Source organism: Cryptomeria japonica, chromosome 8 (assembly GCF_030272615.1).
Source record: "Cryptomeria japonica chromosome 8, Sugi_1.0, whole genome shotgun sequence".
In the NCBI taxonomy this organism is placed as follows: domain Eukaryota; kingdom Viridiplantae; phylum Streptophyta; class Pinopsida; order Cupressales; family Cupressaceae; genus Cryptomeria; species Cryptomeria japonica.
The window spans coordinates 553,342,199-553,486,377 of record NC_081412.1 but is presented as its reverse complement, the minus strand read 5'-3'; the positions used below and the strand labels follow the sequence as shown (position 1 = coordinate 553,486,377).

The 144,179-nt window shown below is 36.6% G+C and overlaps 2 protein-coding genes across 3 annotated transcripts; both read left to right on the top strand.

The window, feature by feature from the left end:
* The first annotated feature begins 7,557 nt into the window (after positions 1-7,557).
* Positions 7,558-10,536, top strand: LOC131067102 (pto-interacting protein 1). 2 transcript variants are annotated; one of them, XM_059210813.1, is made up of 4 exons: positions 7,558-7,825; positions 8,764-8,839; positions 8,934-8,987; positions 9,126-10,536. In XM_059210813.1, exons 2-4 carry the CDS (start codon positions 8,776-8,778, stop codon positions 10,343-10,345), a joined length of 1,338 nt encoding a protein of 445 aa, XP_059066796.1. In that variant the 5' UTR covers positions 7,558-7,825; positions 8,764-8,775; the 3' UTR covers positions 10,346-10,536. The 2 variants fall into 2 exon arrangements, with proteins under 2 accessions (XP_059066796.1, XP_057858018.2); XM_058002035.2 differs by having other exon boundaries at positions 9,117-10,535.
* Positions 10,537-28,894: 18,358 nt separating this feature from the next.
* LOC131067103 (poly [ADP-ribose] polymerase 1) lies at positions 28,895-120,259 on the top strand. Its single transcript, XM_058002037.2, has 20 exons — positions 28,895-29,344; positions 50,219-50,268; positions 50,377-50,581; positions 66,756-66,945; positions 67,092-67,464; positions 77,400-77,595; positions 77,709-77,873; positions 78,120-78,180; positions 78,320-78,386; positions 78,694-78,936; positions 112,652-112,889; positions 112,995-113,110; positions 113,240-113,316; positions 117,387-117,544; positions 117,965-118,156; positions 118,289-118,394; positions 118,579-118,661; positions 118,750-118,887; positions 119,474-119,656; positions 119,809-120,259. Exons 1-20 carry the CDS (start codon positions 29,201-29,203, stop codon positions 119,851-119,853), a joined length of 3,030 nt encoding a protein of 1,009 aa, XP_057858020.2. The 5' UTR covers positions 28,895-29,200; the 3' UTR covers positions 119,854-120,259.
* The last annotated feature ends 23,920 nt before the right edge of the window (positions 120,260-144,179 follow it).

Genomic DNA, 144,179 nt, shown 5'->3' with positions numbered 1-144,179 from the left:
AGCTTCGTTTGAGAGATATTCGAAGACAGTTTCCATAACGGCATTATGCTTTGCAACTGACTGAAAACATTTACACCTTTCCTTTTGTTTTGAAACAACAAAAACTTTATATAGTACCCTGGGTTTAAAACCCCAAAAGATTTATTCACTGCATAGCCATATTTCGGATTCGAAACCCTCTTTAGAAGTGAACAAGAACATAAACCTTCATACCTGTGAAGTTTAAGATTCTGCCCAAAGAACCTCATACCTGAAACACAAGACTCTGTCTGGCCGTAGGAAGTTTCTTCCTTCTTTCATACACTCTAGATTCTCATACATGAGCAAAAATGAACATATAAGCAAACTTGTATTCTTTCTGAGTAAGATAAATGCATAAACCTGAAACTTTATTTGAAATAGAAAACAAACAATGAACCTGCCTGTATCCATCAATCAATTTCCCTATTTCGCACAAAAATATCTTGACCCAACCGATTATTACCTGTTTGTTTTGCAGAATGAATTCAACTTTCAAAATGCAACAAAAACTGTTTGCTCAGAGTAAATCGATACCCACAACCTTAATTAGATTTAACCAAAATTTGGAGTCCGCCATGCAAAGTCAATACTTGGCGAGAAAGGACTGACGATAATCAATAATGTGTTCAGACTTGTCAGTTTACAGTGGTCTCAATTAAAACGGCCGACAACATCATACAACCTTTTCAATTTTTCGCTTTAAACAAATCCCATCATATATTCCATGCCACATCAAAAATGCCACATGTAGCATTTTGCCAACAAAAACAGATCTGCCACGTGTTTGCCGGATACCAGATAATTTAAATAGTTAACAATCTCCCCCATTTTTGATGCAAAAATTTTCACCATTTCATAAAATGAACTGAAACACCATGTTGATTATAAACAAGATAATGAACTGAAATGCCAAACAGATTTACCATGAAAACATGATTAATCTATGAACCAAGTGCATCCAAATACAAGAACCAAACCTGAACAAACCAAAACTGTTGTGCCAAAAGATCAAATGAAAACTGAACCTGTATGAACCTGTGCCAAATGAACCTGTATGAACCTGTGATGATCAAACTGCCAAAACAAAACTACTGAACTTTACTCCCCCAATGAACCTGTGATGATCAAACTGCCAAAACAAAAAACAAAACTACTGAACTTACTCCCCCAAAATTTATGCATCAAAAATCTAACCATCTGCTTTAAAACTTATCCCAGCATGGATTGGGAGAAGACTCCCAAGCGAATTCTGAACTGTTCAAACAATTCTCGAGGAAGAGCTTTGGTAAAAATATCAGCAACTTGTAATTTAGAAGGTACATGAATAAGAATGACCTCATTTGATGACACATGTTCGCGAATAAATTGCAATTTGATGGCAACATGCTTAGTTCTAGAATGCATAACAGGATTTTTAGAAATCTGAATAGCACTGGTATTGTCACAAAGGATTTTTAGAGGTTTTTGAACATGAATACCCAAATCTGAAAGCTGATAAGACATCCAAATTAACTGAGTACAACATGCCGTTGCAGCAATAACTTCAGACTCAGCAGTAGAAAGAGTGACACAATCTTGTTTTTTACTGTGCCAAGCAACTAACCGATCACCTAAGAAAAATGCAGCACCACTAGTACTTCGTTGATCATCTTTACATCCACCCCAATTAGCATCTGTATAACCAATGAGAGCAAAATCATCATTTTTTGGATACCACAAACCATAATCCAAAGTACCTTGTAAATATTTAAAGATACGATGAACAGCATTGAGATGAGATTGACGAGGAGCTGCTTGATATCTAGCAACTTGACATACAGAGTACATGATATCTAGTCTAGAAGCAATAAGATATAAAAGACTTCCTATCATAGATCGATACTCTCTTTGATCAACAAGAGGAGATTCATCAATTTTCATCAACTTACATCCAGTTTCCATTGGTGTACCAACTGGATTACAAGTATCCATTTGAAACCTTTTAAGCATTTCCTTAGCATATTTCAGTTGAGAGATAAACAAACCATGTTCAAGCTGAGAGACTTGAATTCCCAAGAAAAATGTCAAAAGTCCTAACATAGACATTTCAAATTCTGACTCCATGATTCCTGAAAAAGTTTGTGCTAAATGATCATTAGTAGAACCAAAAATAATATCATCAACATATATTTCAACAGCCAATAAATTTTCATTGTCCATTTTTGTATACAAAGTGTTGTCCACATTTCCTTTAATGAATCCATTTGCAATTAGATGTTTATCTAATCTGGAATACCAAGCTCGAGGAGCTTGTTTTAAACCATATAAGGCCTTTTTGAGACGAAGAACATAATCAGGCTTGTCAGAAGATTTGAAACCTTCTGGCTGTTCCATATAAACTTCCTCCTCAAGATATCCATTTAGGAAAGCAGTTTTGACATCCATTTGGTAAACAGTGAAATTTTTATGAGTGGCATATGCAAGAAAGATTCTGATTGACTCCATCCTTGCAACTGGTGCAAAGGTTTCACCAAAGTCAACTCCTTCTTGTTGTGCATATGTATCCTTTGCAAACAAATCTGGCTTTGTTTCTGATCACTACACCTTCCTCATTTAGTTTATTGCGGAATATCCATTTTCCACCAATAATATTTTTACCATCAGGTCTGGGAACAAGTTCCCAAGTCTTGTTTTTCTCTATCTGATTTATTTCATCTAGCATAGCATTTTGCCAACTAGGATTTGATAGAGCTTCTGTTACATTCTTTGGTTCAAAATCTGCTATCAAACAAAATTGTTCAGCAATATTTACTTGTTCTCCTATTTTGGCTTTTCTTCTAGTCAAAATTCCTTTATCAATATCACCAATAACTTGAGACTCAGGATGTCTCTTAGCTATTATTCTAGAAGATGTTTTTATCTTTGATCCATCACTAGTGATTTTAGAATTGGAACAATTTTCTGATTCTATTTTTCCTGCAAGTTCATCTTCATCATCAGTTTCAACTTTATCTTGTTCACGATTTTCATTATGAAAACTTTCTGATTCTTGAAAAGATAAACTTTCATATTCTTCCTTGTCATTACAGCATACAAATGTTTCATCAAACATAACATTTATGGCTTCTACAATTTTGTTCAGCCTTTTATTATAGCATTTATATGCTTTGCTATGTGTAGAGTACCCAAGAAAAATCCCTTCATCAGATCTTGAGTTAAAGTTTTCTAGAGAATCATCATTCTTTCTGATAAAACATTTGCAACCAAATATTTTAAAGTTCTTAACATTTGTTGTTTTCCCGTACCATAATTCATATGGTGTATAAGCTGTCCTAATTCTGATTTGAGCTCTATTTAAAATATAGACAGCTGTATGAACAGCTTCTTTCCAGAACTTGTCAGGCAGCTTTGCTTCATTTAACATAGTCCTGGCCATTTCCTTGACAGTTCTATTTTTTCTCTCTACAACCCCATTTTGTTGTGGTGTCCTAGCAGTAGAGTATTGTCTTTTTATACCTCGTCTTTCACAATACTCAATAAATTCTTGAGAAGTAAACTCTCCTCCTCTATCTGATCTTAAGTATTTCAGTTTTAAATCAGTTTCTCTTTCCACCATCTTCCTGAAAATTTTGAAACGTTCAAAGGCTTCTGATTTATGTTTCAAAAATGTTACCCAAACCATTCTTGAATAATCATCTATAAACAGCATGAAATATTTTTCATCATTTAAAGAGGCTGTTTTGGTTGGACCACATAAATCAGTATGTACTAGTTCAAGTGGTCTATTTGTCAGATATTCTTTTGTTTTAAAAGAGACTCTTGTTTGTTTACCTTTTATACACTTTTCACAAACAGATGCAGGTTTAGTTATTTGTGGTAGTCCCCTGACCTTTTTGTTCTTGCTGATTCTAGCAAGATTATCAAAGTTCAAATGTCCCAGTCTTTTGTGCCATAGCCAATTTTCTTCCACTTGACTCATAAAGCAGGTATTGACCAATGATGTTTCTTGAATAGTTGAATCTATCAGATTATACAAATTACCATTTGTTCTTAACCCACTGGCAATGACTCTATCTTTCCCATTTTTAATATGACATTCTTTTGCATTGAAAGAGACAAAATATCCATTATCACATATCTGACTGACACTTAAAAGATTATGTTTCAACCCTTCAACAAAGTACACATCATGTATTGGTGTATCATTATTTAAGATTATTGAGCCTTTTCCTGTTATATAAGCTCCTGAGTTATCACCAAAACGTACAAAACCTCCATCAAAGTTTTCTAAGGTTTTGAATTTGTTCTTGCACCCAGTCATATGATGAGAACAGCCACTATCCAACACCCATGTTGCAGAATTTTGAGCAAATAAGACTGTTTCAACAATTAAGGACTTTTCATTTGTCTTTACTTGTTTCCATATCTGTTTAGGTCTCAGATTTAATTTACACTGATTTGCATAGTGACCATAGTAAAAACATTTGAAGCACCTAATAACTTTTCTTTTGCCTTGACCAGTGCTATTTTTACAAAAGATTGCTTTGTGCCCAAAAACATTGCAGTTGAAACAATATCCATTGAAAAACAACTTTTTCTGATTAGTAGATTCTTCAGAAGAACATTGCAAGATATTCAGTTTTTTATCCTTTTCTTCAAGTAAGAATTTTGACTTTCTATAATTGAATTTGCTTTTATTAATTCATCTTGAAGTTTTTGATTTTCAGTCTCATGATTTGCAACTGATTTTTTTAACTTTTTAATTTATTGCAGGGATTTTAGAAGTTCTTCTTCAAGATCTACTTCTATTTCTAAATCAGATGAGGATTCAGGCTCATTTGATTCAAATTTAGGAGTATGTACTATTTCAGCCATAAATAATGTTTCCCCTTCTTCATCTGCATCACTGGATTCTTCATTTGGATCCTCTTTTGAAAAAAGACTTTTCTTTTTGAAATCCTTAAACCTTTTATTCTGATTCCAAGGCTTCTTCCTAGATAACTTCTCAAATTTCTCATCACACTCATCAAGTTCAATATTTGGACATCTAGCAGCAAAATGTCCTAATTGACCACAACTGAAGCATTTAGGTTTGCTTTTATATTTCTTTGCCATTCTTTTAACCAATAATGCTTCTAAAGCATCAGTTAGATCTGAATCACTCTCATCATTCTTTTCAACCTTAAAGGCTGATTCTTTTGATGAAGAACTAGCTTGATTGCTAATTCTCATTTCATATGCAGTTAGAGTTCCTTGAAGTTGATGTAAGGTCATTTTTGAAAAGCTTTTCTTTTCTTCTAATGTAGAAATTTTTGTTTCAAATTTAGGTAGGACTGACCTAATAACCTTTGAAACAACATCATGTTCTTCTATGTCTTCACCTAGACCCTTCCTGGCATTCACAACTTCCTCAATTCTTAAAAAATATGCAGCAATGGTTTCATCCTCACTCATTTTCAGATTGTCAAACTGAGTTTTAAGAGTAATCAGTTTAGATTCTTTAACCTTGTCATCTCCTTGATAGATAGTTTCAAGTTTTACCCATATATCATTTGCAGATTTACAATAAATGACTTTGGCAAAGACATCTCTAGCAAGACCACAAAGAAGAGCATATCTAGCCTTCTTATCTAATTCAAATTTTAGTTTCTCATTTGCATCAGTAGGAACTGACGCTGGAACATTGTATTTTGTTGTTACTACATCCCACATCCTTACATCTAGAGAATGTATAAATGCTTCCATTTTAACTTTCCAGAAAACATAATCATTTCCATCAAACAAAGGTGCCCTATTAAGGAAAGCTCCTTCAGAATGTGCCATAACTTCCAATAACCAGAGATCAATTCCTAAAAGGAATCCTACGCTCTGATACCACTTGTTGGAAGTGTCACGGTTCTGAGAGGGGGGGGTGAATCAGAACCGTACTGTTCTAATTGAAAACTCCTTCAAATTTTTGCACTAAGCAATATAAAACAGAATATTTACAATTTATGCAGGAGAAGTGTAAGCATTCATCATAAGCATAAAGAAATGAAACTCACAAACATGAAGAAACACCAAATTTGTGCCGAGTGGAAAACCCTCCAAAATCTCATGATTTTGTCATAGGGAGAAAAACCACTCCATGAACCTATATCTTTCATTCATTCCAATCCTTTACAATCGACAGTCACTACTGCTCAGAAATTTAACACAACTCATATACATATACAAATGTGCATATATCACTCGTACATGTATACAAGTTTATGATCAAAAACTCTCAGACCCACTAATCTTCAGATACATATATATATATATATATATATATATATATATATATATGTTTTTACACACATACGTACATGCATCTAAAGATTACAAGTGTTATATATGAACTTCGAAACAAAACAGTTACATATTTCTAACTGAACCAGTTAGAATCTGTTCAACAAACTTCCTCTTAAAAAACTTCAAAAGATCAGTTTCAGATTACGAATCTGTTTTAGGCAAAACTGATAATCATTAAGCTTCGTTTGAGAGATATTCGAAGACAGTTTCCATAACGGCATTATGCTTTGCAACTGACTGAAAACATTTACACCTTTCCTTTTGTTTTGAAACAACAAAAACTTTATATAGTACCCTGGGTTTAAAACCCCAAAAGATTTATTCACTGCATAGCCATATTTCGGATTCGAAACCCTCTTTAGAAGTGAACAAGAACATAAACCTTCATACCTGTGAAGTTTAAGATTCTGCCCAAAGAACCTCATACCTGAAACACAAGACTCTGTCTGGCCGTAGGAAGTTTCTTCCTTCTTTCATACGCTCCAGATTCTCATACATGAGCAAAAACGAACATATAAGCAAACTTGTATTCTTTCTGAGTAAGATAAATGCATAAACCTGAAACTTTATTTGAAATAGAAAACAAACAATGAACCTGCCTGTATCCATCAATCAATTTCCCTGTTTCGCACAAAAATATCTTGACCCAACCGATTATTACCTGTTTGTTTTGCAGAATGAATTCAACTTTCAAAATGCAACAAAAACTGTTTGCTCAGAGTAAATCGATACCCACAACCTTAATCAGATTTAACCAAAATTTGGAGTCCGCCATGCAAAGTCAATACTTGGCGAGAAAGGACTGACGATAATCAATAATGTGTTCAGACTTGTCAGTTTACAGTGGTCTCAATTAAAACGGCCGACAACATCATACAACCTTTTCAATTTTTCGCTTTAAACAAATCCCATCATATATTCCATGCCACGTCAAAAATGCCACATGTAGCATTTTGCCAACAAAAACAGATCTGCCACGTGTTTGCCGGATACCAGATAATTTAAATAGTTAACAAATAGGACAAAAATCAACGAAAAACGTGTCCTAAAAGTCATCACCGCTATTAAAAGCTTCTTCTTTGACTTACAATATTTAATTGAATGTCTTACTTCCGTGTAGCTCTCTGTTTTTTCAGGAAGTAAAGACAAATAGTTATACAGATTATTGTCAACTGCGTGTTGATCACGTTTAAGCGAAAGTGCTAGACAGTTTCTTCAACAAATAGGTAAATACTCTGCTGCCCTTGACAAACAGCAGGAGAAAACACTCAGAGGAATATTCAGGCTTCAGCTATTGTGAAACTGTTGGTTTGTTTTCCATTACAGTTGAGCTGTGTAAAAGAAGATTTCAATATGTCTGCGGATCTCATTTATGCCGTATGAAATGTCAAAAAGCTGATTATGATTACAAATATAGCTCTTTTTGATCTGAAGCACCCACTTGAAACTAAGGCTCGCCCACTCTGTTAGGATATCAGATCTTATATTTAAGGTATGCAAATCAGACGATTCAATCCTTGCACAACATTAAATTGATTTTTCTTTTATTCTTCTCTTACTTCATCTTTGGGAACGCATCAATTCACCCAATTTAAATGATCTGTAATTTAGCTTTTCTCTGTTTACATAGCGATTGCAACATCCAAAACTATGGTGATTGGATTAGGAGATTGTACTTCTTTTAGTTGCTTTGTATAGCTTCATATAATTGGATTATTGGGTTTACCCTAAAAACATTGGTGTAAGATTATTCTAAAGTATTAGTGTAAGATTAAACAGTTTACATTTCCTAACCAAATCTAGCATATAAAGCTTCCCAACGGCTGTAAAATCCAGGATAAGTCCAGGATAAGTTCATGGAAAATCAAATCTTTTTGAGTGCAAGACTCTGAACATCATAAAGAATGAGGCTGTATTCAAATGAATCTGACATTATAAATCTGAATCTTTTATCTGAAAAAAATATATTAAAAATTTATAAAAATAAACAAATATAAATAAACATTGAAAAAAAACTAACAATAAACACAAACATATTTATATATTAATTAAGTTTATATTAATTTTCAAATAAAAAGATTTAAACTATTTTTTAAAAATTAATATAATTCAATAGTGGAAGACAATGTTCTTAAAAGAACCAAGAAAACTGAAGTCAATGTATACATATCTAGCCAGATCAATGCGGAACTCAAATCATTATGAAATAGAATTCTTTCACAATGGAATAGGTAAACATAGTTTTCAAGAGTATAAAAAAATTATTTAAGTCAATATATTACAAATCCAAAACTCTGACATTGATTGCAAATTTCTGGGACAATAAGAAAGATGAAAATTCTTATTACATATAGTATTCAAACCAGTTTAAGCAAATAATTATATATAATAATTTTTTTGAAACATTGTAAGACAATTTTAATTTTGCAGGTAGAAAGGCCTATGTCAAACTTCCCGTGGGTTCAGGATGGTTCTACATGGCATCAATCGGCTCCTCCCGACGATGGTAAAATATTAAAAGTTCTTAGAAAAATAGAAAAACAAGTGTTTATTTTTTCTATTCCATGGAGACTAATGACATACGTTCTTTATCATAATAGGTATGCAATTGTTTAATAACTATTTCAAAGTTACAGCAATTACTCTCGGAATTAGTAAGTAATCATAACTTTCCAAAATTATTTTTCTACCGTTTTGCTTTTCTGGAAAATAATTGCCATGTTAGCTATAGAAGCATTTGGCAATAGTGTTATTTTTTATTATCTTATATTTCTCTATTGCAGTTGCTGCAGTTGCTGCAGTTGTGATATTATGCAAATGCTACATCTTGTACAAGATCGTGAACATCTTCATGTACAAGTTCATAGACAGGTTCACATACAAACGTGAGCCAAAAGATGAAGAAACAAACGCAGTGGAGAAAGCTGGTGTTCATCCTGGTTTATCATGCAACCTGCAAATGGTTCCTATTATAACAACTCAAACAAATGGGATTGGAGGGAGAGGAAGAATTTCAGAGATGCATGAAGATCTCTCCTCCAAACAGGAACTGGTGCCTAAACAAATTTATACAAACCTCACAGTTGATCAGATAGTTGATATCAAGAGCTATTGCAATGAGTCTCACAAAGTTGGGGAAGGAAGCTTTGCACGAGTTTATAGGGGGGTCTTTCAAGGCAAAGATTTGGCTATAAAGGAAATCGAACATAGATCCCCTGACACTATAATTTGGGTGGAGAATGAAGTTGAACTTCTGCAGGGAATGGAGCACATAAACATAATCAAGCTCTATGCTTGGTGTGTAGAAGAAAATATATCCTATTTGGCCTACTTGTATATAGATGGATGTTCTCTAGATGATTACCTGAGAGGAAATTGTATAGGATTTAGCTACAGTTGGGTGCAGAGGTTCAGTATGATAATGGGTATAGCCAGGGGAATTGAATTCTTACATTCCAATAAAATCATTCATGTTGATATCAAGCCTCAGAATATCATGGTGGATGCCACTGATAATGAGACAAAACTTGTTGATTTTGGGTTTTCCAGGCACGTAGATTGGGAAGGTACACACCGGTCAACTGATAAAATAATAGGCACCAAAGGCTATTGGGCTCCAGAGTATTGTTTGATTAACAAACTCTCTTATAAAAATGATATTTACAGCTTTGGAATTGTTGTGTTAGAGATAATAACAGGGCAGAGACATGTTGATGAAGCACGAGGCTCCAGTCAGTTTCACATTCCAGGATATGTAAGGCACATGGTAGAGAACAATCGTTTTGAAGAAGCTGTAGATGCTAGAATTAAACAGGATGGATGGGACATTTTTGCCGTAGAAGAAGCCCTCACTGTTGCAAACATAGCCCTCAGGTGTGCTCACCCTGATAAGACAAAGCGACCTGATATGAATCTTCTGCTAGCAGAACTCACTTTGATAATGAGTAGCAACCATAACAATATTAGTCTTGAACAGAGAGAAGAAGAAGTTGCATTGATAATGTCTAGATGAAATCAATACACTTAGAGGGTTGGAGAATAACTATGGGTTCCTGATTATTAAAAAAGCCTGTATAATTGTAAATTCGATTTCAGTCAAATTAATATCAACAAAAGTAGTTTAAAATTACAGGTATGTGATGATGGCAGTTTGTATGAATGAATGTTGTCAAAATGGAGGTTGCAATGTTGAGTCCATTGCCAAATGCTTCTTTTGTTAAATCAAATTTCGCTACCTACGTTTGGATGAATCCACCACTTACATCTATAAGCCTTCTTTAATCGAAACACTTAAAAAAATCTAATTCAATGTACAAAATTCATTTTTAGCATTCTATATAGTGTTTTGTGACGCCTTACATGAGCTACAAGATCTAGTATATATATTTTGAAATATAAAAAATGTCTAATTCTGAGACTACCAGAACCTTAATTAGATCAAGCTTGATTTCACACGTTTTTCATAATTACCTAGCAATATACAACCTACTTTATCTAACATGAGCTTTGCTGATACAATTGTTGGATTTGACCACGAAGTTGTTCCACATACTATTTCTCATTGACTTGGATCACCACCTTGGCGACTATGTAATGTCCCAAGAAAATATTTAGGGAAAATAATTTTTTTAAATTCATCAAAATCTTCCAATAACTTAGAAATTTTGTTTTAACACTTATAAAATATCACTCAAAACTTAATATTATAGGTTACTCTAGTACAATAGAGACAAATATATGATAGATTTAATTAAATTATTAGAATTAATAAACCTTTTACTTAAAAAAATAAAAATCTTATTGATTATAAATATCTTGTTCATATAAGCATTGACATAAAACCAATATAGGTTATTTGTGAGAAAACACACTAGAAATCACTTATGGAAGACCAAGATTCACTATTAGAAATCCACTTTTATTTAAAATACCAACTTCCCATTAGAAGCCAACTATGGAAGTCACAACATAAAATTCTGCTTTAGATGTCCTTATGAAGAATTGATTGCCACCTATCACTCACTGGTTCGTTCGTACATCCTCTGTAGAAGGGAGGATTTTTTATTCAACAATTGGTTTATTGTCAAATTTAAGCTCATAGATTGATGACATCAGCACTACATCAACAAATCTTCAAAATTGGTGAAGCCCTTTCCATTGAGCCTTTTGACTTCGTAATTCAACTTTGAAGACTCATATATTGCTCATTTTGTATCCTTTTTTTAAGCATTATTTTTCGATTGAGGCTAATTTTTCATGTTCTACATAGTGGTGAAGATACTTTCTGATTTTGATGCACAAAATTTTCATAAATTTCAGTTTTTCACATTTGCAGCTAAATAATCCTCATTTTTGTAACTTCAAAGGCTCCGCTCAAGCTCATATGACCTCCTTTTTAGATGTCATTTTTTTACAAAGTGCGTGATTTTTTCTCTACTTCGCATTTATGCTATCAATTTGTAGTCATTGTGAGTAGAAATTGTACTTTCAAATTTGGTCATTTTTTACCAATGTCAGCATATGTAATGCTTGGATCTCAGTTTAATCATTTACATTAGTTATTTGAGTCTATTATAGCTTTCTTTGGATAGTTGTAAACATTGAAATCAAAAGTCCAAATTGCCTTGCCTTGCAAGTGGCCTCTTGTACACACACTAAGTATAAAGTGTCAAATCAACATTTTTATTTATTTATTTATTTATTTTGGGGGGGGTTCTTTGATTGAATGAATTTGAGGGTGTGTTATGCTCTCTCTCTCTCTCTCTCTCTCTCTCTCTCTCTCTCTCTCTCTCTCTCTCTCTCTCTCTCTCTCTCTCTCTCTCTCTCTCTCTCCCTCTCCTTGGTGCTCTTTCATTTTCAATTATGGTCTCTTTTTGTAGGCTGAATTTGAAAACCCCCTATTTTCACCGATAGGCAATATATTGTTCCCTCATTTTTGGGATATTAAACCCCCCAATATGAATGAACGTGATATAATATTGCCTAGCCAATGAAGCTCCCATGGGGACTATAAGCTTGACAATGAACTCACAATGTTGGATCCCAAGGATTTTGATACAATCCAAGACTATGTAACTACTTGGTAAATAAGCTAATAGCAAAACTCAAGGATTATGGCATTTATAATAAGGATGCACAATTGGTTTCAATTTATTGGACAAGTTTCCTTCCAAGTGTGCAACTTTTGTTTCTAGTTTCCACACTCATCAGTTGACAATGGGGGGTTCCTATACTACACCATCTTTTGATTCATTCACAAAGATGTTGATTCTTGAACAAGCAAAGTTGAACACAATGGGTATTCTCAAGTCATCCAAGCCTCATGCCTTGGTGGCTAATCATGAGAAAGGTTCCAAAAAGAGGTAGAAGTAAGCAAAGATAAAGCCACAAAAGGATAGAGCACAATCTTCCTCTCCTCAACAAAAGGATTCTACATCCTCTCCTAAGGGGAAATCATATAAGAAGGAGAATTTTACTTGAAGCTGGGACATGATGAATACCATTGTCACAATAAGCATATTGATGAATGGAAGCATCTTCTTAAAAAGTATACAATCAATTTGTCTTCTAAAATGTCTACTTCAACTTCTTCTTCAAAAGAAAAATAATTTGATCAGGGAAAGAGTCACACTTTTGGGACAACTAAAGGACTAGTTCTTTGTTCTACTACAAGTCATGATTCAGGGAGATGGTTTCTAGATTTAGGAGCTTCTCATCATATGGCATGTTCATAGTCTATGTTCTCTTCATTTTGAGCCTTGCAACATGTCATCACTTTTGATGGGCAATCATACATATATGAATGCAATTGGGAAGGGATCTATTGATATTTAGGATGGCACCTTCAATGATGTGTTGTGTGTACCTCATTTGACAAACAATCTGCTTTCTTTCCATAAATCAAATCACTCATGGTGCAACAAGGAAGACTGTAGAGTTCACACTTGATTCAATTAAAATTACAGACTTGGAGAGTAGAGCTGTCATTTCTACCAGGGTGGTGGATCATGCATCTCAGTTGTACTCCTTTTAGGACTTTGTTCCTATTGATGAGTTTGATTCTTCGAATAATGATCACACTTCTTGTGTGGATTTTGATACTGAGGAGAACTTAAATGGTTAAATGAACTTGGGTGTTCTCACATATGATCTAGTTCTTGATCCTTGCATTTCATCTCCTCCTATTGATATCACATCTACTGTTTATCTTGATGATGCTTGTGTTCCTACAGTTTTGGCTTCTTGTGATTCAATGCAACGAGATATGTACCTTGTCTTCCATATACAATTCCTTGGGATGACTACTTGACATACATCACAGGTTTGTTTGTGGAGTACTACATTAGATATTTGGGAGATATCATTGATGATATTCATCTACTTTTTGATGGGGATGATCCTTCTTCAGTTGTTGTGAGGGAGCACTCTGACCCTCTTGTTCATTATCTATATGATCATTCTTTTGAGTTTCGTGTGATTGTGGATACTTATGTACAACATGTGGAGGAGGTCTCTTTATTTTTAGAGGAGACTTTTGAGTCTTTGGATCATGTCCTTCATTCATCTTCACTAGATCCTAGATTGTCTTTTTTAGTAGTTTGGCCCAGTGCACATGATTTGGAAGAGGCAACATTTGGTGTCGACAAGGGGACACTTGAGAAACTTTCAGAGACTCCATACATTTTGAGATTTTTTCTTATATCTACCTTTCAAGATTGGGGAGACTTCATATATACATCTTTGGTTTTGTTTCTTCCTAAGAGAATGAATGTTGTTCGACAAGTGTGGAGAAACTTCTTCACTCAGTTTCGAGCTTCTACCAATGGTTCACATTCTATAAAGAGGGGGGGGCTACTTGGTCTCTCTTATTCTCTTTTATGGAGGGGACCTTTTCTTCACAGGTTTTTTTATCATTCCCATTCTTCTTTGAGAGTTCCTGTATATTTTCATCTCTCCTTTGGGGGGGGGAGTTTTTTCCCACTAGGTTTTCTTCCTGTCTTCATTTGTGAGAGATTGCATTGGATTTGTACATGGGTACCTAATATGACCTAGTTTTCAGGACCCATCTTGCATTTTTAGCTTGAATCTACATTCCCATAAGTTGCACTTAAGAAGGGGTTTTTGTTGGATTTTGCCAAGATCAAGAAGTCATTGAAATGTACAAGATAGAGACATAATATGGGACAAGAATAAACTGTATTCTCATCAATAGAAAATGATCAACAACTTGTTACATACAATGTAGATGAGCCTACTTATATAGGCAAGGCTAGGGATATGTATGAGCACACAAGTATGACATGTGGCTCAATAAGAAACAAGGGTAGGTAGGAAATAGGTGTGGGTAGGTAGGAGAAATAATATAATATTCCACATGAGGTGGATCACCCACCGAAGGTGGAATTATCACTCCACAATAAGTGGATATGATAGTGTAATAACAAGATCAACACCATAAGAGGTGGAATTTCTCCTACACACACTATCCCAATGTGGCACAAACACCCAAGTGTCTCATATCCAAACTACTATGAAATGCATTATCCTAAGTAAACTTAAGTAAGTGTAATAATATCCATGATGAATAATTATTTACACCAACACCCCCCCTTAAGTGCAACTTAGGGGAATGCACTTAAGTCTACAATGCAACTAAGCAATGCAAGATGGGTCCCGGCTACGAGGCCATGTTAGGTACCCATGAACAAATGCAAATGCATGCAAACCAATGCAATGAAATCTCTCACAAAGTGGGGAAAGAGAGAAAAACCCAATGGGAAAAAACCCTCCCCCAAAAGAGAGATGAAAGCTATACAAGAGAACTCTCAAAGAAGAATGTGAGGAACAAAACCCCATGTGAGGAAAAAGTCCCCCCCATACGAGAGAAGAAGAGAAGTCAAACTGTGATCCTCTCTCAATGAAGAATCTGCACCAATGATAGAAGCTCGATGTATGAAGAAACTGCTCCATGAACGTCGAACAACATTCCTCCCCTTAGGAAGAAACAAAACCAAAGGTGTATCCATGAAGTCTCCCCAATCATGAAGGGAAGATGTATGAAGAAAACTCATGATGAAAGGAATCTCTGAAAACTGCTCAAGTGTCCCCATGTCGATGCTGAAAGATACCCCTTCCAAAGGTGGTAAACTGTGCCACACTGCTCAAAAAGGAACTCCAACATCTAGTGAAGATGAATGTAGAACAATGTCCAAAGACTCATGTGTCTCCTCAAAGCATAAAGAGACCTCCTCCAACTGCTGTACATAAGTATCCACAATCATGTCAACCTCGAAAGAATGATCATGTAGAGAATGAACAAGAGGGTTAGAGTGTGCCCTCGCAACAATCGAAGAAGGATCATCTTCATCAAAGAGAAGATGTATGTCATCAATGATGTCTCCCAAATCTGCAATGTAGGATTCCACAAACAAACTTGCAATATCTGTCATGTAATCATCCCATGAATCTGAAGCTGGAAGACAAGGTATATCCTGCTGCACTGAATCACATGAAGGCAAAACTTTCGCACTATCTGCATCATCAGGTGCAATAGGTGATGTAATAGCAATATGAGGAGATGAAATACAAGACTCAAGAACTGGGTTACATGTGAGAATCCCCATGTTCAAGTGTCCAAAGTTCTCCTCAAAATCTGAATCATCATAATAAGTGTGATCATCATGTGTAGAATCATCAAATGTGAAATCATCATCATCAACAAAATCTGAAAAGGAGTATAACCGAGATGCATGATCAACCACCCCAGTTGCAATGATAGCTCTAGTCTCCATGTCTCTAATAAAAACTGAATCAGGTGTGAACTCCATAGCTCTCTTGGTTGTGCCATGTGTGATTTGATAGATAGAAAGGAGATTGTTTGTCAAGTGGGGTACACACAACACATCATTGAAGGAGTTATCCCCAATGTCAATAGATCCTTTCCCAATCACATCCATGTATGTATGATTGCCCATCAAAATCTGAGGCATGGTGCAAGGCTCAAATGTAGAGAACATAGACTGTGAAGATGCCATATGATGAGAAGCCCCTGAATCTAGAAGCCATCTCTCTGAAGTATGATTTGTTGTAGCACATAGAGCTTGTCCTTTTCTTGTTCCAAGAGAGTGAGTCTTTCCACTTGTAGAAGCCATGAATGCTTGCCCTTTTCCTTTTGAATGTGAGGAAGTGGAAGTTGATGAATCATCCTTCTTGTAGACTTTAGGCAAATCAATGTTATGCTTTTTGATGATATGTGTAAGTTCATCAATCTTCTTAGTATGGCAACGATGTTCCTCATGACCAATCTTTTTACAATAAGCACAAGTAGGTCTCTCTCTCTTTGGTGAATTATCTTTCTTGGAAGAAGATGAATCTCCTTGTTGTGGAGAAGATGATGCTTTTTCCTTAGGCTTTGATTGCCATTTCTTCTTGTTTGAGTTGTCCTTTCCTTGATTTCCTTTGTTCCCTTGATTTGCTACTAATGCTTGAGACTTAGAAGAAGCCTTAAGAATGCCCATGCTTATCAACTTAGTTTGTTCCATCATCAACATTTCATTGAAAGCATCAAATGTAGGCATTTTGTAGCTTGAACCCATTGTCATCCTATGAGTTTGGAAACTAGAAACAAATGCTGCATATTCTTGTGGAAGCTTCCCTATCAAGTTGAATATCAATTGAGTATCCTTCTTATCAATGCCACAATCTTTGAGTTGTGCCCTCAACTCATTTGCCTTAGTGACATAATCTTGTATAGTATCAAAGTTCTTGGGATCTAACATGGTGAGATCACTATCAATTTGATATCCCCTAATCTCATCAACTTGACCATACAAGTCTTGAAACTTTTGCCAAGCATCCTTGATTAGAGTGCATTTCTCAATATGAAAAATGAGATCCTTTGATACATACTTTCTTAAGGTACCAATTGCCATGATATTTTTAGTGAGCCAATCTAAGTGACCAACTGGATCAGCCTTAGGATCAGCTGGAGAAACAATAGTTCCATCAATGTAATGAGTGAGTCCTTTTTCCATAAGTTTACTCCATGCATCAATTTTCCAAGTAGCATAGTTATATGGAGTTAAGAGAGGAAACTTAGAAGAACCCATAGCAGCAAAAAGGAAAGAACACAAGAGCACAAGAGCACAAGAGACACCCCCCAAATTCAATCAATCAAAGTACCCCCCCCAAAAGTGATGATTTTGGCACTTTATACTTAGTGCGATTACAATGAGCCACTTGCAAAACAAGGCAAAGTGGGCTTATGATGCAAATTTTACAACTTCTCAAATGAGATACAAGAGACTTCAATCAATAGTGCAATGAATCTAACTGAGATTCAAGCAAATATACAAGTACCAAGAGAGCCAAAAATGGCCTAAATCTGAAAATACAATTTCTACTTACAATGACATCAATCTGATAGCATCATGTGAAAGTAGACGAAAAAATACGCACTTTCAAAAAAAACGGCACCTAAAAAGGAGTCGGATGACCCCAAACGAAGCCTCTGAAGTTGCAAAAACTGGGATTACTCAGGGACAGTCACCAAAAACTGCATTTTCTGAAAAATCCGTGCATCAAAATCAAAAAATTCTTTCACCATTGCGGAGAGCACGAAATTCTAGCCCATTTCAAAAAAAATTGCACCCAAAAAGGAGCAAAAATGAGCAAGTTATGGCCATTTGAAGTTGAACTGCAAAATCAAAAATGCAAATGAGAGGGGGTCAAAAAAATTTCAAACCCTGCTGATGTGGCGCTGACGTCAGCAAAACACTGGGTTAAATTTGACGGTCGTATGACCGTCGCCAAAACTTCGCTGCCCGGCTGACTGGGCGTCCGTACCGTACGGACGATGATGTGGCAAGGTGATGTGTCTATTGATGTGGCGTCCGTACGAAAGATACGTGTCAGTACGGAAAGGGCTGATTTGTCGTACGGAGTGTCCGCGTGGCGGATGAGGTGGCCGAGCGTGCTGAGCTGGTGGGCCCCGGAGGTCGGCTAGGTGGCGGAGTCCAAGGAGGCGCTGCGGGGGAGGTACCGGACCGGGAGAAGCCGACCGTCAGAGTAGCGCGTGCCGGGAGCGGCGAGTGGCGCCGAGGGAGGACGCGGCGACGGTGGCTCCTGCACGGCAGGGAGGACGCAGCTGCGGGAATGGTGTCGCCGGGACGAGCGCAGAGGAGCGGAAGCCAGGGAGGAGCCGGAGCGGGGCGGAGGGCGCCGGTGCAGCGCGGAGGAGTGGGTGCGGATGTCGATGGAAGGCGCTGGAGACTGCCGGGAGCGTGGCGCGGGCTTCAACGTGCAGACAGGGTACGGCGCTGGCGGTAGCAGTCGGAGCGTGGCTGACGGGTACGCGCGCGCAGACTGGTACACTGTAAAAAAACTGCACACATGTACGGTACAGCCGGCACGGGGGGGGTCTGCGGACCCCCCAAAAAAATGTATTTTTTGATTTTTTTTTGCTTCTTTTTTTCAATTTTTTCGATTTTTTTTCGAATTTTTCAATTTTTTCAATTTTTTTTTTATTTTTGATTTTTGAAAACAAATTTCTGAGAAATGAAAATTTTTTTTTTTTGAAAAAAAATAATGAATATTCGAAAAATCCATACGATTAGCAAAATTGGGGAAAAAAAATTTTCTCACCAAAATAGGCCAACTTTATAACCAAAATTCATGGAAACGGCCTTCCGGACGCAATGGAGAGGTCGGATCTGGTCTAGGACGCCTCCAAATGACGATGCTCCTCAGATCTGCCTCTTAACGTCACAATAATGCCTCTTCAAGACGAATCAATGAGACTCCAAAAGCTCTGATACCATGTTGGATTTTGCCAAGATCAAGAAGTCATTGAAATGTACAAGATAGAGACATAATATGGGACAAGAATAAACTGTATTCTCATCAATAGAAAATGATCAACAACTTGTTACATACAATGTAGATGAGCCTGCTTATATAGGCAAGGCTAGGGATATGTATGAGCACACAAGTATGACATGTGGCTCAATAAGAAACAAGGGTAGGTAGGAAATAGGTGTGGGTAGGTAGGAGAAATAATATAATATTCCACATGAGGTGGATCACCCACCGAAGGTGGAATTATCACTCCACAATAAGTGGATATGATAGTGTAATAACAAGATCAACACCATAAGAGGTGGAATTTCTCCTACACACACTATCCCAATGTGGCACAAACACCCAAGTGTCTCATATCCAAACTACTATGAAATGCATTATCCTAAGTAAACTTAAGTAAGTGTAATAATATCCATGATGAATAATTATTTACACCAACAGTTTTGGTGTAATTAAGGTATTTTACCTTGGTTTATTCTTTCCATAGGAGTAGTTGGAGCATCTCCACTTTAGGTGGACATATCATTTTATCATATCCACCTTTCACGGTTGCACCGTTCCACCTTTCGTGGGCAATCCACCTTTAGTGGTGTTATCATGTGATCACTTTTTTCCACTTTAGGTGGGTTGATAGCTTTTAGTCTACTTATCATGTCATAAGACAATAACACTTGTCATTGTCTCATTCACTCACCTTGGCTATATAACCAAGTGGGTCTTCTATGTACATTTGTCTAGTCCAACTTATTGTATCATTGATGAGAATACAATTTGTTCTCATCACTATTTTCCTCTCTTGTTATTGTGTTATTCAATAGGCCTCTAGACCTTGGGTGGCTATCTCCATAGCCAATCCTTACAAAAGCTCATCACTTAACCTTTTACAATGCATGTGTAAGATAGAAATCATGAAGTTTATGAAATATAAACTTTATGATTTTAAAAATATTTAAAACCTCATTCAAAGTTTCCCTAATCTTATTTAAAACATTTAAAAAATATTTTAAATACTTAAAATTTAAACTATAGAGAAATGGCAATTTTTTAATTTCTCCTACTAGCTAAATGGTGTATTTTCATTGTGGGCAAATGAGATTCCATAGAGCCACAAAAAATTACAAGGGAGCATAATTGCTTAAATATAACATGGGTTTGTGATTGATTTGTTTCCAACAAACTACATTTGGTACTTCCTTTGTAATTGCGCCTATCAGGAGGAGTTGTCAAACAAAAATATGTTTGTGTTAATATATCATTTGAACTTGGATTGAAACAAAACAAAAATTAGAGACCTTTGAAGACAAACCAAAAATTAGATCACCTTTACATTTTTGAGGTTTAAAACTTTTTTGGGACACGAATCTAGCTAGTTGACCTAGTCACAAACACATTAAATAGTGTATTAGAACAAATTCGGGGAACACAAAAATTTTGAAAACCTTACTAACATATGTCTCAAAAAAAATTATACCAAAGGGTTTTGCATGATCATCACTAGTTGCAAAATTTTAATCGCCATAGTTGGCAACTTGGGTAGATGAGACTAGGAGCTAATATAGTCTTTGTTACCCAATTGAAGATGAATATCCACTTCAAATTTGTTAAATTTTAAGGTACCAACAATGACCTTCATGTTTGGGGATGCATGCCCCTTGTAGGCATAGCAAGGATCCAAAGTTCTCTAGGACATAGACCAAGTGCCTTATCTATTGGGTAGCTCTACCACTGCGTTACATTAAAACTAAATTATCAAACTTCATTTGGTAGCCCCAGGCCACCAAAAATGAAGGAACAATATATACCTTTGTCATATACTCGATTCTCATTTAATCCAATCACATCACATCTAAAAACACCACTGAAAAATTGTCTTATCACACACACTATTTCTGACATCTCTCATAATTTTACTATGGTTAACATTGTCAACATGGCCTTTATCATTTTGCATTGTATAATTAGGCATAAACTGAAATAATTTATCATGTAATGTGCACATGTCATAGCCACCAAAAAATTCAAACCTATACCCCATGTGACACTTTATCTTATCAAACTCAATGTCATGGTTCATAAGATGGCTATCTAACTGAACTGAAAAGTGGAACACATCATAGTCCACACAGCTAGGATCATAATATTCAACTTCATCATTTGGTCACACATTTAAAATAAATTTATCATAAGAAATTAGTTGCACAATATGCAAACATCCAAGTGTATGATTCACAATCACCTCTAATTGCATTACATCATACTTAACATCTAGCACATATGTGAACCTTTTGACTCAGCCTCTTCTTTGCATGTTTTAGTATCTAGCAAGTAAAACATGCATCATCAATATCCTAGGTATGCACAAATGTATGTATCTCTAGTTTGATTCATCATTTGAAACTTCACTCGTCTCCACATAGACAATTTATAAATATGGTTCAAACAAATCACAAAATACCCCATCATAAGGATCTTGACAAAAAGATTTCACATCATAACCATTGTTGCAATCATCCTTATGAATTGTATTAGTTTCCAACATGTTCAACATGGAAAACTAAATTTTCATCAACTTTCATGCTTTGAGCTCTATCATGGCCTTCATTGAGACATTCAAATAATCTCACACCTTCACATGCATCATTGTCAACTTCCATTTCATGAACATGAATATTATTAATCAAGAAGCAATGGTAACGAGCTTCACTTGTCATTCCATCCTCTGATTTTTTAATATACACATTTGAATACTCAACCATATTAACACATTCTCAAACAACATGGTTTGAAGCACTTTCAAAGTCTTTAATATCCTTAACTAATAATGAAATTGAATCCAGGTCCATTTTTTATCATGATTATGTATAATTAAATTAGCCAACAGTAAAGGTATGCTATCAAAAACCCATCAATGTGATCTTTGTGCATTGCAAATGATTCCAACTTTGCCTCATAAAATCACTTTGAGCAGGTGAACAATAACTAGATATATCAATGCCATTAATATGAGGTATATTTATGGAATCAATGGCCTCATGATGATCACAAGTAAAACTTTGGGAATCTGTAACATTATGATCAAGACCATTTGGATTACATCCATATAATTGTGAGCATGCCATTTCATCAACATCTATACAATTGAACACTTCATCTAATTCATTGTCATTATATAATGAAACTTGGAACTTTTCTATGGTTTTATCACTAGCACAACTAATAGTTTCATTATTTGATGTATTATGATATGTCCCTAAATTTTTTTTTGTCTTTTCATAAATCGTGTTATGACAATGCATAACTTTATTGATTTCCATTGTTTGACCATGTAGTGCATTCAAATTGTCGTTTTCATGTGTGTGCACTATATCTACTAGTTTATGATATACATTTTCTATACTAGCCTAATGTTCAACCATATTTTCAAACATATCCATCCCTTTCACAAGTGTTGTGTCATGATTGGTTTCATATTCAATAGTATGATTGATATCACTAGCAGTCTAAGACCTTATGTTTCTAACATCATGATACTTAGCACTCTCAACAATGTCTATCCAATCAAGAACTTGAGAAAAATTACTTGGCTTCAACAATCCAGACCAACCACTCGAACTTGGTTCATACATTTCCATAAACAAGTCAATGCATTCAACTTGTTGAGGTTTGAAAATATCATGAATTTACATATAGGAAACCAAAAACCTTTTAAATAATGAATATGGTGATTCATCTTTTATTCTCCTCACATCAAATAGAGTCTAAACATGAAAAATGGGGTCAATAGTGCTTGCAACATATTGATAATTAACATGTAGTTCAATCTGATATGTATTATGTAGCATAGCATAAAGTGGGATGACATAAATGTATTCATTTTGAAAATCATTTCTAACCTCTGATTTGCATTGTTCATTTGCATATGAATTTTTATGACAACCAAAATTTTTAGACATAAATCCTTTAGGCATTCCATATTTCATGTTCTTCTCAATGTCCATTTCCATCTGAAAATCTTGGTGCAAAGTTATAGGGTTCTTGCTTCTTAATCAATGACTCATTTTTCTATCAAAAAACCCTAGATAAATAATCAAACTCATTGGATCATTTGGTCTGATATTTTTTAGGGAAACCTCTTAATGCCCTTGTAAATCTCATATTGAAGGCTAGAACTAATTCATCTTCCTCTATGTGAATATGCATGAAATTATTGATCATAGAAGTAACATGAACTCTTTCTCCAAATCGCTTAATGAATATGCTAGAAGCTCTTTCCATGAGTTGATTGAAATGATGGTAACTCCAAAAAAAATCTCTAGTTTCATCTTGTAGGGATTGCACAATCAAATTCATGACTATATCTTCATGATCTATCTCAAAGTCTCCCATCACATCAACAAATTTCTTAAGATGTTTACAAGCTGATTGAGATTTTCTATCACTAAATTTTAGTATTTTTTCTCTAATTTGTGTAGGATGCCATTTGGGAAATCAAAGATACCACTAAAATTTAATGCTTTATACCTCTCAATAATAAAACTTCTCTAATTTCATGGCTAGGACTGTTGGCTTAGAACCGTTGCACTTGATAAACCATATTGGGATGCACATATAGATGCATTTTTCTATGAGCATCTTACATCAATTTTGCAGTTATAGATTCATAACTTTAATTCATTTTACAACATGAGACCTTAAACTATATATATAAAAATATATATATATATATATATATATATATATATATATATATATATATATATATATATATATATATATATATATATATTATCTTAGCTATGTCTAAGGTCTATCTAGTGAGCTTTTCTAAATTCATGCATGCTTGATACAATGCATTAGCTGCAATTTAAAACACTAAAGTATGCAAAACTACATCTATCACTTCATTTTCTATTAGTGAGCCAACTTCACCAAGTAAGGGAACACAAATTATTCCATAAAACTTACATAAACTATCTTCAATCATATAATTACTCTCTTTGAAAACCAAAGCATATGAGATACATGGACATGTTATAGTTGCTGCAAAATTCCTTTCTTGACTGGAAACTTGGGTAGTAAAGTTTTTTTTCACACTTCTATCAGGTTCTTTCAAATAGATTCACCACCTCTCTTTGTAGAGGATCGAACTTCAAAAAGCGTAGAGCTCTTTAACGCTTGTTTTCATTCTGGGTTCTTCATCAATATAGTCACTTCATGACTTCTTCAAATTTTCTACAACAAAACTACTTCTAGGTTTGAAAGGTTCATAATTAGAGATTCAAGGTTCATTCCCTAACAAAGTCGCCAATAAATTAGTTCCCAAATAAATAGGTTCACTAAACCCTAACGATTAGCCACTTTCTCATGCTTAGGTTCAATGCTAGATTTGACCAACGAACAAGAGATGGATACTAAACACACCTCCTTTGCTCTTCAAGCTCTGTTGGACCTAGGGGGTAACCCTTTTGATGGTACCAGTTAATTTACTCATGTATACTAAACATGATATTACATAACAGATAATGATCTCTAATAATTATGTCAATGAACATGAAAATCAACGCAACACTGGCTTAAATCCTAGCAAATCTTTCGATTACTTGCACAAATAACACAATAATTATGAAATATTTTTATAAAACATGAAAATAGAATGAATAATTTGTCATCTAAGTTTGGTTTTGAAAGATGGAGACAAACTGCCTAGATCGGTGCCTTCTTAGGGTTGCAGAGTCAGTTAACAAAACATAAATGGACTGCTTTGGAAGAAAAATATAACAAAACATAATAAATGCATAGACATAAAAGTTAGTTTGAAATTTGTTAAATCTACAAATTTATTTTATATTTTAATCCTAAAGATTAAAATAATGGAAGAAAAATATATGCATAACTTTATATAAGTTAGAGAAGGCCTCCAGCCTCTCTAAAAAACTATCTACAATAAATCTTGAAAAAATTAATTGTTAAGTTTCAATTTAAAGTGACTTTAAATCTATAGTACACCTTTAGCTATGAATTTGGAAATAAGTTTTCTTGATTTTTGGAACAAGAATTTTGTAATTTGTAGATGATTTTGTAAATTATTATTATCTAATAAGTAAAAATGATTATTTGTTGAAACGATTCTCAATCTTCTAATAAAGTTGAACGATTCTAGACGAACTCACTAAGAATTAAGTTTTGTTTCTATTACTTAAAAAGATAAGGTTAGTACCATAGACTTCGATTGCATAAATATCTTTGAATCTCAAACTCTTAATCAAAGAAGTATTAGCTTACATTTATCTTCCTAGAATAAATTAAAAATAATTTAAATTTATTAAACTATTCATATAAATTTTTTTCATTTTTACTACTTTACAATAAATATTAAATTTGAGGAGTTCTTCTCACAGTATGTTGGTTAAGTGGTGGCGTTGTTGTGGCCACCAAGGTTCAAACCCTCGTTGGAACATTGTGGTTGTAGGCTTGTGCCTTTGCCGATCTATGGTGCTCGCTTGAGCTTTGATAAATGGGAACAAGGTGGTCCCCCTTTTGTGACTTCACTAGTCAAAAACGTTTCACTTGAGGCCAAAAGACATGTTGTGCAGTGTCATTGATCAAATTAAAAAGTTTACTAGACAATTATTAAAAAAATACTAAATTTGATTTTTAAATAAAATTTAAAGTCACCAAAAATTTAATTCTAACTGTTATTCTATTCTTTTACTATTAAAACTATTGTATACATTTTCTTCTTTTTCATATAATTAATGATTAAAAAATTCTCTCCACTAATATAATTAATTAAATTATAATCCAATTGAAAGCTATCAACTACCCCTTTAGCATGTGGTCCAATTGCTACCTAGCTTTAATAAAAAAATGTCTTACAAATTGAAATGACCCCACCACCTATGCCCCACGAATAAAAAATAAAAAGAAATAATGAAATGATTTTAATATTTAAGGAGGAATAGTTAAAAAAAATCTTGCAGGCAACCCACACGAATATTATGTTTTTTTATTCATAAATCCATTAATGTCTTGATGGAGAAGCTTCAATTAATAGTAGAAAAGGGAAGGCGTTGACACAGTATACATAAACTTTTTTTTTGTTATAGTAATGAATAGAGGGAAGGCGTACCAAGAAGATTCCAACAATGTTTCAAAATTAAATCAATAAATTGGTTTAGTGGCAAAGCTATTTAAAGGTCAATGTTTACATTTAATGATAAGCGATAGAAGGTCGATAAACACACCTTTTTGTTTTAATTTTATGTGTGTGCGTAGAATTTTTGATATATGAATTTAATATAGTTTAATTATTTAAAATATTTATTGATTTATAAGTATTTAAAATAATTAAATTAAAATTATTATTATGGTATATTATTTTTTAAATTTTTTTATAAAATTATAGTTATAATAATTATTTTTTAGATAAAATCATTAGTTTAAATTATATTTTTTTATTTTCAAAATTTGAATTTGAATTTAGAGTTGAAATTATTTTCTTTTAGTAACAACAATAATTAATTTCTTAATCATTAACAAGCACAAATATATTTGTCTCTAGTCTTAACAATCAATTTAGTGACTTTTTTTTAATTAAAGAAAAAAATATATATTAAAGAAACAATTGACTACAAATTTCATTGATACCTTACATGCCATTTATTTCTACTTTTTAACATTTTTACTTTTATTGTTAGTTCTTGGATGACAAGCCCTATGAATCTCCTTAACACCACCATTACTTTACCTTGATCATTATTAGGTGAATGCATATTTTTTTTTAATTGAAAGAAGCAAAGTATAAAAAATAAAATACAAAGAAGCAACGAAGTATCTATTCCAACAACATCAAGTTTGTTGCATAACTATTAAAACAACAATAGACTTGTTGTAACAAATACAAATATAACAATAATTACATTTAGCTATAGATAACAAGCATAGCTATTACAACAACAACATACTTGTTGACACAAATACAAAGTAGCTACAATAGCAAAAACATTTAGTTATAGCAACTTAAAGAAGTTGTATTCCATAGAAAAACAATGATATTCCATAGAAAGCAATTCCAAGTGTAGAAGTTTCAATTCATCTATTGTCCAGTCCAATTGTTGGTAAGAAAGAGTGATCACCAACATGCTCCATTGCCCTTAGTAATTGTATGCAGTTGTAGAAGCAAATCACATCTTTCATTATTAGATAAAATGTTGGAATGGGTTGTTTGTAAGTTGACAATAAGGAGAGACAATTTCACACAAATCATTTGAGTTTCTAATTGAAGGGAAATGATCGTATTAGAAAAAAACAACTAGACAACCAAGCTTCCAAAAACATTTAATGATCACTTCTCTTCAGGTGTGAGAAACAATATCCAAGGATGCAAAGGCACCAAGAAAAGTTGTTTCCCATGACAACAGTTGAGGGAATAATGCAGGCAAAGAGGTGAACAATGAGTGCCATATTTTATGAGAATGGGGACAAAACCAAAAGGCTTGTTTCATGGAGTCCTTATTGGCACAAAAAGGACAAATAGACAAAGGGGAAACAAACTCAATCTCAATTAGGTGAATATATATTGCATTACCAAAGATCCATTCTATGATAACATAATTACACAACCTATAGAATGAAAAATGTTGCCCCACAACAAAATAACTACTACAATAATAATCTAACTCATTCTAATGATGAAACATTCTTGCTTTCTAGATATCTCATCCTAATGATAGATCATGAAGTATGATTCGAAACCTTGACGATGAAAAAGACACACAGTTTAATCCAAAAGTTTGACTTTTGACAATTTGGACTGTGGAAACTATATGGCATTAATCTAACTCATATTTTCAAATTTAAATACTGTCAAACTTTTAATAAAAAAATTATATCATAATTTCCACTTATAAAGATTTATATTATTAAATTTGATATTATTTATATTTTATTATTAAATTATATATTAATTTTCACTTATAATATTGTTTAATATTTTATTTAAATTATATTTAATAATTCTTTTTTCTATTAATTAATTTTTTATCAAGGGGTGACCCATGTAGTTCAATGGTAAAAACACTTGCTTGGTGAAACTACCACCAAGGTTTAAATCCTTGTTGGGCTGCTAGCTCATAAACTCGGTACTTTTGTTGGACTAGCGAGCCGCTAGCTCATAGATTCGATACTTTTGTTGGACTAGCGAGCTCGTAGATTTAAACAACAACCAAAAAAAAGCTAATATTTTTATCAAAAGAATTTTTTTTTTTTTTAACTTTGTTTACTAATTTTATTCTATAATCAACATGAAATGATATTAAATCTAGCAATCACCATACTATAATAATAATAATTACATATAATTAAATCAGATTTTACTATTAATATTGTATTTTAAAGATGACATCAGATTAGATTTCACTATTAATATTGCTCTTCTTTATAATGCTTATGTGGTTCCAATCTGAATTGCTCCCTTTTTTTCTCTTTTTTCTTCTTCTTGCTTGGAAGTGCTTCCTTTAGGCTGTGTTTTCTTCTTGTATATTTTTTTTTCCATTAATAAATTATGGATTAAAAAAAAAAAAAATGACATTCTACAATACAAAAGTATATTTAAACTTTTGGTTGCATACATATCACCTACCCGCCACACGTATTAAAGTTCAAAATTCCTGCGAAGTCTAGCGAGACTAGGTAGATAGTGTCAGCAAATTTGTTTGTCGGCTCCAGATTTAGCATATATCGACAATTTTCTGCCCTCACATGAGTACCTAAAATCCCCCGGCCACAAAAGGAAATGAAAAGCAGAAAAAACTTCCCGTTTGAGAAGCCAGCTAGACAATAAATGCGTGTCATTCCATTCGTACCAATGAGCAACTATAAGTAATGGACGCTGCTATTCTTTCAAGCGCAGAGTCCAACGTCGAGCCCTCCCAAAAACTATTGCTGTTGTAGTTATTTATACAAGTAGAATTGCAAACCCCTGAACTTGGAAGAAGCCCTAGTTGATACGATGGCGAATCCTCCGAAGCCATGGAAAGCGGAGTATGCCAAGTCTGCAAGATCGTCGTGCAAGGCTTGCAAAAATACCATCGAGAAAGACGCATTCAGAATCGCCAAAATGGTGCAGTCTCAACAGTTTGATGGCTACATGCCTGTAATTTCTCCTCACTTTTCTTTGCAATTGCAGCATTTCTTGAATCGTTAGTGTAATGCCCTGTGTAACTTAAGGTGCTATGTATTTTTCCATTGAAAAGTTTCATTTTAAGGGTTTTTAAAGCATCAATGTAATGGGTTGTTTAAGCTAAGCTGAGTCGTATTTCTTCGGAAACTTTATTGGCATTTTCGTTTCGTTATGAAGGGTTTTGTAAAGCATTAAAATTAAGCTGAGTGTAGTTGGAATACCGTTTGTCACATTGTTCTGTTGCTTGCTTGAGCTGCGCTTGGCCTAATTTAAGCATCTGTAAGCATTCTTTAGCTCAATCTTGGCTTAATTAATGCTTTTTACATCAATTTTTGGTTAAGCAAAGCATTTGTCGGAATTGTTTTACTTGTGTCTGGGCTTAATGAAAGCATTTTTAGGCTTGTTTTCTCGTATCTTGGTCTTACGAAAGCCCCGCAGGCATTCCTTTGCCATCATTTGGGTCTAACGAAAGCATTTGTAGGCCATTTTGCAGTTGAGGCTTGGCCAATTTTAGTCTCTGTACGGATAACTATATTTGAACTTTGTCGAATTAAAGTCTTTGTAGGAATTCTTTTGCCCTTATCTCGTCCCAGTGGAAGTGTTTGTATGGATTGTTTTTTCTTTAATCTCGGCTGCATAAGACATTTGTAGTTATTGTTTTAGGTCCAAATAAAGCATTTGTTGGTATTCTTTTTCTTCAATCTGGGTCCAGCTAAAGCATATGTAGGCATTCTTCTACCTAAATCTTGGTCTGACAAAAACATTTGCAGGCATTCTGCTTCAATATTGCTTAATTAAGTATCTTTAGTCATCTTTCTATAAGCAGCCTTACGTATTAAAATTTGCAGACCTTCCTTGACTGCAATCTTGGCCTACCTAAAGAATTTGTAGACCTTGCTTCACTTAAATCTTGAACTATTTAAAAAATTTGTGGGCGTATTGTTGCTTCAATATTGGCCTAATAAAAGTACATCCAGGTGTTGTTCGTTAAAATCTTGCCTGCATTAAAGGCTTTGTAGGCATTCGCTTGCTCAAGTCTTGGTGTACTTACGCTTTTGTGGGTGTCTTCTACTTCAAGATGATGTTTCAATTTAATTTTAATTTACGAATTTTTAAAATTTTTTTTGGTTATGCGCCACTTTGTTGGAGACAGCGCTAGGCAGGTCTGTACTTTCAATGGAGCTGGAATACTGATGATGTCATATGATTTTGATGTTGAGCTGGTGACGCTCAAGGTTTAGATTCAAGTCTATGACTATTAGCTGCCCAAGCTGTGGACTCGTTTGTTGGAGATCTCCAACAGTTATATGCCCTGGTTGGACACCCCCTAAGCAGTCTAGATGACCCAGGGAGTTTACCCAGTCACAAGAGTAATCACCGCAGCCCTATAAATGGTAAAATTCCAATGATTTCTCTTCTGTATATTTGACAAGAGGGTTTGGCCTACCTGACTGGGTGATTGGCATTGGCTAACAATCTGGTTATGATCCTTATCAGTTCAAAATCCAGTTGCGAAGCTAAAGTTACTAATTATTTAAGACTTTTGTGCCCGGCAAATCAGGGCTAGAGAGGGCTATGTCTATGATAGTAACAATGCTACAATGCAGTGTATTCTAAGGAGTATTATACACCTCCTTCCCCAGCTTTGGATACCGATGTCTTGGATTTTTGTTTATCTCGCTCATCCGGCTGTATGTGTTTCTGCTTTCTTTGTGGATAAACATCTTTTTGAGCTAAATTATTTTTGAGATAAACATCTTTTTGGCTAACAATCTGGTTATGATCCTTATCAGTTCAGAATCCAGTTGCTAAGCTAAAGTTACTAATTATTTAAGACTTTTGTGCCCGGCAAATTAGAGCTAGAGAGGGCTATGTCTATGATAGTAACAATGCTACAATGCAGTCTATTCTAGGGAGTATTATACACCTCCTTCCCCAGCTTTGGATACCGATGTCTTGGATTTTTGTTTATCTCACTCATCTGGCTCTTTGTGTTTCTGCTTTCTGTGTGGATCTGTCCCTCTTTTATGCTGTGAGAAGTCAATTCATGTTGCATCATATAAAATGTCTGATTGCCTTAAGTGGATGGTGCCTGTGGGCCACTCAGGGGTGTGCATGCACTGGAAACTGAAAATACTTACTTCTTAGGCATCCGAGGAACTCAGAAGTCTTCCTATTTGAAGAGGGTAGGTTTCCTATACAGCAGGGGCTATGGAAGATGTTCTTAAAGGATATGTTCATGGACCAATTGCATCATAGCTCAAGGTCATATACATGTAATGACGATCTAAATCGGTAGGATCCTTTATGTTGTTTCTAAAGGATTTAATAATCTTTTTGGATGATTAGAAGTCATCAAATGCCAATTCTATATTTTGTGAATTCGTTTGTTTCAAATCAGTTTTTATGATGCAGTCCTTTTTGCTTGAAAGGATACAGTGACAATTGTGAAAGTGAAATACAAACTTATTAACCATCTAGTAATTCTCTGTTGGATCACAAGTGATTCATAAACAGGGGAGACATTCCACTCACTGCTCTTCAACAGTAGATTCTACTTGAACATTTCTGCAAGAACCTTAAGAAAAATTCAATTTCAATCGCAATTGGGCACGATTAGCAGTCAAACACAGTTGCATGCATGCAAGGATATCATGAGAGAAGAGTTCAGCCATGCAAAAAAGCAAACACACAACTGAAACAGAAGTTTTACACCTAGAGAAATCCTAAACAAGGAGAAAACTCCAGAAGAGTGAGCCTCAACTCCTCACCACCAAGTTACAGTTCAGCACAAGTGATTACAAAACTGCTAGGTCAAATAGCAGCTTCTACAATGAAATAAAACACTAAAACCTCCTTCAACAAGCCTCTTCACCTCAAAACCCCTGCTTCAATGCCTACAACAGTCAACAATGAGCAATATGAAGGATAAAACATATATTTAACTTCACCAGTTTCATTTTTAAGAAACATATGCTTTTCCTATAACCTCACGCATACAAAAAAATGGAAGATCAAACATCAATAAGGTGATTTGTAGTTTCGAAACCATTTGGATTCCACATGTATTGTATAAACTTTGACAAATTTACCACTTCCATTTGGAGGTGATTTTGAAATTGCTGTTGCCTATGATGATTTTGCTGCCTTAACAAATTGGCAAGTTTGCTAAAATAGTTTTCTACTTCATTTGAACACTTGCACTTTTGTTTTAAGGCATCCCTAAGATGCTTTGAATCAGCTCAAGTGCGACTTTGACAAAAAAATTTATAGGCTTCTTGACAATAAAAATATAGTGAACTCATGTCTTTGTGACTTGTAAGGGAACTTCTCAACTGAAAGTAGAATTGCATCATACTTCTCTCATTTGCTTTCACAAACTTGCTTCACTTAGGCATTCATTTGCTCAAACATGGGATATCTCACTCATCTCCATAAGGTCGTGGATTTAAGCAAGTCAAGTACAAATGCTGATCTTCCACCCTCAAGTCGGTTTTTTTTCAACCCATGGATGAACATGTTGCCATAGTTGTGGATTTCTCTACTTCGTGGATTTCAGAAGGTTGTGGATTTTGAGGAGGCGTGGATTTTCATGACTCAGACAAATGTGTTGATTGCCACCTCCATTTGATTGCTTCATCCTTCCTTGCTCATGATGATCAAAGACCTTAGCTTGCAAACTAAGGCTAAATTCAATTAAGTGCAACCTTTGTTCACCATCACCCCAAGGTCACCAAGTTGTGGATTCTGCCTAGGCGTGGATTTCATGAGGTGGTGGACAAAACTCATTCTCATCTTTGAAGTTAATGGATTTCATTGAGTTCACTGAGTGAAAGATAGTATTGTTACAAGATTGACTTGGTGTTGCATTGCTTCTCCAAACTTATTCTAAGTACGAAATCACTTTCACCAAGCACTTAGGTTGAGCACCTCATCCTGAGTGTGGATTTGAAAGATAAACGTTGCATCCTATCAACACTAACTCACATTGATCAAAAGGCATCCAGGTCGTGGATTTGAGCATGTGGAGGATAAGTCACCGCTTCACCCTATGGTCGTGGATTCTCTCCAATTGTGGATTTTGTGAGGTCATGGAATCATTTCTTGCATTTAAACTTGATCTCTTCTCGAGGAAAATAACTTGTATTCTTTTTCATACATCCCTCATCTTCGCTCATAATCTTCTTGAAATCCATTCTCTATCCACCTAGACTTGATTGATCCTGGCCTCCTCATCTTGACCCTAGAGTACCCTACTTGCTTGACTATTCTTCTATCTTGAGACCCATACCTTGACTCGACTTAGAAGCTACATTGTGAGGCATCATTTAATGAATATCTTGGCACTCACCTATCACCTAAGCACTTAGATCTGCAAAGACTCCAAATCAATTTGAAGGGAGACCTGTCTGCTGCTAGACTGCCTAACTTGATCACATCCTGAAGACAAGACATTGTGTCCCCTCACGAGCATGAGGTTAATATACCAAAATGATTGCCAAGCTAGATGACTAAGCTAAGACAACTATGCTACCAAGCAAAAACTGGGCGTCCTCGTTTGCAATGGGGTGATGTGTGGGTACGTCACAACTGACTCCATTACAAATTGCAGTAGTTGAGAGAAAGAATAGAGCCATCTAAGGTATGGCAAGATCCATGCTCAACAAATTCAAGATAGTTGATTCCTTTTGGAAAGAAGTAGTTCATACAACTGTATTAATCTCCAAGTGAGTATACCAGAGAAACGGGACTCGCCCGGACTCGCCCAGACTCGGCAAGTCCGAGTACGAGTACGAGTCATGCTCGGCGAGTCCTAGGGACTCAGACTCAGACTCAGACTCGTCGGAGTCTGGGGAGTAAACTCACCAGACTCGCCAAGTTGGCGAGTTTGGCTCAAAATCGCCAGACTCGGCAGGATCGGCGAGTCTTGAGCCCTAGACTCGGCTACCGGCTGGGTTAATAAAATGACAAAAAAAAAACATTTTAAAATTTTTTTTTTAAAAGTAATAAGTTTTTTTGGAAGGGTCAGGAGCGAAATTTGACATTTTGGTCTCTCCGTCAGGATTATTTTATGGAATATAACATTTAAGTATAAGAAAAGGAAATGTCACTTATACTTTAAGTTATATTCCATATATACTGTCAGGATGTTTGAGAGTGGTTTTGGGCCTCCAGGAGTTATATTGCAAAATCTAGTTTTTGGAGGATTCTTCAGTTTTCCAGACTTAGTCAAATTTCAGGATCAGGACATTCTAGACTTAGCCAAATTTCAGGGCATTTGAAGATCAAGATGACATTCCAGACTTTATCACTCACCAACTTGACCTAGCTTGGACCTTCAAGAATGATACTCACTCACCAAGCAAGACCCAATTAGCAACAAGAGCAAAACCAGGCCCTAAGGAAGACTCTCAAAGAAACCCTAATTCAGACTTGTAACAAGTTTTTTTGGCCTCGCGGGGCACTGCCCCTCGACCTTGCCCTGTATCGCGACAGGGAGTGCGCAAGGGGTGCTGCCCCTTGACCCCGCAAGGGGCAATGCCCCTTGACCCCACCTTGGGGGCGCTGCCCCCAAACCCTCGTCGAAAAATATGGGGGGAAACTGCGTCGATAGAAGTAGAGAAAATTTAACCTCCGAGTCTGACACTGATTGGATCGACCAGGTAGATATAAAGGTTGAGACTGTAGCCATGGTAGAGGAGAGCACGAGCATAGATAGGAGATTCAGAGGCAAATTGTGACACGGATGTTCTTGATGTTGGTGAGCATGGCATGGTGTCACGGGGAGCGGCTATGGCAGTCGAATCATCCAGGACCTACCTTAGACGCCTTCGCAGGGGGCTGGGGCCGGAGGGTGCAGGCTCCTCTAAGCCATAGACTTGTAGTTGTATTTACCTTTGGTATTTGTATGAAACATTTGATGATGATCATATGATGACATGGATTTTTTATTCCATGAGTTTTGTAATATTGTATACATTTGACAATATTTATATATCTATGTTTGTTATTTTCTTCAGCTACAATTTGCGTTTATGCTTATGTGATTGATGTATACTTGTGTATGTAATCAAATGAGCCGAGTTTGATGATGTTATTGTGTCTTTAAGGTGTATTCAATAAAGGGTGTCTGAAACAAGTTTTAAATATTTAAAAATCTCTAAATTTCTTGAGTTTTTCACTATCTCGAGTCTAGTCGAGTCTGGAGCCGAGTCTGACGCCGAGTCCGAGTTGGCCTTGTCGAGTCCGAGCCGAGTCTGAGTCTCGTTTCTTTGGAGTATACATCAGGGTAAATAAGTAAATAACAACAAAACTACTCATGAACTTTGGAAAGGAAGGCTTGCATCAATAAAGTATTTCAAGGTTTTTGGAAGCAAATGCTACATAAGAAGGGACGAGGAAGATTTGGGAAAATTTGATTCGAGAAGTGATGAAGGTATTTTCCTTGGATATTCCACGAGAAGCAAAGCTTACAGGTGCTATAAAAGAGATTACACAAAATTGTTGAAAGTGGCAATGTGAGGGTCGATGAAAGATGCATCAGAAGGAGATAGCACATGAAATTGATTATCAAAAGGTAGAAAGCTGCAAAGAAGAAGAGACAAAGGTTGGATTTTAAATCGAAGAAGAGGAACAAGACAATACAAGAACTTCATCCAAGGCACCACCCAAGACACCATCCAAATTTGTTCAAAAGAACCATCCTGAAAATTTGATTATTGGATATAAAAGTACAAAAATTCAAACAACAAGAAGACTTCCTATACAATAGAGCATGCAAATTTGTGTTTGCTCTCCAAAGTTGGAGCCAAATAATTTTTCAAAATTAAGCAAAGATAAGCACTTGATCAAGGCTATGGAGGAAGAATTGGATCAAATAGAAAAGAATGAGACTTGGGAGCTTGCCCCAAGACCTAAGGACAAGAATGTTTTAGGAACCAAGTGGGTGTTTAATAACAAATTGAATGAAGATGGGGAAGTTACAAGGAATAAAGCAAGGCTTGTGTGCAAAGGCTATGCACAAGTTGAAGGAATAGACTTCAAAAAATCCCGTTGCAAGATTAGAAGCTATTAGAATGTTCTTACCTCTTGCAAGTTTCAAGAATTTCAAAGTGTATTAGATGGACGTCAAATTGACTTTCCTAAATGGAAATCTTGAAGAAGTGTATATCGAGCAACTTGAAGGATTCATTCTATTAGAAAATGAAGATTGTGTGCAGACTGAAGAAGGCTCTTTATGGACTAAAGCAGGCCTCAAGGGCTTGGTATTCAAGTAGCTCCAAGAGCAAGGCTTTAGAATAGGAATAGAAGATGAAGGAGTTAAGTTTTTGATTGTTGTGATATATGTGGGGGTGACAGTGATAAGATATGCTAGGATTTCGCTTCAAATATGCAAAAGGAATTTGAGATGTCTATGCTAGGTGAGCTATCTTTCTTTCTTGGTTTGTAAATTTCCCAATCAGATAAAGAAATTTTCATTCCTCAAACCAAGTATGTTTAAGAAATGTTGAAGAAGTTCTACATTTCAAAGGTTGGAGCTTCTCATTCAAAGAGATCAAAGTCTCTTCTTGAGTTGGTGCTCAGTTGGGGGATTGGTGTCTCGTGTGGGTTGGTGCCTACAAAGTTGTAAGAAGCTCTTTATGAAAGCAATATTTTGTTGTGGTTTTCTCCTGCAAGATTTTCCATGCAAAATCATGTGTGCATCTTGGTTTTTGTTAGATTGAAATTGTGTGGATGCTTTGATTATTGCTTAATGATTGCTAAATAAAATGAATAAGTTGGACTTGTCCCCTTAGTATAAGTGTGTGTGTGTTTTGTTTTTTTATATTAAATATAGAGAGTAAACTTACAAAAAGTATAGCTTCAGCAGTAACGTGAGGTCATGCCTCAAAACCAACAATCCTGACCTACATAGATCCGATCAAATGACTAACAATTTTGCATGCACATTTTAAACATCATAATCCTATACATAGCCTATTCTATGATGTGTCCAAGCAAAAAGAGTATACATAGATAATGTTCATGTTCGAACAAAAAGAACCAAAGAACATCTCAACACTCATGAAGATGATCTGGACAGGGCTCCATCCAAGCTGTTTACCCCAAAGGGCCTTCCATCTAGATTGTCTTCCTTCCCTCATGCGGGTGAGTCAACATCTGGATCTGTTCCATTGTTGGGTTTCTGGCTTTCCAAATCTTAGCACCAAGATTCTTCATTGCAGTGGCAAAAGAGGTGTGGTCTCTTGCAACCCGCCTCCATTCAAATCCATTCTCCAACTCATATATGAACATAGTAGCATGACCATCTTTGAGAAACCGCAGAAATTTTTTCTTCTCTATCCTCATAGTTACAAAGACCTGCAAAATAATGTAATAAAGAGTGAGTCCACGAAATGACTCAGTAAGGGCCCTAGTTTTACCTTGGAATTTATTTTCATTTCTAATTTTCCAAATGTACCATAAGATATCTGTAGAAAGAATATACCAAAATAGATTAGTATCTTTTTTCAAACCATGGATGCAACTAGTAAGAACTTCCCTTAATATTAACCTGGTTAGGAATAGAAATACCAAACATCAACCAGATTTCTTTGGCAATAATGCACTCTACATATATTGCACATATCAATATTGGATTGATTTTTCTTGAAAGGAAGCCTGTTAATTAACATTAGCCATTTAAAACATTTTTTTAGGAACAATAGGACTGTTCCATAATCCTGTGAATACTTTCTGCCATTGCTTTAAAGATAAATCTGCATACCACATAGTATTGGCATGATTGATAATAGACTCATCATAAGAGAGAGTATCATAAACAATGATAGACTTAACATTAGAAATAAGGATATCATTATTCCATTTATAAGTAATAAATCTGTTATTATCCACATTACAATTTTTAGGCAACTGAAGAACAACAAAAGCTTTTTAAACCATATTGTAAGTTCTTTTTTGGGAAGCCGGAAGATCATACTTAGCACTAAGTGCATCCCAACTCATAAGCATATTACTATCGCTATCGGTAATGTTTGTAAAGCTACAAATACCTTTGTTAGCCCATGCTCTGGCAGAAAAGCCCTGTGTAAGCGCAAGAGGAGTGGAAAAGTTTCCACCAGATAGATCTCTCTCCATGAATGTGATCATTGTTGCTGGCCCTACTATTGGTGATGAATGGTCTAACTATTTCCCAGGTCCTCCAGATAGATTTAAAGACACACGAACCTTGTACTGAGACTGGGAAACCTCCAGCCACTAGGTCACAAAAGGGTAAAGACTTCCAATATTTAGCCCCCTTAGGTACAACCCTCATAATGTTGCTTCTGATCAAGACTTTCCATGGTTCACTGCCTTCAAACGCTTGAAAGATCCATTTTGCAGCAAGTGCAATCTCTTGGAGTCTCAGATCCTTTAGTCCGAGCCCTCCCAATCTCTTCTCAATATGACACCAACCCCATTTAACTGAATGTATCTTATTGTTTCCTTTCCCATCAAGAACTTTCTTATTACTTTCTGGATTTCAAGGATTTGATAGTTACAAAACATCTAGATAGATGAATAGTAAATGCTATATGAAGATAGAATCTTATGACAAACTTGCACTCTGCCAGCAAGCGATAGATATATATTTTTCCACTTATTTAATTTCTTTTCTATTTTACCTCTAACCCATATCCACATTTCCTTTAGAGAAGGGGAGATAGAGAAGGGTATCCCTAGGTATCTGACAATCTTGTTAGGACCTCCCCACTGGAACCCAAATTGCTATAACCAATCCAGAGGGTCGTCTCTCCACCCAAGCAAGGTGGATTTAGTCTGAGAGATTTCGGCCCCTGAGATCTCACCGAGGAACTTGATTTTGCTTTCAAGGGCTTCAATGTTCTGCTTGGCGAGTTCTACAAATAATGCAATATCATCTGCGAATTGAATATTAACCAAATTTGACCAATCAAGAAGCACAACACCTTCGATTTTAGGGGAAATGTTGTAGTCTCTCAATATGTAGTACAATGCATCAAAGGCAATGACAAACAGGGATGGGGCAAGGGGGCATCCCTGCTTGATGGACCTTCCAAGTTTAATGACCTGAGTGAGTGAGCCATTAACCTCAACCTGTGCAGAAGCATCTTTGAGAAGAACCTTCACAAATTGACGGAATTTTGTAGGGAATCCGAAAGCTTCTAACATCATCAATTAAAATCCCATTCAACCCTATCATAAGCTTGCTTGAAATCTAAGAGGAACATGGCAACATTCTGCCCGAAAGCATTAGCCTAGTCCATCGCTTCCCAACTGGTTATTAGGTTTTCCAGAATGAATCATCCCTTAATGAAACCTGTTTGAGTAGGACAAATAAACTTGGGCAACACATTTTCTAGTCTAAGAGCTGGAACTTTGGCCAAGATCTTATACGACACATTAAGAAGTGTAATGACACATTGAGAAGTGTAATAGGTCTCTAGTTTTTTATAAGTGTCTTATCCCCCTCTTTGGGTAACAACTTGATAATTCCTTTGTTGATGATGTCTCCTCGGGATCCTTTCTCAAGAGCCTCAATATACAGCTCATGGAGATCTTGGCTAATCCATTCCTCATTAGCTTTATAAAACTCAACAGGCAATCCATTTGGGCCCGATGCTTTGTCATTATTAAGGGCTCTAATGACATTTTTCACTTCCTCCATAGATGTAGCTTGTTTCAAGGAATGGGAGTCTTCATCAGTTATTCTGATGGGAATAAGTGCTCTGCATCTTTCTCTAGCTCTTTGTGAGCTCTTTGTGAATTGGGAGAATCTTCAGAGGAGAAGTGCTCCTTGTAGAATAGGGCAAAGGCCTGTTTAATATCTTCTACCTCCACTACCTCCTTGTTATCAACCCATAGTCTATCAATTTTTTCTTTGTTTTGCTTCTGTCTAAGCAAATTGAAAAAGAACTTAGACCCTTTGTCACCAAATTGCATCCACTGACTTCGGGCCCTAATCATTGCACCTCTAATCTTAACCTGTTGGTGCCTCCTCAAAGCATCCCTAGCTTGTGCAACTCTGCTGGATAACTCAAGGTTACTAGGGTTGCTTTGAATATCCTCTTCAATCCGGTGCAACTCATCAACAAGTGCTCTTTCCTGAAATCTACTATCCTTAGCTCTTTTCTGCCCAATAGTCTGAAGCAAGTTTTGCCAACTCTTAACATTTTGATTCCATCTGCTGATATGAGATTGCACGTTCTTATTTCTTTTATTGAGCAACCTAATAATGTTAATGGCAGCCAACACATCTTGATCCTTAAGGAGATGGGTGTTGAGGATGAATTTGTCTCCACCTTTCCCCTTCTTGGCTGGTCTGTCTCCAAGCCTAATGAGAGAAACAACAAGGTGATGATCAGAGAGGGAAACCGACCAAACTCTTACTACATTGTCCTGATCATCCGGTGTAAAGGAGAAATGATCTTTGTTTGCATAAAATCTATCCAACCTACAATATATTCTGTGTTTTCCTTTCTGGTAATTGCACCAAGTGTATCATATCCCTCTCGCAGATTGCTTATTACCAAGTAAGGGGTCAAAGAGCTTCTTACAATTCTTCATCCTTTCCCAATGCGGTTTCTTAGCCCCTTTCCACTCCATGGAAACACCTCCGGACTTATCCTCATGGTTTTCAATCATGTTGAAGTCTCCCCCAATAATCCAAGGAATGTCAGGAAGAGAGGCAATCCAGTCCCATAGTTCAATCCTCTCCCTATAATCATTGGCTGCATAAATTGAGCAAACACCTATGACAAAATTATTCAAGCTGAATTAAGCCCAAACTGCTCTATTACATGGAGTGTCCTTGACTAATAATGTGATCTTTCCACTTAGGGCTGATGAGTAGCCCAACTCCCCCTCTCCCTTTATCATGATCCGAGCAGATCTTAATAGAGTCTCCCCAAATGAAATCAAGATTGACCTCCAGAGTAAATTTAGTTGCCTTCAATTCTTGTAGCATCACAAAATCTGAATCTCTATGTTGGCTAAGAAACCTCCTAACTATTTGCTTCCTTTCTAGCAACTCCAGACCTCTAATGTTCCATGAAATGCACCTCATCATATCTAGGAGATTTGTTGTAACTCTTTGGCAGTCTTAAAACTGCTGAAGCATTTGGGGAGATCTTTTTTCTCTTCTGCTTTCCTTCTATTGGAAGATCCTTTATTTTTGGACCCTAATGGTCTACCTCTTCTTCTAGATTTATGATCAGTGTTCTCACTGTCAACTATCTCATCACCTTCTTTGACAGAGTTTATCATAATGGGAGTCATCCCCACAGTTTGAATCCTCGTTGGGATCAGGTTGATTGGGGGCCACCTCATCCCCGATACAGGGTCTGTATGTGTTTAAACTATCACTATTGCCTATGGCATCAAAACCATCTGTTGATGGCTCACTAGGGTTGGGGTCACCTCTATTAGTGTCAGCAACAACGACCTCTATAACGCAGTTATTTGCAATCTCAACAAACTTCTTAGGGGGAAAGGCTATAGACGACTACGTAGTGAATTTTGTAAGAGGGGGTCGTCCCTCAGCCAATCTAGGGTCACTAGACGGAGAGATCTCATAGGATACATCCATATCTGTAGAGTCCCTCCGAGCAATAGGCTTGATGAGTGCCCCACTAGAGCTCCCTCCCTTACGTGATTCACTACTGTTTCTGTCTCTCCCTTCAAAATTCATAACCAAAGATTTGACAAGGGAAGAATTTGTATTCGTACTTGAGAATCTCCTCTCGGGGGACATCTCCTGTGCATCATCTTCCATAGGAGAAGCAGAATTGTTCGCCCCAACATTTTTATCTTTACTATGCTCATTGCTATTGGGGCTAGCCGCTCTAATTTTTTTGAGCGTCAACTGCTGGGCATTTTTTCTCCTCTTTCTAGGGTTTTTGCCAACCATTTGAAAACCCTCTTGTTGATCTTTATCCATCTGTTCTAGGGCTTTTGCAATTGCAGAGTGGGGTAGGGGAGCTTCATTGAATTTCCCAAAGTCTGCGTTTTTATCAAACTTGGGAAGCGTTTTATTAGCTCCACTCATAGAATTTTTAACATTTTTACTTAAGGAGTCAAGTTTATCCATGAGAGGCGCAGAGGCCGATAAGGGCAAATGATAAGGAGTCAAGTTTATCCATGAGAGGCGCAGAGGCCGATAAGGGCAAATGATTCTTGGAGGTAGACGAGGAGTTGTGAGCACCCTTTTGGGGTTTCTCCACACCTTTTTTTCCAATTGATAATGGGACAATTCTTCTGAATATGCCCCTCTTTTCTGTAGAGGAAGCAAGCATTGACTCCTAGAATTTCAACTGGGCAAGAGACAATGTCATCCCCTAATTTAAAATTGAGAAATTTAGGAACATCTAAACCAGGGTTAATCGAAACAAGAACCTTAGCATCCAAATGCGGTATAAGGGAGGCCGAATTATCCATACGAATGGTTTTGCTAATTGGCTCAATCAGTTGGGGTATGAATCTCCACAACAATGGAGGGACATTTTTAACTAGAAGCCACCTAGGGCATGACAGTGCCAAGATTTCTTCATTAATGGCTTCAGAAGACCATCCTAGGGCACAAATGTGCATCTACCAACAGTCCAATATTGCTTATTAATAACTTCAGATTGGGCCTTATGATCTTTGAAAAAAATAACAAATAATCCTTTTTGAATTAATCTACAGAAGGAAACATGAAACCCTAGTTTAATATTCCACACATTTCTAAACCAATCATCAAGGAATTTTCGGGCCAAACATTTATCAACATCAACATTAGCGAAAAAAATAGCAACATCTTTTAATCTACTCTTTTCAAGAGTAATCTCATTACACATTGAATCATTAGGAATGATAGAAAGGGAGCCCAAGGAAAAACTAGGGTCCTTACCTTTTCCACTGGAGTCGCTATAATTACCTACTGCCAAGGGTTCAACAGAGACAAACCTAGCACCTTCTTCGATAGTGGGAAGCGGTTGAGCAACGACCTCCTTGAAGGATTTCTTCATGCCTTTGGTTTTTGCATTATCCACCGCCTCCGTTTTGTCAAGAATTGATGGTTCTCCTCCGGAATTGTTCTCCATCAGTGTGCGTGTGTGTTTTCTTCAAGGGGACATTACAATTGGTATAAGAGCTTTGATCTTGCTAGCTTGCAGAGTAGAAGGTTGTATATGTGATTAAGCCGAAGAGCCCAAAGAACTTTGGAAAGAGAATAATAATCCAATTCAAGGCGATAAAATGGGGTGATCAATCGGGAAATGAATTAAGGGCTTTCATGGAACAATACAAGAAGATGACTCAATTACTTCTTCAAACACTACAAAAATGAATAACACAATTAATATTCTTAGAACCAACCAAACTAATGGGAGGGGTGTCAATTCTAATCATTCAGATAAAAACAATAGAACACCACTAAGGTGAACACCTAGGTTAACAAGACCCTCATTCTCACCTAGAGAGGTGACAACAAGAGGAGAAACTAGTCTACTAGTTAATGACATTGATGAATGTGTACAAGCCTACTCAAAGACTGAAACTGAAATTAGGTTTTTGTGATGCTAGGACATGAAATAGCCCTAGAAGGGAAAGAGGACAACCTAATAAAGACTTACCTCAGAGTGAATAAAGTGACTCTTTCCATCAAAAGAAGTCACTGCATGTTCATGGATCTAAACTTTGGACACCTATTTCTCCCTTAGTACCATGACAGAAGAGGATGTTATCAAATTTGCCATTTTACACTGGAAGGGATTGCACACGGTGGGTGGCATCATGGTATTATTACACAAGGGCACCAAAACATGGCAACCTATGATGAATTCACACAAAAGTTTGTGCTCATGGTTTTCCTGGAGACACCTACATAGGGGAGCAAGCATGCATGGACATCATGCAAGGATGTGCAAACACCGTCATGACAACAAAAGCTCACAAGGTATTATGGCAGTACATGGAAGGTTTTTTAAGAGTACAAAAATCTTCCAACACATTACACAATGCAATACAAGATTGATTTAATTCCCAAAATCTTCTCTTCTTAATTGCCCTCTATATTGCAAATCTTTTGCGAGAATGATAAATAAGTAGGAGGTATTTTCCACAGCAAGTCAAACTATGATATATTTATCAGGGTTCAATTGTGTAGTTTTTGAGGCAAACTTATTGACCCAAGTTTCATGATGAAGTTTGGAAAAGAGCTAGGCTAATTGATCAAGTTAAGAACAAGCCTAGCTCTTTTCCATGTGGCAAGTTGATAGTCCTCGTGCTTAGCAAGATAGCACACGGTGCCTCTAGATTGACTCTTGCATGTTGAACAAAATCATAATAAAGAACTGATATCCTTTTCCGCATATCAACAATCTTTTGGACCACCTTCATAGTGCACAATTCTTCACAAAAATTGACCTGAAATCAAGATATCATCAAGTACTAATTCATCCCATAGATGTTTGAACTTTGGAAAAGCTACATTCAAACCAAGGAGGGATTATACAAACAGATGGTTATGCCTTCCAGCCTGACCAATGCATGAACAAAATTCATGTGCCCGATGTATATCCTACAGCACTTCATCAACTCCTTTGTCATTGTCTACTTGGATGACATTCTCATCTTTAGCAAGACTTAAGAGGAACATATAGAGCACATCTCACACACTTTGTACCAACGCAAGATGCAAGAATCATCATTTGGTGTAGAATCTCCAATTCCTAAATTATATTGGAGTCACACAGCAGAAGCTGATTATATCACAAGAATGATCTAAGGATTACAAATCTCCAAGGGTGGTGGTTGGTTTGGGACCCTCAAATTGGCAAAAGATTTAGTTAACAAGATTGAAATTGTTATTGCTTGAGGACAATCAATCTTGGAAGGGCGGAGTGTCATGCCCCCACCAATCTAAAAGCAATAGTAGCCCTTTTAATACCAAACTCGTGCAGAGGAAATAATGGCAGTGCTCCATGTAGGGGGCCAACCTAGGTTAAAGAATATAATTATTAGCAAAACAACGACCAACCAAGGATAAGAATCATCCTTCATTCAAAGGGCCAACCAAAATTAAAAGAATATAATTAGCAAGAGGGCCGACTGAGTACTGGGCAAACTAAATAAAGTTTAAAGGTAGTGATTACAATTCATAAAGCAATGTTTAAGGTTATACAAAAGTCATTAATCTTGGAAAGGAGGTCTCTATTCAAATAGATGTGTCACTCACTTGGATATGCGAATATAAAAGGGAAGACATTTCATTTGGAGGGATCATCAATCATCAAGTAGGATTGAATTCTTTTAAGAGAATCAGTTAGCCATGGAGTGATTCTGTCATTTTACAAAGGAATGAAATATATTGTTTATGAAATGAGCAGATCGGTAGATCAACAAATCAACAATGGAAATTGTTAATAAGAATCAATCATGTGGATTGATCATTGAATCACAATGCTGGAATATAATCGGCAATATGTATGTATGTATGCATGAAATATATTGTTTATGAAATGAGCAGATCGGAGATCAACAAATCTACAATGGAATTTATTAATAAGAATCAGTCATGTGGATTGATCATTGAATCACAAGGCTGGAATATAATTGGCAATATGTATGTATTGATCATTAATCACAAGGCTGGAAAATAATCGGCAATATGTATGTATGTATGAAATATATTGTTTATGAAATGAGCAGATTGGTAGATTAACAAATCAACAATGGAATTTATTAATAAGAATGAAAATCAATCATGTGGATTGATCATTGAATCACAAGGCTGGAATATAATTGGCAATATGTATGTATGAAATATATTGTTTATGAAATGAGCAGATAAGTAGATCAACAAATCGACAATGGAATTTATTAATAAGAATCAATCATCTGGATTGATCATTGAATCACAAGGCTGGAATATACCCAGCAATATGTATGTATGAAATATATTGTTTATGAAATGAGAAGATCGGTAGATCAACAAATCAACAATGGAATTTATTAATAAGACTCAATCATGAAATACATACATACATACATACATACATACATATTGTATGTATGTATGTATGAAATATATTGTTTATGAAATGAGCATGTAATATCCCCATTTCAGACTTACCATAATTTAGTCCTGAGACATCAATTTCAATTTATAATGAGAATGGTAATATATTAATAAACATAACTTTATTAAAACTGAACACATTTCATTAAAATATTGAATTTAGAAAGAGTAGAACTTATCTTGGTACTCTCTCTGATTTACCCAAACAAAATTCTTCAGCATGTTGTTGACTCTTAAATATTTGTTAACCCTTTGGTAATATTGATTGTTCAAATCACAAACAAAAATTCCCAAATTCCTTGTAAAAGCTTAAGTGGTGTTGAAATTAAAAACACAATTAATATCTCCAAATATTACAAGTGGGTCCCCATTCCCTATAGTGGAGCTGCTGCTAAAAATCACAACAAAAGTTGTGAAATCTTCAACCTTTTCTGCAAATACTGTTGGAAGATTCTTTAATTATAATATTCTGAATAATTATTGGGTGGGCCCACAAAGCACTTTGGCAAGCTTCTTCTAATATTAATAAACCGGAATTTCTGTTGAAGTCTTTTTCCTTAAATTCTGATATCTCTGTCAGATCAGAGGCCCCCACGTGGTATTTCTTCCTTTATAATAAGATACGGTGTCCTCCCTGATTGGCGACTTTGTTCCTTATGCAACCGATCGTATGCCCAAAGTAATTGCTCACAAGGAGCGATCCAAAATGGATTACTAATAAGAGAAATTTCCACAATCACATATAACTTCTTCCTTGAATGGTCGCACCTCTTCGAGATCAAGGAGACATGTTCTCCTTCCAACATCTTTGTACATAACAATTGGTTTGGTCATAAATGCCGTTGCTTGTAATGACTCGTGTAATTTGTTGTTTTAATGCTTATCGATTTAATTGATATTCATAGTCATATTGGCTTCATCGAATTGTTAGTATTAGGAATTAGTCATATGTCCTACGGTAATCTCATGATTCCATTAAGGAATCTTGTTAGATTGAATCGTTCATATATAATTCTGACGTATTCTTGTCAACCACGTTCATGCATTGTAGACATAGATACTTCCCTTACGATGGTTGTGATCAATATTGTCATCGGTATCATTAACACCTACAGTATCAATGTTGCTTAATCACTCCGAACGGTAGGATTGCCTTAGTGCTTTGATTTCCAGTGGTCATCTTAAATAATTACGACTAATTGACTAGTCAACTTCATTCTAAATCACCCTTGGATGATATCGATATTAGCTGATGCTTTGATCGATGCTTAGTATTAGTATTCTGACCACCGTTGAATTCTCTTTGTAATATCCTTTGACGCACCTATGCAAAATTGACTCCCCAAGGGACTTGATGAAATTGAGCTATGTTGGTTAATAGGATGGGGACGTCACAGGGCAGATCGGTAGATCAACAAATCAACAATGGAATTTATTAATAAGAATCAATCATGTGGATTGATCATTGAATCACAAGGCTGGAATATAATCGGCAATATGTATATATGAAATATATAATATATTGTTTATGAAATGAGCAGATTGGTAGATCAATGAATCAACAATGGAATTTATTAATAAGATTGATCATCGAATCACAAGGCTGGAATATAATCGGCAATATGTATATATGTGGACCTGAAATCTTGCCATGTTCGTGGGCCAGGGCGGTTGAGGATCAAGGATCCAATCATGCCCTTGTGCTTGATGGACTTCCCAAGAATGCCAACCCGAGATGGATGGACAGGGAATCTACCCATGCTCTTGCAATACAAGGACAACTTCCTTGAGATTGCCCTTTGCAAATATTTTTAATGAATTCCTAGTATGATTGACTATATGTTTTCATCAAAATAGTAATTATGTATATGTTGTATTGAATTAGATATTACTGATGAATATGTTGTTTTAAATGTTATTGGGAATTATTAATATTTAAAGTACTAATCTGAGTTTCTAGTGATTAAGTGTGTTCAGGCTAAACCAGAAATATTCCAAAAGGGACCTTACAATTGGCAATTTTGTTACAAGATTATATTAATAAAGATAATGCAATTCTCAACTTAATTATGTTTCAGGACTAAATTCAGGTAAATCCCCAAAGGGGACATTATGTTAAAGGATTCTCATGATGAAAGCACTTGACGATCATTTCAATGTGGAGTTGGGAAAAAGGATTTTTTTTTGTCAGGTGAGGGGTGAACCACAACATTGTAGTTTTAAAGCTAACACTTTCACATGGGCTTGATTATTTCTTACTGGCATGGGGCACCCTTTTTGAACATCGCAAAATGACTCTAGAAGTATAATGGCTCTTCTAAGCTGGACTTTGTCCTTTAACTGTTCCAAGTTTGGTAAGTGAAAGTTACATTATAGACAATTCCTAGCCACTAGTTGATATTTCATTAGTTTGAGGCTTTGAGCAAATAGCTATAACCTTGAATAAGACCAATCAAATGACAAAGGATTTTTTTTTTCAATTAAGAACCATAGTGTAGCAATTAAAATTCTAAGTCATCAACAGCATTAGTCATGCTGATCCTAGCACAAAATGGTGCAATAATTATTGATTTAGGTGGTAGATTGTATCTCATTTATCATTACAACACAAGGATGAGACAACTCATCATTCCCTATATTAATTTTTTTGTTTACAATTCTATTGTTTCTAATTGTTTTAAAGAAGAAGCAAAGAGATTTAGGTTTTCTTATTTCATTTCTTGGGTTCAGAATGTCATCACTACATTTAAAATCCATTGAAGTCTATGTAAGCAACCAAGGCAACACATTTTCAAAATAAACAAGACATGTTTTTTGGATTGAATAACTAGGGCTATCCATAGGGCAGCCCACCCAAGATGGAATTCAAACAATACATGAATAATGTAACATCATGCCAAACAGCCATTAGGGCCCCAGGAGCTATAGAAAATAATTTATAATGCATATAAGTAAAAGACTTGAATTAGAGTCCCTCCATTGCCTTGTGCATGTTGTTGCCACCAAAAAACCATAATGCTCCTCATTAAAACACAGATTCATTTGTAAGAAGCAAACTAAGCATGAGCCTACAACCCAAAACAAAGTAGTACCATCTGCTGAAGAGCCTGAAATACCATGCCGCGACATGCCAGAGATTATACATTTAACATCAAGATCCTATACTGCCATTCCACATACCATAACAAAATCCTAATACCACTAGCTGAAACACAAAACAGAAGCCACATACCATAACAAAATCCTAATACCACTAGCTGGAACACGAAACAGAAGTCACATGCAATAGCAATCCGAGATCACAAGACAGGGAGATTGAAACCACCAAAATCATTAGGTGTAAGCTAAAACAAACCTGTTAGGTTCAGCAATGAACTGAAGCTCCCTAAAATCTAGTTCAAGAAATGGATCAAATAAAAACTATTCTAGCAATGATTTGAAATCAAAACAGCAGAGTAGGCTTAGTTCCCACATGATGTTTTCCTTGATTCAATGTGCAAATATAGTATATACTGAGCTGAAAACAGGAGACTCATAAATAGTCCTAGAAAGCTACGGTAAGCATATATGCTTGTTCGGGTGCATCATTAATACCAATTAAAGCTGTTGAAAGCTTGCCATTTTGGTTTGATATAATTTTGTCTACATTTTTATTATGACCTTTGGCGTTCTTCGCCACACAATTTCTTCTAATTGTGATGTTTGTTTTATGATGACTGTGCTATTACAATCATGCAAAATAATGCTTTTAATTCATTATGGTTCAGTTGTGGAATCACGCAGGATGTATAATGAAGAAACGAGGTCAAATTCGAACGTATGCAACTCTTCCTCATGCATTGAATTATAGTTTATTATCTTGGCATTTATTCTAGTCATGCCTTCAAGGCATGAATGCTAAACTATATTGCTAATGTAATTTCAGATTGGATGATGTGGAAGGGGTTGATCTTCTCAGATGGGAAGATCAGCAGAAGCTGAGGAAGTATGTGGAAAATCTTTCGCAAGGTCTGGCTCCTAGTACTGGTGTAAGTGCTGCAGAGGATGATAGCAATGAGTATGTGATTGACAATGCAAAAAGTTCTCGTGCAACATGTAAAAAATGCAATGAAAAGATAGCAAAAGGAGAGGTAAACTTTTGTTGTTTGGTCATATTGAAGTATTCACATGCAAAGCATAACAAAGCATAAATCAGAGATGTTCCTTTCCGAAGCATTTATATTCAGTTCTTTTGGGTTATCTCATACTTTGTTATTGATGAATAAGGGTTCCCATTGACGTTCTTCTTTAAAAACTTTTCTCATCAGCCATTGAATGATACTTCTCCGTAACTTGTTACATTCTATTAGTTGATGCATATTTTGATCTCTCTGATCACATCGAGGCAGCTAGTCATTTGCACCTATCTGAGATTTGTTTCCCTGACTCTATTATCATAGAAATTTTTGAATCTTTTGTTACTGCTTGATAGTACTTGTCTTGATATAAGAGCTTAGGTGTAGCACCTTGTACAACTATGTCCAAAGAAGGCTGCTTGTTGCTATAAACCAAAATGCAGGGTGATTTACTTTGCATTGGCACTGATGCAATGTAGAATTATGATAGCAATTGTAAATTTTAAGTATACAAGGCATGTAATGAGGAACGTATCATTTTAGATTCTAATATTAAATTATACATACTATTACAAGGAATGAATGTGGAAATGCTTTTAGGAGGCCACCATAGAGATGTCATTTTCCTAACACTCTCAAAAGATTATATTTGCATTTGGTGCTGTCTCCGCAAGTCTTTAATGGAGAAGTTTGGGTGGAGGAAGGAAAAAGAAATTTAAAATGCTAGAAACAACATAGGTGAATTTAGCTCCAGTTACAATGAATCAATGATGCCCATAATAATGGGAACTGATTAGGTCAAATTCCTGGTAAACTAGATTTTTTTGTCTTGTAGTGGTTGCTGTTGTCCTTTTGCAGTATGACATATTGTTTTTCACTGCTGTATGATGCTAGGAACATACAAATCCGGTCATGTATGCTATGCATCTTTTTGAATGGTTGTCCATGTAAATTGTAGTCCTTGCACTACACCCATGCACGTTTGGTTAAAGTTGTCAACCTGTGATATTCATCACTTGTCGAAGTGTCACTCTCTTGATAATTGATGAACAGTTTGATATATCTTTATCTTCCACATGATCAAATCTTTGTTTTGCTGTTAGTTGCCTCATTAATTTTTTGGGACATTCAAAGCTTGTTTATGGGCACATAGCAGATCAAGTGTTGCCTCATGTCAATGGTACTTTTGACTTTGACATGCTTTATCAGAGTACAGATCGTTTTAGGTTGAGTAGGATATACAAAGTCTGATTGGGTTAGTTTAATTGATACTTAGAGGTTAAATACTGACTGTTTTTTCTTATTGGGATCAAGAGTTGTTTTACGGCAGAGTAAGCTCTAGCGCATCTTATATTTATCTTCCACCCAAGTAGAGTACAAAGTAGTTGCCATTCTCAGCTGCAAAGTGTTAGTTTATTGTAACTTAGTGAGAAAAATAAATAAGGATTCGAACCCTTATAGGGCTTGGCCCTTCTTCTTGATGTAACGTGGAGACTCAGCTGGGCCCTTCTTCTTCCCATGTAACGTGTGGATTAAGCAATTGATGTCTATAGGGCTGAGCTCAAATGTAACGTGTGGACAAGCAATAGGGCTGGGTCCAAAAGGTAACGTGGCACAAGTCGCAAGTTAATGTAGGCCCCAAATTGGGTGCCAAAGTGCAAAGTAAAATACGTAAAATAAAGGGAATTGGTTAAGGCCGACTTAGAAGACTTGAACATGAATCTTGTATATAAACAAGATTCACTCTACACAATATATATTCATTTTTAGCACTGCTAGCCTGATGTGAATCAGCCTTCCAAGAGCAGCGAACTATCTTCTTGTGTTAGCGATTCATTCCTAGGAACAGCGAATTGTCTCAGTGGCAGCGAATCATATCCACAGTCAGCAAATTCACTCCTATGCTCTGTGAATGATCTGCATGACAGCAAACAGCAAATCTCGATAGTGCAGATAAGTCTATCAAGCTATTTCTTGTGCCCTAGTTTGGAATCTTCATTCTGCTGTTCTTATTTATATGTTGCTTCAAGTGCAGTAAGCAAAGTTGTATGCTGATATTGTCTAATATAAATTTGGATCTTGTTGCTGGGATTTTCACCTCCAAGAGGGAGGTTTTCCCAGGGTAAACTTGTGTTGTGTGCCCTTTCTATTTGTGTGCTTTGATTCTTGTGACTGCATTATTATTTCCTGCTCATTATTGTTAATCTGATCACGAAAATCAACACAAAGCAGTATGGTTATGTTGAAGTTTGAAGGATTGGCAGTTTTCTTAGATTACACTGACTACACTTTTTTATGACAATCAGGGAGAATTGAAATTAATGAATAACCCAATCTATCATGGTCATGCCGATCGGATTGAGGTTCACTGTCACTACATTTGGCAATTGATTGACATTGATGATAATTTCTCCTCTAATGCACACCTTGAGAGTAGTTTGGTAATCTAACGTTTGAACCTTTTGGTGCTACTATCTTTGTAAAATTTCAGGACAAAAGTAGAGTTGTCTTTGGTTTATTGTAATGTTCCCAGTTTTGCACCTTCCTAAGCATCAGTTATTTTCAGAGGTTAGCCTATTATCAGTGGTCCCCATAGGCTAATGTGGTGAGTAGGCTGCCATTTGTGGGTGATTTAGGGCTTTTTGGCTGACCCTTGGGTTGTTTATTTCAGTACTCTCCATGTCAGAGATTCAGTTTTTTGGTGGTTTGCCTTCCTGAGGTCTTTCAGACTCTGTTTGTACATACATACTAATTTTAGTAAGTCTCTTGAGCATATGGTCTCATACTATTTATCGTAAGTCATTTGGATGGTTGGAGGGTACAACGGCTGTTCTTGGGTTGTTGGTATAGTTAATTAAATGTTTATGGGGACTTTAAAATATTTATTAAATTAATGACTATATTGAGGGGATATAAGGAGTATTAATTGCATAAGTTATTTTAATGGTTATAAAGTCATTTATTAAGTCTTTATGGGGGCGCCAACTACATTAAATGATTAATTGAGATGAAATGAAATTATAAAAGTGCATTTCATTTCCTCTAAGTTGCGGGTTTTTGAGAAGGTTATAAAAGGGCTCTTGATAGCTCATTAATTCATTTATGTTTGGACTTTGGAGAAATCAATGAAGTTCCTGGAGAGCAAGGGTTTGTTGATGAAGTTTCAGGCTTTCTAAGAACGAAAACTCTTGGATGGATTAGTGTCTGCAGGTGTGAAAGATCACCCAAGGCCACTCTCTAATAATCTCACTCAAGGATTATATTTGTGCATTATTGAAATCAGTTTGCAAAGTCGATAGGGCATTTGGAAGTTGATTGTTTGCAGATTGGAAGAGATTGAAGATCATTTGAAGGGCCATACCATTCACTAGCCCAGCCATACCTTTCTCAAGGCTGGCCGTACTATTTTAGGGTCCCAGTGTAGGGTTTTTCGAGTTTTTTCAGATCTGATTTTGAAGGGTTTGTCAACCGTGAAGGGCAATTATAATCGGCGATATTTTTTAGTCAAGATTAATCTCTTGTTTGCAGTCCTAGCCTGGCTATACCATACCAACTAGTTGTCGTAGCTTCATTCTAGCTTGGCCGTACTGTGTAATATGCTTATATGTTATCTAGATGACGTTTGATCATTGAAAACAGTTTGCAAAGTTGATAGGGCACTTGGAATTTGATTGTTTGCAGATTGGAAGAGTTTGAAGATCATTTTGGAGGGCCATACCATTCACTAGCCCAGCCATACCTTTCTCAAGGCTGGCCGTACTATTTTATGGTCCCAATGTAGGGTTTCCCAAGTTTTTTCGGATCTGATTTTGAAGGGTTTATCAACTGTGAAGGGCAATTATAATTGGCGGTATTTTTAATCAAGATTAATCTCTTGTTTGCAGTCCTAGCTTGGCCGTACCATACCAACTAGATGCCGTAGCTTCATTCTAGCTTGGCCGTACTGTGTAATATGCTTATATGTTATCTGGACGTTTGATTAGAGTAGCCGAGAGGGATGCATGCCAAATTATTTCTCCGTATGTACTGTTCTTTAATTAATCAGCAATAAAGTTCTTGAGTTTTTGGAAACTGAATTTAATTATTAGTGTTTAGAAAGGTTTTCTAGCATTCCTATAATTTTTTTCATTATTTCTCAAAACACAAAAAAATCAGAAATTAGAAAAAACAAAAAAAAAGAGGCAAAAATAAGAAAATTAAATATCGACAAAGGGGTGGGATATTTCAGTGGTAGAGTAGAGCTTTCCTACCATCCCGTGTAGGAAAAAATCATGAGTGAAAAGTTTTAGTAGTACCATAGAGGAACAAAAGTGGCAACCACTATAGGTTCCAAAAGGTGAGACCGTTTCAGGTATCATTGTTCTTCACAAGAGTTCATCCAACGATAGTGATAGTGTAACAGGAGGACAAAGGATGAGCAGGATTAGCTGGTCCTAACACTAGAGTGGAGAGGAAATTTGACACCATGATGGACATGATGCCCCTACCATTAGGATAGATGAGGCTATAGAGTGCCTTTTAGCACGCTATGCACACTAGTGAGTCCAGTAGGGGTACCAGTTGTCATTTTATGACACCCTTGGTCCATCAGTAAGAACTGATCAGAGATACAATCCATGGACCAACGCTGCCCCAATTGATCAAGGAGAAAAGCAGAAGAATTATGAGGTGAGAAGTGTTGTCTTGTTTGGAGGAAGTCCCTTCCCTTTGCTTCCCTTTTCTTTCATGTTCCCCAGAACTCCGGAACCCCGAGGTTTCGAAGTTCCTTCTCTTTGCCTTCTCTTCTTTTCTTCTCCGGAACCCCGATGTTCTGAGGTTCCCTCCTCGTCTTCTTCCCTTCACCAGAACTCTAGAACCCCGAGGTTCCAAAGTTCCTCCCTTTCCTTCCCCCTCCTCTTCAGTTCTCCGGAACTCCAAAACCTCGAGGTTCCGAAGTTCCCTTTCCTTGCCTTTTTCGAAACGCCGAGGTTCCGAAGTTCCTTTCCCTTAGCCCCTTTCTTTTCCCAGAACCCTGGAACCTCGAGGTTTCGAAGTCCCTTCCTTGCTGCCTTTCCCTCTTCTCCGGAACCCCCGAGGTTCCAAAGTTCCCTTTCCTTATCTTCTTCTGGAACCTTGAGGTTCCGAAGTTCCTTTGCTAGGTCTCCCCTTTTCCTTTTTCTTAGTCTCTTCTTCGCTTTCTCGGAACTTCGGAACCCTGAGGTTCCGAAGTTCCTTCCTTATCTTCCACACTTCGGGAACCCGAGTTTCGGAAGTCCTCAGACTTCAATCCGGCTTGCAACACTTCTGGGTAGCGTGATCAACACTTAAAGCTTTAAATGCTCCATCGACTTTTGTGACATGTGCACCTTCTTTTGTGGAGCTACAGGGGTGCATTTAATGATTTTGGCAGGATTTCCATCAAGAGAGGTATAGGCCCATTCATGTTGTGGTAACTTATGTCATGTCTGTATGTTGACTTTGGAAGGTCAGTCAATCCACCCTTCTCAGGGTTGCCTTTTCAGGGTATGGCTAGGTTGCTTGCATGTACAGAAAGTCAGGTGCATGCACTTCCTTGCACTCCTAGATAGACATTTCCCTTCACACATAGGGGTCATGATCACTTTTGTAACCAATTTTCTATATAAAGGCTGTTAAGCCTCATCGTAAAGGGTTCTCTCCTTGCTGGCTTGAGCTATTCTATTCTCTTTCACTTCTCTTGTATTTATCTTGCATTTTTGCAACTGTAAGTTTGGCCATTGGCCTTGTAATGAATTGAAATCATCATTCTTGCCTTCCTTCAACTTATGTATGTTGTGTATGTTTCCTTACCTTCATCATAGGTGTATGTTTTGTGGCTCTTTTGTCATATATGCTGTATTTACTTCTGAGTGTGACTTGTGGGAAACCTTCTCCCCTCTTGACATTCGGCGAATTCTAACCTCCATACATGCATTGGGGTCACTCATACAGCTGAAGTTTGTGCATCTCCTGGGTATTTTAGTTGATTCTTTGTGTCATTTCGGGTAGGGAGAGAAACAATCTCTTCTTGGTGCATTACCTTCTTTTATTTTAAGCATTTCTCTCTTCCCTTTTCCTTTGCAAGTTGTTAGGATAGGCTTAGGAGTAGGAGGAATATTTGAAATGTTGAGTTGGTTCAACACCTGCACCTGGATTGAGAAGGAAGCCAACCTTTTCCGAAGATTCAACCCTTTAGCGCAAGGTCCCACACTTCGGGATTGTTTCCATGTTTCGCAAGGTTGCTGAGTTGATAGCTCAACAAGGGTGCAAGCTTTTGTGATAACAGTTTTTGGCATGCCCGGTGGGACTTATTTGCGATTTTTATGCTTAGGATTCAATGCTGTTCTTAGTGTTTCAGCCTTTAGAGGCAGTAATCTTTCAAGCACTTGGTGACTTTGCTCACAAGTCTAGTTTATGTTCATGCTAAATTGCTAGCTCTGGAACCTCAGAACCCCTAGGTTCCCAAGTCATCAACTCTAGAACTCCGGAACCCCCAGGTTCTGAAGTTTGTGAGTCTGGAACCCCCAGGTTCTGAGGTGCCTAAGTCCTCAACTCCAGAACCCTGATGTTTCGATGTCATGCAGTCCTAAGCCCAAGCCAACTGAAGATTTAGTGTGTTCTTCAGTTCATCAAGACTTTGGAGGCAACACCTTTCAAGCACCTGACGACTCTGCAATCATTTGGTGAATCCGTGGTATGTTATTAGTCTGGTTGGGAGGGTCTGTCGACTCTCTTTAGGCATTTTGATAAACAAGCTCCATCCCTTTCAAATGCTTTAAAATGAGTTCATATACCCCGGAACCCCCTGAACCCCCAAGTTCCGAGGTGCCTAAGTCCTCAACTCCGGAACCCTGAGGTTTTGAAGTCATGCAGTCCTAAGCCCAAGCCAACTGAAGATTCGGTGTGTTCTTCAGTTCATCAACCCTTTGGAGGCAACACCTTTCAAGCACCTGACGACTCTACAATCATTTGGTGAATCTGTGGTATGTTATTAGTTTTTGGTTGGGAGGGTCTGTCGGCTCTCTTTAGGCATTTTGATAAACAAGCTCCATCCCTTTCAAATGCTTTAAAATGAGTTCTTATCATGGATGTAACTTCTATTCACCCCCATTCTATGAGAATGCCAACCATTTTTCCCCTCCTTACCAACAGGACCAAACTAGGACTGCTCCTAGTTTCAACCCAAATAACTTCACTTCAGCAGTAGGTGGGTACTTTCCTAATGCTTGCCACCTACCTACTCCTGCTCAACCTTCTTGGCAGCCCAACGAGCCCCAAGATGACGACAAAAGGCAAATTGTAGAAATCAAAAGTGTGTTGCTTGATTTCACCAAGCAGCTGGAGGAGTTGGAAAGGCAACATGAGTGGGATTTGCAGTAGGATCCTCAACCTTCTTGGCAGCCCCTTCTTGGCAGCCCAACGAGCCCCAAGTTGACGACAAAAGGCAAATTGTAGAAATCAAAAGTGTGTTGCTTGATTTCACCAAGCAGCTGGAGGAGTTGAAAAGGCAACATGAGTGGGATTTGCAGTAGGATCAACTTGCTTATTAGGGTCAGCTTCAATAGCAACAAATGGGAGCCCAAAGACAACATAAGGAGTTCCTTGCAAGGCAGCTTGCCTCTGCTAGAAAGAAAGAAATTGAGCAACTAGCAGCCATAGAGATGCGATTCATACAAGAGGAGGTTTCTGCCCCTAGAGTTCCTAAGTTTGAAATCCCAAGCTTCAGGTAGGGGAGACCCTTGCGACTTGTACACCTTTTGTGGAGCTACAAGGGCACATTTAATGATTTTTGTAGGATTTCTATCAAGAGAAGTTACAGGGCCATGCTTATTTGTGGTTACTTATGTCATGCCTACATGCTTTGACTTTGGAATGTCAGGCAATCCACCTTTTGGAAGTCCCTTTCTCTTTGGGATTGCATTGTCAGGGTATGGCCAGGTTGCTTGCATGTACACAATGTTAGGTACATGTACTTCCTTGATTTCCCTGAATGACATTTCCTTGCACACACAAGGATCAAGGCTTCTCTTCCTTGACCAATGGTCTCCCCTCTGCGATCAGTTTTCTATATAAAGGCTGTTAAGCCTCATTGTCAAGGGTTCTCTCCCTGCTGGCTTGAGCTATTCTATGCTCTTTCACTTCACTTGAAGACTTGTATTTGTCTTGCATTTCTGCAACTGTAAGTTTGGCCATTGGCCTTATAATGAGTTGAAATCATCATTCTTGCCTTACTTCAACTTATGTGTGCTGTGTATGTCTTCTTACTTTCATTGTAAGTGTATGTTTGTGGATTTCTTTCACATATATGCTGTGTTAACTTGTTTTTGGGTGTGACTTGTGGGAAACCTTCTCCTCTCTTGACATTCAGCAAGTCCTAACCTCCATACGTGCGTTAGGGTCATTCATGCAACTGAAGTTTGTGCATCTCTTGGGTATTTCAGTTGATTCTTTGTGGCATTTCGGGCGGGCAGAGAAACATCTCTTATCTTGGTGCATCACCTCTTTTCATTTTAAGCATTTCTCTCTTCCCTTTACCTCTGCAAGTTGTTAGGATAGGTTTAGAAGTAAGATTTGGAGTGTTGAATTGGTTCAACACTTGCACTTGGATTGAGAAGGAAGTCGGCCTTGTTCGAAGATTCAACCCCCTTGCGCAAGGTCCCACACTTCGGGGTTGTTTCCATGTTTCACAAGGTTGCTGAGTTGATAGCTCAGCAAGGGTGCAAGCTTTTGTGATAACAGTAACCTTGCCACATTTTGATGGCAGTGATAAATGCACTGCGAGAGCTTGGGTACAAAAGTTAGACAACTTTCTTTCTTTGAGGCCTATGCCAGAGGATAGAGATCAGGTGCAACAATTAGGATAGAGCATAGAGCACCTCAGGGTCAGAGGTATTTTCAATAGGTAACCTTGCCACATTTTGATAGCAGTGATAAATGCACTGAGAGAGCTTGGGTACAAAAGTTGGACAAGTTTCTTTCTTTGAGGCCTATGCCAGAGGAGGACTTGATTAAGTTCGTTACTTCACACTTGGATGGCATAGCACATGAGTGGTTGACGATTTGGTGACACTGGGTCACAATTTTATTACCATCTATAATGAGTTAACCGCTAAACTCATCAAATGGTTTGATAGAAAGGATCCAAAGATGTATTTTAGGGAGGTTGCCCAACTCAAACGGTATGGTTCTTTGGAGACTTACATTTCTGATTTTCAGAGATTGTCCATGATGGTGCCCAGTATCATGGAGATGAGACTTGTGATCCTATTTAGTGAGGGACTCTTGGAGCTCTTATGTAGATGGATCAAGGCATTTGACCCTCCCACTTTATAGGAGGCCATGAAGAAATCTAGGAGCATGGAACTTGTTTCCCCTAGTAGCAAAGTGTCATTTAAGTACTTTCCCTCTAATAAGGAAAAAGAACAGTTACAAGAAGGAATCGATTAGCCTAAGAGATCTTCTTAAAAAACTGATGATGCAAATCTAAATAACTTGAGAAGAAATTGTGCTTTAAATGCAAGGGTTCTTGGGAACTGGGTCATAAGTGCCCTATAAGGGAAAAGCTAATCGAATGGAATACTACCATGCTAATGAAACTAATTCTGAAAATTCTGATCAGCAATCTGATTTGGAGGCAAGAGAGGCAAAAAGTGCATCCGATGAGTCAGATAGAGAACCTGAAGAAGTGGCTCCCATAGCACAACTCTCTAGCATTCAAAAAGAGATTATGTTCATGATTAGAGGAGTCTTGGGTGGATAGCGTGTGATTACTTTGGTGGACATGGGTGCAACACATAACTTCATTGATGAAGGGTTAGTGGCTAGGAGAGTACACACGGGTGTGACACATAACCTCGTTGATGAAGGGTTAGTGACTAGGAGAGGACTGAAAGGTGATGAATTCAAAGGATTCGGGGTTAGAGTTGTAGATGGCTTCATTCTCACTTGTTACAGAAGGATTCCCAGCTTGACAATTTAGTTGAGTGACTACAAGTTCCAGGCTGATTTCTATGTGGTTAGATTGGGAGAGATAGATGTTGTGCTCGGCATGACATGGTTTCGGTCTATTGGAGAATTTTACCTCAACTTTCAAACGTTGGAAATGAAGTTTGATGTTGATGGAAGAAAGCATGTGCTTAGAGCCTCACTTAGAAGAATGGAGCCACTCATTCAACATGCTCCAAAGGAGTGTGATAGCCCTGAAATAAATGATGACATATGTGTAAGTTTTGGATCTAGTGTTTTTCACAGTGGCAGTTTACTTTTCTTGAATGATCACTATTGGAGGAGTCAATTTACGGTGTTTGTTGATAAGCCATTGCTTGAGATGGGTGCTGACTTGGCTCATGACAATCTTTTTTTTTGAGTTGGAATGTGATTTCCAACGCATTCAGCATGCTCCAAAGGAGTGTGATAGCCCTGAAATCAATGATGACATACGTGTAAGTTCTGGATCTAGTGTTCATCACAGTGGCAGTTTACTTTCCTTGAATGATCACTATTGGAGGAGTCAATTTTTGGTTTTTGTTGATAACCCATTGTTTGAGATGGGTCCTGACCTGGCTCATGACGATCTTCTTTTTGAGTTGGAATGTGATTTACAATCTGATATTGAAGGGTATGCCTTTGTTGATAGCTCGGAGATTTCTTTGTAAGCAAGTGATTTTGATCATGGAGGCTGCAAATCACAATGTTTAGAGAGCCAATTGACATACCATTATGAAGAGGATAATTCTGTTATTGGGCATGATGTTGCCCCAATCTCAAAACATGCAGAGAAGTTTCATTTTCTGATCATGAACAGTCTTGTATTTATTGGATCAGCTGGTAGTTTGAGAAGAGTGATTTTTAGTGTGATACACACTTTGGGACATCAATGCACAATGACACCAATGAAAGGGAAATTGGAATTGATGTATCAAAGAGTGGTTTATTAACAGTGAACGACAAATTCTCAACCACATTTGTTTTCATTGGTTGTGTTGGCATGCAACTTTCTGTGATGAAGAGTGGAGAAACAAGTATGTCATTTTGTAATTCTTGTGCGGGATTTTGGGCAATGTTTCCTCTTGATTTTTTCTTGGGGGTTAATAAGGCTCATGGACATCATGGTATCATGGCTTACTTTATGTTGTCAGTTTTTGATGGTGTATGGGAAAATGCAAACTTGGTTAATCCAAGTTGGCTGAGCTTTCAACCAAACAATAAGCAAGCATATCTCATGGGGCAGCGAGTTGAAGAAGGGATTTCAGACTTCATACGTTCGATTTCAGTTCATATCTTGATGGTTGATGGCTGTCCTACCCTGCTGCACATCACATTTTCAGATTGCAACTTGTTGTTGGCAGTTGTTTGGGTGGACTTGGAGGCTGGGCCTTGTCACTACAGCCCAAGACGGGTTTGTATGTTGAAGGGATTCTACCCTTTTATGACAGCAACAATGTTCTTGCAAGTATGATTTTCAGTTTGTTGAGTGCTAACCATGACTATACCAGCTGCGCCCAAGATGGGTTTTTATGTTGAAGGGATTCTACCCTTTTATTACAGCAGCAATGTTCTTGCAAGTCTGATTTTCAGTTTGTTGAGTGCTAACCATGACTATACCAGCTGCCCAAAGTGGATGGATTTCATACAAATGATAGATACTTGTCAAGTCCATATAACACAATTCAGCTCTGGATGGATATCTAATGATATTCCTAGTAGAGTAACACAACAGAAGCCACTGTTGTATCCAAGTTCAATTTGGGATCTGTTGGTTTTTGTAACTAGGTAGAAAAAATAAAAGTTGAATTCTGATTGCCGAAGGCAACATTAGAATTCAACTTAAGTAATAGGGCTGGACCCATTCTTACTATGTGGCATGTGTATTATTTCATTTGTAACACAACAGAAGCCACTGTTGTATCCAAGTTTAATTTGGGATCTGTTGGTTTTTGTAACTAGGTAGAAAAAATAAAAGTTGAAATCTGATTGCCGAAGGCAACATTAGAATTCAACTTAAGTAATAGGGCTGGACCCATTCTTACTATGTGGTGTGTGAATTAGTTCATTTGTAATGGGCTGGGCCCAATAACCATACGTTGTATTATGACAGGACCATTTCCTAATGTGTGGACCCATAAATGTTCACACGCAACACATTATGTATTCCTCCACATGAAACCTGTGAAACACACATCTAAATGTAACGTGTGGTTAAGCAATTTATGTTTATAGGGCTGGTCCCCAAACAGGAAACGTGTCACAAGTTGCGAGTTATGTAGGCCCCAAATTGGGCGTCAAAGTGCAAAGTGAAATATGTAAAATAAAGGAAATTAGTTAAGGCCGACTTAGAAGACTTGAAAATGAATCTTGTATATAAATAAGATTCATTCTACACAACAAATATCCTTATCAAGTGCGATCAGCCTTATGCAAGAACAGTCAGCGAATCAGGCATGTTAGAGAGCGAATCCATTGGACAACTTGCTGGGCAAGGTGATGCGCTATACTTTAGTGATCTCCCTCTTAAATTGATGTCGATATTCTGCTCTCCCTGAAGTCACACTACAACTGCATATGCTAGGTTTAGTCTGCCCTAGATTGGCAACCAAATCAGATAAGTAATCCTATTCATGTAATCTGCTCATAATTAAGAATCTGATCTGAATCTTTCATGCTGGGTTTTTCCTCCAAGAGGGAGGTTTTCCCAGGGTACTTGTGTCTTGTGTTGTGTGTTCTTATTGTTATTTCTGGTTATTCTCAATCTGTTTAAACTTAAGTAACTAGATTAACATCTGATTACCTAAAATCAACAGGATCCGGGTATCGATTGGAGTATTTGGGCTTACTGCAGTGTTGACCCCTGTAATTGCTTGTGGGCAAGCAATTTGGGAGGGCAAATTGTATTGATTGGAGTATTTGGGCTTACTGCAGTGTTGACACCTGTAATTGCTTGTGGGCAATCAATTTTGGGAGAGAAAACTGTAATGTCCCCATTTTTGCGCCTTCCTAATCATCAATTATTTTTAGAGGTTAGCCTATTATGAATGGTCCCCATAGGCTAATGTGGTGATTCCGTTCTTTATAGTTGACCCTTGGGTTGTTTATTTCAGTACTCTCCATCTTAGAGATTTAGTTTTTCAGTGGTTTGCCTTCTAGAGGTCATTCAAGCTCCATTTGTACATACTAATTTTAGTAAGTCTTGAGCATTTGGTCCCATACTATTGTTAGTAGGTCATCTGGATGGTTGGAGGGTACCACGACTTTACTGGGTAGTTGGCAAAATTAATTAAATGTTCCAATATTGGCATTTATTGGAGTTAATGATTAATGTTAATTTATTAAAGTTTCGACTTTAATAATATTAATTAGGTTGATGATTTTATATTAAGGGGATATAAGGAGTATTAATTGCATAAGTTATTTTAATGATTATAAAGTCATTTATTAAGCTTTTATGGGGGTGTTAACTACATTAAATAATTAATTGAGATGAAATGAAATTATAAAAGTGCATTTCATTTCCTCTAAGTCTTGGGTTCTTGAGAAAGGTTATAAAAGGGCTCTTGAGAGCACATTAATTCTTTCATGTTTGGAGAAATCAATGAAGTTCTTGGAGAGCAAGGGTTTGCTGATGAAGTTTCAGGCTTTCCGAGAATGAAAACTCTGATAGGGATTAGTGTCTGCAGATGTGGAAGATCAATCAATATCACTCTTTGATAATCTCACTCTTTGATAATCTCAAGGCTGGCTGTACTATTTTATTGTCCCAGCATAGGGTTTTGTGAGTTTTTTCAAATCTGATTTTGAAGGGTTTGTCAGCTGTTGAAGGGCAATTATAATCAGTAGTATTTTCAGGGCAGATTAATCTCTTGTTTGTAGTCCCAGCCTGGCTGTACCATACCAACTAGCAGCTGTACCTTTATTCTAGCCTGGTCGTACTGTGCAATCTGCTTATATGTTATCTGGATGGTGTTTGATTAGTTCTTTATTTAATCAGCAATAAAGTTCTTGAGTTTTTGGAAAGTGAATTTAATTATCAGTGTTTAGAAAGGTTTTCTAGCATTCCTCTTTAAATTCCTGCAATTTATTTCATTATATCTGTAAAACACAAAAAATCAGAAATTAGAAAAAACAAAAAAGTGACAAAAACCAGAAAATTAAATATCGACAAAGGGGTGGGATATTTCATTTGTTCATTAAAGGGTGTATTAGATATATATTTATAAAATAATATTAGAGTATACTCTTTAAAGTTTAGAATCTTAGATATACATTATTATGTTGATGATGAAATAAAATTTCTTGGTGTTTCTATCTTTGTAAAGTTTTAGGAGAAAATCAGAGTTGTCTTTTTGTTTTTTCATATAAATTTATAATGTTATAGTAGGTTATACTTTGTCGATATATGTTTCTTGCATATGCTGATGATGTAATAAAACTACATTAGTTAGGTTTAAAAGGTAACTTTCAATGTGAGTTACAACTACCAAAGTAATTTTGAATTTTGCCCAACAAATAGCAAGAGAAACTTTTCATGATACACAAAAGAAAAACAATAATATAGTATAAGATTGAAACCAGTGGAGATTTCTTTAATCATGAGACATATATTCTTGAACTTTGGTTTGATAGCTTAGGGGGATCATATGTAGGCTTTTTTGTTTGGAATGGTAGTATTCCTAGATATTCATAACAATAGCTGTGAGCGACTTGTAGATTACCTTCAATTGCCATTTCAAAACAGTTTTTATACCAAGTTATTCGTTTCAGTATGGATTGTGGTCTGCATTTGTGGGTCGAAAAAAAAAGTGGGGGTTGGGTTCATTTTGGGTTTGAATTTGAAAATATGCAGCCTAAAAATAGGAATTGAGTTTGAATACCACATATCATAATATAATCAACCAAGGCACCATAAACTCTAATGTCAGCTAAAATCATAAATGATAATATTATAAAATATTCATTGTTCAAACTTAAAGTTCAATATTAAAATAATAATAACAAGTTAAACAATCTATTTTCAGTATCAGAAGGATTTTCTAAAATATCAACAACAACATCATCATTGACATTAAATGATTTAGTAATATTTGAAGAACCACAAATAGTGCCATCCCATTCGCACTAAAAGCGTGCTCACTTTTGGACTCAAGTGCAACATGTTGGAAAGTGGAAGCATCCAAGTTAGTTTGCTTTGGCTCCATGGGGGTCTAAGGGAAGCGACCCCTACTGAGTGGAGGCCTGTAGTGGGATTTGGGGGCAACACTCTTGGTACATTTTCTGTTGTGATACATGGTGGGGTCGAGGGGTAGAGTTTCCATCACCAAGACCAAAGAAAGACTTTCAAACCAAGCCCAAAGAAAGACTTTCATAGTGCACACTAGTTTTCATAATTTTTTAAAAGATAAAGTCAAAGGTAGAATCAAAAATAGAAAAAACAAATTAGAATAGGGTAGAAAAATGGATGGATCCTCCTCAGGTTCTCCTAGCTTCCCTTGGATCCTCTTCAGGTTCTTTGTCCTAGATGAACCCAATCCCACTCTCCTGAATCTTGGCTGTATATGTAGGTGGGTTGGACCAGATCACAAATTTGGTTCGAATAGAACTTACAGCTGGCTGGTTTGCAGGCAGATTTAGTAGTATAGTTCTTACATTGATGCTAAAATTTGCTAATTGATATCTCACTGGTTGCATCTGGGTTTGGTTGCAAGTCCTTGATTCTAGCAACTCCAATATAATTCATTGCAATTTATCTTTTGAGTGATACAGGTTACATGTCTCGTTAAAAATTGTATAGTAGGAAATTTGATATAAGTATTGGAAGAATGTCGCGATAAGTTGACCGTTGCCCATCAAATATCAAGAGAGATTGTTTGTGATATGCAAAACACAAAGTGACAATAATCTAATATAAAATAAAAACATTGTTGAATTATTTAATTATGAGATAAAATTTGTGTTAAAGTTTGGTGTGGCATTCTTATGGAAGAGATCCCATGCAAGCTCTTTTGTGTGCAATGGTATTATGCCCATATATTCAATAACATTGACTCTTGGATTTGCTTTGATTGCCACTATAAAATAGTTTGTACATTAATTCTAATTTTTTTTAATAGAATCTCATTGGCCACATCTGGGTTTGGTGGTTAGCCAATGGTTCTGGCGATCCATGTCATTCATTTTGATTTTCTTCTGAGTGATTCAGGTTCGCATTGCAATCATGTCTGAACCAGAAAATACTAAGTTCCGTGGAAAAGTACCTGGTTGGCATCATGCCAAATGTTTTCTAGAAATGTGTATCTGGACTGATCCAATGGACAAAATGCCTGGCTGGGACAGCCTTACTGCAGAGGATAAAGAAGCTGTTCAAAATATTGCAAAACCATACATTCAAGGTGCAAAACAAGATAACATATCTTTTATGATTAAATTTGATGGTAGAATGTTCTGGAATTGATATATTCTAATAAGCACAATTTTAGCATTTGTTTTTTCATAAGAAAATATTTTGCTTTGCTTGCATGTCCTTAATTTTTTCCAGATTCAAAAAAGAAAGTGGGAGATTCACTGGAAAAAGTTAGTGAGAGTTCAAAGAATTCCAAAGATGGGAAGAAAAAGAGTGTACCAGTTGTTGGGAAATCCAAGAAGCGTAAACCTGAGGAAAGTGAAATGCTGCCTCGTAAAAAGCAGAGTAAGGGGTCCTCAAATAACAAATCCAAGGAAGTGGATGGAAAATTAGAAGAATCTTCCTCAGGAAACAGAGAATTGGAACGGAGTTTGGAGGAGCAATCTAAGGCATTGTGGAAAATCAAAGATGAGTTACAAAAGAATGTCAAGTTGGCAGAGTTGAAAGAGATGCTCATAGCTAATGATCAAGAACCAAGTAGTTCAGAATATGATTTGAGAGAACGCTGGTATGTATTGGCATGCACATGCATGCACGCGCACACACACACACCTGCACAGATAGATATAAGAGAATGGTAGGCTCCATATATTGCTAACCTGAATGCTGCTTACTGTTAAGTGCAAGTCTGCAACAGTGATGCTAGAATTTATAATGTGCAGAATTTGCTGATAGATTCTTGGGTTCAATTTTCTGTTTAAGTGACCCTGAATCCTGTGTTGGTTTTCCTGTGGTGGCAAATATTGTAACTAGTGGTTTAAACTTTATTTCCTCCTGCTCTAGACTTTGATACTGTGTAGAGCTAGTTTTGCTCTCCAGTGTTGGTTGACACAGGCTTACTCCCTGTGTTCACTGGAGAACTGTACTCTGACATGGTTGTTTGCATTTGAATCACATAGATTTAGAATTTCTTAGACTATATCCAATTTGAATTCACATCCTCTAATTATGCTTTTACATTCTTTTCATTGTAGTCACATTTTATGCCTGTGATTTGAATTTACAGTTTCAAGTCCCATTAATCTACTTCTGTTATTCCTGGATGTTAATATAATTTCTTTGTTTCTTTTGTTCTTTCTGTCAACTCTTATTTGTATAAGGCACTAATATTTATTCTCTAAAGAAAAATTAAACTTGTCCAAATCCTGTATTGCTGCTGCCTCTTTCTGTGATGCGTCTTAATATCTGGCAGATTATTTTTTCTGGATATCAGTTTAGTCATAAACCCTTGTATGTTCACTGTCTCACCCATGTCCTGGCTGATCAGAGTTGTATAAGAATTAGAAATGACTTTTAATTTCACATGGAAGAATCCCAAGAATAACAAACATTCATGCCTGGGGGCAGTCACAATTTTCAGTGTCCAAGCTTTCAAATACACTATCTACTTGAAACCTGCAAATGCTTTGACAAGGAAAAAGGTTTTACTTATAAAATGCACCATAAACAAGGAAATATGAGTTAGAAAACTGAAACTGAAGTTAAACCATGAAGCATGGAAATCTTTCTCAACAATTACAAGAAAACTTGTGGCCAAATTTCATCAATTGATGTCTATATAGTTAGATTTGACATCCATACCTAATAGACTCTGTAGTAAATATGGAAATACAAATTAAACTATGAGGAATTTATAAATAACTTAAGCTGTTAAACATGGGAATTCATGCTTAATAAGTTCCGTGGTAACAACTAAAAATATTGGAATTTAGATTAATAGAATGTGTATCTAGTTGGATCTAGTTGGATTCCCTGCTAATAAGTTCTATGCTTGAGCTACAACCAGAGCACAAAAGTTATGGAAGATAGCAATTTTGTCACAATTTATTTAATTGCATGGCTTCACACAAGGCCAGTGGATCTTATCTCTCCATCTTAAGAAGAAACGCACTTGATATTGCATAAAGAGATTAAATTAAGCCCTATAATAACAAAAAATTAGATGAAGATATAATGCTAAAAAGGATGGGGCAAAAGAAAGGGAAGGAGTAAACAAGCACCATAATTGAAATGGTGAAGTACAACTGTTTGAAGGGTCAGATTAAGTCAGTCTAAAGGCTAGGGTTAAAGAAAGAAACTGATAATATCAATTATGATTTTAGTCCAAAAGATAGGGTTTCAAGGGTATTGTTGGATTAATGGTACCACACAAAGAAGTCTTCCATTCGATTTGCAGTAATGTTTGCAGTAATGGAGATGAATATGAAATTAAATTAATAGAATTACACTATAATCTAAGCTAGAGTCCAAAAGATAGGGTTTCAAGGGTATTGTTGGATTAATGGTACCACACAAAGAAGCCTTCCATTCAATTTGCAGTAATGTTTGCAGTAATGGAGATGAATATGAAATAAAATTAATAGAATTACACTTTAATCTAAGCTAGAATGCAAACTATCCATCTACTAAGCCTTATTCTAAGGTTGAATGCAAACTATCTATCTACCTTCATTTCATGTTCTACCTTCGTTTCATGTTCTTTTATTTGTGAAACAAAAGCCAGGTTGAAAGTGCCTTATTCTAAGGTTGAATGCAAACTATCTATCTACCTTCATTTCATGTTCTACCTTCGTTTCATGTTCTTTTATTTGTGAAACAAAAGCCAGGTTGAAAGTTCACACTTTTTAAGTTTGCAATCCCAGATGACCATACAATGAATGTAGATATTCAACATTTGAGGGAGTGTTAGATGTAATCTTTGTTATACACATTTGATGATTAAACCCCAACAATAATGTTATAACTTTGGAAAAGAAAACGTGTTCAACTCTTGAAGGATGCCTCTATGTAAGAGTGATTCTATTGATAGGAAGTGTTCTAAGTCTCAAGAGGAATAAGACCACAGATCTGAATCTTGGAGATCAGTGGTTTTATGATAGTGGGGGAAGTTCCTAGTGATACGTATGATGACCAAGTGTAGAGCAGCAAGATAGAACGGTGATGTAGGAAGATATAATCTGCAAGATAGTTTTGATGCAGAAAAAAAATGTAAGTTTCCCTAATAGCTTTCAGAATAGAGCAGAATTGCAACAGCTATATAGTAGAAAATGGTGTTGAGATAAAGCACAAGGATGTGGATCCCAACGACGATCAAGATATGTTTCTATGTGGAAGCAAATGTAGTGTTGGCTGTAGTCTGTTATTTGAACTAAGGCATTTTCAAATTTTTTATAATATTGAGATTATTGGGTAATGACAGTGTGAGGCTTTTTTTAATTAGAAGCTGGTTACGAAGAGTATTTCATACAATATAGGAGCCACAACTCTAGCCAAACCTGCACATTTAGTCCAAGAGATTGAGCTTAATCGGTTAAAGCATTGAGTTCTCATTGCCGAGATCCAAGTTCAAATCCCAAAGGGACATCTAATATGATTTTATCAGTTGTGATTCTTGGTCTTTAATAGCTGGCTTCTATTGTGGAAGTTGTTTCTAAATAAGCAGATTTCTAATTTGTGACTCAAGGTTTTCTATAGGTGGTTTCTAGTGTGGTTGCTCGAAAGGATCTGATGTTAGTCTTGGTTGTGCTTGCAAGAGCTTGTGTTGGTCTCATGTTGATGATCATTTGAGCAAAATATTTGTAAACGAACAATTAACAAAAGAAAAAAAAAACTACACATTTACATCAAAATATTGCAACAAACAATAGATAAGGGTACAATTATTATATTCAATACATTTTAGCCATAGGAGACAAAAAGGAAATGAACTTTGCACTTATAAAATTTCCCAGAAACAATGCTTGTTGCTGCTATAGTCAACACAATCACTGTCATAAGTACCAATAGGATGATCAACTTCCTCCTCTAGGGTCAGGTCCTTAACAACTAGCTCAAACCTTTTTTTCACTGTGATGGTGTAAAATTAGGGTTAGGGTTAAATTAAGATAATAAAACCACTAAATGACCTAATTCACCATTACATTGGGGGGAGATGGAATCTAATAGATAGGGCTTTTCTCCTCTGTAAATTGAATTGATTTGAATTGTTGAAGATTAGGGTAAAATAGGTGACAATTGAAGCAATTCGACAGAAACAGTAAGCTACAGATGTTGAAATGAGCCACCAACTTGGATTTGAGCAGAAAAATATGTCTTGGATTTGTTCCCAGAAGATCGGCTTGATTTTTTGGGACTGGAGTATCAATTCGCCATGGTCCTCCGATTTTCTTGTTGTCGAAAGTTGAACCCGTTCGTCTTTGTGACTTATGTCATTCCTTCTAAACCCATCTTTGTACCTGTTTTCTACTCACAAAAAGAAGGGGGAAATTGTGATTTGGAATTAACCATGAAATTGAATTGAAAGATGTAGATGAAATACTGCAGTAAAATACTTTTCTTTTGAGTGGAAGGCTGAAAATGAATGAAACTTTAATGATATACCTTAATGAAGTTTTGTTTGTCTCCACAATGGAATTAGCGTTTCATGTAGGTTGTCTTCATAAAACATAGAACATGAATGTCATGTCCAATGCTTGAATCTTGATTTCACTTCTGCTCCAATGCTTGATAGAAGATTGATTGCTTGTCCCACTTGTATTCACTAGAGTGTAATTGAGATCTTGAATTTCCGCTCGATTAGGTTTAAAATGAGAGGGGTAGACCTTTATTATTGTTTGATGAAAATCCGATTGAAAATCTCTGTACCTGTTTCTTGCACATAGAAAGAAGGTAGAAATTATTGGGAATAGGGGTTTGCCTTAGGTCAAACCTCGGTTTCGGAATTGACCATGAAATTGAATTGAAAGATGTAAATGAAATACTGTAGTAAAATACTTTTCTTTTAAGGGAAAGGCTGAAAATGAATGAAACACTAATGATATACTTTAATGAAGTTTTGTTTGTCTCCACAAAGGAATTAGGGTTTCATGTAGGTTGTCTTCATAAAACATAGAACATGAATGTCATCTCCAATGCTTCAATCTTGACTTCACTTCTGCTCCAATGCTTGATAGAAGACCGATTGCTTGCTCACTTGTATTCACTAGTGTAATTGAGATCTTGAATTTCCCCATGATTAGGTTTAAAATGAGAGGGGTAGACCTCCTTTCATACTTGTCAAAAATTCGAACATGCCGACACAAATCAGTATGAATAAGATCAAGAAATCATTAGATTTGTCTTGTATACTCTTAAAAGAGGTTCTGACTTTTTTTCCCATTTGACATACTTTACATACCGGATTATAGGGCTTCACAATCTTAGGTATATCTCTAGCTACCTTAGTTGAACTGATCTTTACCATGCAATCAAAATTCACATGACATAGCCTTTTATGCCAAAGCCAACTCTCATCAATTTGTGCAATCAAACATGTCTTCTCATCGGAATTCAAATGAAATATATTACCTTTTGTCTTGAGTACCTGTTGCAATCTCCAATCCAGATCTATTAATGATCTTGCATTTTCCATCCTTGAATTGTAATTGAAATCCCTTATCCACCAACTATCCTACACTCAAAAGATTATGCCTTAAACCTTCAACATAATAAACATTATTAGTATTGTGCTTACCATTTAATGATATAGTTCCTTTTCCTTTGATCATGCATGCTTTGTCATCTCCAAATCTAACTAGACCGCTATCAAATTCTTGCAAAGATAGAAACTTCCTTTTATCTCTAGTCATATGATGTGAACATCCACTGTCAATTACCCATTCATCCTTATCTTCAATTTTAGCAGCAAGGGCCTTTTCTTCAAGTACATTCTCCTCCAGTGCCGGATCATCTTCCTTGATAGTCAAAAACACCCATTCCTTTCCATTGCCGGAACCACTAGCAGAGTCTTGTGTCGGTTCATCATCAGAATTAGTCACACCTTCCTCATCCGCAAAGTAACATGATTTATCTTTGTTTTTCCTGTACTTATGCTTGTTCTGATATCCAGGGTTAGGCTTAAAGGATCTTCTATCTCTTTCTTCAAATCTTGAATTCCTTTTAGGACATCTAGATGCAAAATGACCTATCTTATTACATGCAAAACATTTAAAAGGTGATTTTTCTTCATACTTACTTCCTATCTGTCCTTTAGGTACTCTTATAGCAAATAGGGCTTCAATTTGCTCAAATTCTTCATCTTCTCTCTTCATATCATCCAATTCCTTTGCATACAAAGCTTTCCAATTTTGCTTGCCGGTTGATGATGTAAATGCATGAAAATAAGGTTAAGACTTCACAGCTCTAGAAGTTCCAAATTCTTCAAGCTCAAAAGCAAATAATTTCCCAACCAAGGTATCCCTATTGACAAAAGTATTTACCATTGTTCTCAATTCATTAATTGCAGTAGCCTTCATCTTATAAGCCGATGGTAAATCTCTCAGAACTTTAGAAACTAATTTATCTTCACTTAGAGATCCACCACAACATTGAATTCCCATGACAATTTCATTTACCCTTTCCAAAAATGCAATAATCCTTTCATCTTCTTCCATCTTCAAGTTTTCATATCTCACTCGGTAACCATCAAGTTTAACAATCTTAATAGTAGGGTCACCTTCATTAAGAGTCACCAACTTGTCCCATATAGCTTTTGTTGATGATTTGTCAGTCAATTCCATTATTTGCTGATCAGAAAGTGCAGACAAGAGGGCTTCTCTAGCTCTACAATCATTCTCAAGCTCCTTGTCCAAGTTTGCCGGAGGAGGATTGCCAGATGCCAGATTAAAAGGAGTAACACCATTCTCTGTGATTTCGCAAATTTCCTTACCAAGAAATCTTAGATGAGTCTCCATCCGAATCTTCCATACTCTGTAATTTGTTCCATCAAGCCTAGGAATTTCTCTCCGAAAGATAGCTACAGATAAACTAGATGAACTTGAACTGTTAGATGCCATAGGATCTTCCTCAAGCTGTTAAGATTCTGGAGAGAGGACAAGTGCTATAGTTCAAATAACCGGAAGACAACTGAGAGGGGAGGGGGGGGTGAATTAGCTGTCACTAGATTATCAGAACCTTAATTAAAACATTGTTACCCGGAACACATAAGATCAATACCGGAATACATAAACCAATTACCGAAATAGTAGATATATCAATTAAGCACAACCAACAATTAGAGAATAAATACCATCCACATGACACCAAGATTTGTACGTGGAAAATTCGGTAAAGGGAAAACCACGATGGGAAACCTACCCATAGTCAGATAATACTTTTGCAGTAAGCTTGTGATTACAAATTGAGGGGCCTGCACTTGCAGGAAGGCCAACAACCTAGAACATGCTGCTCATGACAAAATGAGTCTCACTGACTACATAAAAATCCAGACTACAATTCGGAAGGAAGAATGAACTGCAATAATAGCATCTCCTATGCCTGAGTACAATTTTGGTTAAGCTCAATACCATAGGACTTAATCCTCTTACATAAACCCAACTCAATCACCAATGATCGACGAAATCCTCTGCATGATTATTACATTATTCACTTGCATACCATTTCCATTCCATACCATGATCTACAATGAGATCTTACATCATATATATACAAACCCTCGACCTTAAGCAATTAGGTCGGCCACCAGACAATAAAACATATTACATAATTATAAAACATGTCGACGTGAGACCAAAACAAATAATATCCAACCCATAAGTCTTCTCGGAAACACATGGAGAAGACCAATCAACACGTTACATTAAGCCGGTCCGAAACCTAGATAGAACATAATAGGTATGGTTTTAAATGCAACGCCACCAATCAACTGGAACACGAAAATGATAACCATCAGCATCCGGAAACTCTACTAGAAGCCACACCAACACCACTTATGCGTAATATCAAAAGATCTTCAATCAATCTCTATTGGTGAAACCCTCACCAGATCAACAAAGTAGGCTTTTCCATAAGCCAAAGCATACCAGAGTATATCGGATCATCATGATCTTACCAACCAGAAACCAAACATCCGACCGGGACCAAAAGGATATCGGTAAACAGCCAAAGCAGCTAGTGTTGACATCAATGACAAAACATCAATGCAACACATAATCAATTCCTCCAAATGGCAAACATAATAATGTGCCAATTCGTTGAATGGAAGGCAATTAGAGTGTTATGTTAAAAGTAGAGTAGAATCTCTAGTAATTTTAACTGTGCAAGTGATATTGGAGTGGTTTTCCTTGTGCATGAAGGTTTGACAACACCATATTGTCTATGTTGTTACCCAATGTTTGTTGCCAAAGTGCAAGTTTGTTGTTTCAAGTGCTCGCCAATTCGTTGAATGGAAGGCAATTAGAGTGTTATGTTAAAAGTAGAGTAGAATCTCTAGTAATTTTAACTGTTCAAGTGATATTGGAGTGGTTTTCCTTGTGCATGAAGGTTTGACAACACCATATTGTCTATGTTGTTACCCAATGTTTGTTGCCAAAGTGCAAGTTTGTTGTTTCAAGTGCTCAACCATGGTAAATGCTCTGAAGAGAGCAAGATTTGAAAGGTTGGAAGGGAATGATAAATTTTTTCGAATGGAAACGATGGGCTGAGGAAGTTGTTTGCAACATGAGGAAAATGAAGAATTGCAAGTTTGGTTGACAAACCACAAAGACTTCCTAATGGGCATCATAGAGGTCCTAATGAGCATCATAGAAGTGTTGCAACAAGTTTTGCAATCAAAAGAAGAGGTGTTGACAAAATACCAATGTGATGGTGAAAGAGTGAAGTGGGAAACAAACCTCGTCAATGAGAGATGCATAAACCCAAATGGGTATACACAATGGACACGTAACCAAATTTATTTTCTTCCCATCAATAATCTTATAGTGGTTTTTAAATTCATGCTAAAGAATTTGGGTTTAAGATGTTAATGAAGAAAGGTTATGGAAATGTTAATGAAGAAGGGCTTGGAAATGGCCAATGTATGGTTGTAGAAAGACCTCAATTCATAGGTTTTGGATTTGTGGGTGGAATACAAGAGGTTGGAGAATGTTTCGAAACTGCAGCAATGAAGAAAGTTTGCGATGACAAGGAGCCCAAGCTAACAATTTCTAATAATCAGCCTATAAGATTAAAATGTCATTCCTTATGTTGAAGCCAAGGATGATTTGAAGCATCTTTATGTTGAGCTGGTTGATAAAGATGGAGAAACACTTCAAAGCGACACATGAGTCTCTAAGAAGATGGGGACATCAGATCGAAGTTGAAGAGGACTGAAAGATGTCATTCCATATTTATATGGAAAATTGCAAGATGGCATTAAGGAGTGGACAGTCATGCAACAAGAGAAGAGTGTTCAAGAGGAGGTTGCATGGGGAAGAGCTTTCAAGAGGAGTACAAATCATCTCTCAAGAAAGGAAAATATCCCCAAGTAAGAGGTATAACATTGCCATCTCAGGAAACTTGCACAAACAAACCTAGGGATAGCACATGGAGGAAAGCCAGGAGTCCAAGTAAGCATCCAATAATGTATGTAAGAGGCAAGCTTTCTGTTGTTTGCTTCATATGCAAAAAGGGAGGCCATGTAGCCGAAGATTGTTGGGATGCACATCCACATTCATTTTGTGGTTTGGTTAAACATTTTTTGGCCAAGTGTTGGAATAAGAAGTCCATTAATGGAGAGCAAAATAACTTCAAGAGGAAGGATAATTTTCTATTGGCAAGGGCAAGAATTTTCACACTCATTGCAAGAAAACAGGGCATTATGAAGCAATATGTTGAAGACTTCATCCACATCTGTATTCAAAGAATTAGGGAAGATTCACCCATAAGCAAGGAAGAAGAGGTTGCCAAAGTAGAAGCAAGGTGATTGGAGGAAAATGCCACCAAGAGGGAGCTGTGTGAGCTTGTAACATTGCACTATATGCACTTTTAAGAGATTTTTATGTTGGAGTTTTGTCCCAATTTTGTGTTTTTCGGATGTAAGCACTCTCATTACATGCTTTTGATGTTGAGGGATACACTTTACTTGTTTCCCATGTTACAAGTTAATTAGGCAATTGTTATAGTTTTACAAGTAGAAGAACTTTCAAATAGCTTCTACTGTGTAAAGCAATGTATTTGCAATGATTGAGAGATGTGGGTTTGAGCATGTGACGGTTGATAGAGTTATAAGATTTGGGATGGCAGCCAGTTAAAGTGTTATGAAATCTAACCTTTTAAGTTATGTTGCAGATTGGGCAATTGGCTTTGGCCCAACTTGGTAGAGGAAGTATCTGTTGTTCGATGAAAGAATGTGATTTCCACCTCTTTTTATGGATCAGATACTGTGCTCTAGGGTGTCTAAAATGTGCTTTGTACACACATTTTCCTCCATAAGTGCAAGCATTCAAGGACATTTGTGCTTCACACCCCAACTTTTCTTTGACTTTTGAAAATCTTTTTCAATTTAAACATTTGATCCATATGAACAATATTTCTAATGTTGGAGATTGGTTGGTAATAGTTCATATTCACTACAATTCAAAACCACCTCAGTTAATGCTTGCATTTTCACTTTCATGTCTATATCAGTGTGGATGGCATGCTGTTTGGGGCCCTCAAAGAGTGCCCAATATGTGGTGGTGGATTAGAATATTCTGGAGGTCAGTATAGATGCAGAGGTTTTCTATCAGCATGGAGCAAATGCACTTACTCAACTACAAATCCTGAACGTCAGAAAGGAAAATGGAAAATCCCCAAGGAGACAAATAATGAGTATCTTCTTCAGGTTGGTTTGTCAGCTAAACCTTTCTTCCTTCTGTTTTTAGTTGTTTTTAAGTTTTTTGCCTTTAGTGTTTATTAAATAGAAATTTGTTGAGTAACCGGGTTGGTTCTTTGCAGTGGTTTAAATCACAGAGTGGAAAGAAGTTAGTACGTATCCTGCCTCCACAATCTATTAGCAAGCACTCTGAAAATCAAGATATAATAGGGCAGTCACAGGACCCGAACGTTGGATTCTTGCAGCTGTTAGCAGTGGCAATTGTTGGAAATCTTACTGAATCCCGTGTATGAATGCAGTTCCACTCTTTGATGTTCATTAAAATCTTTAGTATATCCTAGCAATTCGATACAAATTATAGATAGCATAGATGCTTTTGTGTTTTATCACATCACTCTTTTGAGGAATTGATTGCAAAGTAACGATTGTGATGTGACTTGGTGTTATCATTTAGATTCTATATTTAGGATACATTGGATATTACAAGAATTGTGGTTTTAGTAAATTGTTATAAAGCATAAACTTTTCTGCAGGTGGAATGGAAGCATAGAATTGAGGCAGCTGGTGGTAAATTATTAGGCAAGCTTACACGAGGTAAGTATTTCAAAATTTATGTTGCCAACTGTGGTATGGGCATATATGCGGTGTTTCTAATATGAAACATATATTGTAGATCTGAGGCATGCATTTTTAACCATGTGTGGGGCTGTTTCTTTTGTTGAGCTATTGCTAGATGCTGACTGTTTGGTCATAAATGAAAGAGAGATTGATGAGCATAAAACTGAAGTGGAAAGAGCAAGGTAAGTTTGTCTCCTTTCGTAATGTAAGAGCATTGTATCATTTAGTATTTTGTTTTTTCGATATAATTTGTTATTGCCTGGGCTTTGGCAGATGATGGAATTCTGCTGGTACAAGATAATAGTCTCTAAAATGTGGAAATTGTTCATGTGGCTTCTTGTTGATCATTAAATTCATGCTGTATGAATTATATTTTTTTTCTTTAAACAGGAATAAGAAAACAAAAAGTATTAGACAAAATGGATTCTTCGTATGGTTTCTTGGCAATCATATAATTCTAATTTCATTTGGCTTATGTTTTTCAACCAGGAATATGAAAATACCAATTCTTAGGGAATCCTATCTAGTTGACAGTTTGGAAAAAAGAAGGCGACTCCCAATGGATGAGTATAAAGTTGAAGGGAAAGAAAACTTTGTTAAGGTTAAGGTTAAAGGGAGAAGTTCTGTTCATGAAGAATCTGGTCTGCAAGATACTGGGCACATTCTGGAAGAAGGGAAAAATATCTACAATACAACTCTTAATATGTCAGACTTATCCACTGGCATTAACAGGTATTCTTTCTGTGGGCCTTGACAGGTAGTTCACCTCTATTTTTTTTGCCTTATAATAGAGTGTGTACATTTTATTTTAATATGCTTTCCTATTAGTTTCACTCACTTGTTCACCTCTTTTTTTTTCCCTTTTTTCCCCTTATTATAGAATGTGTATATTTTATTGTATTATGCTTTGCTATTAGTTTCACTGACTACAATGGTAATGAAATTTCATTGTTCATAGAATGATTTTTTAATCAATGAAAATTGCGATGATTGTGCAGTGTTCAAGGTAAATTAATTGTAGAAGTTACAAGTGTTAATTTTGAAATCAGATTTATATGATTAGGTAATTTTAAAATTTTATTTGTAGCTTGGTCACAATCTGATAACAATTGATGATATCAATTAAATCCTTCGAATATGATTTGTGTGTAAGTGACATATCAGTTTGTAGAATTCAATCTGCTTCTTGTATATGTCACCAATTTGCTGTATGTATATGCCATGATATGTAATATATTATCCAAATGCCTTTCAAGTTGTACTGTATGAACTTCCTTATAATTCGATGATAATTACAGACTGCTTGTTTATATGGCATGACTTGTAGGTAAGTATCGATCTGCACTCCTGTAGTTCATTACCGTGCTAAGGAAATCATATTGTCCATAAATATGATTTCCACGGGCTTCCCCACGGGCTGTGTCCCTTTAACACGAAATGGTGGCACTAAAACAATTTGTAACGACTCATTAGTGAATCGAAACACTAACTAACAATGCAATTTACCTTAGTCATAACCATTACTAATAATCACCGAATAAAGGAAAACGATAAGTGATTAGATCGATAACAGATAGTAATAGATGATCATAACTAATTCGAAGACCGAAGCTATTCATGTTCAACAGACATAACGATTAGTATATTCCGACCGAAGCTATACGTATTGTAACACTACCTCTTAGCAAGGGAGGATATTCATCTATCCTACAACACTTTATTGTGATCACAACAGATTCATCTATAAAAGAAAGATATCACCTCACTGTGATATCAGAAGATATGGCATATTCACGGATAGCATGTCTCATGATATTCACCATGATCTCGTAATGTAATACCCACATAATGGCTTGTCCATGGATATCACATCTCATGATATCCACCTTAATGGCAAATTTAAGGATATTGATTCATGGCATGTCCAAGGATATTACGTCACATAATATCCACCATGAGCATCTCTGTTAGTAACATCATCTGGCATGGCATATTCATGGATATAATTTCTCATGACATCCACCATGAACATATATTACTTAGAGATGACAACCATCATGACATGTCCACGGATATCACGTCTCATGATATCCATCATGATGGTAAGATCGGTATTGTTAGATCGTCATCTTACAATAAAGATCAGAAATACAAGTGTCCATCATTGAGAGATTGTCACCTCCAAATAATGTTCACAGGGGCTCAACAAGCACTGAACCAATGTAGTCATGGAGTCACACACATGACACTTAATCATGATCCATATCAGATTAATAAAATTTTATTCATAAGAGTTTACACTTTAAACATCTTAAAGGAATACATTAGTATTATGAAACCAAATTAATGTAGCTTATACTCAATCTCAGCTAAAGCTACATTTTCTACCATACCAAGCTTACCTCAAAAGTATGCAAACTTTATTCTAGAGAGGCTTGGTGACGGTATCTGTAGTTTGTTCATCCATACTAATATATCTCAATTGAATAACATACCTTTCCGGTTGATCTCCGCATGCCTTGACCTTTCATGAAATGCAAGGTTGGAGTCTGCATCACTCTTGGTGTATTCCAAGCTCACCAAGTCTCCATCTTTTCAGGAACCTCATGACCTAGGATTCAATGTAAAGGCTTTCCAACCTGACTATTGATTGATCACTATGATCGAGATCCTCGGATATCAATCGAAGCATATTCTCTTGACTACTCCCTCTGTCATGGAAGCATCCCGTGCTCACATGGTCCCAATCATGGAAGATATCTTGCTTCATGAGACTTTCATCATCTGGTATGATCTTAATACAGTTGGAAGTGCTAGATCCACAACCACCATGGATCTACTGTCATAAGATTGAGCCCTAGGTAGGAATATGACCATCCTGAGATTTAGAACAAAATCTCCTTGTAGTATGCTCCCTCTCATTGGGAAAGCCTTCTTGTCTCAACTTGCTTTGTAACCCTAGATGATATCATCATTTGCACAAATGCCTCCAAGGCTTTCACAAGTAAACTGTTGCACTTCTGCAGGTAAATATTTGTTTTATAAAAAATGGAAATGTGAAATCTCAGAATCTCCGCTAAAGTCCTTTGTATTTTCCTTCTGAATTTCAATCTCTTCATCACAAATAGAACTTCAAAACTCTATAACTTCTTCCAAGTCAGAATATGAATCCATATGAATCCTTTTGCGGAAGAGTCTCACCAACATTTGCAATGGAAGCTTGAGGCATAGTCCTGGTTGGACATTGCATTGCATAGTGCCCATATTTGTCACATCTAAAACATTGGATTTTTGAAATATCCTTCCTTCTTTTGAATGTAGGAGCACCATTGGATTCCTCATCTTTCTTCCTTTTGAAATATCCTTTCTTACCTTTCATCTTTGAGTTGTGCGAGGCAAGAACATGAATATCTTCATTTATGGAGCTTTGGCCAATGCCTCTTATCGCCAATCTAGACTCTTCTTGAATGCAATCTGTTTTTAGACGATCAAACTTGGGAAGTTTAGATTGTGCACTTATCCCTTGAATGAATGATTCCCAAGAAGAAGGGAGACCATTGAGGGCTAACATGGTTAACTCTTTACTTTCAATTGTGTGACCAATGGTGGAGAGCTGGTCTCTCAGTTCTGTTATCCTCATGAAATATGAGATGATAGATTTGCCCTTGATCATTTTTACATGATGGAGTTGTTGCTTTAGGGCAAGAGCTCGACTTGTGTTGTTTATCTCATACGTGTTCTCTAATGATTTGAACATGTCATAGGCAGTCTCCATCTTGGAGATAATTGGCACGATATGATCTTTCACCGAGTCAACTAACATCTTCATGGCTTTATTGTTCTTTCTCATCCATTGAAGCTTTTTATCTTCTTCTTCTGATTCTGGTATAGCTTTCTTTACGAATTCATCTAAATCATTGTCTCTTAAGGCAATCATAATCCTAAACTTCCAAGATACAAAGTTGGAAGCTCCTTCAAGGCGATCCTCGAATCTAACACCATTCACCATTGCGACTTATAGAAGAGAGTGAGGAAATCGAGGGTATATGAAGAGTAGTCTTGCCTAAATAAATCTCATCTGATCTTATCCTTATGCTGGCTCTGATACCATGTTAATTTTGGAATCAGATTTATTCGATTAGGTAATTTAAAAATTTTATTTGTACCTTGGTCACAATCTGATATCAATTAAATCCTTCGAATATGATTTGTATGTAAGTGACATATCAGTTTGTAGTCACCAATCTGCTGTATGTATATGCCACGATATGTAATATATTATCCAAATGCCTTTCAAGTTGTATTGTATGAACTTCCTTATAATTCGATGATAATTACAGACTGCTTGTTTATATGGCACGACTTGTAGGTAAGTATCGATCTGCACTCCTGTAGTTCATTACCGTGCTAAGGAAATAATATTGTCCATAAATATGATTTCCACGGGCTTCCCCAAGGGCCGTGTCCCTTAACACGAAATGGTGGCACTAAAACAATTTGTAACAATTCATTAGTGAATCGAAACACTAACTAACAATGCAATTTACCTTAGTCATAACCATTACTAATAATCACTGAATAAAGGAAAACGGTAAGTGATTAGATCGATAACAGATAGTAATAGATGATCATAACTAATTCGAAGACCGAAGCTATTCACGTTCAACAGATATAACGATCAGTATATTCTGACCAAAGCTATACGCATTCTAATAACAAGCAAGTTCTAATTGAAAAATTTGTTTAGCTGAACTGTAAAGAGCATGAGAAACTGAAAAATTGAAATACAATCTTCTTATTCATGTAAATGGATCTAGTAGAGAGATCCAAAATGTTGAATACTAATTTTCATATGCAGCCGATTACAGAAATTTATATTTACATGGTAAATAGCAAATGATACGATCTAAATCCTTTATTTCACAATGTTAGACAAAACTTTGTTTACAAGCTCACTTGACATGGTGTGACGAGGGATGGTATTTTATGTGCAATGATCCTTAACTAAAATATTCTATTTTACTGGGCTCTTCTAAAATCCTCCCATGGTACGGTTTGGGTTTGGGTTTGGGTCTCGAGCTGGTTCCCCATTGGGTTTGCCTAGGATCCCTTCTGGGCACCCCAAGAGGGACCTTTGGCGAACTTGGGCTAAACCTAGGTGAGCCTAGAGGGACATGTTGGTGTGTTTTTTATGCACATAACAATATAGAATAAATTACCAAAGTAATTTACCCTCTCTTGAACAAAATCACCTTAGATGCTAAGAATGAGATCAACTAAAATGATTCCAAGGTTTCTACATGTCAGGTCTTGACGAGTGGGTAAGTTCAGTGGTTGATGTGAATTGTTGTGTTTCACTTGGGGGCTTATGCAAATGTTTGGATTATCATGAATGATGCGGAATAGGTGTGCTGACAACTTAAGATGTATCAATAAGGCTCTGGATTTACTTCTTACGAAAAAAGGGGAAAAAAGAATAGGGTTCAGGAAATCTATTCTAAACCTAGGAATGTAGGAAATGATGAATGGATTTAATGGGATCAAACTAGGCAAGGTCTCACAATCAGGTATTGACACAAGCTTAGTGCAATCATCTAAGGTATACTTAAAGATTTTCAGACTATTACCATCAAACGTAGACACCATCCAAGTTGATGCTTGTCAACAGACGCGTAATAGTTGAAGTTATGCTTACTCAAATTCCAGCTGACCACACAAGGTGCACTTACCAGCGAAAAGAGGCTAGTGGTATGGACTAAGGATTCCACACAAATGAATTCAACAAATCTTTCACTCAATCTAACATACATGAAAATAAATTCTAATCTAAATTCTAATCTAACTTGGAGGAATTGAGAACCATGAATGCAAATACAACATTTGAAGAGCAAAATCACCAACAATTGAACAATGATTAGGATTCAAATAGCTGTAGCATATACCAACAATTCTACAAAAACTCTCCCTTAAAAATGAGAGACAAGGAGGCATATATAGAGTCTCTTACAAAAATGGATGGCCTAGATTGATCTAAGATCAACGGTCGAGATGATGCCAACAAAACCCTAGAATTGCCCTAATTAGGGTTACATCAAAAATGGCGCCACCAACATATGGCCCAATGAAAAGATACCTAGTCATCATAAAGGGAATCTTCTAGAAGATTCCTCCCTGCATCTCTCTCTCTCTCCCAGCATACTCCAAGAATCTAGCCAATACTAAATCTAACTCCTCCATGGAAATGCTAGGCAAGGTATCTTGCTGTAAATCAATCACATCCAATGAATCTGAGCAAGCATTCAAAGTGTTCTCCCATTCTGGCATGAGCTTCTACGAATTATGAACATGAATCAACAAAGAGACCAAGTCATCTATCTGACTCTTCTTCAAAGAGTCCAATTGGCGAAAATACATAAATTTTATTTTGTCTTTTAATTCGGCTAAGTGTAAACCACTAGCATCACTAACATCAACACCTAATAATTCCTCAATCGAGGGAAGGATCTTCATTTGAATGTCCTGAATTAATCCTTCCATCTCCATACAACTCGATTGGGCGTTCTCATAAGTTGATTTCTTCAAGGCTAATGCACAATACCAGCCATGGAAATCATATGTGTCTCCACTATGCACAATGTTCTCGCTGACCAAGGTGGAATTAGGAACCTTCTTCGATGCCAGGAGGCGTGGAATAGTCTTGTCCTGAATAGACCGAAATTCTTCCCAAACTCCCTCCAAATACTGGATTCTGAATACGAGCATTGTTGTCTTATCATATGCATGGACAAACTGAGAAAGGAAATCATCTGCTTGCTTTCTTGTGCTTTCAATCCACTTTTCCACCTCTGAGTGTGTACCTCTTGCTACCTTGCAGTGTGAATGTATTCCATGGTCAACTGCAATAGGGGAAATAAGGGTGGGATCTCCATGCCTTGTCTCTGCAATATACTCTCTGAGTCTAATATTTTCTTCTTTGTACTTTTCATTTTCCGCAATTGCTCTGCCTAACCTTGCATTGATTGCCTGGAGGTTGTCACCAATCTCCTGAAATTCCTGCTCTGGGGATGTACGATCAAGGGCGACTGAAGTGATCTGGAAATCCATAGGAGTAGCAATGTTCGCTGTCACGCTTGCAATAGGAACAACAATCTGTGCAATCCGCATTCCTGTCTCATCTCTAGCTATGTGCGACAAAATCTCCTCTCTCTTGGGCTCCTTCTTCTTAGCACTCCTAGCTAGGTAGTCATCAATATCATCAATAGGCTATGCCTCTATCATTTGTTTACTTTTCTCCATACTTCTCGTCAGCTATTCAGGAATAGCGGCCATTTCCATACCATCATCAAGACATACTTCTCGATCAAGTCCTTTCCATGCCGAAATAACATCATCATTATCATCAGGATTACTCTTGGTCCAGTCATATACTTCATTTCCCAAGCTAACTTCCAAAAGGACAGTAGGGGATTCCGGCTGATCATTATTCTCACCAGGAGGTGCAGATGTTGTTGTGGCATGGAATTCCAGAATATTCTCTGGTAGTATCATTGTGTTGGAACACTGCCGAGTCTCCTTATTCTGTTCTGTTACTTCAATCATTTCGATTGATGAGACACTGGGAGGGGGTGAAGGAATGATAAGTGGAGTGATAGTCTTTTGTTTCTTCTTCACCTCCTCAATCTTCTTCCCTCTGGCCTTGACTTCTCCAGGCGTGTTCTTCCTTCTCTTGGGAGCTTGACTCTCTTCGTCTGCATGAATCCTGACATCACTGACAGTCCTCTGATCATCCTCGGAAGTAGACTCTTCCGGCTTCATCCTTTCATAAGTGAATGGAACACCCATGTCAACTAATTTATTCATCTGTATATCCACCCATAGGCGGGAGAAATTCAAGACGTCTCTTATCAATACATTCAGGTCAATCTCTTCTGACTCTGACCAATTTGGCAATAGGATTGCCGCCTTCATTTTATTCTCATAATGTGGGTGTGTATGATCTCTATCATCTAATACCTGATCAGGGATGAGGAAAAGTCCACACTTCCTCATGAAATCCACTGACATTTTGGACCACATTCTTCTCTTCACTGCTTGTTCGTCCATTAAGTTAGCCCAGTAATCCTCTATGTCAACCTAATGAGTGAACTTCTCTCCCTTGATCCTTTCGATCTTCTTGTCTGGATCAAATCTTTCTCTCTTCTTATATGTTGCAAATTTGTAGAATGCAATCTCCTCACCTGCAGTGCTGGTGGCTATGGCAGATTGGCAAACCTCTGATGTCTTCCCAACTGAAATAGGGAATGTCATTCCTGTCCTGTGATTCTCTCTCTGGAGAATGTCGAACTCTAGAAGTTGTCTCACCACTTCCAACAATATCATTCTGTCGATGGGATACCTAGGAAGTTTGTAGGGTTCAGATTGAAACCCATGAATCCTGAGGTATGTGAAAGTGGGAAACTGTATATACCACGGTCCATATTTTTCTATTAACTCTGTTGCCTCCTTGGACAATCTTCTGTGGATTCCGCCTTGCAACATCCGTGTGATGAACATAGTGAATGCATCATTCACTCTCTTATAGTCTTCAATTCTATGCATGCTCAGTTGGGGGCAACATTCATAACTCTTAAATTGCCCTTGCCCATTCCCGACTTCACCTTTGCATATTAATCCTCTGTATGAAACAAATCATGCAAGTAGGTACACCAGGTAGGAAGTCATCGCGAATGACTTGGACCGCTCTACATTTCTCAACCGAAAATCTAGATTGTCACTTATAATCTTGGACCAATTCACTAGTGTTCCTCTAAGACAATCCTGGATGAGTTAGAACATCCATCCATGAAATATTGCTCCCTGCGGCATTCCCATCACTCTGTTGAGTAGGAATATCAAATCACTATATTCCTCCTTAAAATCTATGCGCATAAGTGTCTTGGGAGCCTTGGAATGATGAGACCCAGGCTCAATCATCCACTCTTTGTTAATTAAATTCTTACATACACCCATCTTCTTTGTGTATCTATCTGCATAATCCTCCTTGGTCACATCGTTCATGTCAGTTCCGCATGGAATTCCAAACACCTCAGCAATGGCATCCTCAGCAAGGTAGGCGATGACTACGCCCTTGGGACTCTTAATCATTCTTGTGAGTGGATTGTAACATCGTGCACACTCCAGGATCAACTCACTGCACTGTATGGACAGTGGAAACCCAGCGGCATGGAAAATGCCACTCTTCATAATATTTGCATATGCTGGGGAAAGAACCTGATCTTTGACTCCGAACATCCGACGCTGCATCTGGTCGAAGTCCAGGAAATGCATGTTTGTATCAGCAATCTCCTTCCATCTGGATGAAATCTTAAACTCTGGATAAAATCCAGTCTCCAGCGTCTTTAGCAGCTCTTTCCTTTCCTTGTATCTTGACTTTGACATCACACCTGTACGAAGCTCGAAGTTAGACTTAGGAAAATATCCGTAATAAAATTCCTGACTTTCTAAAATTTTAGCTAATGGAGTTAGGAAAATAATCCATACACTTGGTAAATTTTAGCAATTACGGTCAAAGTGTGACAACACTAAGGCATGGAAGCCTTCCATAAAATTCATTTAATACCTCCTTATGCTTATAAAATATGCAAGCAAAAATACAAAGGAGTATACCTGATTGATGATGACTAAGGAAAAGGTGTGAAAGATTGTGTTTTCACACAATGAATGTCTGAAGACACCTTCCGCAGTCAACAATGGAGGTCAAAATCTGAAGACAACCTGATTGATGATGACTAAGGAAAAGGTGTGAAAGATTGTGTTTTCACACAATGAATGTCTGAAGACACCTTCCGCAGTCAACAATGGAGGTCAAAATCTGAAGACAACCTGAAAATCAGACTTTTAAAACATGTTGTAATCTTCAGAAATGTGCATAAAATTGATAAAAAATCAGTTTTATTGATGAAAACAATTTTTTTCTGGAATGTAAGTATGGCTGGTAAAATTTAGTTTTCTGAGGACAAGTCTGAAAATCGAATACTTCAGACTTACCAGCACCTTGCAAAGTGGTTTAAATCCCTGAAAATGATGAAAAATTGCTAAGGAAACAGCCCCAAGCAAATTCGCCAAAACTGTTTAGGTGGCTGGAAATGAAAATTTCTGAGGACAACCGCCTAACAATGGAGTTTCAGACCTGCAACAGTGATAAAATGGTCTAAAAAATACACAGAAAACTCCATAAAACACTTCCAAATGCTAAATGTGTAAGTTGGACTTGGTTGGGCAATAAAAACTCAAGCCTGAAAATTAATGGCAGCCATTAATGGAGGTCAAAATCTGAAGCAAACCTCAGATCTGAAGCGAATCAGCAGGCTGGAAATGATGGCAGCCAACAAGAATACACAAAAATCATCAAAATGTGGCACAATCACCTCCCAAGCAAAATCGAAATTTTCCCAAGTCTAGCGCCAAAATGGAATTCTGAAAATTGATGTCAATGGTAGCTTAGATCTGCAGCAATGAAGGATGGCAGCAATCTGGAAAAAAATCGCCCAAGTTGGGGTTGGATACTCCAAACACAAAAATTTGCCTTCGCAAAAAATCAAAATTTTTAGAATTCTGAAAATGTTATTAATGGCAGTAATCTGCAGCAATGAAGGTTTGAACAACAAGCAAAAATGGTGGAGGAAAAAATCGCCCAAGTCTCTAAACATGAAATTGCCAACTTTCACCAAAAAATGCCAAATTTGGAAAAAATCGCCAAACTTAGCAAAATCGAAATTTTGAAACTGGTCTTTAATGGCAGCCAAGAGGAATAGATCAATAAGTTGGAAAAAATGGAGGAAAATAAATCCTCAATCCCACGCTTCACAAAAGCGCATTGCTAAAAATTTGCCCAACTTGGAGAAAAAATCGGTTTCATGGAGATACCTGGCAAAAATAATAATAAAATAATGCTGAAGTTCCTCTCATATACTTGCTTTCATCTTTCACTTTCACCACACAAGCAATGTGGGATAAAACACTTAAATACTTGCTTGGTGAAACCCTAACTTGCTTCTAGAAGGTTCAAACATTTAATAATTATTGCAAGTTATTAAATTTTGCTTTTAAATTTTAAATAATCATTAATAATTATTTAAAAGCAATTAAATGGGGCTTATTTGTTAAAATATTACAATTTAAATCCAAAATAAAGCCTCCAAGGGAAAATCGCTATCAGTTGGGATGGAAAAATCTCTTCAAAAATCACTTAAGTGTCAAAATTTACCCCATAAGGGAAATTCGATATGTGCTTGGACAAAAATCCATGCTCAATTTCATCAAAATGTACATAAAAACCCTCCCAGGGGAAATTCGATGTGAGTTTGGACAAAAATCCAGACAAAAATGCACTCAATTTGCAAAAAATCACCCCCAGGGGAAATTCGATATGTGTTTGGACAAAAATGCACACTTAAAACTCACCTAGCTTGGAAAAATATCTCCTTGGTGGAAATTCGATGTTAGTTTGGATGAAAATCCAGACTCAAAACTCTTCATAATGTTCCCAGTGGAAAATCGATCCCTGTCCGGATGAAAATCTGGACAAAAATCCTTACAAAAATGCTCAGGGGAAAATCGACCTCTGTTTGGATAAAAATCCGGACAAAAATCCTCACTTAGTCGTCACAAAAATCCTGGTGGAAAATCGACCTAGGCATGGAATTATCCTTGCACTCCAGTCCGCACTCCTGGTGGAAAATCGATGGCAGTCTGGATAAATCGTGACACTTAGCCAAATTTCAGCACTTCTAGGGGAAACCCATGTGTAGTATGGATTTTGAGTGGGGGAATGGGTTGGGTAGTCTGAAATGTGAGGGGAAAAGCACCTCTAGCATGGATTTTGACCCATAAACCCTTGGAATAAGGATTTCCCTTAGGATTTTATCATTTTAACCACTCAGAATTACTTAGAAACTTTAAATTTGACTGGACTTATACTAATTTTCCAAAAATATGAGCGAAACGCTAGGAAAACATTGGAATAAAGTGCGAAACCAACTTAAATAATACCTTAGGAGCGAGAAAATAATGGATTTTGAGTGGGGGAATGGGTTGGGTAGTCTGGAATGTGAGGGGAAAAGCACCTCTAGCATGGATTTTGACCCATAAACCCTTGGAATAAGGATTTCCCTTAGGATTTTATCATTTTAACCACTCAGAATTATTTAGAAACTTTAAATTTGACTGGACTTATACTAATTTTCCAAAAATATGAGCGAAACGCTAGGAAAACATTGGAATAAGGTGCGAAACCAACTTAAATAATACCTTAGGAGCGAGAAAACAACTCCAAAAGGTCTGTGAATATCTTGGCATTTTAGAATCACTGATGCACATGTTTAAAAACACGTTAATGTTCAATAGGTCTAACACTTAGCAAAACTTAGGATTATTAAAAATATCATCTTTTGCAACTTGATCCTAACACTTCAAAAACCCTAGACAGCACTAGGCATGATCAAAATTCTGAGACTTGAGCACGGGAAACGCAAAATGGCCCACTAAGCAGCCAAAACCCTAACCTAACAATGCAGAAGGTTGGCAAAGAGGGGGTCCCCGTTAGCAATGGGGCGATGTGTGAAAAGGTCACAACAGGAGCCAAGGGCTGTCCAAAGAAAATCAGAAAGAAGCTATTTTTGAAAAACATTTTTATAAACAAAAAGTGCCTGCATACATAATTGTGAAGATGGTGTGCATCATGAAGGTTTGTGTGGTTTCAAGGCCTTAATTTGGGCATGGTGGTGGAGGCTGCCCCTCAACTCCATTGGGATTCCTTGTCGTGTATGAAACTTGGTTACAAGGAGGTGGTGACAAGGAATTGGGATCTAACTCTTGAGTGTGTTGACTTAGACATTGTTGTTGCACAACTTGCCATAAAATATCTTTGCATGAGGCAGTTTGTACAGTGATGGCTAGTGGAAGTGGCATTGGAACTCATTGTGGTAGAAGTGAAATTGAACCAAATGTTGACTATTAAATTGGCGAAGAGCAATCTGAAGATTATTAAATATTGATTGTAATTTTCATTGTGTATTGACATTTGACAAATCACTGAATTATGAATGTGTGAGTATTAACTATTATCATAACATAACATAACATAACATAACTACTAATTCTAGTTGAGGAACGCACAATATGTCACCCTTCACATACTCGTGACTTGGTGAGTTATGAGCCATTGGAGCATAAGAAGACTTTTGTTTGACTCAACCTCTACTTCTAGAGTTCTTGATGTCTGGTTATCAACTAGTCCATGGTTTAGTTTCAGCTTAAAGTCTTCAGGGTTATATCGAGATTCATGAACATTTATATACCACAAAGGTTACCATGGACATGGTTCTTTATCAAGGAAAAGACAAGAATAAGGTGCAACTCTCTTGCTGTCTTCTTTGTTTTGAAATTCAGTTTTCTTGGTATTTCCATTCATAATACATTAGTAAGACTAGAGAATCCCATACTTCTGAATGTGTACATAAAATACAACACTTGTACTATACGTATACATACGATTTATGAGATAACTATGGCTTTTCTTGTTCAACTTAGTATGATATATTTTCATAACTAATCTTTCAATATGACTGAGTAATAGAGATAATACAAACGGTCCCTATGCTTTTACTAAAAGCTTCTGAACATACTAGGATTGCAATTCCCTTTGCAAATAATGATAATTAAGCATATATTTTCAAGAATCATGAAATCCTTACATAATTTATTACGTATGCATGAGCATTTCAGTCTATGCTCCACAAATGTAAATATAATAATAATAAAGAAGTTTAACTCTTTTCTAATCATACTACTGTGAGTAGAAAGAGTCTCACAAACTTAACAATCTGCTTAAATAAAAGCCTTTTAATAAGAAGAATGAATGCCTGGAAAATAAGGTGCAAGTTGATAAGAGTTTGCAGCTGCGGTTTTTCCTTAGACTGGAACTTTCCTTCCATGAACAATACTCTATCTCAATATCTTTGCTTATATTGAGGTCCTACTAAATTCTTAACGAGCTGGTCTCTGCTCTTTCGAGCTTCCCATTCAATACTATATCGAACTTTCCTATTTTCTACTGTATCAAGCTCCTCTATTTTGGAGTGTATCAAGCTTACAAGGGAAACAGAATAATCTCCTTCCTAGAAGAATAAAGAAGAATGCTATCTCTACCTGTAATGCCCAATAGTTCATCTATACCTCATTGCCTTATTTCCACAAATTTGAAAAGTTATATGTCCACTGTATAAAACCAAGAAACAGTTTTAGAGTTTGGCTACATTGAAGTGATTCGCATTCTTATCGAGCTTACCATAAACAATACCAAATTCAAAATCCAAAAACTGGTTATAAGGAAATATCTATTGCATCATAGTATGAAACATAATGTAGTTAATCTTCTAGATTCATTGCATCGGTAGAGGCCTATCAACCTTTCTAAAAGCCAAAAGAATTGCAATTAAATAACAGTTTTAAGAGAGATTATGGTCTCCTTTAAATGTTTTAAGCATTGCAGTGGCCATAAAGAATCCATCCGCCACTAAGGCTTCATAACCATGCCATATAATCTGTGATGATAAGTTGTTTTTGGCTTCTAAATGTCCATTTGTCCTTCTTGGGATGAGTCAGGCTCAATGAACTTGGACATGTTGACGTGGCCTCGCTTGATTGGTTGAGGTGAATAGGTGCTACCTCAGCATGCTTATCTTGTAGATCATCACAAAGAAGTCATTACATCCTTATCAATATCTCTTGACACTCAACATTATCGAACCTTTTGACTGATTGTGATGGTTCATATTCCCAAATTGCATCATCTTGATCAAGTTTCTAAGTTTGATTAACTCTTTTGAAACTATCTTCTTTCCTTGATCACCTTTCATGAACCCTGCGAGTAGCTAGTTCTTTCAAAAATGTGCATGCCATTATGCACGCTCCTCTAGGAGATGATTATTTCAATGTTATGTGTTCTATGTTAGAACACGAAAGAGATTTTACTGCTACAACTGCTAGCATAGTAGATCGTCACGTACTAGCATGTGGATCTCAAGAAAGAGTTGTGGATAATATTCTCTGGAAAGATAAAGAGGAACATCCTGATCTTATCATATTGACACCTACATGTACCTCTAGTATTTTGCAAGAAGATTTACAGAACTTTGTGAATAGAGCATCCATAATTTCTGATTCCGATGTAATTTTCACATCTTCATGTTCAGGAATCTACATTGTGAAGAATCATGAAATTCTTCTCCCTGGACACTCTTGATCCTGAATTGCTTAATGTAGTACTTGACTTCATGTTGTGGAATCTTTTGTGTTCACTATCCTTGATTTTGATTTTCTCATCCTTGTTATGTCTTTGTTTCATTTGTTCGCCATCATTGTGAAGTCTTCTTTATGTCATGAACTTGAGGTGTTGATGTCCTCCTTTGCATTGTGAAGTTCCTCCTTGCCATCTTTTGAATATCTTGACTTCCTTCGCATGATTGAATCCTTCATGATGAATTGATCTTCTTTATGTTGTTATGGCATCTCTCGTCATGTATCATCCTTTCTTTGATCTTGGATTTCCAAAGGAAATCCAAAGTTGATGTAGAGTCTTCTTCACGATCCCTTGAATAGCTTGATGTCTTTCTCACATTCTTGAGGTGTTCCCCTTCTTTGATTCACCATTCACATCTTGAAATTGTTAATCTTGATATCCTTGCAAATGTTGTCCTCTCTATGTGGTGGAAAAGTCCTCCATTGCATGCTTCCTGTACCTTATTCCTTGTATCACCTATGCATCAAACCTGAAAAGACAAAGAAAACATTTTGAATTAAGATTATAAACAAAACCCTAAGTAAATAGAATGCAAGAAGACTGACAGTTTAAGATGATGGATTCTTGATTCATATTGAAGGAGTTAATTTTTTTTTTATGTTAATCAACCTTCTATGGAACAACATCATCAGCATTATTGACAATTCATAGAATTGTTTCTTAAACCTCTCTACAATCTGGAAGTAGCAATTTTCACTTGTAAAATCTGGAAATGCAGTTGGAAATCTCTGGAAATCACACTTAAACAGCTTCACTTCAGGTCTGGAAATGTTCCATTTGATAAAGGAATGTGGTCAGGTCTGGAATGTTCAATTTGATAAAGGAATGTGGTTAGGTCCGAATATGAATTGCCCCAGTCTTCTCCACAATTTGCTTCTCTTAGGACTTGGGCCTGTTTTTTCATGACAAAATCGCCCATAGTCTGCTTGGTTCTGATCTGAATTTGTTTGTGAACACATACACCTTCTGGAGTTCACTTTTCTGCAATGGAATTCACCTCATCTGCATTTAAAATTTGCTGGTCTGCCTTCTTACTCTTGGATTTTACCTCTGATCTCTCCTTATTTCACTGATTTCTGCTCTGCAATTCAGCTCTGATCTGCTTATTAGATTTCTTTGCATCGAACGGGATTGAAATGATGGTTTTGGTTTCAACTTCTATACATATCCCTTGAGGAGTTATGTCCTCTAGCAAGGTTAGCCAGCTTGTGAATTCATTGTTTCCCTCCAAAATGTTTTAAATTTGTTTCTATGCCTGGAATCAGGTCGGTCCTCTCTTTAACTTATTTCATTGCAATTTCCCCTCATGTTTGACATTATTTTCTAACGCTTCTTGCTTAGTTCGACTTCCCTAATGTTTTTTCACATGTTTCATTGCCTTAAATCAACTCGGCCTCTTCACATTTTATGTTTTTAGAGGGATTTTTTGTTGTTTCTTAATCAGGTTGGACCTCCAAAATCATTGCTCAAATGTAACTGAATAGAGGCTAAGCGCTCAGCCTCAAAAACGTAATTCACACTTGCATTCAATGAGCTCCGCTCTGCTTTTAGGTCTGATTCATACCCAGAATTTGCTTGTAAGTATGCTTTGGATTGTGGAAATAATATAACACTCCTTAGATCTCACAATTTCTTAGTTAGGCCGACCTAGATAGGAGAATAATTGCAATTTAAACTTAAATTTCTTCATGCCAACTGACCTAATCACCATTAACACCTTAATGGCGAGTTTTTCATGTGGTCTTGGGCAATGCTAGGCGTATATAAGGTGCTGTCAAGGACAAGTGTTGATGTTGGGTGAGGTTCCATGCTTGACAAGGACAACTTGAGCAGGATTTGGAGTGAAGAGGGATAATACTAGGCACAATTCCAACCTTAACAACGATTGCTTAGGGCGCAAATGCAATGTGTCCATGGACAAATGGACTAGGTAAGGCTGACTTAAACGTCATTTAAGGACAATAAAGGGCGGCATTGAGATGTTATTAAGGACAACAAACGGTGGCATTTCATGGTAAGGAAGGACTAAATGCTAGGCAAGGACCAAATTAAAGGGTTGAGCACATTTTTTTGGGTTTCATGGACAATTGGGCGCTAGAGAAGGTGGTTTTGGACTATAGGTCCCATTGTGATGTTTTCACATATCGCCCCACTGCAATGAGGATGCCCACTTTTTTTGGGCACTAGAGAAGGTGGTTTTGGACTATAGGTCCCATGGGACCTGTTGTGCCGTTTTCACACATTGCCCCATTGCAAATGAGGACCCACACTTTTTTGCCTTTTATGTTAGTTGTGGAGTCTTTAGCTATTAGCCTTTCACTTGGAAGGGGTGTACTATCTTACGTGGCCAGGGCATAATCAAGTCAAGTCTCTCTTTGAATTGGAGTGAGGTCGATTAGTTCTCAAATTTTAGGAAACGAACGATTTCATGATGATCATCATCATTGACTTGCAAAATAAGAGATGAAGTGCCGAGTTTGATCAAGGTGGATTTTCAATGAAGAGTGAATGCTTCAAAGAAGGATAAGCTAAGGCAAGGTAATAAAATGAGTGAAGTTGAACATTTGAAGTCATTTCCTTTGAACAATCTTGCCCTTAATTCTCAATCTTGATGCTTAATCATATTTTGGACTTGAGTCTTGAAGCCTTGACTTGATGACACCCAAAGGATTTTTCAAAGCATTATTCCCAAACTGACAAGACATAAACCTTTCTCATAATCAAAGGCTAAGGACTATGAAATTATTGCCAATCTAAAACTAAGCAAACAAAACACTAAGCTATCAAGTGAAAAAGTGGGGATCCCCATTTGCAATGGGCGTGTGTGTTTGCAACACAACAAATATCTACACATCTATATGTATAAGCATGTATGCATGTACATACACGTACTTACATTTATATTTTCATATACATATATGTACAAGTATTTACATTATGTGGCTATGCATCTGCATATATATGTATTGATGAAGTAATAAAATAATAGTAATATCGACAACAATAATACAAATTTTTATAGTTGATCATGAGGGCACTGACTAGACATTGGGTTCTTCCCACGAGGCCAGCCTAGAATTGGAGCTGGGTTTGAGTCAGTTTTGGGTCTAGGTTCGTTCCGACCCTCGGTTTGTTGCAGGTTTGTTTGAGTACATTGTTAGAAATTTCCAAAACCAATTGTGGCCGTTCGCAAAAACATTCGTACAACTAGGGCTCAGAGAGTTTTTTGGTGTTTTTCAGCTAGCTTGTTTGATTGTTTGGGCGACGTGTTGATCGCTGCAGAATTAGACTTGTTGATCATTGCAGAATCAAACATTTTGATTTGGTGTTTTTCGGCTAGCCCAAGGAGTTGTTTTGAATCCCACGACTCCAATATCGTGTTAGTCACGATAAGATATGTTTTGTTTTTATTTGAAGTCTTGTTTTAATATTAAATAAAATTAAATATCCTTATCTTTTGTTATTTAAATGATTTTTTAAATTTTATTTTCATTCAATATGTTTATTCAATTGCCCTCATTTTATCTTTAAAAATATTTAGTAAAATATGTTATTTATTTGATTTTATTCATAAATTCACATATATAATATTATTATAATATATTATATTACACTATAATATTATGATAACATAATATAATATATTATATATTATATTATAATATTCTATGTGTGTGTGTGCCGACTTACCCGAACCAGTAACTTAGATCTAAGGTCAATATATTCAACCGACACGTACCTTATGCGATGCAAGGTTTTCAATCAAAGACTCGACCATAAGACAATAATGGTATGAACCTAGTGTGTGACCAAAACTTAGATGGCCTTGCTTGCTTGTTCCCATGTCTGTATCCCTCTCTCTAATGATGCTCTCCCTCTCTATCTTGGAGGGCAAGATGGATCGTCTTGTATCCATCTTAGAAACCACATCTTTGGTTAGCACATTACATTTATTCATCATCAAATTCATCAAAACAAAACAACAATCATATATTATTGAAAAGTATTAAATACACATGTTCTCAATTAAAATCATCCATTTGTTGTAAACCAGATCCACATGCAAATTCACCATATAATACCATGTAAGTAAAAAGTATTGTCAGTGTAAAAAAGAGGGGTGTAACAACAGGGTTCTAGGGATTTGCATGTTAATAGGAGCAATATAGAGCTTTCTTGGGATTCAGGGATCAAAAATCTATAGGAGTACTTCCATAGGGGTAGGCTATCATTAGAAGCCTCAATGGTACAAAGAGTAATGTGTGAGCAGAGAAGGGGTGTTTGGGAATTAAGTTCCCAAGGAAACAAAGTGACAAATTTAAAGGCCTACAAAAAATAAGGAAGCAAGTAGTGGTGGTGTGGGCGTTGGGGAATGAGAGGAAGCATGCTAATACGTGGAAATTCGATATCTTGCCTAGGATGGAAAGCTACTCAAGCATCCATATGCTTAAGATTAGGAACATTACAATTCTCCCTTTCCCAAACTTTTTGGACTTTACCAAGTAGTATCTTCAACGAGTAGAGTCTTCTAGCAAACTATGTTTTTCTTAATATGTTTTTCCCTCAACTTCTTCATTTTGGGTATCAATAAGACCCTTAGGTTCCAATATAAGTTTTCCCTTATCATTTGAAGGTGGCAAATCTGTTTGTGGTGTGATATGTTGTCCAAGCGTTGCCTTGAGGCAAGTCATATTAAAAACTTTTTTAATACCACTATTTTTCGGCGACTCCAACTTATATGCAACTTCACCAACCCTCAAGATCCTATAAGGCCCATAAAAGCATGAATTGAGCTTTTTATTTCCACTACCTTTTATGAAGGTTTGCCTGTAAGGTTATAATATCAAATACCATTTCTCCAACTTCAAATGATCTATTTGGATGGCATTAATCTGTTTAGTATTTCAATTAATTTTGGGCTTGTTGGAGGGGTGATCTTTGAGAGATTTCAATATAAAAAACATTATGAATCCTACTATTTTTTCGGTATCTCCAACTTATATGCAATTTCAAAACCCTTAAGATCCTATAAGGCCCATAAAAGCAAGAATTAAACTTTTCATCCCCACTACCTTTTATGAAGGTTTGCCTGTAAGGGTTAATTCTCAAATACCATATCTCCAACTTCAAATGATCTTTTTGGACGACTTTAATTTGCTTAGTATTTCGATTAATTTTTGGCTTGTCAGAGGGGTGATCTTTGAGAGATTTCAATATGTCCTGTCTATGCTTTGGGAAGTCATTAGTTGTTGGAACTTTGTTATATGCAACCACTAAATCAACAAACGTTAATGCATCATAGTTATATAATGTTATGAATGGAAACATGCCAATCAACATATGTTGGGTAGTTTTATACGCATACTCTCCCAAAAGTAACAACATACCCAAGCTCATTGTTGATTCGAAACGTAGTTCCTCAAGTAGCCTTCAACCTATTTATTCACTATTTTTTATTTTCCATTTGTTTGCAGATGATAGCTTGTGCTAGGAGTCAGTTTTGCCTTTAGCCAAATGAACTAATTTCTTCCAAAAGGAATTGAAGATCTTTTTTTTGTCAGTGAAAATATTAGCCTAACCACTTTTCTTGAGAAATAATCAGCCACTTGTTGTGCTTTGAGTTCTAAAGAAATAGTAAACATGTGCACATTTTGTTAGTTTTTCCAACACTACATAAATGCAATCTTTTTCATTTGCTTTGGGGAAATTTATGGTGAAATTCATGGATATGCTTTTAGCCAAATGAACTAATTTCTTCCAAAAGGAATTGAAGATCTTTTTTTTTGTCAGTTAAAATATTAGCCTAACCACTTATCTTGAGAAATAATCAGCCACTTGTTGTGCTTTGAGTTCTAAAGAAATAGTAAACACGTGCACATTTTGTTAGTTTGTCCAATACTACATGAATGCAATATTCTTCATTTGCTTTGGGGAAATTTGTGGTGAAATACATGGATATGCTTTTCAACTTTTGATTTGGGATAGGTAGTCCTTGAAGAAAACTTGATCTAAAACATTTTCTATTTTATTTTGCTAATATTTCATTCACTCGTTGTTGTGTTGGAGGACAGTCTTATTGAGGTATTTACATGACAACTTTTTTGTGATTTGTCTATGGGTCTTGTAAAATCCTAGATGATCTGTTAGCAATGCATCATGAAAGTCTTTTAGATTCTCTCATTCATTTAAGATTTAGGAATTAAGATTCAATTTTGTATAAATGAGACTATTTAGTAGTATAAATCTATGTCACCGCATTCGCTGAACTTTAGTCATGAAGTTCGAAATTTGGCTGATTTCAGAACATAAATAAAATTCCGTTTAAATTCGCCATATATTCGGTATAGCAAAGGAAAAAAATTGTTGTAATAAACTATTTTTTAAAAAACGTTTGGCGGAAGAGAAAGCATCTTATTCTAGGAAGAGAAAGCTCTGCCAATTGTCTGGCCTGTATACATCTGTTCATTTATTTATAAAGTTACATGATAAATAACAAAACATAAGTTGCCTTTAATGTAACTTTATAAAAGACTATTGGCATGTCCTGAAAAGTAACTTTATAAAAGGCTATTCATGTGTATGTTTTGTTCTTAATTTATTTTTTTGCTTTTTCAAATTAAATTAAATTTATTTATACTTTATATTTTACATCACATTGATTTAGTATATAATTTTGTTTATTATTCAATATGTTAAAACTTAATATTTGAAAATATTTAAATTAAATCTATTATTATAATATATTTATTATTTAATATATTAATAATATTTTAGTTAAATTTTTCAACATTATTTATTATTTATTTTCTTTTATGTTTAACTTTATTAATATATTTAAAAATATTAGTATACAAATATTATTTTATTACTCATTTTCAATTTATTACTAATATTTAAATTTTTTTTTATATTTGGCGAAATTAAAGTCGAATTTGTTTTTTGAATTTTTTGGTCTTGCCAAACTTGATCTGAATTTTATGGTTGCCTAACTTGAATTTGAATTCGAACGTGGTGACTTAGGTATAAATCATTCATCTTCCATCACATTCCTATCAAGGAGATTAAGAACAAATGTATTTTTAACATATTTTGTTGTAATAGTGACCTTCCATTTGGTAAAAATAGTAGAAGAGCATAGAGTAGGCTTTCTAGTAAGAGCATCATGTGATGTCCCCAAACAAGACTGTCCAATATTGTTAATATTTAGAAAGCTCCTTGTATTATCTTTATAGATGATAGAAGACATGAATAAACCATTACAAAGCAAGGTGTCATAGAAAAGTTAAATGAGTATGCTGGATATGCCATGATCCAAGTCAAATTGTGATGAAGAATATCTACAATATTCTAGCTCACGAAGACATATATTTAGCGAATATCACTGCCCAAGGAATATGTTGATAACACAGAATAAAGTTTCAACGGTCACTCTATCTTGTCTTGAGCAAAATGGCGTGTATGCTAAGATTGTGGAAGATCATACAAGCCATTGCAAGGTTCCTATTGCGAACCTGCGACTTTGTGATGGATATGAGCTCGTTTGTCTTGATGTTTGCTGGTAATCCAAGGGGGACTTCTCATAAAATGAAACAATCCTCAAGGAGACTTGGACAAATTTAGAATTCAAAGGAGTATAGCGAATGATTTGGCAATGATAAGTATTTTTGGAATTGTTTTCTGAATAAGATATGCAAAAAGTAAAAGTTGGAGAGGGTTTAGAAAGGTTCTAATCTAAATCTAAAGAACTCAAAAGCCAACAAGGCTCAGGTGAAATCGACCACACTTTGTTTCGTCGACATCAGACAACTATGTAAATGGAGATGCAATCTTCAAGGGTTGTGCTAGGGATTTTCATATCATCAATGAACACCATCAAAGATCAATGTTCATTCGATAATCGAAGTTAAACATACATATTCAAAAGGCTCAGTCCAACCTTGTACTCGAAGTAGGAATCATCTATTTGCAAATGGTATGAGTGAATGATCTCACCATGAAACAATGCTATCTATCCCATTCAACTAATTACTTGAAAACAAATCTAATTTATTTGAGGAAGCGAAACCATGCAACTCTAAAATAACTCAAGTAATCACCAAAATCGACGAATCACTCTTATTATATTGACAACTTATAGCAACAATTTCATACAAATTCTCTGTCCCTTACAAATGAAGGGGTGAACCCCTTTTATAGGCCCCAAAATGAAAATGGATGACCTAGATTACATTAAAATCAATGACAAAGATTTGCCCATGCAAAACCCTAATTAGGGTTTGACCCAAAATGACCATATGTGGTGCCAAGTAGTGGGCATGACAATAAATGAGGAATCACACCCACTTTGCATTAAATGATGCATCACTCTATCAAAGCGTCCGCTATGCATTAAAAGACCCATCACTCCCTGCATTTAATAGATTCTTCTCCAAAATAGGACGACTATTATCTCTCTCTTTGACGGTAAGTGCTATGAAGCTAGTAATGATGGCCTCAAGCTCTCCTACAAATACACTTGGCGCGTTCTCCAACTTTTATTCCAATGTAGCATTATCCTTTTCACACTTGGACAAAACCTTATCCCATCTTCGCACAGTCTCCTGGGTCTTGTGCATTATGCTTGAGAACAAGGAAACATTCTCCAGATGACCTCCTAAGAAGGATTCCACGAAGAAGAATTCATGTAGTTTGTCCTTCAGGCTATCCACTGTCAGCTCTTTGTTAGTTAGTCTTTTTGCAAACAATCCCTTGACAATATTGAGGACGACTTCTTGAACTTTCTTGATCCCTTTCTTTAATAGAGCTGACTCCATATTTGATCTTATGAAGAATTCCTTCCTAGTACTTATTGCATAGAACCACCAAGGGAAATCAGATGCTTCATTTTCTCCGATGACTTATCCATCTATTAGCGCTTGCCTGGGGATCTCCATTAGTGCCTTAAGACATGGAACAGACAAGTCTTGATAGATGTATGTACCTTCCCATGAATTGTCCAGGCTTTCCAATCTGCCAAGGAAAGCCAAGATCCTCCAGTAAAATTGAGCCAATTCTTCAATGAATTTACAAGCTATAGTGAAGATGCTCTCTACCCCTTCCTTAGAACATTGAGCGATTTTCCTTATCTCTTCCAGTCCATCCGCTAATCCCTTTGGAAAAGAGGAGGGAGGAACAAAATTCTAATCTTCTTCTCTGAACAAACGCATTAAATGTCACACATATTCACATAGAGCTTTGTTCTCACTTTTCAACTTCGTATTTTTCTCTTCGACTTTCTTCATCCTCTCTTTCAGTGCCAGAGAGGAATCATCAAAATCCCCCATCACCTGTGCCTTGGTAGACATCCTAAACCAATTGTTGTGACATCATTCTCCTTTGGAGTGATCTTGTTTCTGTCCTTGTCTACCTTGGGCGTTGAAGTTTTGGATCCTGATTGATTTCTTGTGACCCTGGAGAATTTCTTCGCCATCTTCTTTGCTGGCTTGTTTATCCAGTTCATAAATTCTTCAATCTCAAGTGGAGGGTATATTTCTTTCTTTGGCTCTTTCCTCATTCTTTCTTTCAACCAATCTGGAGTGGCTGTTTGCTGATCATGTACCTCTAGCTTTCTCGTTCTCGTGTTACTTTCTCAAGGGGTCGTAAATCTCCCATTGTTGTTTCTCTGAAACAATCCTGAATATGTTGTTTTGTATCTAGAGGAAGTTCTTGTTCTTCATTTATTTGATGAACAGGTCTTTGGGAAGCACTGACATAAAGAATATCTTGAGCTTGCTAAATGTCTTGATCTTCTTCCTGTGGCTGATTTCTTGTTCTCCTATGAAGATGTCAACTTCTTGCACACTTGAAGAGCTGTCAGGTGATTGTGCTTCTTCTAACCTTTGTCTCTTTTGTTGTGGTTTTTCTCTTTGCCCTCCTTGCCTTTTCTTTGGTTGTGAAGTCGCGAGGATGCTTTTCTACTTTCCAAATCTGTCATTCCTTGCAGAATTGTTTCTTCTCTAGCTTGAGCTCCATCTGACCCCTTAGTGACCTCATCTTGGGCTTCCAAGTGTCCCATCAAAGTATAAGTCAGGCGGGCATTCTTCGCCTTCAACTTACTGTTGTGACGCTCAACCCGATGCCTTGTGAATCAAATAACTGGTCAACTTAGAATTTCCAAATCAGGTAACTTAGGATTTCCAAATCAACAACTTTTGGTTCAGACCAGTTAGGTGCTTTTGTCTTTTTCCTTTTCATAATCAGGGTGGACAATGTTCACATCTTCTGTTGAGATTGGGTGTGTTAAACTTACTGGTTGAGATCTCGTTCAGATGGCATTTGGTTTCTGCAGTGAGCAATTTAGTTGGAAAAATTTCGTGTTATCGACCAGCTCCAAAGGTGGCGAAATACTTTTCGTGTTATACACAGTGAGAGAAGTCATAGTCCTCCATTGAGGCCGCATGGGATTGCGGGGAAGAAAACAAATTGATTCTTTTTGCACCTTGCGCAAGAGAAAGAGAAGGCAAATGAGGTCGCAAGATAGCGGGGAGAAAGGAGACTTGGACTTCCCCGCCAACCGCAAAACATTGAGAAAAGGTTGCAGGATGGCGGGGAAAGGAGACTTGGTCTACCTCGCCAACCCGCGAGGAAATCAGAGAGCAGCAAAGACATTACGGGCCAATGGGGAAGGGAAGGTGCATGCTTCTCTGTCATCCCACAAGAGATTTCTAAAGGCGATGAATGAAGCGCACGGGATAAGGGGGAAGCAAGGAGGCCCTTTTGCTGTCACCCCACGAGTTGGTCCGAGCTGGAGTCCATGGTTGAGTTGTTCTCGATCTGCCGAGTTGTCTACCAATGATTGGTTTGAATGGGAACATTGGCTGATGGCCTTTTGAGACGTAGTGGGGATCATGATGGGCTCATGTTGACCTGCTGAGTTGTTTGATGGGGATTAGTGTAGGCTGGAATCAAGAATACTTTGTGTCTATTCAACAGTTTGAGAAGTCCGACGGTTGGAGGCATGGAAACTGAAACAAACTGTTTTCTTGACAGAGAAATATAAACGTCTGAAGAAACGGTTGCAGGTGAAGAAAGAAAGAAAAAAGGTTGTCAAGTGGTGGTTTTGTTGGATGCTAGAGTTGCAAAACATTGTGGCCGTGATCTGAGTGGCCATGATCTCAGTAGATGTAATCCAATCTGGAATGTGTATGCTACCTAAACAGAGACTATGAATGTACACCTGAGAGCATAATCTGAATCTTGTATGTAATTGACATTTTATTGTATTACAATTGATTATTGCTTTGGTGGTGAGTTTTTCACCCGTAAGGGTTTTCACACGTAAATTCAGTGTTTTCTTTGTGCTTGTGTGAATCTTTTTTTTACTCTGTCATTCTGAAATGTGCATCTTAATGACTGTAATTGAAATTGAAAGTCACCTTTGCTTCTCTTCTCTTTGAATCCAACATTGTGGAAGGTGTTTCCGCGTTGTGCTTTCCTTACAAGTGGTATCAGAGCATGGTTAGTAGTGTTATCCTTGTGGGTAGGACATGTTGTTTGTGTTAGGGAGTTTTGCAAAGAACTTGTGTTTTGTGAAATTGCAGATTGAGATAGTGAGCACATTTGGGAGAGTAGACATTGAGAAATTCTTTGGTGGCAACTATGAGTTATGGAAACTCAAGATGGAAGCCCTATTGGTGGATAGAGACCTTTGGGTTGCAGTGTCCGAAACCAAACCATCTGGCACGAAACTGGAAGATTGTTATCTCACAGATAGGAAAGCCAAAGGGCTGATTAAACTCTATCTTGCAGATTCTGTTTTGCTAAATGTTCACGAGGAAAAGACAACAGCTACTCTGTGGAAGAAGTTTGGTGACATTTATTAGAGAAAGTCTCTGGTGAACAAGTTATTCGCGAGGAAAAAGTTGTACTCCTTGAAGATGGAACATCTGTTGGTGGACAGAGACCTTTGGGTTGCAGTGTCCGGAACCAAACCATCTAGCATGAAGCAGGAAGATTGGGATCTCACAGATAGGAAAGCCAAAGGGCTGATTAGACTCTATCTTGCAGATTCTGTTCTGCTAAATGTTCACGAGGAAAAGACAACAACTACTTTGTGGAAGAAGCTTGGTGACATTTATCAAGGAAAGTCTCTGGTGAACAAGTTATTCTTGAGGAAAAAGTTGTACTCCTTGAAGATAAACGAAGGTACACCTATAGTAGACCATCTGAATACTTTCAACATGATTGTTGCACAGTTAACCTCTGTGGGTGTAACAATCAATGACGAGGATCGCTGTATGCTTTTGTTATGTTCCTTGCCTAACACATGGTATCATCTGGTGATGGCTATTGGAAGTACAAAAACCATTTTCATGATGGAAGATGTGGTTGCCTCGATGCTGTCAGAGGAAGCACGGAGGAAATCTTTTGAGATGGTCATAGATGCTTTGACTATGCAGGGCAAATCTAAGGAAAAAGGCAAGCAAAAGGACAAGAGGTCCAAATCCAAGTCATAGGGGAGATCAAAGTCTCCGGGAAAGAAGTCCAAGACGAGATGCTGGAATTGTGGCTAGACTAGCCATATCCGAAAGAATTGTGAGAAGGGAAAGAAGAACGCTTCTGTCACTGAGTCTTCTGAGAGCGATGCGAGTACTTGCAGTGCTGCCTTGGCAACATGACATCTCAATAGAGGTGAGTTTTGGTATTGAGTAATTTGGTCATTTGCTTGAAAAGCCTAATGATGGTGCAGTGTTGCATTTTGGAGCTTAGCATAGATTGATCATTAAGGTTCTCTGGAATACCAAGAGACTTGTAGATCTGCTGAAGAACTATTTTCTAGGTTGTTACTGGATGAGATAGTTGCAGTTCTACAAGGATGCTTTGTGCATAGTGAGACTAGGTGAGATGCCTTCTCTGCATGGGGATGCTAATAGTGATTACTCACTCAACATTTTTGTGGTAGTGTTTAATGGATTCCTTGACTATGGTGTTCATTGTGGAAATGATTGGCAAAACGGATCTGTTCTTGATCTGGTGCTTAAGTCATGATTGTTTGCATGATTATTCTCTTTGAGATCTCATTCTGCATGTAGCTGATTGGATCTGCGAGTTATGTAGTTGTGTGGGCTGATCACCTATCCAGTTGCAGTGGGATAAATTGGATGTGGACTGTCTATATCCACAAAATCTAATTCAGTGCTTATGCAGATTTGTTAGCTGGCCTTGTCTGTGGTCACTTGTGCATTGGTGTAGTGCTTCAAGATAAGAGGATGGATGATAAGTGAGGACCTTGGTTTCTCCTGGTGTGACTAGCAGTACACCTGTGTGTGTGGACCTGGAAGATTTTCAGATTTGGGAGATGTTGTGTCATGATGCTTGGAGAGCTCGGTACCATGGATCAGTGGGAGCTTTAGCAATGATTGCATATTCACCATTAGATGGTGGATGATCTTCTTAGTGTGTAGATGTTTGGAGGACGCCTTAGATCCTATCGCTGCAGAAGGCTCTTTCACATTTGCGGGTACACTTGCAAGAGATGGTTATCTTTATGATATGTTGACATCTTGAGGGCTCAAGGAGTCCTTGATTGAGGTGTTTGTTATGTTTGACAGGTAATGTTGGTTTAGAATATGTTGGTGTTATGTCATGGTACATTCTTGATACTAGTTTAGAGTTTGGCGTGAAGGGTTTCTGATTTTGCAGATTATGACGTCATGATGGGTTCTTGATTCTGCAGATTGGAGCTTTGACAGTGGTCTGGTGAGTTCTCTTTGTATTGGGTGCAATTGTCATATGTCTGAGAACTTCACGGGAATGTAGAGATGCATTTGGAGTTTGGCAGGGATTGATCAATCATTGGTACTCATGGATACATAGAGACTTAGGTGAGGCTATAGTTCTCTTGAAATGAGAGAGTCATGCTAAGGTGGTCACTCTTGATGAGATTTCAGCTGGAAGTCCGAGGAGCCTACATTTTGGTTGGATGTGAATTCAACAGACACCTATGAGGAGATTGCTCTTGGATGAGTCATGATGACTTGGAAATCTTGGAGGGGCATTCTCATTCCCCAACCTTGGTCTACTCGGCAGTTTATCACTTGAGAGGTATCGCCCATTGTTTCTCAGGGGCTTTGTGTTTTTCTTTCATACTTAGGGATCTTGAGCTAAGGTTAGATAGTTTTGGAGGATTCATTGTGAGAGATGGATAACATGTTTATCTCCTTAACATAGGGGATGGTAGTGGGTTGTTTTCTTGAAATAGGAAATGGAATAGTTTGATCTTCTCTTGGGGTTGTAAAGTAGATCTTACTTGTCACAGCTAGCACCTAGAGGAGTATGTAGAAGGATGTGCTACATGTTTATGGTTTGTAGCTTTCTCTCTCTTTGTTTTTTTAGTGATCTTCTTGGATGTTTAGATTCACTTGGCATTGGTTGTGAGACTCTGTATGGAGCTGCAGTGATCGCTAGTTTGTGGTCATATGTTGTTAGATGTGGAGTACTTGGAAGAGCCATGTGAGACTTGTTGAGAGAGGTGTTTGTTGCAGCAGTGTTGTTTGTAGGATGTGCTAATCTTTGCGGATGGTCCTTAGTATTACATGGACACTTCTTCTGTGTTGTGATTGGTAGACTCTGTGTGTTTTTTGATTCTTTTCAGATTCGGCATTACCCATGCAATGGGAGTTCCTAGATGTGTTTAGTCTTCATACACTGGTTTGCACATGGAGCTTGTGGTTGCTGATTATGGGTTGGTTATGTTGGTGGCATGAGTTTACTGATGGTGGATACCTTTTTGGTATGTGAGATTGGATGGTTAGCACTTGATGTGGGTGCTATTTCTCAATCTCATGGGTTTATTAGTTGGATGGGAGCAGTCATTTTGGCTGTTGTTCTAGCTAATGTTCAGTTTTGAATGTTCTGGAGATACCAGTAAACTTTTCTTCAAGTGAGAGAATGTTGAGATTGGGTGTCTCAAACTTACTGGTTGAGATCTTGATCAGATGGCATTTGGTTTCTGCAGTGAGCAGTTCGGTTGGAAAAATTTCGTGTTATACACACAGTGAGAGAAGTCCTAGTCCTCCATCGAGGCTACGTGGGATAGCGGGGAAGAAAAGAAATTGATTCTTTTTGCACCTTGCACAAGCGAAAGACAAAGGCAAATGAGGTCGTGGGATAGCGGGGAGTCAAGAGATTTGGTCTTCTCCACCAACCCACGAGACATTGAGGTGCATAAAGAAAAGGTCGCGAGATAGCAGGGAAAGGAGACTCGGTCTCCTCTGCCAACTCGTGAGGAAATCAGAGAGCAGCAAAGACATTACGGGCTTGTGAGGAAAGTTAAGGCACATGCTTCTCCGCCACCCTGCGAGAGATTTCTAAAGGCCATGGATGAAGCACAAGATAAGGGGGAAGCGAGGAGGCCCTTTTCCTGTCACCCCACTGGCTGGTCCGAGCTGGAGTCTATGGTCGAGTTGTCTGTTGATGATTTGTTTGAATGGGAACATTGGCTCACAGCCTTTTGAGATTCAGTGGGGATCACGATGGACTCATGTTGACTTGCTGAGTTGTCTAACGGGGATTAGTGCAAGCTGGGATTGACTTAGAGGCTTTGGTGAAGAATACTCTGTGTCTATTCGACAGTTTGAAAAGTCCGACGGTTGGAGGCATGGAAATTGAAACGAATTGTTTTCTTGATAGAGAAATATAAACATTTGAAGAAACTGTTGCAGGTGAAGAAAGAAAGAAGAAAGGTGGTCGAGTGGTGGTTCTATTGGATGCTAGAGTTGCAGAATGTTGTGCTTGTGATCTGTGTAGATGTAATCCAATTTGGAATGTGTATGTTGCCTGAACAGAGACTGTGAATGTACATCTGAGAGCATAATCTGAATCTTGTATGTAATTGACATTTTACTGTAATACAATTGATTATTGCTTTGGTGGTGGGTTTTTCATCCGTAAGGGTTTTCCCTCGTGAATTTTGTGTTTTCTTTGTGCTTGTGTGAATCATTTGTTTACTTTGTCATTCTAAATTGTGCATCTTAATGATTGTAATTGAAATTGAAAGTCACCTCAGCTTCTCTTCTCTTTGAATCTAACACTGTGGAAGGTGTTTCCGCGCTGTGCTTTCCTTACATCTTCCACTTGATCTGGCACTTGGATAATTTCACATATTCTTATCAACTTAATAGGCAATCCGGAAAGGATACTTTTCCTAATTTCATGATCATCTTTGGCGTTAGCTCAATAGTCTTCCACTTGTATTTTATGCTTGTGCCTCATGCCAACCACCATCTTTATCATATGGATCGAAATCTGATCTTGTAGTGTGGGGTGTGAGGTGGTAGAACTGCAATTCCTCCTCTAACTTCTCTATTGCTGCCAATGATGGGCACAATTTATCATAATCTCCCATGACAATTGGAAATTCGAGCCCACTTTTCTTCTTTTTCTGAATTTTGTCATAGGCAGTTTATTGTCTCATTACTTCTAGCAAGAACATTTTATTTGTTGGGTATCTTGGGAGCCTATAGGGCTAGGAAGAGAAACCTTGGATCTAGATGTATGTAAATCTTAGAAATTGGATGAACCAAGCCCCAAACTTCTTTATCAACTTCCACGCTTCCTGTGACAACCTTGTGTGAATACTTCCTTGTAAGGATTGAGCAATGTGCATAGTGAAGGTGTTGTTTACTTTCTTGAAATGAGTAGTGTTGTATAGGTGCAATTGTGGATAGCACTCATGGACTTTTAACTGTCTTGGACCGCAACCTATGACTCCTTTGCTTGATAATCCATTGAACTTGCTTGTTCTTGCCAAAATATAGACAATGTATGAGCTCATATGGAAGGATTGGGACCGCTTCAAGTTCTTCAGTTGCTTGTCTAGGTTGTTACTAATTATCCTCACCCAAAGCACCATCTTTATGGCGTCCATTACTTCCTCAATGAAATAAAACATCCATGGCTCAAAAATGAATGCCTGTGGACATCCCATAATATGACTCATCATCAGCACAAGATCACCGTAATCTTGTTTGAAGTCCATGCTACTGAGCTGCTTGGTCGTTTTGGAGTGGTGAGGCTTTGGCTTTTACATCCATTTTCTGTTGATGGTTCCAACACATCCCTTTATGCTAGAGTCATAGAGCATAGTCACTCTTTCCTTGGTCTTGAACATCATGGATTGGAATGTGGGAATTCCAAAAGCCTCGCCAATTACCTTAGCAGTGAGATTTGCTAAGACTACCATCAAGTGCCATGATTGCTCTTCTCTTGAGGTCATAGTGTTTTGCACATTTGATGATCAGTTCCGGGCACTAGATGGAAGGAGGAAAACCGACAGTTGCCACAATTCCACTTCTGATTATCTTCTTGGCGGTAGCTGATAGAGGATGTCCATCTTGACCAAATATCCTCTTCTTAAATTCTTCCAACTTGAACGTTCCCTAGTTGGTGTCATTGACTTCTCTCCACTTCAAAACAATCTTTGACTCGGGGAGGAATCCTTTTTGTTTATTCTTGATCTATGTCTTCCTAGAAGTGTTCGCCACTTTGCTCGACTTTGCCATTCCTGCAAATTAAAATAATTAATATTAAATTCATGCCAAGGAAATCTTGGAATTCATCAAAGGAAGAATTCCATGTTGTATGTTCCAAACTAGGAATAAATAAAACCTCTAAAGACTTGAACTCTTCAATAAAGAAAAGCCACACCTTAGTCACTTTTCATGCCTTGCTCTTGCTTCAATTTCTCCCAAAATGCGATGTGAAGAATGAAGTCTTAAGCCTTGTTTAAATAGGAAATTCGTCACCAAGTTGCTAAGTTGGCACTAGGATAAATTTAGCAACTGCATTGATTCCATCTCAATCACACTACATGTTTCCATAATTAGGGGGAGATGACTTGTCGTTTCGGTGGGCCTCACTCGTCATACTTGACTTCAAAAATAGGAACTTACATAATGTCTTGAGTTACGCTTCATTGATGAATAATATTTCATTTTGCATGTTACCAACTTGCCATTCACATGATTCTTTCTACCTTGAGTGCATATGAGATATCTTGGAGGATTTCCTTGCCTTAGAAAAATTTCATGATCTTTTCTTTCGTTTCTTGGAGGTGGGCATAATCTTGAGGTGTAGGAGGAATTTTGAGTGCTTGGGTGCCGATACGTGTTTGGTGGAAGAATTCTCCCGGGTTGGGCGCATTCTTGATGTGCTTAAGGATTTTCATGCCATTGACATTTTGTTCATTTCCATCGTCTCATGCAAACTTGAGCATATTCCGGATGTGAAGGAAGAATTTTCTATACAACCATTTTCATGATATTCAAGACCTCAGGCATGCATGTGCATGGGTGCATTTTGGCCTTGGAGAAAGAATTCTGCTAGTGAGGAATAATCCTCCTCAACTAGGAATTTGTGCATTTGAGGGGTCAGGAAGTAATTTCTTCCTCAAGGAAAAGTCCTCCCTGCCTTGGGATTTGTGCCCAAGGAGGGAGTTTGGGCACACATGAGAGGGAGGATTCCTCAACTAGGAAAAGGCTTTTGGAATTTGCATACTTGTGTTACACATGAGAGGGAGGATTATTCTACATTTCTTTCTCCTTTGTGTGTAATTGCAATGCTGAAGTTTTGTAAATTGCAGCTACAATATAAATTATAGGAAATGCCAGTTAGTGAACAGGTTCTGATATCATTCTACTATTGTAATTTTGCATTGATTTAGTACGTGTTTAGATAGAATAGAAACCTGTAATGCCTCAATACAAGCCTAACTGCGAGTATCATCAGGGAGGATGATAAACTAAAAATGCAAATTTCACATTCTTTTGGTGATAGGTTGATGTGTCTTAAATGTTTCCTGTGGTTCTGCTTTGATGCATAGCCAGTAATTTTTTATAAATGCATTCTTATATCCATTGATACTTGTGTTACTGTAATTTTTCACCCATGTGTATATACACTAATTATTATTTTATTTATCAGCATTTCACTGGGGTAATCTCTCTAACCCTTGAATCTGTCATCTTATTATTGTGTTATTTACTTAAACTTATGGTTCTTTCATGATATTCTTGGATGTTGACTGGATCTTGTCTTTATATTGTGAAGTTATTATATTCTTCAAGTCATTGAAAATGACAACAAGGGAGGCTGTCATGTTTTTCGTAAATGGGGCCGAGTTGGTAGCAATAAAATAGGTGGTCAGAAACTGGAAAGGATGCCAAAATCTGATGCAGTTCACGAATTCAAACGATTGTTCCTTGAAAAGACAGGAAATACATGGGAAGCATGGTTAAACAAGGACAATTTTGAGAAGCAGCCTGCCAAGTTTTTACCTCTGGAAATTGTATGAATACGATACCTTTTAACTTTTTTTGAATATAATCATATGATCTTTACAAATATGAGTAGAGATTTTGTTTTAATAAATATCTTTGTGGAATTTTATTAGGATTATGGAGTTGATGAATCTCGACAAAAAGAGATTGCTACTATGGGTTCAAAAAGCAAACTAGATCCACGGGTGATAGACCTTATGAAATTGCTATTTGATCTTGAGACCTATAGGTGATGACATTTTTATGCAGTATGTTTGTTCACTTTCTAATTATCTTCCTATCTTGTGTTCAGCAGAATTATTGACATCAATTAAAAGATTTTGAATATTAATAGGATTAATTATATGCATGTTTTCAGGGCTGCCATGATGGAATTTGAGATCAATACATCAGAAATGCCTCTTGGAAAGCTTAGCAAAAGTAACATTCATAAAGGTTTGTGTTTGTGTTCTTTTCTTTTTGAATGGCATATCGTTTACAAATGTTCTGCTCATACAGACATCAATGTGAGACCAATTCAAGCTCTTGTGAGCACTTAGGAGACTAATACAAGATCCTTATGGGCAAACACACTAGAAATTACTTATGGAAGCCAAGAGTCACTACATAGAAATCAAGAGGAAACTGGTGAATCAGTACTTTAAAATAATTAGACTTCTTAAAATGAAAAGATTGAGAAACATAAAACAGGAAAGATAGAGACACATTTTTATCTCGTGGAAAAGCCAACAGGGTAAAAATCGACGGTATGCACTAATCAAATATGGGCTCCAACCTGAAATTACAAAGAGCTCCAACTCTTATTGAGCACCAACTCAAAACTCTAGAGGCTCCAACCTCAAATCAAATACTCTCTCTGATTTTGAAAGATTCACAATCTAAAGCTCCCTGTTTTATACAGCAGTGTATAAAACTCACAATATATTAGAAATACCCACTCATACAAAACACAACAAAACAGCCTTAAACAAAACAAAAGCTCACTGGGTTCTATCTCCTTAAGTAAGCGACCAGCCTGGACATGGATAGTGTACTGTAATTTTTGTTCCAGAACAACAATGCTTACAAATGTGACCAAAATACCAGTCACACTGTATATATATACGTTCTGTGCTGTATCTCAGAATACCAGCATTATCCGAAAAACATGAGAAATTTCTGCCTCTGCATTATTCAATAGCTGTCTCATACAATATTGCAAAATCAATATTCAGTGAACATGAGAGCCACTCATTTCATACCCTTGAGAGTTTATTTCCATTAGCTTGAGAAAATCGCTACACAAATCCTCTTCAGAATTCGATATACCTTCCACACATGATACCTTCAATAAAAATTTCTTTTTAAAAACCCACAGTTCAGTTTTTGCAACACATTGAATTCAAAAATACCAGCAGCAAGAACTCAGCCAATATTCCTCCTACAAAAAAAAATATTTTTACCAACCAAGAAAAAACGAACTCTTGGCAGTGTAAACCTACCATACACGTGCAGAAATTTTTACACAGCAATATGGTACAGCCATCTGGATTAAAACGGCTCTGTAAGAGAATAACAAATGACACAGAAAATTATCCAAACGCCAAGTAAGATTAAAAAAAAAGCTATGATTTTTTAAATTCCGATATCTGCCGCAAACACCTTCAGAGCAAAAACTGTTGCTACAGCCATTAGGAAAACAACTTTTCTTGGAAATGTTTGAACAGCATTTCTGAGCTTATATTCGAATACCAAACAGAAACGTCTCTGCTAGAAAAGATGAATCAACCTTTGCCATCTAGCATCAACTGAAAACAATTTTTTTTTTACCAACCGAGATCATGTATCTTCCAAATATGTGACAGCAACAAATATCTGTTAAGTTTTAGAAAACCCAAGCCACGTTGAACCTCATACCATACTGAATTCGAACTGCTCACTTTCAGAAATATTATGGCTTAACATATATAAAAAAATAGCAAGAGAAACGTATATTTTATATGTAAAGACAAATTAAAAGTCTGAGCTTAACCTGCCACGACAGTCGAAAGGAAACTTCTACATCTGACTGCTGAGTGAGAGCTCACAAGACAAGTGTAAAAACAAAACTCTTCATATAGCTTTATCGAGTTCAAGGAATTTGACTTTCGTAGATCTCCTGATGACAAAGCAATAATCCTGATTAAACAAGTGACATGTGACAGGCATTCACACAAGTTGATAAAACGCACACTCAGCCAGCTGAAACATACACACAGGCGCCTTAAACAGCCAAGCAAGCAGCTCAAGCTGCTCAGTTAGGCAGACAGACAGGTCAGCCAAGCAACCAAGCAGGTCAACCAGACAGCCAGGCAGTTCAAGCTCCTCAAGCTGCTCAAGAAGGCACACAAGCAGCTCAACTAAAATTCATAAACAAAATTGATTAAGCCTTTGACATCAATGACAACACAAATATTGTCAAGGAAATTCTTTAAGCATTTTATTTACCGTGGTTTTCTCCCTATTTGGGTTTCCATGAGAAAAATTTGCATCTCGTGTTACTTGTAATGTGTGTGGTTTTTTAGACAGCAGCATAATCTTCAAATCATTTTAAAAGTAAGAATTCATTAATATACTGATTCACCACCCCTCCCGGTTTTGTGCTCTTCAAAATACAGGTCCAGAGCTGTTTTTTTTTCTTTTACTATTTGGTTTTAAAAACTGAAGTAGAGGTGACAGCTGTGTTGTTGAGGGGCATCACCCCTTATGTGGGTCTTGGGGTAGAGCACCCATGGGGTCAACAGGACAGTGCCCCTGGTGCATACGTTGTGATATGGGGCATCAGGGTCAAGCAGCAGAGGCCTCCCCACTCCCTCCAAGCCCATAGTAAGGCCTTTGAGACCACATGGACCTTCATGGTGCATTAAATTTTTAAATGAAGCTGAAAAGTTCTTTAAGATAATCTTGACAATCAATCAGGTAAAAACTGGAAAAGAAGGAATTGTCTATTGGAAAGCAGATAACCTTGACAATCAATCAGGTAAAAACTGGAAAAGAAGGAATTCTCTATTGGAAAGCAGAAATCGTACATTAGAGTGGCTCATAAATAAACTTCAATTTCAATAAAACCATGATTTAAACATGCTACCTGAATTTACAAAGTAAAAGTCCAAATAATTTCTATAAGCCGTCTGATATGAATAGCAACAGCAGCAGTGAAGGGCAAATTATTTTGGTCAAACAGTGGTAATTCTGAATGAACAATTGTATTTTTTCAGTCAAACAGTTTTGTCCAACTTGATCATTTCACAGGTTTGGTCTCCCTCCAAATCCGCTTCTTTAATTTCTTGCTGGTGCAAGAAGACAGAAAATTGAAGCACATTTACTTATGGAAGCATCTTTGAGTACACTTTATTAAGCCATTTTAAAGATTACCTTAACAGAGTGCTTAAAGTTAACGAAGGGGTGCATCTTGTAGCTTGGGATGAGTGAAGGTTGGCAATGCATCTAGAATAAATGTATGGGCGATCTGTTGCTTGACACTTCAGTTATTTCATACATGTAGCCTGTAGGCACATCTGAGATCTAAAGATGGGTAACTTAAGGATTTCATACATGTAGGTACCTCTCAGATCTTAAGATGGGTGTGTACTAGTTCTACATTTGGGATGTCCTAGTGAAGTTGGTACTCTTTATTTTGATTTGAGTGCTTCAAGTTGAAGCTGGAAATATTTGTTTTACACCTGAAATTTGAAAATATCAGTATATTGAATCTGTAACTATCAAGGAGTTCAACTTGTTGAAGCTGGAAATACACCCTATTGAATCCCACGCTGTTTTTGTGTGTGTCACATTTGTATCAAGATGTGTCTGTACTTTAAATTTTGAAGGTTATCTTAGTGAAGCAGGCACCCATTCTTTTGATTCCATTAAGTCCATTATGTTAAGATGGTAAATATTTTTTTTCAAAATTTTAAAATTTAACGTGCTGAATTCTGTACCCATCATATATTATGGGGGTTAAGCTTTGAAGTGTCCAATCTACATCACATGTTCCCAGAGCACGCAGCCTGCATGAGTTGTAACTGTGATCATCCATGTTTCTTTATGTACCTCATCTTTGTAGTCTAACATCGTTTAGTTATACATGCCTTGGGCAGTCAATCATTTTTTCCATGCTATTTTGGGTGAAACTGTCTTGTCATTTAACTCTTATATGTTTTATTTTGGTTTCTTCATTTTAATGTGGGTTGAATGGTGCTTTATAAAAAAAGGAATGGAAAAGCAATATGCAAATTCAATGTTCATGATCGAACAAGTAATCAGCAAGATTTGAGTTTGATGCATAAGTAGAGTGCAATTGCCATGACCAGAATATGACCATACACAATACCTATAAACAAAACTAAGAGTCAAAAGTTACCCAAAAATGGAGTTGGAAACATAAATAATATCTATCTTTATGGATTTATGGTTGAGTTAGTAGTAATATTATTGGAAGTTTTAAGTCTACGGTTTACACATACTGATTTCTTCTTTTGTTTCAGGTTTTGAAGTGCTGACAGAACTTCAAAATTTAATCAACCACGGTGACATTGATGTTTCAAAGGAAAACTTGATTATTGATGCCAGCAATCGTTTTTTTACAATTATCCCCTCAGTTCACCCACATGTTATTCGGGATGAAGATGAACTGAAATCTAAGGTACAAAGTTCTCATATATGTGTTTGATATTGCCTCTGTATGCTCGCTGACGCATAAGATTGGTTTATAGTAAGAATTTCTATTTTTATACGAATTGGTTTGATCAGAAACTCCTTGTTTACTTGGGTTATCTTTCTCCACCATATATTTGTCCTTTACTGGGTTGTATTTTTATTATTTTATTGCCTTTTCTTCATGTTTCAAGCTGTGTTGAAAGCACCATTGCTAATTATTTTCTCAGTTCTGATCTTGTGTTGATAGTTTTAGCTATTCTACATTTGTATTTTGCTAGTTATCTTTTCTTGGTTATTTATCTAGTCTTTTATGACATAAAGCTCGTATGTTTGATGATTTCTTCTGGGTTAGTTTTATTGTGGATGTACTAATGAATTTTCTTTTTTTGGTCTCTTTGTGGAATAGATTAAAATGCTGGAGACTCTTCAAGACATTGAAATAGCATCTAATCTTATTAGCTTTGAGAATATAGATGAGGATCCCTTGGATGCCAATTACAAGAAACTTCGTTGCAATATATCTCCATTACCTCATGACAGCTTAGACTATCAACTTGTTAAGAAATACCTTGAGAAGACCCATGCGCCAACACACAAGGCAAGGACGATGAGCACCATTCTATCCAATATTGGTTCTTGTTTGAGGGGATTCCAGTTTTGTATTTCTATCTGTGAGAGATAATGATTTTAATTTGGATTCTAAGTTGGATAAATGCTTTACTCTCTCTAGGAGTGGGCACTTGAGCTGGAAGATGTATTTGCAGTTGACAGAGAAGGAGAAGATAATGCATATGCCAAATATAAAAATCTTCAGAACCGAATGCTGCTTTGGCATGGTAAGTTGTGGTTAATTTTGAATTTTCTTTTTGGAGTGCATTCTTTTGTTTACAACTTAATCGGTAACCAACATTTAAAAGGCACACCATATAAGATGGATATCAGGAAATGCATATGTTGAGAGTATGCTATTGCTATAGGAATCCATTTGGTTTTTCTATTTACTGTTTTGGCTTGATGTAGGCTCTCGAGTGACAAATTTTGTTGGTATCCTTAGTCAAGGACTTCGTATAGCCCCTCCAGAAGCTCCAGTAACTGGATATATGGTAAATGTTTTCCCTGTAGTAACACTTACCTATTTCCTTGTAGGTCACAATATCACTTTTATCTTAATAGATTATTGTGTTTTTGCAGTTTGGAAAAGGTGTCTACTTTGCAGATCTAGTTAGCAAGAGTGCTCAGTATTGTTTCACACAAAAGAAAAATCCAGTGGGGTTGATGCTTTTGAGTGAAGTTGCGTTAGGAGAAGTATATGAGCTAAAAAATGCAGAGGTATGCTGACTTTGTTTAACATTAGGCTTGTTCTGTTGTCTTTATACTCTGAGATACTGGTTCTTGGGGAAAAAGGCTGGGTCCGGGTCCTGGTTCTTGCCCAGTCCTGGTCCGAGCCTGGTTCTCCTTGGATTCCACCCAGGTCCTGCCCAGGTGGCCGGGTTCTCTGTGGGTCCTGGGCAGGACCCGGGTAGAACCCAGGGATAACCCAGTCGGACCCGGGACAACCAAGGTCCGTGGGTTCCCAAAAACAGGGGCCCACGGGTTATAAAAGTAAAAAAAAACAATTAAAAAACAACTATGTATCATTTATCTTTTATCATTTATGTATCATTGTATGGGAAAGTTACATTTTATGTTTGAACATATATAATTTTGATGTTTGAATATATATATATATATAATTAAAAAATATATATATGTACGGACGTACGTGAATCCGCACCCAAATCCATATCCGTATCCGTACCCGAATTGGTAACTTAGTTTATACTTGCTCAAATAGAAGAAATAAGAAACGAGATAGGACAATATTTGGCCTTGAAATAATTTACCTTGTTGACCTTTGTTATGCTGCATTCTGCAGTACATAGAGAAGCTTCCCAAAGGGAAACATTCAACAAAAGGTGTTGGTAGGACGAAGCCTTCAGAGAAAGAATTTGTGCATTGGAGGGATGGCGTGGCTGTACCTTGTGGTAGGCCTGTACCATCAGGTGTCAAGAAATCTGAATTGCTGTATAACGAATATATCGTCTATGATACAGCTCAGGTGTGGGCTGAAAATCCCTAACTTCTACTTTGTTGAAAGCTGTGTTTCATTTTCAATGATACTAGAGACCGTTTTGAAACTGGTAGGCAGAGTGACTAGAATTGTTCGCTTGCATTCTATCTTACTAAGAGATGTTCTTTCTTGATGTTCAGGTGAGACTGCAGTTTTTGTTGAAGGTGCGTTTCAACCACAAGTGATGATGGCATTTTGAAAGAAGTGTCTTGATTCTTCAGATATTATCGTATTTGTAAAAAATACCTTATTTACTTTAGCACAATCTGCAACGGGGAGGTTCTTATCTTGTTCTGTAACAATGTCAATTTCAAGTCTTTAATTCCTTGTGGTTGAAGTGCCGCCTTAGATAAATATGCTATGTTACTTTCTCAGTTTTGTTGCTATTTTGTTCATACCGGCCATTTGTTGGAATATAGAACCAATTACGTCAATATCACAGGAGTACGTTTAGTTCAATATTACAAAGTTATTCTTAGGAAATAACTTTTTTTTGATATCATCCTCATAACAAGAAGAATGAGGCCAACGTCTATGTTGACAACTCTTGTTTAATTTAATTTTGGAATAGTTACTCTTCTGAATCAGGCATCATACATGCAAAACTGATTTATGGTCACCCTTATAATTATGACAGCAATTAATTACGATGATAATAAAGGCATGCAAATAGGAAATGCTCATTTCGGAATCTTGGATGCTTAAAGAGGTATATTTTACAGAGTATGGTCAAAGTTCACTTGCCCATAATCTGGTCATAAATCTATTTTGCAAAAGTTCCATGTAAATAATGTTGTCTTGCAATACAAAGGTGCCGCCTTAGATAAATATGCTATGTTACTTTCTCAGTTTTGTTGCTATTTTGTTCATACCGGCCATTTGTTGGAATATAGAACCAATTACGTCAATATCACAGGAGTACGTTTAGTTCAATATTACAAAGTTATTCTTAGGAAATAACTTTTTTTTGATATCATCCTCATAACAAGAAGAATGAGGCCAACGTCTATGTTGACAACTCTTGTTTAATTTAATTTTGGAATAGTTACTCTTCTGAATCAGGCATCATACATGCAAAACTGATTTATGGTCACCCTTATAATTATGACAGCAATTAATTACGATGATAATAAAGGCATGCAAATAGGAAATGCTCATTTCGGAATCTTGGATGCTTAAAGAGGTATATTTTACAGAGTATGGTCAAAGTTCACTTGCCCATAATCTGGTCATAAATCTATTTTGCAAAAGTTCCATGTAAATAATGTTGTCTTGCAATACAAAGGTTGGTGTTCCCTGAAATGATTAAGGTATCAAATCTTAGACTACCTTATAACCTTGTTCTTGTGCGGTGCAAGTAACTGGATTTAGCATGGTTAGCTGATGTTTCATTATAGTGTGCACTGTTATTTTTATGAGGATTGTTATAAGTGCTGCATATTACGTTAAAGAACACTTACTACATTGCATTTTACGTCAAAGAACACTTCTTACACTGCATTTATACTGACCACCTAAATATTGCAAGAGACATTTCTGAATAACACGCAAGAAAAATTGTCTTAGCTTGTCTTATGGCTTCTCGCATCGCAATTGGTGGGGAGTCCAATTTTGATCTTAGATGTCCATGCTGCACATTTTTGGAGTGTTCTTATTTACATAATAGTAATGGAACTAAATTCCTGTGCTTCTAACAAAAGACTTGCAAAATTACCTTCTACGGTTTGCTTCAAAACAAGATAATAAAACAAAAACTGACAAGACTGAAAATAAGAAATTGTTAGCTACACCTGTAATTTTGATTTTCAAAGAAACTATAAGGAAATTAGTTGATAGAAGAACTAGCATAGGCCGTCTCTCATATAAGTAAGAATGCCCAAATATACAAAAGATAATGCAAAATAAATAACCAGCTATAAGATACAGTTCAACAACTTAAAAATTCAAATAATAGCAATGCTTTTAACATTCTTTGCAATACGGTAACTAAAGTAATAAGATCAGCAAGATTTTAACAACAAAGATCATTTCCAAGAAAGAATGGACACAAAGTGCGAAAGCGTTGGTTTTTGTGAGATTTGGGGATGGTGGTGATTGTTGAATTTGATGGTGAAGGAGGTGGTGAAGATGAGGAAGACTTATCCTATGATGGGTGCTCAGGGGATGAAGAGAATATGAAGTTGATATCCCAGTTGGCAACTTGTTGGTGTTTTCTCTTTGGTAGGTTTCTATGAGGGTACCTTTGAGGCCGTTGTTGGTGAGGGGACTATGTTTGTTGAAGATGATATGGTTAATTGGGGACAAAAATGTGGTGAGGATGATGAAAAACAAAACATTTTGTTGGAAGCCCATGTACATGTTCATAGATGTTTGCGTGTGTTGGAAGATGCGTTTTTTCTTGTAGTGATTGATCCTTGCTATGGTGTGGACTTCGGTGCTCCCATGTGTGCATTCAAGGAAGCTCAAGATTCTATTGTAGTGATTGATCCTTGTTATGGTGTGGGCTTTGGTGCTGCCATGTGTGCATTAAAGGAAGCTCAGGATGCTATTGCCACAAATGATCCTACAAATCTTCAGTCAGCGGAAATGCAAGCATATCTATTTAGTGCCCTAGTCTTAGTTTTGGAGTGCTTTAAGAAAGCTTGGGATAGTCACTTGAGTTCGTTGAAGAGCATTTTTTCTAATATCTTTAAGTTCGTATAAAGGTCTCTGTGTACATATGTATATATAATTTTTGGGTAAATTTTTGGCATGCGGATTCATACCTTTGCCATTGATGTCAAAGGGGGAGTGTAGGGAATTGTAAAATATTGTATTCATCTCAGGTTGGAGTTCCAGAATTTTGAGATTTTGAATTTTACAGTACATTGATTTCAACACTAAGTCATTATGCACTAAGTATTACCATTAATGCGAAAGGGGGAGATTGTTAGGAAGAGATTGCTCAGGTCGTTAGATGTTGTCATTGATGGCAACTTAGATCAACATTCCCATCCGTAGTTATTGATTTGCTTATACTCACAGTTTAACAATTTAAAAATTCAAATAATAGCAATGCTTTTAATATTCTTTGCAATACGGTAACTAAAGTAATAAGATCAACAAGATTTTAGCAACAAAGAACATTTCCAAGAAAGAATGGACGCAAAGTGTGAAAGCGTTGGTTTTTGTGAGATTTGACGATGGTGGTGATTGTTGAATTTAATGGTGGAGGAGGTGGTGAAGATGAGGAAGACTTATCCTATGATGGGTGCTTAGGGGAAGAAGAGAATATGAAGTTGATATCCCAATTGGCATTTTGTTGGTATTTTCTCTTTGGTAGGGGTTAATGAGGGTACCTCTGAGGTCGGTGTTGGTGAGGGGACTATGTTTGTTGAAGATGGTATGGTCAATTGGGGACAAAAATGTGTTAAGGATGATGAAAAACTTAAAACATTTTGTTGGAAGCCCATCTACATGTTCATGTTGGCATATGCACACTTCAATGAGACATTGTATGTGATTAAAGGTTTTGTCATTGATGACAACCTTACAATCTTATGGCACAAGCAAGGCATTACATCGGCAAGATAGTTCACTGGCATCAACAGATCACACTCTACATCAGCACTTAGACCATTGGCATCAGCACAGAGAAAGGAAGCATACCGACACGGAGGCCGATAGGATTTTTGATATATTATATTTTGTTTATTATTGTAAAAACTTTGTAAGCCGACTTGACAAGTTGTAAAATGACTTATATATAAGAGAGATCATTGTCAACATTTTGTAAGCGAAAAATAAAGATATTAGGTAGACCTATTATGCGACATATAGGTTAAAAGTTTTATGTAAAGAACATAGCAGAAACTGGTACTGGATCTGGCATTATAGATGCTATTGTAAAACAATACAAGATATTGGATTTGTATAATCCACATTGTAAGTCAGTGAGACTTCCCATTGAGCAGTGAGCTCTAGGCAATTGGCTTTCCTGCATGTGTAGGCCCCTCTTGTAAGTAATATTCTTTTATTGGCCAGTAAGTGAATATTGTGGGTAACAAATCCCACCAAGATTTTTCCCACACTGGGCTTCCTCGTTAAATCCTTGTGTCATGGTGTGCTTTTCATGTGGATGCTTTTAAGTCTGTTTATTGCATTATTTTTTGCATACCGGTGTACTGTTATAATATGTTCTACATGTTTTAAATTAAGAAATTCAACTCACCCCCTCCCCTCTCAGTATCTGTGGGAATCCTAACAGTTCATAGATGTTTGGTTGATGTGTTGGAAGATGCATTTTCTCTTGTAGTGATTGATCCTTGCTATGGTGTTCCCATGTGTGCATTAAAGGAAGTTTAGGATGCTATTGCCACAAATGATCGTACAGATCTTCAGTCAGCGGAAATGCAAGCATATCTCTTTAGTGGTCGAGTCTTAGTTTTGGAGTGCCTTAAGAAAGGTTGTAATAGTCACTTGAATTCATTGAAGAGCACTTATTCTGATATCTTTAAGTTCGTGTAAAGGTATGCGTGTACATATGTATATATAATTTTTGGGTAAATTTTTGGCATGCATATTCCTACCTTTGCCATTGATGTCAAAGGAGGAGTGTAGAGAAGTGAAAAATGTTGTATTCATCTCGGGGGGAGTTCAAGAATTTTAAGATTAGGAATTTTGTAGTGCATTGATTTCGAGAATTAGTCATTTTGCACTAAGTGTTGCCATTAATGCCGAAGGGGGAGATTGTTGGTAAGAGACATAGATCACATAACCGTTACCGTCCATCCAGAACACATGATGCCAAGATTTGTATGTGGAAAACCTGGTAAAGGGAAAAACCACGGTGGGAAGCCTACCCACAGTCAGATAATACTTTTGCAGTAAGTATGTGATTACAAAATGAGGGGCCTGCACATGCAAGAAGGGCAACAACCTAGAGCACACTACACATCACAAAAGGAGCCTCATTGACTACAAAATAAATTCAGAATACAATCTGAAAAGAAGAGTGAACTGCAAAGATAACATCTCCTATGCTTGAGTACAGTTCTAGTTAAACTCTGTACTGGAGGTCTTAAACCTCTCTTACCATTTCAATTCGATCACCTATGATCGACCAAAACTCCTGCATATGATTACAACATTATTCGCACACAGATAATCACATAACCATCCCATAATCATAATCCCTATTCCCATGATCTACAAAGAGATCTTACATCATATTTATACCAACTCGAGACCTAAACAATTAGGTTGGCCACCTAAAAGATAATTCAATAAATTCATAATGCAAACTCGTAATCCAATGATCAACTAAGTCAGCCTAAGACCGAAACAACATAATTCAATTAATAAATTCAACTGGTAATGCATCGGGATCATCCACCAACACGTTACATAAATCGGTACATAACCTCGCAGAATAAGATAGCATTAGGTCCTGACCCAAATCCAACACCACCGATCAACATGAACATGAACAAGATAACCAACAATATCCCGAAAGCCATCTAGAAGTTGCACCAACACCACTTATCACGTCCATCAAAATATCTTCAACAAAGTTCTACCGATAAAACCCTTACTAGTAACCAAAAGGCTTACTAGAACAAGTGATAGTATCTGAGTCATCAAATTTCGAACCAATTGATTGTGATATGCATCTGAATAGCATGAATGACAGATTCAAATCAATTCCACAAACCAAAGCATATCAGAGCATACCGGATCAATATCATAATCCAACCACTCTACTGGAACCAATCGGAAACCGATAAAGAACCAAAACAGTCAGCATTGCCATCAATGACAAAACATCAATGCAAGATATAAACAATTCCTCCAAATTGCCAACAATCTCTCGCTTTGGCATTGCTGGCAAGACTAGATGTGAAAAACATCCAAGTGCCAAGAAATGCCAAACAAGTCTCCCCCTATGGAAGACAACCAACAATCTCCCACAAAATGATATAGCAATGAAACTCTGAACCAAACTCCCCTAATCAATATATCTCTCCCTTATGTTTTTCACAAGAATAACTCTCTCCCTTTGACATCAATGCCAAAGATCTAACATAAATATCAAAGAGAAATCATAAATCCTTTGATTCTTACAGCTGACTACTCCACTTGAGTAGTAGCACTACCACATCAATCCGGAATGAGCAATAGCTCTGATAATGCATATTGGACTGATGCCAAACAACATCACTCAGGTCTCTATCGGAGGGGCATAAACCCCCAATCTATCTCTGAAGTACTCAAATGATTCTTTAGGCAAAGGTTTAGTGAAGATGTCTGCAATCTTCTCTTTAGTGTTCACATAAACTAGTATGACTTAATTTTCCTCTTCTTTATCCTTCAAAAAGTTATACTTGATAGATATGTGCTTTGTCTTAGAATGAAATACCAAATTCTTTGATATATCAATAGCAGTAGAGTTATCACAGTGAATAACTACCGGTTTCTTACAATCCACTTTTATATCTTTGAACATTTGCTTCATCCATAGAACTTGCGTATAGTTAGTAGTAGTAACAACATACTTAGCTTCAACAATAGATAAAGAGGTACATGATTGCTTTTTGTTAATCCATAAAATTAGTTTCTTTCTAAGAAAGAAAGCTCCACTGGATGTGCTCTTCCGGTTATCAACATTTCCAGCCCAATCTGCATCTGTATATGCACATAATGTAAAGTTATCATTTTTAGGATACCACAAACCATATTCAGTTGTTCCTTGCAAATACTTGAAAATCTTTTTCACCACAATCTCATGATTCTCTCTAGGATCACTTTGATATCTTGATACAATACAAATAGCATTCATTATATCCGATCTAGTTTGAGTCAGATATAACAAATCTCCAATCATAGACTTGTACCTTGTAGGATTTACCGGTGTAGATGCATCTTTCTTTGACAATTTCTCACTCGTAACCATCGGAGTACCAATCGGTTTAGAATTTTTCAACCCAAATTTATTCAACATCTCTCTAGCATACTTAGTTTGACAAATGAAAATACCTTTATCAATTTGAGTAATCTGCAAACCTAAGAAAAATCTCATCTCCCCAATCATAGAAATCTCAAATTCATTCTTCATATTGTTAGAGAATTCCATACACAACTTATCTTCACCTACAAAAATGATATCATCAACAAAGACTGCAATAATCAATATGTCATCATTAGTGATCTTATAATATACATTATTATAAGCATTACCTTCAGTGAAAGCAATCTTCAAAAAATATTTATCCAGTATTGCATACCAAACTCTAGGGGCTTGTTTCAATCCATATAAAGCTTTCTTTAACCTACAAACTATGTTTTTGTCATCTAAAAGTGAAAATCCATCAGGTTGCTCAATATAAACTTCCTCTTCAATATCTCCATTCTTAAATGCACACTTAACATCCATTTGATAAACCTTGTAGTTCTTATGTGCAACATAAGCAAGAAATAATCTCACTGCTTTAATCCTAGCTACCAGTGCAAAGGTTTCACCATAATCAATTCCTTCCTTTTAAGAATATTCTTTACAAACCAATCTAGCTTTTGCTGGACACAATGTTCAACTGAGAGGGGGTGAATAAGTGATTCCTAATCTTTTCCCCCTTTAAAGCAACCTCAGAATACCGATTGTTATTCTAAGCTCTAAAAAATAAAACCGGTAAGACAAAAGAGAATATCAAAAGGGACAATCACAAAAATGCAACGCACAACACCAAATATATGAGGAAAACCCAATATGGAAAAAACCTTGGTGAGAAATGCTGCTGGAGACTACTACTCTAATCCAACCTCATAAGTGAAACATTGAATTACAAAGATTTTCGGGCACCAACCCAAAGAGCACCAACCCCTTCTGATTTAGGGCACCAACTCAAAGAGCACCAACCCTTACACCAAGCTCCAACTTGGTGATATATATTGAAATACAATTCTGATATAGTTATAGCTTTTTGTTGCAAATGAGTTCTGCAACTGTTAATCAAATAGGTTACTGTCGGTTGACAGTCTTCTCTTCTTTACTGGATCTCACACTACCAGTTATGAGATCACTCTCTTTGATTCTTGGCCTCTCTCTCTCTCTCTCACACACACACAACCTCACAACTCACTATGTCACACTTGGATGCCGCCTTGCTCAATCACACCTCATTGATTTCCTCAAATGTTGGACCTACTATAGTTATATCGGTACTCAATCACTGCTGGTTAAACCCTCTCATTGGTTTGCTTGTCAACTCACTCTGCAACTTTTCTGAGAATAAATTTTAAGGGAGATGATTCTTCTCTGCACTCCAACTCTCTTCACTCTTCGTCTGTTCAAGCATCAATCCTTTCTATCTCGAGCTCCTCTATTTATAAACTTGGATTCTCGCTTAAAACCGCATTCAACAATACAACTCGAACCCAATCAGATTTGATTCGATCTCTTTTTTAGGGATATGATCTTTATGAAAACAATCAATCACCAGCAAAACTTTGCATTCCAATGTGCGTTTTCTAAATTTGGACGTCTGCACCATGCTTTTCTACTTTTCTCTGTCACTCGCCATTAATGGCTTTGTTGTTTCCTTCACCAAACAGGTACGAAGATAAAATCTTCCTGCAAGATCAGTTCAGTCACTTTGCTAGCTTTCCTTCCTCGAGCCGCAATCCTCTCACATCCTCCATGACTTGCTAGTTCCTCAAAAAGTCCACCTGCTCGCACATTTGTTGCGTTGATGCACACTCCACCGACTTGTGCAATCCCTCCACCTGACATCCAGCTGTCATGCTTGTTGATATCCACCTTTGCTTGGATTCCTATGTTGGTTTGACTTTCTTTGTCGACCAAGGTAGACTATCGGTTTAGTTTATCTTATCGATATGACCATCAAACATCCTCTCTATACTGTTCATTGGTTTTTGTGCCTTCATAACACACAAACAACCTTCATCCCAGTTAATGACTTACCGGTAGACAACACAAGTCATATTTACTGGTAGCCTTCCTTTTGTCTTGCTCTTCTTATTGTTGGTATTATGGATGACTTCATCATGTGTTGCATTGGTTTTGTCATTGATGTCAACACTTATCTTTTAGGAGGTCTACATTGTTGATTTGACACTCTGGTTATATTGGTTTGTTGATGAACTGACACATAGTGGTCCCGATATGGATATTGGCTTATGCACAGTTACCGGTATATGTTTCACTGACGGCTCAAGAAGTTGATGATAACTTGTTATCATCTGGAGATCATTTGGTTATGTCAAAGACATGGATTGGATGTTTGCATTTGGCATTTTGGATATTGGACTGATCGTGTTCACATATTTGCCTTAACCGGTAGATAGGTCAAGGTTTTGAATCGACATAGGAAAACATGTTCCAGATCAACACACCATGATTTGGAAAGGATTGATTGATTGGATAATGTGTAAATGTATTGAGGCCGACACATTGTATTGCATCAAGACTTATTTTGTAATTGATTTAAATACAATATCTTTTGGGAGCCGACCTAATGATCAGGTCTTAGGTTTTGTATAAATAATTGTAAGATCTTATTTGGAAGAAGTGTGTGTGTGTGTGTGTGTGTGTGTGTGTGTGTGTGCGTATATTGAAGATTATTGTGAAGAGCAAAAATAAACAAATCCTTGTGCAAATCACACAGATATCATGTGAAGGTTGTTAAAGGTTATGAAGGTGTTTGGTCCTCATGCACAAAGCTTAAACCGGTATTGAATTCGGCATTGAAGATGCTAAATTGAAGTAGTACATTGATTATTGGATTTAACCATCCAACTGTGTAGTTAGTGTGACTCCTAATTTTGTGATTGAGCAGTGAGCTCTAGGCGGTTGGCCTTTCTGCATGTGCAAACCCCATTATTGTATTCACTTACTATCTACAGTAGTATCATCTGATTGTGGGTAAGGTTTCCCACCGTGGTTTTTCCCCTTACTGGGTTTCCACATCAAAATCTCTGTCATGTGTTGTGGATGTTGTTTCTCTTTCTGTTTCATGCATTAAGTTGTACTGGTAATACTATAACTGTTAATCTGTTTTACCGTCACTGTTTTAAATTGGAATAATTTGTTTTGGGTTGCAATTTATTGACAACTGATTCACCCCCCCTCTTAGTTGTCCTTCTCGGTTCCTAACAATTGGTATCAAAGCCTAGTCCTCTTTTTGTGGAAGCGTAACAACTTGAAGAGATCCTATGGCAGCAAATATTTTTAGGAAGGACAATCCCAAACTTGATGGAACTAACTATGGTATATGGAAGGTCAGAATGGAGACACATTTGAATTGCATTGGAAGAGATATATGGGATGTTACAAAGAATGACTATGTTGCTCATAATTAGAATAACCCTAATCTACCAACTTTAGCTAAAGACTTGGAAAATGATTACAAAGCAAGAGAAACACTTCAGAACGCATTATCAGATCAACAAATCATGGGATTATGAGACAAATCTACAACAAAAGCTATTTGGGATAAACTAGAAATACCGAATGAAGGAGATTCCACTATCAAAATTGCAAAACTGGAATGTTACCGGGTCAGGTATGAAAATTTAAAAATGGAAGAGGATGAAAGAATTTCTACATTTATGAAAAGAGTTAATGAAATTGTTTTAAGAATACAATTTTGTGGAGGATCTTTAAGTGAAGATGAAATTGTTTCTAAAGTTTTAAGAGCTTTGCCACTGACTTACAAAATGAAAGTGAAAGCTATTAATGAGTTGAGAACAATGCCTAATACATCAGTATCTAGAGATACTTTGGTTGGAAAACTTTCAACATTTGAGCTTGAAGAGTTTGGTCCTGTTGCTACAGTCAAGACTAATATAGCCTTCAAAGCATCAACATCATCATCATCATCTGACAAATCTTATTGGAAAGCACTTTATGCAAAATAACTTGAAGATATCATAAGAGAAAATGAAGAACTTGAAGAAATTGAAGCACTATTTGCAAGGAAGATGCCTAAAGGTCCAACAAGAAGTAAATATGAAGGTAAAACACCTTTCAAATGTTTTAATTGCAATAAAATTGGTCATATGGTGTCTAGATGTCCTGATAGACATTCAAGACTAAGAGGTGAGGCAAAGAGAACATATAAGCCTAACCCTCAATATCAGAGATACAAATTTAAGAAAAACAGAGGTAAGTCATGTTACTATTTAGATGAAGGTGTTACAAATGATTCTGATGAAGATCCAACAAATAGTGGATGGCCATTTGTTGCAATAAAAGAAGATCAACTGACACCTATTGTCAAACTGGTAGAGTAGGCATTAGCAGCAAAACTTGAAGAAAAGGATGAATGGATCATTGATAGTGGATGCTCGCATCATATGACTAGTGATAAAAACAAATTCATATCATTATAGGAATATCACAGAGGTCTAGTAAGATTTGGAGATGACAAAGCTTGTTCAATCAAAGGAAGATGCACTATATCTTTGGATGATAAGCACAATACTGACAATGTTTATTATGTTAAAGGTTTAAAGAATAATCTTTTGAGTGTTGGTCAGTTAGTGGGAAAAGGATTTCAATTACAATTCAAGAATGGAAAATGCAAAATCATAAACCGAATTGGATTGGAGATTGCAACTGGCATTCAGACTAAAGGTAATATCTTTCATTTGAATACCAACGATAAGACATGTTTGATTGCTTAGATTGATGAAAGTTGGTTATGGTATAAAAGACTCTATTATGTGAATTTTGATTGCATTGTAAAGTTCAGTTCAACCAAGGCAATAAGGGATTTACCTAAGATTGTGAAACCTCATAATTTGGTATGTAAGGAATGTCAAATGGAAAAGAAAGTTAGAACAACATTTAAGAGCATTTATGAGAAATCCAATAATATTCTTGATTTAATTGACACTGATTTATGTGGTCTAGAAAGAACAAGAAGTCCTCAAGGTGATAGATACTTTATGATAATAATTGATGATTATTCTAGAATGTGTTGGGTTGCTTTTCTTAGAGAGAAATCATAAGCTTTTGGAAGATTCAAGATATACAAAGCAATGGTAGAGAATGAAACCAATAAGAAAATCAAATGTTTGAGATCTGATGAAGGAGGAGAATTCACATCTAGGGAATTCAATGCATTCTATGAAGAGAATGAAATCAAAAGACAACTACCAACACCCCAGACACCCCAACAGAATGGAGTTGTGAAAAGGAAGATCAAAACTATACTGGATGCAACAAGAACTATGATGATGGAATCAAATCTACCTCATATGTACTGGAGAGAAGCAGTAAATACAACGGTTTATAATTTCAACAGAGTTCACATCAAAGGTGAAACCGATAAGACCCCTTATGAATTATGGTTCGATTAAGTTCCTACTTTTAAATATTTGAGAATATTTCGAAGCAAATGCTATATTAGGAGAGATGAGTCTATTGACAAACTTAATCCTAGAAGTGATGAAGGTATATTTCTTGGTTATTCAACTAGAAGCAAGGCATATAGATGTTATAATAAAAGATTGCAAAAAATCATTGAAAGTACTAATGTGAAGATAGATGAACATTTTAGAGGAGAATCAAGATCTATAGGTTCTAAACCAATAGTAGAAATGATTATAAATAAATCGACACAAATTGCAGCAGAATAGAATGAAGAACCAATCACACCGACATCATGAGAAAAATCAACTGTGACTGAAGAACAACGGATTGTGAATGGAAATCAAAATAAACCCAAGTATGTAAGATTGAATCATTCAGAAAATCAGATAATTGGAAATAAAAACCAAGGTGTTATGACAATAGGAAGATTGACAAATAAAGATGTATGTTTAATTTCTCAAGTTGAACCAACATCAGTTGTTGAAGCATGTAAAGATAAACATTGGATAAAAGCAATGAAAGATAAATTAGAATAGATTGAAAAAAATAATACTTGGACATTAGTTCCTCGACCTAAAGACAAAAATGTAATTGGAACTAAATGGGTATTTAGAAATAAACTTAATGAAGATGGTGAAGTAATCAGAAACAAAGAAAGATTAGTTTGTAAAGGTTATTCTTAGAAAGAAGGAATTGATTATAATGAAAGTTTTGCATCGATAGCCAGAATTGAAGCAGTAAGACTATTTCTTGCATTTGCAGCTCACAAGAACTATAAGGTTTATCAGATGGATGTAAAATGTGCATTTTTGAATAGAGATCTTGAAGAAGAAGTTTACATTGAGCACCCTGATGGATTTTCATTAACAGATGATAAAGATATGGTTTGCAGATTAAGAAAAACTTTATATGGATTGAAGCAATCTCCTATAGCTTGGTATGCTAGACTGGATAAATATCTTTTAAATCCTGGATACACCAAAGGTAATGTTGACAGTAATTTATATTACAAAATTACCAATGATGACATTTTGGTTATTGAAGTATTTGTGGATGATATCATTTTTGGAGGAGAAGAAGAGCTATGAAAAGATTTTGCTAATAAGATGCAGGAAGAATTTGAAATGTCTATGATTGGAGAGATAATTTTTTTTCTAGGTTTGCAGATTTCTCAAACAGATAAAGGTATATTCATTTGTGAAACAAAATACTTGAAGAAACTTTTGAAGAAATTTAGAATAGAAAACTCCAAATCGGAAAGCACTCCTATGACTACAACAGATAAATTGACATCAAAGGATGATACTGCAATTGGAGCCATATTGAGTCAGAAAGGGAGAGCACTAGCTTATTTCAGTGAGAAATTTAATGATGCCCAGAGGAGATACTAAGTGTATGATCAAGAATTTTATGCCATAGTTCAAGCCTTGAAGAAGTGGAGACATGACCTATTGCTTAAGGAGTTTGTGTTGTATATAGATCATCAAGCTTTGCAATATTTGAAAAATTAGAGTAAGTTGAATCAAAGATATATGAGATGGGTAGAATTTTTGTAGAGTTACACCTTTGTTTTGAAGAATAGAAGTGGTAGATCTAACAAAGTTTCCGATGCATTGAGTAGAAGAAGGAATTTGTTGATAGAGATAAGATTGACAGTATTAGGATTTGAGGAGCTGAAAACCTTGTATGATGCTGACCCAGATTTTGTAGAACCTTGGAGAGAATGTAGAGAACCGGTTACGATAGATCGAAGAAAGTGGTTGGATTACTTCATTTAGGATGGGATGTTATTTAGAGGAGTTCAGTTGTGCATACCTAAGATTTCTATGTGGGAGAATATGATAAAGAAGAAACATAGTGGATGATTAGCAAGACACTTTGGTGTTGATAAAATGGTAGTAGTGGTGAGTGATCATTACTTTTGGCCCCAGATTCATAAGGATGTTAGGAAATATGTTAAGATGCTTAGTTGGAGACAAAACCGAAAGTTGGGATTTGATTCTTGCACAAGCAGATTTTGCCTACAATAATTCAGTAAACAGGAGTACTGGGAAGGACACCTTTTGAGATTGGTACCGGAGCACACCCTATAGGTATATCAGAATTAAGAGATATTAGCAGTGAAGACCGAAGAATTTCAAAAGCAGAATAATTTGTAGATCACATAAAGGACTTACATATTCAAGCTAAGCAGTATTTGGAGGACATGAACAAAAGTATAACGATAAAGAAGATGCGAAGAGGAGACAAGGAATTTGAAGTTGGCGATGAAGTGATGGTGTATCTGAGAAAAGAAAGATTCTCGGTTGGAACTTATAACAAGTTGCAGATGAGGACGTTTGGACCTTGCAATATTTTGAGAAAGTTCAGTTCTAGAAATGCATATGAAGTCGACTTATTGCATAGTCTGAGTATTTCACCTGTATTTAACATTGCAGATCTACATCGGTATCATGAACCAAAATTCAATGAGGACAATAGTGCAGACTTGGAGAAACAGTTGTCCCAGAATGAACCAGATCAGATTGAAGACATTTTGGATAGTAGGATTGGGCGTAGTGCTCGGAGAAGTCAGTATAAGGAGCATCTAGTAAAGTGGAAGGACACACCAGTTGAAGATTCATCTTGTATTTCTTAGGTAGAGGTAGACCGCCTTGGTTTTCCTTTGACCCAAGCAAATTCAGAGACTCGCTTTTTTTCAATAACCCCAGATGTCTGATGCAGGAGCATCCTCGATTCGTGGCAATCTTGCATCAACCAAAAATATTTCCTTTCTATTTTGTAGTTTCAACATTTCATTTTACATTCTCTGGTATTGGTTCACTGGATCTCAAGGAGTTGGATTTTTTCTTGAGGACATGGTCATCTACCTTATTCCCAAACCGTGGAGCATTTGGATCATTTTTTGGCAAGTTATCACTATCGGTTTCTGAAATAATTTTCTAGTACTGGTTGCCTGGACCTATTTGCACTTGTAATCGACCAGAATCTATCGGATCCCTTCCGTAGCTTGCAAATCCCTGAGCGTCTTGACATGTGGCCGACCTTCGCTTTGATCTGCACTTCATCCTTTGGATTTTTTGGAGGAATCTCTTTAACGAAGGCCGACCGTGTTGTTTTCACATGTTAGGTCATGTTCTTCAGAATTTGATCCCTTTTTGGGCTGACCAAATCCCATTGGATTGTATAAATCATTGTAATTGAGAATTGGAATGTAGATCAGTTAAGATATATAACATAGAAGATATATCTTAAGATTTGAGGTCCTGGTTGGGACCTATTATGTAATTAAGCATGTTTTAGCAGGTCAGTGAATCGGTTTCTTTAACTCAGTAATTATCAGTTGATTGTAAACAATTTTCATGATATAATTCATTTAGTTCTGCATTGCCTCCATCATATCCTTGTGTTTCCGTTGTGTTTACTCTTGTTGACTAGTCCATATTGATCTCTTTGAGGTCCCTGAGTGAATTCACAAAGTTGGTTCCCACTTTTGCCAACGAAGGAATTTGGCAAAAGTGGGAACTTCAATTTTTTATGTGTTCGAGCGAAATAGGGGTGTTCGCTCAAACTACCCCTTGGAGTTCGAGTGAACCACGTTGCAAACCTGGGTTTGCTCGAACTGGGGGTGACTTTTGGGTTCGAGCGAACCCCCCATTCGCTCGAACCCTTTTCCAGTTAGGGTTTTTAAAAACATTTATAAAAAGCAAAAGTGATAGTTAAAGGGTCATTATCAAAGTTGTCTTTTTCTATTTGGTGGGGGTTAGATCGAACCAGTCGTCAGCATCACGTCACAGAGCTTTGTCTGCAACAACTAGCGTCTTTCATATTTCAGTTTTTGACCTTTATTATATCAGGTGCACAAAATAACCCTTTGTTTGGTTTAATAATGTCTTTTTTTATTAAATTAATAAATAATTTGTTTGTTAATTAATTTTTTTAATTAAATAATCGTATATAGTTATTGTTTTTCAACATTTTAGCAAAATGTTTGATAATTTATTGTTTTTCATTATTTTAGAAAAATGTTTGATAATTTAATGTTTTGATTGAAATGTGTCAATTTGTTTTTAAAATTACATAATTGTATATATGTATATTTTTTTCAACATTTTAAAAAATTGTTATGAAAAACATAGAAAACTAAGGTAGTAAATCAGAACTTAGAAAAACATTAGCAAAAAAATAAAATTAGAAAAATGTCGCAAACGTAAATATAATAAATTAAACTTTAGAAAAATTAATAAATTTTAATTTAAATAAACATTAGAAAATTTGGATAACAAATTTAAACAAATTAGACAAAATAAATCCTCTACAATGTGACCCATTTTCACATCCTATTACACGCACAACATGACCCCTTAAGACCACATATGCCCCAATGATACTATACGTTCCCTTAGGAGGTCATAGAGGATCACATATAACATACTAGTGTACATATGACATTCCCTTTAGGATCACATAGTGTCCTAAGGGGTCATACGTGGTCCTAAGGGGTCACACATATGTTATAACACATGCATGACCCCTTAGAACCGTATATGACCCCTTATAAAATTGTACTGTGAACGACATACCCCTTGGTCCATCAAATAGTGTCTTAACACATGCGTGACCCATTAAAACCGCATATGACCCTTTATAAAATCCTAGTGTGAACGACATACCCCTTCTAGTCCATCACATAGTGTCTTAAGGGGTCGTATGTGGTCCTAAGGGGTCACACATGCATTAACACATGCGTGACCCCTTAGTAGGTCACATAGGACCCCTTATAACATCCTATTGTACATATGACATTCCCCTTTGGATCACATAGTGTCCTAAGGGGTCATATGTGGTCCTGAGGGGTCATGCATGTGTTATAACATATGCATGACCCCTTAGAACCACATATGACGTCATACCTATTAGTGTGAATGTCATACCCCTTAGTCCATCACATAGTGTCTTAAGGGGTCGTATGTGGTCCTAAGGGGTCACGCATGCGTGACCCCTTAGCAGGTCACATATGACCCCTTATAACATCCTACTATACATATGACATTCCCCTTAGGATCATATAGTGTCTTAAGGGGTCATATGTGGTCCTAACCCATTAGAGCCGCATATGACCCCTTATAAAATCCTAGTGTGAACGACATACCCCTTAGTTCATCACATGAATGCATTGACACATGCGTTACCCCTTAGTAGGTCACATATGAACCCTTATAACATCCTACTATACATATGACATTCCCCTTAGGATCATATAGTGTCCTAAGGGGTCATATGTGGTCCTAACCCATTAGAACCGCATATGACCCCTTATAAAATCCTAGTGTGAATGACATACCTCTTAGTTCATCACATAGTGTCCTAAGGGGTCGTATGTGGTCCTAACACATGCGTGACCCCTTAGTAGGTCACATATGACCCCTTATAACATCCTACTGTACATATGACATTCCCCTTAGGATCATATAGTGTCCTAAGGGGTCATATGTGGTCTTGACCCATTAGAACCGCATATGACCCCTTATAAAATCCTAGTGTGAACGACATACCCCTTAGTTCATCACATAGTGTCTTAAGGGGTCATATGTGGTCCTAAGGGGTCACACATGCATTGACACATGCGTGACCCCTTAGTAGGTCACATATGACCCCTTATAACATCCTATTGTACATATGACATTCCCCTTAGGATCATATAGTGTCCTAAGGGGTCATGTGTGGTCCTGACCCATTAGAACCGCATATGACCCCTTATAAAATCCTTGTGTGAACGACATACCCCTTAGTTCATCACATAGTGTCTTAAGGGGTCGTATGTGGTCCTAAGGGGTCACACATGCATTGACACATGCGTGACCCCTTAGTAGGTCACATATGACCCCTTATAACATCCTATTGTACATATGACATTCCCCTTAGGATCATATAGTGTCCTAAGGGGTCATGTGTGGTCCTGACCCATTAGAACCGCATATGACCCCTTATAAAATCCTTGTGTGAACGACATACCCCTTAGTTCATCACATAGTGTCTTAAGGGGTCGTATGTGGTCCTAAGGGGTCACACATGCATTGACACATGCGTGACCCCTTAGTAGGTCACATATGACCCGTTATAACTTCCTACTATACATATGACATTACCCTTAGGATCATATAGTGTCCTAACATATGCATGACCCTTTATAAAATCCTAGTGTGAATGTCATACCCCTTAGTCCATCACATAGTGTCTTAAGGGGTTGTATGTGGTCCTAAGGGGTCACACATGCATTGACACATGCGTGACCCCTTAGTAGGTCACATATGACCCCTTATAACATCCTACTATACATATGACATTTCCTATGTGTCCTAAGGGGTCATATGACCCCTTATAACATCCTATTGTACATATGACATTCCCCTTAGGATCATATAGTGTCCTAACATATGCATGACCCCTTATAAAATCCTAGTGTGAACGAATGTATACCCCTTAGTCCATCACATAGTGTCTTAAGGGGTCGTATTACATTCCCGTTAAGATCACATATTACAAATTTAATACTTTTATAATCATATGGGCCCAAATATAATCATATCTAGGCCCAAATGTTATATATCATGTATTTGAATTTTTTATGTATGCCAAAGATTTATTTATATACACGTGTTAGATCTCTCTATCTCTCTGAAATATATGTTATCTCTAGATTTGAAATATATGTTATCTCTCTCTCTCACTGAAATATTTGAAATTTTTACATGTATTTTTTGAAAATGAAAATGATCTCTCTCCCTCTCTCTCATGAAGATTTATATGTATAATCTCTCTCTCTGCTTACGTATTTATTTTAACTTTATGACATGTACCTAGATAGATGGCATCCTAGGGTATACCTTCGTAGGCTCCTGATTAGGATCCACCCGTGCAGGCTCCACATCAGGAGCCACACATTGATGATGTTGATCCTCCACAACAAGATCCTCCACGACAGGATCCCCCCTTGCCCGACATTGCTACTATTTTTCAGTATAGTGATCGGTAGTTGCATAGGTTTAGGGCCATATTAGATGACCCTCATACTGATGGCGTGTACAAGAGTACATGCACGTCCATTTTTGATAGTTTGCGGATATTGAGGGACCACTTAGTTTCTCATATCTCATTCTCACCTGAGGTTATAAAGGATATACATAGACAGTTGAGGAGTGAGGTGAGGGGTCCTCATTCTTTTGCTGATGTGGTGGGGGTGGTCTCGAAGGGGACCATCAAGGAGAGATGCTTTCCACAATATCAGGAGAAGAGTAAGGTGAGGGGATATCAGGTTACCAGATGTATCGACCCACAGGTTGCATCACTAATTTACCCACGCTTCTTAGCTGCCCATGGTCATTATCTTAATAATGACTAGCTACCATTATACTTTGCACAATAGGTATTTGCCGAGGTTCATTGTCAGATGAAACCAAACTACCTTGATATTCCAGGATATTATGGACAGGGGAGGGGTAGGATTGCTGATAGAGATGCATATCGTAGGCGTGATAGAGCTCCGCCTAGATAGAGGGACCTTGTTGGCCAAAGATTTCCTGCAGTAGTCCCAGCCATGGCACCCATAGCGGATCACGTTGTCATTGCTTCTCAGAGAGAAGCAATTGATAGGATTGGACATATTGCATCAGTAGCAGCCACCATATCTTTTGACAGGGTGGGCAAATATATGATGACTCGACCACGTTCGCAATTAATCATGCATCTTCTAGTCATGGGGGGGCTTCAGATTCAGATGATCGATATATTTCTGCTGGCATCCCCTCCCTAGATGAGGTAGCAGCTATAGTCGGAGGTAGTAGACATGTACAAATGTCACAGTATTTAGCCGAGGACCTACTACATGCTTATAGTTTTATTTGATCTCGACTTGGGATACCATTGGCTGATGTTAGAGAGGAGATTCTCAGAGATGGTCAGGCTACAGTGGCATCGACACATACCCCGAGGTAGTCACAACATTCTCATCAGTCTACGCATGCTCCAGGCACTGACCCACCTACAGATCACTCTGTTGTTGCAGAGGAGGAGCTACGAGCTGATCAGGTCCATATCACAGATGAGGGTCGCTTGGATTCATTTGAGGAGGAGATACGAGCTGATCAGGTCCATATCACAGATGAGGGTTTGGACTCATTTGAGGATCAGCTGAGAGATTTGAGCCATACTGGATTTATGGACATGCTACTACAGTCAGACACTTCATCCACGATGCCCACTCATCTAGTTAGCCCCTTGCACTCCTCAGTGATATGTACAGCTAGAGAGAGATATGCAGGCACGAGTGATGTTGTTGATATGATCACGGGACAGGATCAGACTATACAACCTACTCCAGGTGATACACAGGTATGTACATGTACATGTGCATTTAAATTTTTAGAAGATATGTATACATGTTGAAAATTTGTAGGATAAATCTCTTTATATATAGATCATGTTTGATAAATAATCTAGAGTTCTAAGTTTTAATTTGTGGATCATTTAAATTGATCATGGACTAATCCTTAAATTGACAGTTAGCTCATGTCACTCCTTCTTTGAGCTCTGAGCGTGTGCGTAGGAGAGATTCTTTAGATGCTATTAGTGTACAGGTTAGTTATGGTTTTTGGTACATATATGTACATGTATGTATACATGCACGTTACAATTTATATTTAAATTTTTATTTAACTCTACTTGGATTTGATGTACATGCACGTCTAGAGAGATAGATATATTATATTTAATATTTAAATAAATTCTACTTTTGCAGGACTCCCCCTTAGATGGTCGCTCAGTTCGTAGCCGACATGATCCCTGTTGATTTGCTCTTGACTTTATAGCTCATTTACATTTATCTTTTTATAGACTTTCATATTATATATATTTATGCACGTACATGGAGTTTAGACTAGATTATACTTTATACCTAGTTTGTGTTTGATCAGACTATACATACATTTGATTATATTAGATTTATATACATGTATACATTTGATTAGATTAGATTTATACATGTTTGAATCTTATATTAGATTTATACTGTGTTTGATTAAATTAGATTTAAATACATGTTTGATTAGATTGTATATTTCACATGCATGTACGTAATGAAGTTTATACTAGATTATACTTTATATCTCTGTTGTGTTTGATCGGATTATATAGATTTATACATGTGTTTGATTATATTACATTTATGTTTGATTAGATTAGATTTAAATACATGTTTGATTAGATTGTATATTTTACATGCATGTACAATGAAGTTTAGACTAGATTATACTTTATATCTCCGTTGTGTATGATACTAGGATTATATATATTTCCACTGCATCATGTGATATGAAGTTTAGACTAGAGATTATATATATTTCATGCACATGTACATGTGTTAGATTATATATTCCATGTGCACATGTACATACATGTTAGATTATATATGTACTTTATGTTCGATGGACTGGACTTGATTATATATATATCATGTGCACATGTTAGAAATACAAGTAGATATGCATTAAAATTTAAAAGAACATGTTAAAAAAAAAGAGTATGTATGAAATGAACAAACTAAACTTAATAGGTCATGTATTGAATAGTTCACATGTGGTATGTGAGCTTCTAGGTATGTATACTGTAGTTAAATAGTTGACAACATGTACATGTCCTAACTACAAATGTCCTAATTCCATATTATATCAATTTTACAAATGTACATATTACATTCTAATTTAAATATGCATTTTTTAATTAAATTATTTTAACTAGTGGTCCTTACAAATTAGATGCATTTAGAATTAGATACAATACCTTATACATACAAATTAAACATGCATTTAAACATGTACATGTACTTGAATTAACTTTGAATACATCCTAATTTGATATAATGTATTTAAACTTAAAAAATATTTATCCTTTAGTTTCAAAACAAGTTAAGAGATCTAGAATTTATCTTGAGTATTAATTCAATTCATGTGGGCTGAACCACATGTGTACTTTGGATTACTAAATATATATATAGTTCATACCACATCAAGTGGTTCAGAACGCTCTTCAATAACACTTAATATTTTGTCATGATCTTCACTATCTAGTCTCCACTTTTGAGACTGCCCTCGACGTGGAACTATTTGAAGAATTAGGCCAACAACAATGACCAAGTGACTATACTGATATACCTTGTTGTCAATTTGGTATTCAGTGAAATGAATCCCATGTTCAACAATTTTAACTTGTTTGAAATATGTCCCTTGCACTACAATTGATCTTGCATGTACATGTATATAAGAAACGTGAGAAATTAATTAAAAATTTTCGTGCGTAAGCGATTTGTACATGTACATATTCAAATCAGAACTCAAACCTGTGGGAAATGACATTCCATTACTCATCTCAGATTTTGATAACTTCTTTCTATCTTTTGTGCAACGCAATAAATAATAACTAACACCTTCTATATTTTCATCTTCTGCTATGACTGCAAAAATATCTCCTGCAATTTGACACAAGTTAAATAAATTCTAAGTTATATGTCATTTTTAAGGAAATATAAACATGTGTACGTCATATATGTACCTTTTTTAATCAATCCTAAAATATGATCGTAATCACCAGAAATCAAAGGAATGTCTTCAAAGTTTTCATTTGAATCCTCATATGTGTTAGAAACATTTAGTGGCACCATTTTCCATTCACTAACATATCCAAGCTCTTGGTTCTTGCAATCAACATATTTTTCGAAAATGCATTCAGAACAAAAACATGAATAATCCCTAGTGTATAATATCCATGGGCGATTATCCGTACTCATGACACAATGCAAAGATCTTGTCCTCTCCACACTCTTGCATCCATGCATTGATTTACTATCCACATCTACAAAATGTACATGTGTACAAGAATGTACAAGTAGATCAAGTTGTTAAATTGAAACATTTGAACTAGGAACATTTTTAAAAAAATTAAATAAAATACTAAAAGAGAACACGTGCTGATTATCTCCCAAAACACTCTATATGGAATGGGTTTGTATGTTCTCGATGATGATTCCCCAAGATAATTAGGTTGCTCAAAGTGTTTCTTACACCATTCAACAGCATCATGTGCATCTTCTATACGTTCTCCTGTGTACTTTATTTGATGCTTTCTTAGAGCACGTTTGATACAAGCTCCTGCACCATCATGTTCACCCTTTCCATGACCACTCTCACAAAAACTCCAAACATGTGATATTTTGTCATTTCGATGATATCTACATAGTGCATAAAATGGCCTTGAAGATTTGAATTGTGCTGCACATCCATTAGACCAAACAAAATGTTTAACTATTGTTATGCCTCTATCTTTCAAATATTCAAAAAACTTCTTAAAGCAATGTTGTAGAAAAAGTGTGTCATGCTCCTTATCATCATTGATATAGAAGTGGTACTCTTTCTTAATGACACGATTTTCAAATGTACTATCAACACCATCCAAATTCATCTGTGCATGTCAATAACACACATGCACCAAAATAGTGATTTGCTTTGAAAAGTAATACTCTGATTGAATCTCTTTTTGATGTGCAAAAGAGTAATTCTCTTCAAAGTCAATTACAGATAGAATAGTTCCAGTGGGAAAGTGTCTCTTAATCTTTTAAATTGTTCTGCTTGCCATTTGGAAAAAAAACCATCGCATATGTATGGTTTTATCAACTTACGAAAATTTTCCATAAATGTTCCAATAGATATTTCCTCTTCTACATAATCTAGCCTTGTAGATTCCTTTCCAAATTTTGTTTCAAAATTTTTGTACTTGTAACTCTTGCAATTTACCATCTTCCTCGTGTCAATATCTTCATCTCTCAAAGGCAATTTAGCCAAGTCACCGCATGTTCCACAAATTCCTCTTATGCAATTTATTTGACCGGTTGCATTATCATCTAATTTATCACATAAGATGGATGCTATGAATTGACTGGTTCGTTTAGGAGGAGCATTTTCAAAACCATCACTATCTTCTCTAATCTTTCGAAACACCTGATAGTACAAGTCAAATTCGATGTGATAACGACAACAACAAGTTTTGAAAACTTTGTTTAATTTCACATAATATGGCCTTAACCGTTCAAAC

Coding starts and splice junctions, on each gene's coding strand:
- LOC131067103 (XM_058002037.2), top strand. CDS start 29,201: ATGGCGAATCCTCCGAAGCCATGGAAAGCGGAGTATGCCAAGTCTGCA. Junction 50,582..66,755: donor AAAAGATAGCAAAAGGAGAG/GTAAACTTTTGT, acceptor TGAGTGATTCAG/GTTCGCATTGCAATCATGTC. Junction 117,545..117,964: donor AAGATGAACTGAAATCTAAG/GTACAAAGTTCT, acceptor TTTGTGGAATAG/ATTAAAATGCTGGAGACTCT.
- LOC131067102 (XM_058002035.2), top strand. CDS start 8,776: ATGTCAAACTTCCCGTGGGTTCAGGATGGTTCTACATGGCATCAATCG. Junction 8,840..8,933: donor ATCGGCTCCTCCCGACGATG/GTAAAATATTAA, acceptor TTATCATAATAG/GTATGCAATTGTTTAATAAC. Junction 8,988..9,116: donor AGCAATTACTCTCGGAATTA/GTAAGTAATCAT, acceptor TCTCTATTGCAG/TTGCTGCAGTTGCTGCAGTT.